The 144,179-nt window shown below is 36.1% G+C and overlaps 2 protein-coding genes across 2 annotated transcripts; both read left to right on the top strand.

The window, feature by feature from the left end:
* Window positions 1-2,832: 2,832 nt before the first annotated feature.
* Window positions 2,833-96,910, top strand: LOC131806714 (GATA zinc finger domain-containing protein 16-like). Its single transcript, XM_059131325.1, has 6 exons — window positions 2,833-4,297; window positions 29,655-29,781; window positions 30,293-30,389; window positions 69,150-69,282; window positions 96,548-96,768; window positions 96,851-96,910. Exons 1-6 carry the CDS (start codon window positions 2,833-2,835, stop codon window positions 96,908-96,910), a joined length of 2,103 nt encoding a protein of 700 aa, XP_058987308.1.
* Window positions 96,911-116,033: 19,123 nt separating this feature from the next.
* LOC131806736 (receptor-type tyrosine-protein phosphatase kappa-like) lies at window positions 116,034-124,559 on the top strand. The gene is made up of 2 exons (XM_059131383.1): window positions 116,034-116,290; window positions 120,914-124,559. The coding sequence occupies exon 2, from the start codon at window positions 121,833-121,835 to the stop codon at window positions 123,978-123,980; it is 2,148 nt and encodes a 715-aa protein (XP_058987366.1). The 5' UTR covers window positions 116,034-116,290; window positions 120,914-121,832; the 3' UTR covers window positions 123,981-124,559.
* Window positions 124,560-144,179: the final 19,620 nt, after the last annotated feature.

The raw sequence follows: 144,179 nt of genomic DNA on the forward strand, positions 1-144,179 counted from the left end.
GCAAGTCATGGCAGATAAAAGTATTGAAAATTGTGACACTTTTTGGAGAGTTGAGTACTTATTTCGCTTTCTTTGGGCGTTTTGTTTTTCAAAATCTTGAAGCCTATTTGGGGGAGGTATCAGATGAAATGGTCCGATCTATACCGTCTTTACGACAGGTCTTGTGTTGATGGAAGTATTAAGATGTACCAAGTCTGAATGAAATCGAATGTTAGTTTCGCGTTTTATGAGCTTGGTGGATATTCAAAATTTTGACCCTATGTGGGGGAGATAGTAGAAAAAGTGGACCGATATATCTTATCTTCACAGCAGATCTTGTATTGATAGAAATTATGTAATGTATGAAATATGAAGAGAAAAGAATGCTTAATTTGGATTTTATAATCGTTTTGGTTATCCAAAACTTTGACCCTATGTGGTGGTCCAGAAGGAGTGGTCCGATCTCTATAATCTTTATAACAGATCTTGTGTAGATAGAAATATTAAGATGTGCCAAGTTTGAATAGCATCGGATGTTAACTTCGAGTTTTATGATCTTCACGGATATTAAAAATTTTGAACCTTTGGTGGGGGGAGGGTGGTGCCAGAAGGATTGCACCCATATATTGCATCTTCATACCAGACCTTGGGTTAATAAAAATATTGTATTCTGTGCAATTTGAAGACAATCGGACACTTACATCACATTTTATAAGAGTTATAGTTATTTAAAATGTAGACCCTTTGTTGGGGAGGTACTTGATGGAGTGGACCAATATTGTCCATTTTCGCACCTGACCTAGCACTGATGCAAATATTCGCAAAGTTGGAGCAAAATCGGATTATCCTTTTTCTTTTGGTGCAGTACATTATTTTCTTGGGACCGATATTGCCTATCTCCGAATTCGATCTAAGTTTGACAATAATAATACGATGTACCAAGTTTGAATAAAATCGGATGCTTCCTTCGAGAGTTATCGTGCGCACCAGCTAGACGGACATCGCTAAATCCAAATGTCCTGAAATGGATTTTGTCCAAAGAGACCTAGGGTCTAAAGCCGTTATTTCGATGAGGTACGTTTTGGTCGTATACCATCTCTAGCCATATGGCTGAGGGTATAAAATAATAATAATAATAATAATAATAATAATAATAATAATAATAATAATAATAATAATAATAATAATAATAATAATAATAATAATAATAATAATAATAATAATAATAATTATACTTATAATAATAATACACCGCATAGATTAAAAAAAAGATAATCGGATTTTATTTAAAAATTGTAGATTCAAACATATATGCATCAGTGCGAACTCAGGTATGAAATAGGACAATATCGACCCACTTCTTCTAGAAAAGGGTTATTTTTTTGAATACTTATATCTCTTATAAAATGTAAAACAAGAGTCCGATTGTCTTTAAATTTTGCATATTCCAAAATCTGGTATGAAGGCACCTCCCCCACAATAGCTCATAAAAGGCGACATAGTAGACATAACTTAGCATCCTATTATTTCCAACAAAGTAATGTGGAGAGGGGATACATCGATCCACTCTTTCTGGTACCCAAAAAGTGTAAAGATTTTCCATTCCGTTCCCCTTAAATTTTAAATATCCCAATATTTTTAACAACTTTACTAACTCTGATATGAAGATGGTATAATTAGGACCACTCACGAAGGGTACAACATCTTGAATACCTATAACTCTCACAAAATTCAAAATGAGCATCCGTTTTTATACCCTCCACCATAGTATGGAGGATATATTAAGTTTGTCATTCCGTTTGTACCACTTCGAAATATACATTTTAGACCCCACAAACCCCCATATATTATTGATCAGCATAAAATTGTATGTCGATTTAACGATGTTCGTCCGTCTGTCCGTGGAAATCACTGTAGCTTCCGAATGGATTGAAGTAGGTTGATAAAATCTTACCCAAATGTATATTATGTCTGCAGAACTTTTGGTATTGAAAATGCGCCATGTAGGTCCACGTTTTGGTATAGCCCCCATATATTCGGTATTTTGATGATTTTAGCGACATTATTCACCGGAATTGTTTCAAATTTTGTATTTGAAGTTCGTAATGGATACTAAAGTCTAAGACAGAAAATTGTCTGTGCAGGTCTACGTCTTCGTATGGCCCCCATATAACGGTACCTCCCGATATTCGATATTCGATATTTTGATGATTTTACCGACCTTTTTTACCGGAATTATTTAAAATTTGGTATTTGAAGTTCGTAATGAATACTACAGTATAAGATAGGAAATTGTCTGTGCAGGTCCACGTCTTCTTATAGCCCCCATATAACGGTACCTCGCATTTGAATATTGTAAAGGCTTATGACAAATGTTATGTTATCGTCGTATAGACCCTAATATGACAGCTACATTCGGTATTATCAAAAATTTTAATAGATTTTTTAACGGATTTAATTGTTTTTGTGAATTGCCAAATTCGTTCCAAATGGTGGAGGGTATTCAAAGTTCGGCCCGGCCGAACTTACAGCTTTTTTACTTGTTTTTTTTTTTTCAAAACGTACCAAAAATAATTTTCATAAATAATATTCATTTGACACTTATCTCAATTTTTACGATTACTTTCATTACAGAGTGATGCATTAAGTTCATCCGATGCTGAAACAATACCGCCTGTACCTCCGCCACCGGCCATGAAACGCAATGGTAGCATACGCAGTCTACGCTTGTTGCAACATCTGCAACAACAGCATCAACAGCAACAACAACATCAACAACAGCAGCAACAACAACATCAACAGCATCAAATAAATCCAAGATCATCCTCTATACATTGTAATGGCAAACAAACAATGGCGGCCCAAGACAACGCACAGCACCATCAACACTCGAACAACAACAATACCCACAACAATAGCAACAGCGCCAACAACAACCATAGCAGTGGGTCCATTGCCACCCTGTGTAGCGGTGATTTACTGAACGACTGTGCCAAAAGTGTTCACGATGTAAGGGCTGTGATTGACGACTGCACCACTTCCATATTGAAGTGTGCCAATGCTGTGAGTTCGGACATCATGTCGACGACCAGTACAACGACAAACGGCAGCTATAAGCCGCAGCATGCAGCCACACTGGCCACCCTGGCCACGCACAATAAACCCGACGTTTGTCATGTAACAAAGAGTTCGGCTGCTGCCGCTCCATTTGGTCATTATCCCCCGCCCTATCCCGTGCACGATGACATCATCGTGCCCCGTAGCCAAAAGTCAGATCCCTCGCTGTGCTTTCTGCACAAGAGCTCATCGGGAGCCATAAATGTGGGACCACCGCCGCTGCTGCCGCCGTCAATGATGGGCGCTTATCATACCACAGATTTCCATCTGTCACAGCGCGACTTGCAACAGAAGCTGCAACAGTACAAGAACAGCAGCCGGCTGAGCCTTAGTAAATACAACACCATAGGACCGAGCAGTGACTATGCCCGCCAGCTGGCACTATACTCCTCACAACAACAGCAACAGCAATCCTTATCCCAGTATCCTTTTCAGCAACCACAAACTCAATATGCCACAATGCGTCCTTTGGGTGCCGGCGAACGTTGTCGCTGTTTCTCGAAATCATGGTCGAATTTTTCGCGTGATTTCATGCAATCGTCGCTGTGTGCCAACCACGACAATCACGCAATGCCGCAGCAACAGCAGATCTTCCACACCGGCTCGACCGCTGCCACGGGCAAAGGTAGGCCTGAACCAACAACCAGTTCCCTATTGAGGTCATCGTCCGCCTATAATAGTCGTAGTTTCAATAATCTTGCCGACATTATGGACAATTACAGTTATGACACGATGACATCTTCATCACTACTGCATCAACATCCACATCATCACAAAATGCATGGCACCAATTCACAGATTTGCAACGGCACCACCACCACCACCAACAACGCCGCCACCCTCATATCGAACAACAACGGCAACAGCATTAGTAGTGGCCTTAAAGATAACAAACTGTTACACGCTCAGCATCAGCATCTCCATCAGCACTATCCCCCCACCCAGCACAAAGATTTCCATTGTAATGATCATCTGGTGGTCGACGGCCATCAGCATCACCATCATCATGCGCTGGTGGGCAGCGGCAGTGGCCATTTGCTTAAATCGGCCTCGCTGTCATCGGAGAAGTTTCACCAGAGCAATGGCACGGGCAATCACCACCATCATCCGGCACATCATTCAAGTTTGACTAGCATAATGCCTTGGAAACATCGACAGAGTCCTAGTCGTGGTTCTTCCAGTTCGGGTACTAATTCATTTCGTAAGTACAATTTTGATGTGGCAAAAAGGGGTGGAGAGAGGGGCGTGGTTTTATGTTAATAAAGGTAATAATGGTCAATTGGTGATTGGAAGGGATTAAAAATATTGTTATAGCTAGCAGTAGAGAAGGGGAGGCAGGTGTTCAGATAAGATAACAAATGTTGTAGGCTTTAACTAATTCAGGACATAAAAGAAGGGGACAAATGTAAAGGTATTTATTTTTGGGGAACACAGGTCAGAGATGGCCTTTTTATACCCTCCACCATACTATGGAGGGTATATTAATTTTGTCATTCCATTTGTAACTCCTCGAAATACTCATGTCAGACCCAACAAAGTATATATATTCTTGATCAGCGTAAAATTCTAAGACGATTTAGCCATGTCATTCTGTCTGTGTGTCTGTCTGTCCATCTGTCTGTTGTAATCACGCTATCTTTCGAACAAATTGAGATAGAAGGCTAAAATTGTATACACATGTATATTTTGCCAGTAGGCAGGTTAAGTTCGTAAATGGGGCATATAGGTCAAGTTATCATTTAGCCCCCAAATAACGGTACCTCCTGATATTCGGTATTTTGATGATTTAAGCGACATTATTTAAATCGTTCCAAATTTGGTATTTGAAGTTCTCAATAGATACTGCAGCATAAAACAGAAAATGGGCCATGTAGGTCCAGGTCTTCGTATAGCCCCCATATACCTCCCCCCTCCGATATTCGGTATTTTGATGATTTTAGCGACATTATTTAATGGGATTTTTTCAAATTTCGCATGTGAAGTTCATAATGGATACTTCAGCCCGTTCCAGAAAATTTTCTGTGCAGGTCCACGTCTTCGTATAGCTCCCATATAACGGTACTATATTCGGTATTTTGATGATTTCAGCTACATTTTAAACAGATTTTTCTTCAAGTTTCGCATTTAAATATTGTAATAACTTATGACAAAAGTTGCCTATCTACGTCGTCGGTATTCGTTATTTTTAAGATTTTAACAGAATTTTTAACGGCTTTTATTTTATTTTATTTATTTATTTTTTTTTTTTTGGAATTTGCCAAATTTGTACCAAATGGTGGAGGGTATTAAAAGTTCGGCCCGGCCGAACTTACAGCTTTTTTACTTGTTAAATCATACAGTTGACACAATTGTTTAACAAGACTCCGAATCCCTCCTTTAATTCACTATTTTCACAAAAATAACTAAAACCCCAACTAAATTTGCATTCAAAGGCAAAATTATCCCTAAAATTAAAATAGCCGTAATTCCGCTGATACTCTCAACAGTCATGCAGTACGGAAACACATATTGTGTTATCTATGTATGCATAACCTTTTGCTCTCTTCCTTTTTTTTTGGAGATTGTATTAAAGTTGAATATCCTTTTAACTTTGTGGATGGCGCGACAACCGTTATAATTCCACGCGAACCCAGCACTGAACACAATGGCGATATTCGCCGAAAACTTGGCACACAACTCATTTAAAAGTAATGAGTAGATGATGGTTTCTGTGGTCGTCTTTTATTTGGTAACTCATTTTAGTCTCCGTCCCCATTCCCTCGTGGGAGTATTATTTTGACTTCTTGTATGTGGACATACATATGTATGCAAAAGGAGCAAACAAACAATTGTACAAATTATAATTACACTGTTCAAATTTATAGAGCATACACTTGATCGAATTTTCACCGAAATTTAAGTACTTGCTTCTGTGTTGAATGCGGTTGTATGTGCCAAAATCCACTCCATTTATGTTAATATTAAGCATTTGGTGCACAAAACCTGAAATCAGAAAAATATATATGAGAGCTAATCCAAATCTGAACCGATTTTACTTGTATTTCCGGGATGAATATATTTGGTACAAAATATGATTGTTGTGGAGTGCATATTACGAATGTGAGGGACATAAATACCAAATCGGCTATCTAAATCTTAGCCGATATTCACCAAAATTGGCACACATATTTCAGGTCTAAACATGACCCTGTATGGCAAAATTTATCCGATTCGGGCTGATGTGACGTATTTGGTTGTAACCCAGCTAGCTTCCACTGTGGTCAGGTCATATTCTGAAATGGACTTTATCGTTTAACGATATCGTATTGTCTATACATAAGCATACCTCCAAATATCCGCCATTTTGATGATGTACCAAATTTGTTTCGGGACATTTGAAGTCGATATAGCGACGTTCGTTAGTCCGTTTGTCTGTCTGCTGGCTGTTGCGCACGATAACTCTCGAAGGGAGTATCTGATTTGGTACAAACTTAGTAAATCGTAATATTATTATCAAACTTAGAACGAGTTCGGAGATGGGCAATATCGGACCATTCCTTCTGGGACCTCTAACACAAAAGATAACACTTTTCAAAAAAAAAAAAAAAAAATATGAAAAAGCTGTAAGATCGAACTTTGAATACACTCATCATAAGCCATTACAATATTCAAATGCGAAACTTAAAAAAAAAAATCGGTTATAATGTCGATAAAATCAAAATACGGAATATCGGGAGATACCGTTATATGGGGGCTATACGAAGACGTGGCCTGCACAGACAATTTTCTGTTGTGGGCTGTAGTATCCATTACGATCTTCAAATATCAAATTTGAAACAATTCTGGCGAAAAATGTCACTAAAATCATTAAAATATCGAATATCGGGAGGTACCTTTATATGGGGGCTATACCAAAAATACATGGCCCATTTTCAATACCAAAAGTCCTGCAGATATAAAATACATATGAGATTAATAAAATTTTAATCTACTTCAATTCGGAAGCTAGAGTGATTTCCACAGACGGACGGACGGACATCGCTAATCGACACAACATTTTATGCTAATTAAGAATATACTTTGTGGGGTCTAAAATGTGTATATCGAGGTGTTACAAACGGAATGACAAACTATATGGTACATATATTATACTCCATACTATGGTGAAGGGTATAAAAAAACTACACAGAAAGAGAAAGGATAATCCAATTTTGGTCAAACGTTGCACATCTAATATTTGCATCAGTGCTAGGTCAGTTGCGAAAATGGACAAAATAGGTCCACTCCAATTGGAATAATTATTACTATTATAAAAGATGAAATCAAATTCCGATTGTCTTCAAATTTCGCACATCCCAATACATCTACCACAAAAACCTCACAAAGAGTCAAAATTTTGAAAAATTATAACTGTTATAAAATTTTATGTAAGAGTTCGATTATCTTCAGATTACACAAATCACAATATTTTTATTAACACCCAAGGTCTGGTGTGAAGATCAAATATATCGGCCCAATCCTTCTGGTACTTCCCCCACAAAAGCCCATTCCATTCAGATTTGCCACATCTTAATATTTTTATCAACAGAAGATACAATCTATTGAAAAGATGGTGGAAAACGGACTATTTCTTCTGGTACCTCCCCCAACCATTTCTTCTGGTACCTCCCCCAAAAGGGTCAAAGTTATGAATAGCCAAAACTATCATAATATCCGAAATATGCATCCGGACCACTTCATATTTTACACATTTCATTATTTCTACTAACACAACATCTGCTGTAGATGTGGGATATATCGGTCCACTCCTTCTGGTTACTCCCCACACAATGGGTCAAAATTTTGAAAAGCCATGAAACTCAAAAGACGTGAAATTAACATCCGATTCCATTCAGATTTGGTACAAGTCAATATTTCCATCAACGCAATATATGTTATAAAAATGGTAGAGATCAGACCATTCCTTCTGGTACCTCCCCCACAAAGGCTCAAAGTTTTGAATAACCAAAACGATTATAAAAACCGAAATAAGCATCCGTTTTTTTCATATTTCACACATCCCATTACGTCTACTAACACAAGATCTGCTCTGAAGATGAGTAGACTCCTTCTAGTAGCTCCCCCACAAAGGGTTAACATTTTGAATATCCATGAAGCTCATAAAACGCAAAATTAACATCGGATTCCATTCAGACTTGGCACATATCAATATTTCTATCAACACAAAATCTGTTATAAAGATGATAGAAATCGGAACACTTTTTCTGGTTCCTCCCCCACAAATGGTCAATATTTTAAATGGTCTAAACGATTATAGAATCCGAAATAAACATCCAGTTCTCTTCATATTTCACACATCCAATTATTTATACTAACACAAGATTTGCTGTGGCTATGGGATATATCGGTGCACTCCTTCTGGTACCTTCCCCACAATGGGTCAAAATTTTTAATTAACGTGATGCCCATAAAGCGTGAAATTAACATCCGATTCCATTCAGACTTGGTATAACTCAATATTTCCATCAACACTAGATGTATTATAGAGATGGTAGAGATCACATAGGATACAAGATTTTAAAAAACAAAACGCTCAAAGAAAGCGAAATAGGCATCCAATTCTTTTCAAATTGCATACATACAAATATATTTGATAACTCAAGATTTTTCTATCATAACTTGAGAAACAAATCAGCGGTTCTTTACAAATTGCTATATCTAAATATTTCTCTCATCCAGAAACCTGACATGAATATGGAACTGATAATTTCGCATAAAATTGGATATAAATGTTTGATTTTCTTTTAATTTTGCCCATACCAATATTTTTATCTGTATTAGATGAATTATGAAAATGGAATATTTCCGTGACTATATATGGTACCTCACGCACATTTTAAACATTTTCTAATCCTTAGAGGGTCAATAATTTGGATAATAATAACAGAAATCCAAAAATATTTTTAAACAAGTAAAAAAGCTGTTAGTTCGTCCTGGCTGAACTTCAAATACCCTCCACCATTTGGAACGAATTTGGCATTTTTTAAAGTCTTAAAAATACCGAATGTAGCCATATATTAGGGTCTATACGACGACGTGGACCTGCATATAAAACTTTTGTCCTAAGCCATTAAAATATTCAAATGTGAAACTTGAAAAAAATAGGTGATTAATATAGCTAAAATCATCAAAATACCGAATATCGGGAGGTACCGTTATGTCGTGGCTATACCAAAACGCGGGCCTGCACAGATGATGATTTTCTGTCATAGGCTGTAGTATCCGTTACGAAATTCAAATACCAAATTTGAAACAATTCCTGTGAATAACGTCGCTTAAATCACCAAAAAAAAAAAAAAAAAAACAGAAAATATGGTGGTACAATTATTTAGGGGCTATACCAATACGGTGACTTACATGGCCCATTTTCAATACCAAAAGTTCTGCAAACATAGTATATATTTGAGTAAAATTTGATTTGATCTACTTCATTTTGTTCGGAAGCTAGAGTGATTTCAACAGACGGACGGACATAGCAAAATCGACATGGAATTTTATGCTGATCAATAATATACTATATTGGAGGGTATAAAAATCTAACATTGGCCGAGGTTAAATATCTGTCGGCAAAATCGACTGATACTTTTAAACTTGTTTTCTTAAAGTATCTGCGGAAAACCGCGTTAATTTTCCTTAGCTTGCAGAAAGTAAATGAGTTCAAAATCATCCAATTGCAACTACAATGTTTTTTTCTCAGTGTACCATCGAATCATATGAATGGTCCTTATTATGATTCCCCATAGCTGCAATTTAGTTTTGACAATGGTAGGATACATTAAATATTTGTAAGTATGAATGCATGTTGCCTCCCCAACTCCAAACAAATTTTGGCGGCGTGCATTGAAATGTTTGTATGTGTGTGTAGGAACAATGAATGCTGCATCTTCGTGTAAATGAGTTTGTATTTAAGTTGGCAAATGTTTGTTGGTGGTTTTGCTTTGGCTTAAAATCTCATTAATGGCCTTAGTGGAGTCAGGGCGTGTAGTGTCAGCCAAACGGACAAGTTGAACCAAAGCAAAAGACCATCGTCATCTATAGACGAAAAATAAAACCAAAAAGAGAACTGTCTAAAACATTGTCGCATGGCGGTCGTCTTTGCCATTAGGACGGACAACAATGGCAACAAATAATATCATCAAATTAAACTCTACCCCCGAGTATGAGCCCAGAACACTACAACAATTAGTTTTGAAACTTGGGTTCTTTTAACTGTAGTTTTTGATTTTTTTTGTTTTTGCATTAATCACTAGAGGGAGTTTTGGGTACAATCATTTTTGGCAAAAACTACTTGTTTGTGGTTCCTGCTTGTTAATCGTAATATTTTGAAAAGCCAAAAAAACAGCTTGCCAATTTCGGAATGATTTTCAAAAGTCCGATATTTGTTGATAGAAAAGTTAATTTATGCGAAATCATAAATTCCCATAAATTACATATGCATCTCAGATCAGAAATATTTAGGGTGAGATAAAAAAAAAACTACAACAAAGTCAAACGCTATAATTTTTACATTTTTCTCTAAATTTTATTGAATCAAAGCAAAGAATGTCGGAAATAGCATCAAATTTTAGAATAAGTTTAGATTTGTTCGAATTGGTCACCTTTGGTACGAATTATGGCCTTCAAACGGCCAATGAAACCGTCACACGCTGCCCGAATGTTGCTCTGCGGTATTTTGGCCCATTCCCGGCGAAGCGCTTGCTTGAAGTGATCAACACTCTAGTCTTTTTTAGTGCCAACCTTGCTTTCCAAAATACTCCAGGCACAATAGTCCAACGGATTGGTATCCGGAGATTTTGGTGGGCTGGAAATAAAGCGAGGAACCTTATTTTCTAAACATTCTGGCGCGTGCTGAGTCCTATTGGAATGTCTAAGGTCTGCGGCCAAAAAGTTTGCGTGTCCAAGGCTTTAATGCACCCTCCAGAATATTTTCGCGATAACATTCAGCATTTATTCTGATGCCACGATTAATACGAGCGGAGAGCGACCATCAGCAGTTATGGCGGCAAACACCATCACCATGGCCGGCAAATAAACACGATCATTTTGTTTGTTTGCAAACTGCTGGACAACGAATGTTTTCTCATCGGTGAAAACCAAATTCGGAAGTTCACTACTTTCGGCCAAGCGAAGCAACTCTTTAGCTCTTTTGAGTCTATTTTCTTTCTGTTGCGGTGTTGGTACGGAGTTGGCACTTTTTGGAATTTCAATGGCTTTACCCCGAGCTCATTTTCAATATAATGAGCTATCGCTGGAATAATTTTAACAGCTGTCGAACGAGTGGCTTAGAAATGACAGCAGTCTGAAGTTGGTTGCAGTTTTTTCATCTCACCCTGTAGATATAGCAAGTTGTAAAGAATCGCTGACTAGTTTCGGAAGTATTGAAAATTGTGACCCTTTGTGTATGAGGTACCAGAAGGGGTTCGCAGATATATAGTATCTTTACAGGAAATCTTGTGTTAGCAAAAATGTTTGCGTGTGTGAAATTTCGCTATCTTTGATTGCTTTGTTTTTATACCCTACACCACATAGTGGTAAGGGTATTATGTCTTTGTGCATTTGTTTGTAACATGGAGAAGGAAACGAGATAGACCCATAGTTACTTTTGAGAACCTTCATAGAATCATTTTCTGAGTCGATTTATGCATGTCAGTCCGTCTGTCCGTCCGTCCGTCCGTCCGTCTGTCCATGTATTCTTGTGAACAAAATGCAGGTCGCATTTATTATCTGATTGAGATGAAATTTTCCAAACAATATTTTTTGGCCCAAGGACGAACCCTATTGAAATTGGTGAGAATCGGATCAAATTTAGATATAGCTCCCATATATATCTTCATCCGATTTCGGGTTAAATGTGCACCAAATGTCCACTATCAGTCCAAATTACCTGAATTTTGGCACACCCAACCGAGTTCGGCCTAGAAGCAAGTATATCAAATTTGGAGAAAATCGGTTCAGATATAGCTATAGCTCCCATATATATCTTTCATCCGATTTGATCTTTAAGTCCCTTACATTCCTACTATGCACTCCACAACCGTGATATTTGGTACCAGGTATTAGATGGAGCACAGAAATAGCTGTTTTAAATTTTATCGAAATCCGTTCAGATTTGGATATAGCTTCCATATATATCTTCATCCGATTTCGGGTGATTGACCACCAAATGGCCAATATCAGCCCAAATGGCCCGAATTTTGGCACATGTGACCGAGATTAGCCTTAAAGCAAATACAAAATTTGGAGAAAATCGGTTCAGAAACAGCTATAGCTCCCATATATATGTTTTATCCGATTTGGTGTTTAAGCCTCTCACATTCGTAATATGCACTCCACAAGAATTATATTTGATACCAGATATAAGATACAGCCCAGAAATAGCTGTTTGTAATTTTATCGAAATCGGTTCAGATTTGGATATAGCTCCCATATATATCTTCACCCGATTTCGGGTTAATTGTGCACCAAATGGCCGATATAAGTCCAAATGGACTGAATTTTAGTACATCGGATCAAATTCAGCCTAGAAGCAAGTATATCAAATTTAGTGAAAATCGGTTCAGATATATATATATATATATAGCAACCATATATATGTTTCATCTGATTTAGTGTTTTAGTCCTTTACATTCGTAATATTCACTCCACAACCGTGATATTTGGTACCAGGTGTTAGATGGAGCACAGGAATAGCTGTTTTAAATTTTATCGAAATCGGTTCAAATTTGGATATAGCTCCCATATATATCTTCATCCGATTTCGGGTGATTGACCACCAAATGGCCGTAATAGCATCAATTCTGGCAAATCCGACCGAAACCAGCTTAGAAGCAAGTACACCAATTATAGTAAAAATCGGTTCAGATATAGCTATAGCTCCCATATATATCTTACATCCGATTTGGTCTTTAAGCCCCTCACATTCGTAATATGCACTCCACAGGAATGATTTTTGGTACCAGATATCAGATAAAGCCCAAAAATAGTTGATTTTAATTTTATTAAAATCTGTTCCGATTTGGATATGCCTCCCATACATATCTTCATCCGATTTCGTGTTAATTGTGCATCAAATGGCCAATATCAGCCCAAATGGCATGAATTTTGCAAATTCAACCGAAACCAGCCTATAAGCAAGTACACCAATTTTAGTAAAAATCGGTTTAGATATAGCTATAGCTCCCATATATATGTTTCATCCGATTTCATCTTTAAGTCCCTCACATTCGTAATATGCACTCCACAGGAATGATATTTGGTACCAGATATCAGATAAAGCCCAAAAATAGTTGATTTTAATTTTATTAAAATCTGTTCCGATTTGGATATGCCTCCCATATATATCTTCATCCGATTTCGTGTTAATTGTGCATCAAATGGCCAATATCAGCCCAAATCACCTGAATTTTCGCACATAAGACCGAATTCAGTCTAGAAGCTAATACGACAAATTTGGGGAAACCCGGTTCGTAAAATGCACGATAGAATTAGATAGATTTTGATTTTGTACCAAATATCTCATAGAGCTCTGAAATGCCCTGTATAAACCTTTTTACTAGAGCTCTACTAAATATGCATAGTGGTGTAGGGTATCATATAGTCGGCCCCGCCCGACTTTTGAGCTTTCCTTACTGTTTTTTTTTTTTTTTAATGTTGAACCCTATGTAGGGGAAGTACCAGAAGGAATAGTCCGATATCTACCTTCTTTATAACAAATCTTGTGTTGATGGAAATATAGAGATGTGCCCAATCTGAATGAAATCGGATGATAATTTCTCGTTTTATAAACGTTTTGGATATTCAAAATGTTGACCCTTTGTGGGGAGGTACCAGAAGAAGAGGACCGATATATCCCATCTTCATAACAGATCTTGTTTTAGTAGAAATAATGGAATGAATGAAATATAAATAGATTCGGATGTTTAGTTCGGATTTTATGATGGTTTTTGTTATTCAATTTGACCCTTTGGGGGGAAGGTAGCAGAGTGAATGGTCCGATTTCTACTATCTTTATAACTCGTTAATTTCTCGTTTTATGAGCGTTTTGGATATTCCAAATTTTGACCCTTTGTGGAGTGGTACCCGAAGAAGAGGACCGATATATCCTATCTTCACAGCAGATCCTGTGTTCGTTGAAATAATTAGATGTGTTAAATATGAAGAGAACCGGAGGATTATTTCGAATTTTATGATCGTTTTGGTTATTCGATACATTGACCCTTTGTGGGGGCGGTAACAATAGAAATGATCCAATCTCTACCATCGTTATAACCAATCATGTCTTGATGGAAATATTGAGTTGCGCCAAGTATCAGAGGAATCGGATGATAATTTTGCGTTTTATGAGCTTCATGGATATTGATATTTTTGATCCTTTGTAGGGGGAGGTACCAGAAGTAGTTGTCCGACGTATTCTATTGTTACCCCAGATCTTGGGTCAGTATCAATACTGGGAGTTGCGAAATTTGAAGGCAATCGGACTTGCATTTTTTATAATTACTCAAAATGTTGACCCTTTCTGTGGGAGTTACCAGAAGGAGTCTGCCGATATGGTCAATTTTAGCACCTGACCTAGCAAATATTAGGATTTGCAAAGTTGAAGCAAAATTGGATTATTCTTTCTCTTTCTGTGAAGCATTTTTTTATACCCTCCACCATACATAGTATAGAGATATCGTTTGCTCCCAATACAACAGTACCCCCTATATTCGGTATTTTGATGATTTTAGCCACATTTTCTAACAAGGAGTTCTTTCTGAGTACTTTACTCTCTGACGGAGAATTTTCTATATAGGTCCACGATATCATATATCTCCCATACAACGGTAGCACCCTCCCCCCCCCCCCCCTTAATATTCGGTATTTTAGCCACATTTTTCAATTGAATTGGTTAAGGTTCTCACAAGGAGTTCCTTGTGAGTACTTTAACCCCTTGAGGACAACTGTCTATATAGGTCTACCATATCGTATGGTCCCCATATAAAGGTACCCCCGATATTCGGTATTTTTATGATTTGAGCCAACTTTTTCAATGGAATTGTCTTAAAATCCACACAAGGGGTTCCTTCAGAGTACTTTACATTACTCACCTCAATTATTTCAAATTTCGTATAAAAAGATCGGCCGTTACTACAGCCTATGACAAAAATTACTTATGCAGGATCACGTCTTCGTAGCCCCCATACAACAGAATTTTTTGGAAAATTTTCAAGTTTCTTACAAAATGATGGAGGATATAAAAAGTTTGGTCCGGCCAGGAACTTAACTGGTTTTCTATCTGTTTTAATTTCGACCTTTGTGTGGGAGCTACCACAAGGAGTGGAGAGATGTTGCCCATCTCCATACTCGATCTAAGTTTGATAGCAATAATACGATGTACCATATTTGGACTAAATCGGATACTCCCTTCGAGATTATCGTGCGCTTCAGACAGGCGGTCGGACGGACATTACTAGATCGACTCCAAATGTCCTGAAACGGATTTGGTACAAATCGTTATTTTGATTAGGCACGTTTTGGACGTATCAAATGATATATACCTTCTCAAGCCATATGACAGAGAGTATAAAAACAGAAAATTAAAGGCCTGGTTTGCATTATTGCGATTCCGTGATTTAGACTTGTCCCCACTTATCTTTTCATTAAATCCTTTCATTTTTCAAATCAAAAATCCAAATTAAATTCCTTGCTAACTTGATTTATTCGAGTAATTTAAAAGACAGAAATAGTTTTAGTTTTAAACTCTTTCATACACTCTATGATTTACTCCACCATATCGCCTCTATCATCATCATCAGACATCTAGTAAATATGAGAAATAGAGAGGGAGAACTACCTCTACATCCACAATATCCCTACAAATGCAATTGTCGTTTGGGTAAATAAAAGCAAAGTTCAATTCTTGCCAATAACGTCAATGGGTTTTGTTGTTCTGGTCTGCTCTGGTCTGGTCTGAAACTAAACCAAATTTGCAGTTACTGTTATTTAACTTTTGTCAAAGTGGTTACAATGCGAATTACAAATAGACTTACGATAATGCAAATTGTGTATAGCTTTTATGGGATTGACTCGGTGGGAGTGGATGTGCTACGGTGTGAGTGTGAATGTGTTTGCAAGCCTCTGAGAGTGTATGTGTGTACAGGAAAAGGGAAATAAACTTAAATTAGGTTAAGTATTGGGATAAAGATAATGGGTGTTTGGAAAAGTACAACTTTTATGCACATCTATATTTAAGTGATTATGTTGTGCCGTTCGGATCGGACAAAGTTAAATGGAAAGAGGAATGAGAAACGACGATTAATTTTTTATTATTTTGAAAGAAATAGCAAGAATTAGACCTGTATTAAGATTGCTATTTAGCGCGGCGGGTTAATGTTGGCTCTGAAACTAATTATATATAATTTATATTTGACACCTATGCTTATAATTGGCTTAATTTATTTGCTGGAGACTATTAAATTAGTACCTACGTCGAATCCATTTGACTCTAAATCATGGTTATTTTCAGCTGAGGCTCTGACAACAATATTTACCAAAATATTTCTATAATTAATGCAAATCCCTACCTACTTATTATTTGGTATTATGGTATGGTACTATGGAGAAAATCGGCTTAGAAACTTTATGGCAGCAATTTCATACGGGGACCAGTGGACAATGGTTTCAGATTTTAGCCAGAATAGAAAAAAGTTAAAAACTATCAGTCGGTTTATCTGACAGATGTATAACCTCAGCCAATGTCTTCTTGGTTACATATATTAACTTGAGCTATGATTATTCAAGCATTTGACCCTTTATGGGAGACGTTCAGAAAAGGTTGGCCTAATATAAATATTACAAGGTAACATCGACTACTTCATGTAGTTTATAATGTGAATAATGTACCAAATACAGAGGACATATTTATCCCATTTCATCTTATGCCGATAAAAATTGTTTGTGGGGAAGGTACCACAAGGAGTGGGAGATATCTACCTTCTTCCCACCTGGTTTTATGTTGCTAGAAATACTGAGATACGCCGAGTTTTAAAGAAATTATATGTTAATTTCCTGTTTTACGAGCTTCATGCCTATCCAAAATGTTGACCAGTTGTGGGGGAGGTACCAGAAGGAGTGAGCCGATAAATTCCATCTTCACCACGTCTTGTTTTAGTGAAATATTGGAATGTGTGCAGCCTAGAGTAAATTTGATATGTAATTCGCATTTTATGGGATTTTGGGTTATTCCAAATTTTGAAACGTTACGGGGGAGATACCAGCGGAAGTGGTCCTATATGTTCCATGTTCGCATCATACATTGTCTTAGTAGAAATATTGAGATATATTAAATTTGAAGAGAATTGGACGCTCAATTCGCAGTTAATGATCGTTTTGGTTATTCAAAGTTTTAACCCTTTGTGGGAGAGCTACCAGACGGAGTGGGCAGGCATCTTCCATCTATATAACAGATCTTGTATTAAAAGGAACATTAAGATATGTCGAGTTTAAATGTAATTGGATGTTCATTTCCTGTTTTACGAGCTTCATGCTCGAAAAAGTTCAAAATTTGGACCAGTTCTGGGGGAAGTACCAAAAGGAGTGAACCGCTATATCCAGTCTTAACACCAGATCTTGTTTTAATAGAAATATTAAGGAGAGTAGAATTTGATGAAAGTCAGACTCCTTTTTCACTTTTCATAAGAGCTACAATTATTCAACATTTAGACCCTTTGTGGGAAAGGTACTTGATGGAGTGGGTCGATATTGTTCATTTTCGCTCCACTGCTAGCATTACCAAAAATATTAGGATTTGAAAAGTTTGCACAAAATGGAATATTCCTTTCTTTTGCTATTACCTAAATTATCTTCTTCGAAAATGTTGACCTTTTATGGGGGTCTTACCAGAAGGGGTGGAGCGATGTTACCCATCCCCAAACAAGATCTATATTTGCCAATACTAATACGATGTGCCAAGTTTGGACCAAATTGGATACACCTAGCACTAGCCAGACGGACGGACGGGCGGACACCCCTATATAGATCCCAAATGTCCTGAAACGGATTTGGTTCAAAGAAACCTAGAGTCTTAAATATATACTTCGATGAGGCAAGTTTTGGCCCTATCAAATGATTTATACCTAAGCCATATGGTACCAGAAGGAGTGAGCCGATAAATTCCATCTTCACCACGTCTTGTTTTAGTGAAATATTGGAATGTGTGCAGCCTAGAGTAAATTTGATATGTAATTCGCATTTTATGGGATTTTGGGTTATTCCAAATTTTGAAACGTTACGGGGGAGATACCAGCGGAAGTGGTCCTATATGTTCCATGTTCGCATCATACATTGTCTTAGTAGAAATATTGAGATATATTAAATTTGAAGAGAATTGGACGCTCAATTCGCAGTTAATGATCGTTTTGGTTATTCAAAGTTTTAACCCTTTGTGGGAGAGCTACCAGACGGAGTGGGCAGACATCTTCCATCTATATAACAGATCTTGTATTAAAAGGAACATTAAGATATGTCGAGTTTAAATGTAATTGGATGTTCATTTCCTGTTTTACGAGCTTCGTGCTCGAAAAAGTTCAAAATTTGGACCAGTTCTGGGGGAAGTACCAAAAGGAGTGAACCGCTATATCCAGTCTTCACACCAGATCTTGTTTTAATAGAAATATTAAGGAGAGTAGAATTTGAAGAAAGTCAGACTCCTTTTTCACTTTTCATAAGAGCTACAATTATTCAACATTTAGACCCTTTGTGGGAAAGGTACTTGATGGAGTGGGTCGATATTGTTCATTTTCGCTCCACTGCTAGCATTACCAAAAATATTAGGATTTGAAAAGTTTGCACAAAATGGAATATTCCTTTCTTTTGCTATTACCTAAATTATCTTCTTCGAAAATGTTGACCTTTTATGGGGGTCTTACCAGAAGGGGTGGAGCGATGTTACCCATCCCCAAACAAGATCTATATTTGCCAATACTAATACGATGTGCCAAGTTTGGACCAAATTGGATACACCTAGCACTAGCCAGGCGGACGGACGGGCGGACACCCCTATATAGATCCCAAATGTCCTGAAACGGATTTGGTTCAAAGAAACCTAGAGTCTTAAATATATACTTCGATGAGGCAAGTTTTGGCCCTATCAAATGATTTATACCTCAGCCATATGGCTAGAGAGAGTATATACCATTGGATACGGCCAAAACGTGTCTCATCGCAATAATGCTTTTAGACCCCATGTCTCTTTGGACCAAATCCGTATCACGACATTTGGAGTCGATCTAGCGATTTCGGCCCGCCTGTCTGTCTGTCTGGCTGACGGGGAGTATTTGACCAAAATTTGGATCTTCGTATTATTATTATTGTCAAATCTGGATCTAGTTTGGAGATGGGTAAAATCGGTCCATCCTTTCTGGTAGATTCCTCTCTTATAAAAAGTGAAATAAGTGCCCGATTGTCTTCAAATTACACACATCACAATGTTTGGTATGGTGTGAAGATGAAATATATCGGTTTACCGCTTCTGGTACCTCCCCCACAAAGGCCAAAATTTTGAATACCAACTCCCTTCAAATTTCACACAGACAAACATTTTTTCTAACACAAGATCTGTTGTGAAGATGACCTATATATATCTGCAAACCCATAAATAGTCACAATTTTCAATACTTGTTTTCTTTCATAGCCTGTGAAACAAGTCAGCGATTCTTTACAACTAAATGTTTCTCTTAACCAGAAACTTGAGATGAATATGAAATTTATGATTTCGCATAAAATTGGATATAAATGTTCGATTTTCTCATAATTTTGCCCATACCAATAATTTTATCTGTATTAGATGAAGTACGAAAATGGAATACTTCCGTCGACTATATCCGGTACCTCACGCACATTTTAACATATTTCATATTTCTCATATTTCATACAAATAAAGAAAGTAATCAATATAGTTCAAGTCAGGCACGTCGCAGTATTTATGTCATATATATTTAGGACCGATACGAAATAAGCAATATTCCTTGGAAACCTACCTACTGAATAATCTTAACAAAACCCAAAATATATTTAAATAATTAAACATTGGCTGTGGCTATATATCTGTCGGCAAAACCAACTAATATATTTTAATTTGATTTTTATTTTATTTTATTTATTTATTATTAATATTATTTTTATTTATTTATTTATTTATTTTTTTTTTTTTTTTTTGAAAATTCATTATTTTATTTAGCCCTCTTAAAATTGCCAAGATAATGAGGGTTATGCTAAACCTGAAACCACATGTTTTTTCACACAATTTGCATAACCCTATAAAACTTCAATTTCGTTGCCAACATTTACATTTCAATACACACACATAGACACCCACATACATACCCATGAGACAGACAAAGTCGCCTTAAGCTTATCCATTCAAATAATTGTATTTTATTTTGTAATATACTTTTCTGTCGATTTCGTTTCTTTTTTCACAACATTTATTTCCGCCTCTATCCTCCTCTCTCTCTCTCTCTTCTGTTTTTATCTCTCATCCATGTCTATCTGTCTGTCGTCGAACACCAAACCCTTGGCCTGTCTGCAAATGTTTTTAATTAGCATTTTGTGGTACTATTCCATTTTTATTGGCATTCTGCTCCTGTGGCTGCCATTGTTGCTATTTCTTCCTTGTCTCGTTTGGATAATAGATAGTCCGTCGATTTAGTTTTGTTTTAATATGGAATTTCGATTTTTGTACAAACATAAATACATATCTCTGCCACTCTCATTGTAGATTAGTAAGAATCAGTGGCTGACTAAGAAAAAACAACATTAATGAAATTGCATTATTGAGTGAGAGAGCGAGCGAGCATCAGCAGTATGAAAAGCGATAACCGGGAATTTATGATGAGGACATAACATAAATTTATCTCAGCCATTTAAAGGAGGATGGCTTTTGAAGAGAGGAACAGAGGAATGGGGGGGATATCACTAATGTCCTGAAAGATGGAAAGCTGCTTAAGGAGATTTCTAAGAAATGTTTTAAAATCGCCCGTGAAGTAAATGACGGAGAATATTTAAGGAATGGAAGAATTAAATACGTTTAGGGATTTAATTAAGTATGGGAAAGTGATTTAAAACGAAAAGGGAGTATATATAGAGTTTATATTTGGGAATGTCATATTGAATTGTCTAAATACAATTCAAAATATATAAAACCGGAAGGTGGAAACACGTGGGTGCTTTGTCAATAAGAATAAAACATATCTAATTGGAAAATATGACATAAATGTCCACACCTGTATAAATGAACGCCAATACAAAATGTCAAAATTATGCTCTCTTCTGCATTCAAGATCTCATCATTTGATGTGGCCGAAATTCATCTCATCAAAATAAAGTCGACCTAGCAATGTCCAAATTTCATACTATTTCATAATATTTCCATCAATTTGAGATCAAATTCCAAGATGGACAATACAGGTCCACTTCTGTTGAAGATTCTAAAGAAATTGATTTGATTTACAACCAGTAAGGAAAGGTCAAAAGTCGGGCGGTGCCGACTATTTGATACCCTACACCACTATGCGTATTTAGTAGATCTTCCGTAACAAAAAAAAAATATATTGGGAATTTATGTGAAGTAGAATTAGAATTATTGAATTATAGAATTATTTGAATGCGTATCGTTAGAGTAGTCAGAATTTGGGGACTACATCCTACTCGATACATATCGATTTTCAACAAATTTGACAGAGGTTTTTGTACCTCTAGTACCAAATAACATTGTATGGTGCATGATATTACTTCGATAAAAATTTATTAACAAATATTTATTTGAGATATAGATATACCGGACCGATTTTCACGAAATGGAAAAATTCGGTTCAATATGAAAAATTCTATACCATTTTGGGCTGATATACATCTTCATAAAGTCGGATGAAGATGTATATCGAAGGTATATAAAAATCTGAATCGATCACGATAAACTTTGGCAGAGGTATTTTCGAGCTGTATCTGATGTCTAGTGTCAAATATCCTTATTGTGAAGTGCACTTTACGCATGTAAGGGACTTAAAACCCCAAATCGGATGAAACATATATTTGGTTGTTATAGCTATATTTGATCAGATTTTCACCAAATCGGAACTACTTATTTCTAGGAAGAATTCAGTCGGAATTGCTACGATTCAGTTGATTTGGGCTGATATTAGCCATTTGGTGCACAATAAACGTGAAATCGGATTAAGAATATATGTGGGACCTTTATCCCAATCTGATCCGATCTCGATAACATTTGATAAAGGTATTTCTGGGCTGTATCAGATATCTGGTACCAAATATTATTCTTGTGGAGTGCATATAACTATTGTGAGGAATTTAAACACCAAATCGACTGAAACTTATATATGGGAGATACAGCTATATCTCTGAAAAATAAATATTGTACTTGCTGCTATTGTTTGGAAAATTTCTTTTCAATCGGATAATAAATGCGATCTTCATTTTGTTCACTAAAATTCATGGACTGATTGACGGACGGACTGTCATGCGTAAATCGACTCAGAAAGTAATTCTATGAAGATCCTCAAGAGTAACTATGGGTCTATCTCGCTTCCATGTTACAAACAAATGCACAGAGGAATAATACCCTTACCACTATGTGGTGAAGGGTATAAAACCCATTATTAGTGGAGAAAACATTAAACTATTTTCATAAATTCTGAAGCTATGTGTTGTCTTTACCAAAACGAATTTAAAACCATATGTCAATAAGAATCAGTACTATAGACCAGTCAAAAAACAGGTGTAAAATTACAAATATTGCCACAAAGATGAATTTTGGTATGAAGCTCAATCCCAATAAATCCCATGTCTGCAAACTTTGCGGCGTCAAAAATCCCCATTTTTAGTTCAACGACATTTTCCCGAAAACTGTGCGTTTTTATACCCTACACCACAAGGTGGTCAGGGTATTATGTCTTTGTGCATTTGTTTGTAACAGGCAAAAGGAAAAGAGATAGACCTATAATTCCTTTTGATGATCTGCATAGAATCACATTCTGAGTCGATTTATGCATGTCCGTCCGTCTGTCCATGTATTTTTGTAAACAAAGTACAGTTCGCATTTATTGCCCAATCCAGATGAAATTTTGCACAAATCATTTGTTTGGCCCAAGGACGAACCCTATAGAAATTGGAGATAATCGGTAAAAATTTAGATAAAGCTTCCATATATATCTTCGTCCGATTTGCCTTTTATTGTGCACCAAACGTGTAATATCATGCCGCATAGTATGGAATTTTGCACATACAACCAAATTAGGCCTGAAAATAAGTATGCCAAATTTAATCGAAATCGGTTCAGATATAGATATAGCTCCAATATATATTGTTCATCCGATTTGTTATTTTAGTCCCCGCAGCCGTAATATACACACTGTAACAACAATATTTGGGGAAATATATCAAATACAGCTCCGAAATACACTTGCTAAATTTTATCGAGATCGGTTCAGATTTGGATATACCTCCCCTACATAACTTCGTCCGATTTATTTTATTGTGCACCAAACGTCTAATATTTGCCCAAATGGGATGAAATGTGGCACTCACGACCGAATTGAGTCTAGAAGCTAGCTTGCCGAATTTGGTGAAGATCGGTTCAGATATAGCCGTAGCTCCCATATATACTGTTCATCCGATTTGTAATATTCGTTACCCACAGCCATAATATGCATTCCGTAACAACGATATTCAGGGAAATATATCAAATACAGCTCAGAAATATCTTTGCAAAAGTTTAGTTCAGAGTTGGATATAGCTGCCATATATATCAAATGGGCAATACAAGTCCGAATTTAAATGATACAAATGCTTCGGCATATTTAGTCATGTGAACTTTAAATTATAATTATAATCATAGCGTGTATGATTGAATTCTCCCATAAAAACTTTTAATTGTTATGTGGAGCTCTATTAAATTAGCAAAGCGGTGTAGGGTATCAAAAAGTGAGCCCCGCCCGACTTTAAGACTTTATTTACTGGTTTTTATTTATTTATTTTTCTTTAACGTAGAAGCTTAAATGTTGCAGAAAAGGGAATTTTGATAAGTCATGGGTTGCGCATTTAAACATTTCTGGTGGTGATGTATACTTTTTTAGGTCTTAAATTATTATTTCGACGTTTTTCATACTATATATGGTGTAAGCTATTACAAGTTACACACCAAATTTCGGCTTTAGAGTTTCATTACTATTCATCAATCGATGTAATATCACAATTATCCACAAAAAAAAAAAAAAAAATATCAGGCCATTACCACAATAAAAACGTGTAAAAATTAAGTATAGTTCTGCCAGGCCAGACTTTTAATAGTCTCTATCATTTTGAAGGGACTTGAAAAATTTCAAAAAAAAACTCGTCTTCGGTTTTTATTCTGATGTATCCGTTATATAAAGATACCCCCTTAAATTATTTTTTTATGTTCCCTTATAAATTATTGTTGGCATATACAAACATAGTTACGAACTTTTTAAAAATACTTGTCTACACCCCAACACAAAGTCTACTCCTACGAAAACCAACCAAATCTCACACCACCATCATCATCAATTGTCCATAAACTTTGTTAACCACTGCTGTAACTCCACTGACGATTACACATTACAGTGCCAAGTAAAGTGTTTAATTATTGATTCTCCTCTTTACATCTCTTTTTTTGCATGCTGATGCTGTGATCCTTACAACTTGGGCTGCTCGTCTTGGATACTAAACAACGCAACTGCAAATGACACTATCTGCAACGGCAACATCAAATCGAAAAATTTCGAAACAAAAACGAAAACAACAATAACAACAACATTATCTCTACGACACTGGACTCAACAACTATCCATTCCACTTTACCGCAATCCGACGACATTAACTGATGCCTTCATTAAACGGATACTCCCTTAACTGGTGCTGTACTGCTGCTGCTGCTGTTCTGGCTTCTGCTGATGATGGCTGTGGCAACATCAACTGGTGTTGTCTTGATGTCAATGAAAATTCTCCTTTAACCTGAACATCATCAACTACTGCCACTTCTTCATTTTTGTTTTCTTGTCTACTGAACTGTTTGCTTTTTTTGCCACTGTAATTTGGAAAATATCAAGGATTCGATGCTGCAAAACATTGGCTGGCTGTTAGTTCGATACTTTTAATAATCGGTGCTGCAAGCGTTGCAGTGCCATTGGCTTTAAGAGTGGCTGCAAGTAAGTAAATCAATTATGTTTTTATAAATTTCGAAAAAGTTTTTTCTTTTGTTTTTTTTTTTTTTTCAATATTTTCATATATTAGTTTTTATGGAGGTCAATCTGGGAGAAAACCCTAAAAGGATGACAGTGTAACGAAAAAAACCTAAACTTGCAAAATAAATACAAATTCTAACAAGAGAAAGAGAAAATAAGGCAGGGAACAAAAGTCGAGCGGACCCCTAGACCACTTGGCGTGTTAGGCCCGACGACCCATAACAAATATACTTTTTAATACATAGAAGCAAAATATTAATGCTATAGAGTACATAGGATGAGTCTCGAAAGGTTTATATAAAACATCGGATCTAACATTCATATCAGCTATAACTATGTCCACCAATTTCGAAAGCGTACTATTTTTCAAAAGAAGATCGATATGAAAAGTGCGCCCTACCACACAAGTTAACATTTATTCAAAAAAGTTATCTCGCTCCCAAAAGGTGAAGTAAGTATCCGATTTTCTTCAGTCTTACTATATATTGCTCCATCTGGAACGTCCCCCAGAAAAATTCGAAATGTTTAAAAAAAAAAAAAAAAAACACACACATTTAGTGAGTTCTCGCATTATTTTCTCAAGGAGTGAAGTGTTCCACTTCATCCTAAACTGAAAAATATTTATACCCTACACCACATAGTGGTAAGGTGATTATGTCTTTGTGCATCTGTTTGTAACAGAGAGAAGGAATGGAGTTACTTTTGAGAATCTTCAGAGGATCACTTTCTGAATTGATTTATGTATGTCAGTCCGTCCATGTATTTTTGTAAACAAAATTATTATCCGATTGAGATGAAATTTTCCAAACAATATTTGTTTGGCCCAAGGACGAACCCTATTGAAATTGGTGATAATCGGCTCAGATTTAGATATAACTCCACGTATATCTTCAATCGATTTCGGGTTAATTGTGCATCAAATGGCCAATATAAGTCCAAATGTCCTATAATTTTGGTACGTCCCACCGAATTCAGTGTTGATATATGGTATGATCTACTTCAAATAATTTTTTTTTGTTACGGGAGCTCTTCTAAATACAGGGTTGCCCATATTCGACGGACCCATTTGGCAACGCCATAACTTTTGACAGAGATGTCACATCGCTTAATGATATACCGCGTTTGAAGCGTCAGTCCAAGCAGATTTTTACCATTAACAATACACGCCTCGCGAGCCCTCTGAAATAGTTGAAATTTACAAGAAGTCAATTGTGAAAACTCAATGTGCTTTTAAAACATTAAAAAATGTGAGAAGTGCTCCTTCTAAGAACACCATTAAGAGTTTATACGAAAAACTTCGACTGGTAAGGCTCTTTCTAATCCGAAGAGGCCATATAAAAGTCGACCAAGGTGATCGGCAGAGAATATCGCTGTCGTACGAGCCAGTGTTGAGAGGTCCCCAAGAACATCTCAAAAACGCCGTTCTCAGCAGTTGGGCATGGCTCGGTCCACTTTACAACAGATTATAGATTTGCATTTGTTCCCGTACAAAATTCAATTGGCGCAAAGAATGTTGCCTGCGGACAAGCCTCGTCGATTGGCATGGGTCCATGGGTTCGTCGAATATGGGCAACCCTGTATGCATAGTGGTGTAGGGTATTAAATAGTCGGTCCACCAGATTTTTCACTTTTCCTTTCTGGTTTTATGTTCAAAATTCAAAGATATTCAATCATCTTTTACCTATTTTATGAGAGCAATTGTTAATTAAAATATTAAGCTTTTGTTGGGAGGTACGATAAGGAATGAGCCAATAAATTCTAAATTCACATCAGATCTATATTTGGTAAAAGAATTTAGATATACCAAGCTTGAAAAGAATCGCAGACTTTGTTCGCAAATTTAAATATTTCAAATTGTGATACTTTACCAGAAGAGGTAGGCAGATATCTACCATCTTCACACCAGCTCTAGTGTGAGATGTATAAAGCTTGAAGATAATCGGAAGCCTCTTTCGAAATTTATAAGCGTTTTGGTTATTCGAAATGTTGAAAGTACCAGAAGGACTGGTTCGACACATCCCATATTTACAGCTGATCTATGATGTTAGCAGATATATGTATAGAGACGTGCGAGACATATATATATTGATCCTATTTGACGTTTATTGTGCACCTAGTAGTTAATATCAGCCCAGATAGAATGGATTTTGTCACATATGACCTAATTCAGCAAAGAAGCAAAGGTATAACAATAGGTGAAAATCGATTTAGATATAGCTATAGCTCCCATCTACAGGGTGAGATGAAACCTCTGCAACCAACTTCAAGCTGCTGTCATTTCTAAGCCACTCGTCCGACAGCTGTTAAAATTATTCCAGTGACAGCTCATTATATTGTTTACAAGCATACAAAAGCATTTTGGTGGGAATCTTCCAGAAAAAAGTTATTCGCGATGGAATTCAAGCGTGATTTCTTTATAGTTGGCTGGCAAAACGCAAGTGGCTATCGTTAGAGCACTCCAGCATTTAAATTTGAATAAATCTTTTGTGTCTCGTACCATCGCTTGTTACCGTGATACTGGTAGCGTAGCCCGACGTCACGGAATCGGACGGAAGAAAACAGCAACATCAGCAGAAATGGTTCGAAAAGTAAAGAAGCGACTTGATCGAAACCCTCGTCGCAGTGGCCGAAAAATGGATCGTGAGTAGAACAGAACATATCGCAATATTCCATTGGGCAAATATTGAAAAATGAGCTCGGGGTTAAGTCATTGAAATTCCAAAAAGAGCAAGAACTTGCACCGCAACAGAAAGAAATTAGACTCAAAAGGGCTAAAGAGTTGCTTCGCTCCGGCCATGGTGATGGTGTGGGCCGCCATAACAGCCGATGGTCGCTCTCCGCTCGTATTAATCGACCGTGGCAGCAGAATAGACGCCGAATATTGTCGCGAAAATATTCTGGAGGGTGTATTAAAGCTTTGTGCACGCAAGCATCTTTATCGCAGACCTTGGACATTCCAACAGGACTCAGTACCATCGCACTCAGCACGCGTCACCCTAGAATGGTTACAAAATGAGGTTTCTCGCTTCATTTTCGGTGCACAATGACCACCAAAATCTACGGATCCAATCCGTTTGACTATTGTGTCTGGGGTATTTTGGAAAGCAAGGTTGGCACTAAAAAATACCAAATTCTCGATCACCTCAATCATGTGCTTCGCCGGGATTGGGCCAAAATACCACAGAGCAACATTCGGGCAGCGTATGAAGGTTTTATTGGCCGTTTGAAGGACATAATACATGCCAAAGGTGACCAGTTCGAACAAATCTAAACTTATTCTAAAATTTGATGCTATTTCCGACATTTTTTGCTTTCATTCAATTAAATTAAAAAAATAATGTAAAAATTATGGCGTTTGCCTTTGTTGCAGGTTTTTATCTCACCCTGTATATTCCATTCGATTTGGTGTTTAAGTCCCCCACAATCGTAATATGCACTCCACAAAAATGATATTTAGTGCCATCTATCGGATACAGCTCAGAAATACCTCTGCCAAATTTTATCGAGATCATTTCAGATTTGGATCAGAGAGAGATTACCAAATTTAGCCTTGAATCATTGCCAATATTTCAACACGTGACTACTAAATATTTGTTGTGGTGATGGGTATCATAAAATCGGCGCCGCCTGCCTATTTTCTTTCCTTAATGGTTTTAAGTCTACTTTCATAATTTTGGATTTCCCCTGTAATTATTTTTTGTTAGCGTGCCCGTTGCATTTATTGACCAAATTCTTGGAAATATATTTTTAACCAGCATTTGGGTATGTAAACATTTTTACCCACCGGACATTTTCATACCTTCCACATGCTATTCAATGCTATAGGAATTGAAGTTTGGCATGTGATATAGGTATTCAATCGTCTCCCAATAATACTTTGCATCTACTTTTAACTTTGCCCCGTTCCACTGTTCCGTACACACAAAAAACCCCATGTAAAGTTCATTATTCAACACATGTCAATATTAAAAGCGCTGCATGTGACATTTTCTTTAATTGAAGGAAATCCACTTTCAACCTTTCCATGGCAATGGGAGGGACATACATGCTCCCATGTTATTCTATTTTTTTATTATTTTATTTTTTCTATGGCAATGGGAGGGACATTCATGCTCCCTTGTTATTTTATTTTTTATTATTTTTTATTTTCATCTCATTTAATTGCTTGGGTTTTAATCCGTATCTAGCATTTCTTTATTTTTTCTATTTATTTGCCTCTTCTCATACATCTATTATCGTTTTTTGTCTTTTGTTTACTTTTAGGTGCTCCATTCGAAGAACGTCTACGTGTTGCCCTACAACTATTAGATCAAGTGCCTTTAATTGATGGGCATAACGACCTACCCTGGAATATACGAAAGTTCCTGCACAATAAACTGAATGACTTTAAGTAAGTGTTCCTGCTGTTGTGCTGCTGTTGCTGCCAGTGGCTGCTGCAGTTGTTTGTTTTCTTTGCTGTGTGTTTTTATTTTTTTCATCTTTTATTTTTAAGGATGCCTAAAAAATCCAAGCAACACATCTTTCTGGCACTTTCTACTTAACTTGACTCTCTTTCTATCATTGATTGATTGTTGTAGCAGTAGTGGTGCTGGAAGTTGTTGTTGTTGTTGTTGTCTTGAGTTACTTTTCCCTCAACTTCTTTGGTTGTTCTCTAATTTTCTTTCGTTTTTTTTGTGTTGTGCAGTTTTCTTAACTCTCAGTGGTTTACTGTTCATTTTACAAATTGTTTTGTTTTCTTATGGCTAGGTTAGGCTGCTGCTGCAGCTGCCGGTGCTCTTTTACCAGATAGCCTGGCCCGGCCTGGCAGCTAGCAAAAGTTTTTAATAAGCAACTTTAGTGTATGCGGTGTTTTGTCTTAATCTCAACTTTTTCTTGTTTTCTCCCTTCTCTTCTTTTTATAGCTTTAATGAAGATCTCAGAGAAGTTGCGCCCTGGAAACGCAGCCACTGGAGCCACACCGATTTGATACGACTGAAAAAGGGCAAAGTATCGGCCCAGGTAAGTTTCTACTGCTGCTGCTCAATATTATTGCGTTCTTTTTCTGCTTTGCTTTTGTTTTCGATTGAATCTACATTGGTTCGGTCGAGTAATAAATTACCTCATCAATAATGACTATAAATTAAGGACAGATTTTTGCCAAGTACTTGAAGTAATTACTTAGGCAAAGTTTTGTGCGAGCACGAATAAGAAGAACAAAAAGATAAAGTGTTGTCCTCATTACCGAGCACATAATACGTTTGAGAGATTAAAGGGATAATATGAAAAAATGGGAATAGGTTAGGATGATATTTAAATTATGGGACTTTAGTAAAAATAAGATTTAAAAATGTAATGTCATATTTTAAATATGAAACATTGACAACTTTAGAAAATGAGGAAACGGAAATGGATATACCGCGTGGCTAAATAACAAAAAGTATTATATGTGTATTATGTCTTTGTGCATTGAGTATCATATAGTCGTCCCGCCCGACATTAGGTCTTTTCTTACTATTTCTAATTGATGAAGATGCAAGTATGAAAAGCCTCAAATAGAGAGTACTGAAATTGGGACAATGTTAATGAGAAGATGTTTTCAAAACGCTTAGAAACCATCAAGTGGGTTGTGGTACGCTCACATGGGGCTCCATCGAATCATTAGTGTCGTGTTTTAAAGCTTCAGATGCACTTTTTTAATTTTTGCCCTAAATTTCGAAGCATTCAATTATTTATTGAATAGTTGAAAACTTATAAAAATCATTTAAGATTGACCAGGCCGAAATACTAGCATTCCAAATTTTGAAGAATTTAATAAAGAAGAATTCCCAAAAAATTCCGTCGAAAAATACCGCTTAAAGAAATACCGTTATACGGGGGCTATACGAAACCATCAAGTGGGTTGTGGTACGCTCACATGGGGCTCCATCGAATCATTAGTGTCGTGCTTTAAAGCTTCAGATGCACTTTTTTTAATTTTTGCCCTAAATTTCGAAGCATTCAATTATTTATTGAATAGTTGAAAACTTATAAAAATCATTTAAGATTGGTCAGGCCGAAATACTAGCATTCCAAATTTTGAAGAATTTTATAAAGAAGAATTCCCAAAAAATTCCGTAGAAAAATACCGCTTAAAGAAATACCGTTATACGGGGGCTATACGAGGATGTGGACCTGTATATGCAATTTTCATAGACTGTAGTAGCCATTTCGAACTTTAAAACCGAAATTTGAAACAGTTCCGGTAAAAAATGTCGCTAAAATCATCAAACTACCGAAAATCCTATTATAATTCGTTTTAAATTTTAAATACTTTTTTAGGTCTAAAATTATTATTTCGATGAGTAACAAACGAAATGACGAACTTAATATACCCTTCGTACTATGTATGGTGGAGGGTGGCTAAAATTATAAAAATAGCGATAGGATGGGGGCTTTTGAAAAAAAAATGTTCTAAAATAGGAATAGAACTCTTTAGGAAATTTAAATACCGAATTTTAAGAGATTCGTTAGAAAATGGGGCACAAAGTCATCAAAATACCGAATATCTGCTGCAGGAGAAATGGCCTATTAGAAACTAAGATCGAGTTCCGAGATGGGCAATACCGATCTACTCCAGCTGGTAACAGGTGGAAATATTAAAAAAAAAATACTGCACAGAAACAGAATGGATTTTCCTCTAACTTTGCAAATCCTAATATTTGCATCAGTGCTACGTCAGGTGCGAAAATGGACAATATTGGTCAACTCCATCAAGTAACTCCCCCACAAAGAATTAACACTTTGAATAATTAAAAATCTATTATAATGTGATGAAAGAGCCAGATTATTTTCAAATTAACCACATCACAATATTTTTATTAACCCAATGTCTGGTGCGAAAAAAACTTTAGGAAATTTACAATTCAAAATTGTAAGTCAAATTGAAAAAATCGCATGCGATAAAAATATGACAAAAATTGAATAACAAAACAAAAAATATTCACTTTTTTATTGGCATATTTTTACGCGAATTTATAAGATTTTGTTGTTTTCTGGCAAGAGACCATTCCGAATTGATGAGAATTGTGAAAATCGGTCTAGCGGTTATATACTGATAAGCAGAATAACTAAGATCAATTTAATTTACATATATATTGTATCTATCTAGCTAAACAGGGTGGCCCATATTCGACGGACCCATCTGGCAACGCCATAACTTTTGACAGAGATGTCACATCGCTTAATGACATACCGCGTTTGAAGCGTCAGTCCAAGCTAATTTTTACCATGAACCAATACACGCCACGCTAGCGCTCTGAAATAGTTGAAATTTACATTCAACAGAAGAAGTCAATTGTGAAAACTCAACGTGCTTTTAAAACATTAAAAAATGTGAGAAGTGCGCCTTCTAAGAACACCATTAAGCGTTTGTACGAAAAATTTTCGACTGATAAGGCTTTTTCTAATCCGAAGAGGCCATATAAAAGTCGACCAAGGCGATAGGCCGAGAATATCGCTGCCGTACGAGCCAGTGTTGAGAGGTCCCCAAGAACATCCCAAAAACGCCGTTCCCAGCAGTTGGGCATGGCTCAGTCCACTTTACAACGGATTATTCGCATTGATTAGCATTTATGGCCGTACAAAATTCATTTGACGCAAAAAATGTTGCCTGTGGACAAGCCTCGTCGATTGGAATGGGCCCAAAGAGTCATGGGTCCGTCGAATATGGGCAACCCTATACTCGTAGAATTTTATGCTGATCAAAAATACTTTTTAGGTCTAAAATTATTATTTCGATGAGTACCGAACGAAATGACGAACTTAATATACCCTCCATACTATGATGGTATAGGGGCTTTTAAAAAAATTGTTCTAAAATAGGAATACAACCCTATAGGAAATCTAAATACCGAATTTTAAGAAATTCCGTTAGTCAAAGTCATCAAAATACCGAATATCTGCTGCAGGTAAAATGTCCTATTAGAAACTTAGATCGAGTTCGGAGATGGACAATGCCGATCTACTCCTTCTGGTACCTCCCCCATAAAAGGTTGAAATCTTCAAAAAAAAAAAAAAAATACTGCACAGAATGGAGAATGGATTTTCCTGCCACTTTGTAAATCCAAATATTTCAGGTGCGAAAATGGACAATATCGGTCAACTCCATCAAGTACCTCCCCCACAAAGGATCAACATTTTGAATAATTATAACTCTATTATAATGTGATGAAAGAGCCAGAATGTTTTCAAATTAAACACATCACAATATGTTTATTAAACCAATGTCTGGTGCTTAGATGGAATATATCGGACCATTCCTTCTGGATAATCAATATTTTGACCCTGGACCCTGGAGGAGGATATTCAAAATATTGAATATCCATGAAGCTCATAAAACGCAACATTAACATCCGATTCCATTCAGATTTGGTACATCTCAACATTGCCGTCAACAAAAGATCTGTTATTAAGATGGTGGAGATTGGACTATTTCTTCTGGTGCTTCCTCTACAAAAGGTCAAAGTTTTGAGTAACCAAAACGATCATAAAATCCAAATTAAGCATTCGGTTTTCTTCATATTTCACGCATCCCATTATTTCTATTAATACTAGATCTGGTGTGAAAATGGGATATAGCGGTCCCCTCCTTCTAGTACCTCCCCACAAAGGGTCATAATTTTGAATGCACGCGAAATTACGAATTGATTCCATTCAGACTTTCTACATCTCAATGTTTCTGTCAACAGAAGAACTGTTATAAAGATGGTAGAGATCGGACCATTAATTCTTGTACCACCCCAGAAAGGGTCAAAGTTTGAAAAATCGAAACGATTATGGAATCCGAAGTAAGCATACGGTTCTCTTCAAATTTAACACATCTCATTATTTCTACTGATATTAGATCTGGTGTGAAAATGAAATCTACCGGCTTACTCTTTCTGGTACCTCCTCCTCAAAGGTTCAACAGTTTGAATGTCCATGAACCTCATACAAAGAAAGTTAAGATCCGATTCCATTCAGACTTGGTATATCTCAATATTTTTATCAACACAAGATCTGTTATAAAGATGATCGGGCCATTTCTTCTTGTAACTTCTCCACAAGGGGTCAAAGTTTTGAATAACCAAAACAAGCATAGAATCCAAAACAAACATCGTCTTCAAATTTCACATATCACATTATTTCTACTAACTCAAAATCTGCTGTGAAGATGGGGTGCGCCACTATGCACTCCTTCTGGTACCTCCCCCACAAATTGTCAAAACGAAGTTCATAAAAAGCGAAATTAACATCCGATATCATTCCAGATTTGATATACCTCAATATTTCCATCAACACAAGATCTGTTATAAAGATGGGACCCTTTCTTCTGGTTCCTCCCCCACATTGGGTTCAATATTTTGAAACAAAACGCTCAAAGAAAGCGAAAAAAGCATCCAACTCTCTTCAAATTTCACACATCCATACATTTTTGCCAACACAAGATCTGTTGTGAAGGTGACATATATCTGCGAACCCCTTCCAGTACCTCACCCACAAAGCTTCAAAATACTCAATTACTTTATCTGTCATAACTTGCGAAACAAGTCAGCGATTCTTTATGACTTGATATATCTAAATATTTCACTCATCCAGAAATTTGAGATGAATGTGAAATTAATGAAATTTTAAAATTTCTTGCAATTTTGCCCATCCCAATACTTCTATCTGTATTAGATGAATTATGAAAATGGAATGCTTCGGTCGACTGGTAGCTCATGCATATTTTATTATTTTCTTAAAATTATCACATATCTCATATATAGTGAAGGAAGTAACCCATATAGTCCATATCATATCAATATTTGTATCACATTTATTTAGGTCCGATACGAAATGAGCAATATTGGTCCATTCCTTCGGAATCTACTCCGTAGAGGATCGAACTTTTCAATAATCATAACAGAAGTCAAAATATATTTAAATAATCGAATATTGGCTGAGGGTATACATCTGTCGGGAAAACGGACTGATACTTTTTAGCTTCTTATAACATAATATTCCTCGTATTTTTATCTGCAATGTTGCCAAAGACACGGCATACCCAAATACATGTATTCCGAGGAATCGGAAATGTAATTCTGAAAATGTCATTTTGGGCATCTAGTCATATGAATAGTAAATTATTTGAATGAAATTCTCTTTCCAATACCAAGAACAATAATATTGACATGATTTAAACAACGATCACAAACTTCAATAGCCAAGTTTTATATTCTTGACCCTTTCTTTATGTCTTTTTGTCCTTCCCACGCATCCCTATAACTCATCTAAAAAAACAGTGTTCAACAATCGTTCCCATGTTATTGATTTTTCTACAGCAATTTTTATGTGCTCCTTAGCAATTTAGATAAAGGGCCGGAAAGAAATTTATTGATGATGTGGAAAAAAGATTAATAATAATTTAGCAAAGATAATGAGAGTAGACACATACACGTTTTATTGCATTCGAGATTGGAATCCAATTTTTTTCCGTTCGTTTTGTTTTGTTCAACCCTTTTGTGTGTGTGTGCAAAAAGGATACAACCAATATATATATGTGTGTGTGTGATGGCATCGCATGGTAGTAGACATTCAATTTAAGTACCATAACTGCTAACTAAGCCAATATCCATTAAAATATACCCAACCGTACCCAAACCACAAAATTCCAATTAAACATAAATTCCAATTTGAAACAATACACAACAGCAATGGAAACTTTCTAATCTCGGCAACATTTTAACTGGTCACATGAGCAGTCGCAAATTCCGGATGCATGTACGGTGCTGTGCTGTGTCTGCCGGCTGTGTTGTGGTGTGCGTTTGTATCACTACTTATGAGTATCATCTCTGTGTCGGAAAATACAATTGACTCTCGGCGTTATCTGATGTCGCAACGTATGGCCTGTCAGAGGGTTACAACAAAAGCCACCAAGTCCTTAACAATGGACACACAAATAAATTCAACCGACACTTTACAAGTGCTCTCTAATCAGGGTCACCACTTACCCAGGCCCAGGCCACACAACTGAACAATGCGCCCCCCCTCCTTTAAAGAACAACCGGAATGGCCGGAACTCTATGCACCGAGAATTGAAAGGCATAGACAGAGAAACAAAACTGTTTTTCACAGATATGAATCTCAAATTAAACGGCTACCTCATATGTATGTATGAGTATGTTGCAACTTTCCTTTTGTTGTGTGGGGACATGTGAGCGTGTGCGTATGTATGTACTTGCGGAAGAACAAGAAGAGTCCTTCAAAAAATATTAACAAAGTACTGTTCATTACTTTTAATTACACATATTCCCACATACATGGAAGCCAAAACGCAAAAACGACTTGCACCCACACACACACACGCACATAAATGTGCTGGCGCACGGCCATCATCACTTGCATTCACTTCGAGTTTTGCTATCACGCACTCACAGTCGAACACAACACAAAATCCCTCTCAAAAAAGAGTTCAACAAAAACTTACAAAGCATTTCTAAACTACGTGAAGGAAGTCCAAAGGATTTAACGACACAGTAGTTGTTGCTGAAACCTTTTACATAGTCATGCTTCGAGCGTCATCATACATTGACATCACCAGGTTTGGTTATGGCTATTGCCACTGCCACTGTTTCCGTTCCAGTTTCATTTGCCACAGTTGTCCTGATGTGCAACAGTTTCCTTTTGCCAGCTTCGTTATGAGACAGAGGAAAATTCTTATTTGTTTCCTGGAAACGTTGTTATTGTTGTTGGATCATTCATTGTTGGTGTCGTTGTTGTTGTTGTTGCTGCGAAGGTAACAAAACAACAATTAAAAGTGTCAAATGCTACACAGATTCAAATGCAAAGATATTGCAGTGGAATGTATGAATTTCGTTTGAATGTTAAACGAAGCGGAAAATTTGTCGGTCATGTGAAAGTCATCTTCAATTTTAAATTTTTTATACCCTACACCACAAGGTGGTCAGGGTATTATGTCTTTGTGCATTTGTTTGTAACAGGCAAAAGGAAACGAGATAGAACCATTGTTCCTTTTGATGATCTGCATAGAATCACATTCTGAGTCGATTTATGCATGTCCGTCCGTCCGTCTGTCCGTCCGTCCGTCTGTTCGTCCATCTGTCCGTCCGTCCGTCTGTCCATGTATTTTTGTAAACAAAGTACATGTCGCATTTATTGCCCGATCCAGGTGAAATTTTGCAAAGATCTTTGGTTTGGCCCAAGGACGAACCCTATTGAAATTGGATATAATCGGTCAAAATTTAGGTATAGCTCCCTATATGCACCAAACGTGTAATATCAGCCCGAATCTTATGGAATTTTGCATATACACCCAAATTAGGCCTGAAAGTAAGTATGCCAAATTTGATCGAAATCGGTTCAGATATAGCTATAGCTCCCATATATATTGTTCATCCGATTTGTTATTTTTGTCCACCGCCGCCGTAATATGCACTATGCAACAACAATATTTGGGGAAATATATCAAATACAGCTCAGAAATACCTTTGCTAAATTTTATCGAGATCGGTTCAGATTTACCTTTTATTGTGCACCAAACGTCTAATATTGGTCCAAATGGGATGGAATTTGGCACTTTCGACCGAATTGAGTCTAGAAGCTAGTATGTCAAATTTCAAGATCGGTTCAGATATAGCTATAGCTTCCATATATATTATTCATTCGATTTGTTATATTTGTTACCCACAACCGTAATATGCACTCCGTAACAAAGATATTCAGGGAAATATATCAAATACAGCGCAGAAATATTTTGCCAAATTTTATTGAGATCGGTTCAGATTTGGATATAGCTCCCATATATATCTTTATCCGATTTCAAATTAATTGTGCACTAAATGGGCAATACAATTCCGAATTTAAAAAATACAAATGCTTCGGCGTATTTAGTCCTTTGAACTTTAAATTATAATTATAATCATGATTGAATTCTCCCATAAAAACTTTTAATTGTTATGCGAAGCTGTACTAAATTAGCAAAGTGGTGTAGGGTATCATAAAGTCGGGTATCATAAAGTCCGCCCGACTTTAAGACTTTCTTTACTGGTTTTATTTTTACACTCTCCACCATAGTGTGCAGGGTATCTTAAGTTTGTCATTCCGTTTTTAACAACTCGAAATATATATTTTAGACCCCACAAAGTATGTATATTATTGATCAGCATAAAATCGATGTCGATTTAGCGACGTCCGTCCGTCTATCCGCCAATCCTGTGGAAATAACTCTAGCTTCCGAACGAACTGATGTAGATTGATAAATTTTTACTCAAATGTATATTAAGTCTGCAGAACTTTTGGTATTGAAAATGGGCCATGTAGGTCCACGTTTTGGTATAGCCCCATATGGAGTACCACACGATATTCGGTATTTTTTATGATTTTAGCGACATTATTCACCTGGAAATATTTTAAATTTTGTATTTGAAGATCGAAATGGATACTACAACCTATGACAGAAAATTGTGTGCAGGTCAACATCTTCGTACATATAACGGTACCTCCCGATATTCGGTACTTTGATGATTTTAGCGACAATATTCATCGGAATTGTTTCAAGTTTGGTATAAGGAGTTCGTAATGGATACTACAGCCTAAGACAGAAAATTGTCACTGCAAGTCCACGTCTTCGTATAGCCCCCATATAACGGTACCTCCCGATATTCGGTATTTTGGTGATTTAAGCGACATTATCGACCGGAATTGTTTCAAATTTGGTATTTGAAGTTCGTAATGGATACCACAGCCTAAGACAGAAAATTGTATGTGCAGGTCCACGTCTTCGTATAGCCCCCATATAACGGTACCTACCGATATTCAGTATTTTGATGATTTTAGCGACATTATTCACCGGAAATGTTTCAAATTTGGTATTTGAAGTTCGTAATGGATACTACGGCTTAGAAAATTGTCCGTGCAGGTCCACGTCTTCGTGTAGCTCCATATAACGGTACCTCCCGATATTCGGTATTTTGATGATTTTTGCGGCATTATTCACCGGAATTCTTTCTAATTTGTTATTTGAAGTTCGTAATGGATACTACAGCCTATGAAAGAAAATTGTCTGTGCCGGTCCACGTTTTGGTATAGCCCCCAATATTAGCTACATTGTTCACCGAATTTTTTTTAAGATTCGCATTTAAATAAGGCAATGGCTTAAGACAAAAGTTGCCAATGCATGTCCAAGTCGTCGTATAGACCATAATATAACGGCTACATTCGGTAATTTTAAGATTGTAAAAGAACTTTTAACGGATTTTAATTTTTTTAAATTGCCTCATTCATTCCAAATGGTGGAGGGTATTCAAAGTTCGGCCCGGTCGAGCTTATAGCTTTTTTACTTTGTTTTTATACCCTACACCACAAAGTGGTCAGGGTATTATGTCTTGGTGCATTTGTTTGTAAGAGGCAAAAGGAAACGAGATAGACCCATAGTTCCTTTTGATGATCTGCATAGAATCACATTCTGAGTCGATTTATGCATGTCCGTCCGTCTGTCTATCCGTCTGTCTGTACATGTATTTTTGTAAACAAAGTAGAGTTCGCATTTATTGCCTTATCCAGATGAAATTTTGCACAAATCATTTGTTTGGACCAAGGACGAACCCTATTGAAATTGGAGATAATCGGTCAAAATTTAGATATAGCTCACATATATATCTTCGTCCGATTTGCTTTTTATTGTGCACCAAACGTGTAATATCAGACCGAATAGTATGAAATACGACCGAATTGAGTCTAGAAGCTATTATGTCAAATTTGGTGAAGATCCGGTTCAGATGTAGCTATAGCTCCCATATATATTGTTCATCTGATTTGTTGTATTTGTTACCCACAGCCGTAATATGCACTCCGTAACAACGATATTCAGGGAAATATATGAAATACAGCTCAGAAATATCTTTGCCAAATTTTATTGAAATCGGTTCCGATTTGGATATAGCTCCCATATATATCTTTATCCGATTTCAAATTAATTGTGCACCAAATGGGCAATGCAAGTTCGAATTTAAAAGATACAAATGCTTCGACATATATTCCTTTGAACTTTAAATTGTAATTATAATTATAATTATTAAGAGTAGGATATTGACAACATTTTGTTTCAATAGGACGACTCTAGGATCTATACAGCCAAAGCTACATTCGATATTATGCGACGACGATTGGCTACTGCAAAGCCATAATTTAAGAATGTTGGACCATTATTTGTGGGTTCTGTCAAAGATAAGTATTACGCCGACATGCCAGAGACAAGTAATGCTTTAAAAGACAGGCCATGATGAGCTTAACATTTGGAGCTCCGCATAAAAATTAAACGTGTTAATGGGAAAATTCAATGTACACGCTATAATAATAATCATTATAAATATAATCATTATTATGTTGAATTTTCCCATTAAAACGTTTAATTATTATGCGGAGCTCCAAATTTTAAGCTCATCATGGCTTGCTTGCAGCTGTATTTCACCAAGGGCTTCACGAATCCTGTCTTTTAAAGCGTTACTTGTCTCTGACATGTCGGCGTAATACTTATCTTTGACAGAACCCACAAATAATGGTCCAACATTCTTAAATTATGGCTTTGCAGTAGCCAATCGCCGTCGCATAATATCGAATGTAGCTTTGGCTGTATAGCTCCTAGAGTCGTCCTATTGAAACAAAATGTTGTCAATATCCTACTCTTAATTTTTTGTGAACAAAAATGAGTTCAACATTACCCGTTATCATAACGGCAACTCCTTGCTCATTTTCGATGAAAAATTGGCCAATAATGCCTTTGGATAAAAATCCGCCACAAATAGTGACCCGATTTGAGTGCACCGTTTTGAATACATGCGGGCTTTCTGTGACCCTAGCAACATTATATGGCTGACCCTGTATAAAATCATATTTAATAAAATATTGTAATACCTCTCCTAGGAGGAACCCTATAGAATGAGAGGAATATATCTAACATACAGCCGAGCTTTGCGAAAATAGTTTTAGTTCTGCCAGAAATACATAGTCCAACTTCTTTTGGCTACTTATTCCTAAATACCATTTTTTTAATATATTCCCATATAGCTTCCAAAATAATGGCAAAATCTTCTGCGGAAAAAACGTCAGATCAAAAAATCTTTTATTTAAAAATATTTGTATTTTCACATATTCCTCGAATCGGAAAACAACATATCTAATTTTGTTTAACAATCACGACAAACCATTCACACCCATTACTTTACATCCACCCAACCAGCAATTTCTTCAACGCCCATAAGCTGGTGCTACTCTCTGTGCCATCCACTGCCAAAATGCTTAACAATTTAGCTGTGGAAGAAGGTTGGCAAATGTTGTCTGGCGCATTGACATTTACATTGGCATTTCACATCTGGCAATGTGTAAAATTTGCATTTTTGCCAAACCCCAATACTCCCCGTCAAACGCGATGCAACTCCAACCTGCCAGCATAGATGTCTCCTACCGTCTGATCTAACCTCCGCCCATTGAACATCGGGTATAAAAAGGAACGAGCAAAAAAGATTAACATAACTTTGAATTTACTTGGCGAATGTAGTATTATACAGGTATGTACATACATACATATGTATGTATGTAAAGATTCATGCCTGCGGCCCCAACTCGATGACAATGGCCAAATGCAAATCTGGAATAGCTCTCCTTGTTGTATTCAAATATTCCGAGTCACATTCAAATTTCCTTTTGGCGAATTGTTAACCTTGTTGCATGGAGGACAAAGACGCATTTATTCTAATATTGAATGGAGAGAATTGAGTTTGAGCTGAACAACAACAACAACAATTCCAACGTGGATGGTGACGATGATACCATCTAAAAGGGGGTTGCATGTTGATTTGTTGTATTTGTGTAGGTGTTATGTATTCCCATTGTAGATAAAAGTCAATGAAAGGAGGAGGGTTTACTTTTTGACTTTTTTTGTTGTTGTGGTTTGTTGGTTTGCTTTAGGCAAATTAGAGATGCCAATAGAGAGATGATTCAATTGATCCTCCAGAATTGAGAGTATGAAAATAGAGAGTATGTATGAATAATGAGAGTACTAGAAGCAGCCCGCTGCTTCATCAGCGAAAAATCCATATTAAAATTTTTAATTCCATCCAACAGTTCGTGTTCGCCTTTTTAGAACTCAAAACTCACAATTTGTTCAGTTTGAAAAATTGTTTTAATCAAAACTTTATACATCGTACTAAATTTTCAGACCATTGCAATGTCCAAAGCTATTTTAACGACTCCGTAGGTAAGCCACAGAAATCGACAGTAACCTCAATATCAAATTTTGGGGGTAGTAAAAGTTAGTCTCCATCCTAGATACCAATACTGACCGAATTAGTACTTTTTGTACAATTATTGTACGCATTCTAAAACTATCTCCCCATCTCCATTCCAGATACCAATAGAGACTTCAATATCAAATTTGAGGATTCCACCCCCATTTCCTTAACCTAGTACCAAAATTAGTACTACTTAGTACTTTTCAAATAGCTAGAGTACGCATCTCCATATCTCAACTCCAGATTAAACCAACTCCGTATCTCAATTTCAGATACCAACAGAAACCTCAAAATCAAATTTGAGAATTTAAGAAATTTAGTACAATTTTGCACTTTTCGTACAAATGAAAGACGCATTACAAAACAAGCGCCAAATCTCAAACACAACTACCATCAGTAATCTGAATACCAAATTTCAGAGTTTTATCCCTGCACCTACACCCTCCAATACCAAATATAGTACCATTCAGTAATTTTCGTACAATTATAGCACATATTTCTGAAAGTACATCCATATGTCCAGGGTACACATGAATAGCGAGCTTAAAACCAAATTTCAGATTCCAAACTCTATATGTTCACCCGTAAACAAAACGGTTCCAAATTGAGTACAGGGTTGCCCATATTCGACGGACCCATCTGGCAACGCCATAACTTTTGACAGAGATGTCACATCGCTTAATGATATACCGCGTTTGAAGCGTCAGTCCAAGCAGATTTTTACCATAAACCAATACACGCCACGCGAGCGCTCTGAAATAGTTGACATTTACATTCAACATAAGAAGTCAATTGTGAAAACTCAACGTGCTTTTAAAACATTATAAAATGTGAGAAGTGCGCCTTCTAAGAACACCATTAAGCGTTTATACGAAAAATTTTCGATTGGTAATGCTCTTTCTAATCTGAAGAGGCCATATAAAAGTCGACCAAGGCGATCGGCAAAGAATATCGCTGCCGTACGAGCCAGTGTTGAGAGGTCCCCAAGAACATCTCAAAAACGCCGTTCTCAGCAGTTGGGCATGGCTCGGTCCACTTTACAACGGATTATTCGCATTGATTTGGATTTATTCCCGTACAAAATTCAATTGACGCAAAGAATCTTGCCTGTGGACAAGCCTCGTCGATTGGAATGGGCCCAAATAGCCCAAAGGTCCGTCGAATATGGGCAACCCTGTACAATTATAGAAGTTTGGTACCTTTTTAAAACTTTTCGTACCATTAAAGTGTGAATTTCTAATTAACCCTTTGGTACATATATCTTGCACTCAATCAGTGACTCTCATTCTAAATTTCAGACTTCTAGCTCATATCGCTTGTCTAATACAAATATTCAATATTTAGTACTCTTCGTATCATTTTAGTATGAATTTCCAAAAACTTAGCCTTATAACACTCCTATGTACCGAAACTGTCTCTCGTGCAAAATTTCATGATTCTAGCTTTAGCCGTTTCGTCTGGGCGTTGATGAATCATTAAGTCAGTCAGTCAATCGGTCAATCAATCAATTACTTTACTCTTTTACTAATATAGATAAGTACGGATTTCCAAACTTCCAACATACCAAAAACCTATATTCAAAATTTACAAAACTACTTCGATATTTCAATCATACAATTCCATAGAAATGTTATTTCCAGATAAATAAGAAGTCAATAGAGGCTTCATCCACATTTTCCTACTTAATTGGGTATAGTTTGGTATTTCGATGTTCATAGGTTTAAAACAGGTAAAAAGCAGTAAGTTCGGGTGGAACTTTGAAAATCCTCCACTATTTGGAAAGAATTTGGCAATTTAAAAAAAAAGTAAAAAATACGTTAAAAACTCTGTTAAAATCTTAAAAATTAAGAATATAGCGGTTATACGAAGATGTGGTCCTGCATAGGCAACTTTTGTCATAGGCCATTACAATATTCAAATACGAATCGTGAAAAAATCCGGTGAATAATGTTGCTAAAATCTTCAAAATACCGTACATAGGGAGGTATCGATATATGGGGCCTATACGAAGACCTGGACAATTTTCTGTCACAGGCCTTGGTACTTATTGGGAATTTCAAATACGAAATTTGAAAAAATTGAAACAATACCGGTGAATAGTGTACCTAAAATCATTTAAACACCAAATGTCGGGGATACCGTTATATGGGAGCTATATAATATAGTGGACCTATATAGCCCATCTACGAACTTGACTTGCCTGCAAATAAAATAATAGCTTCCTATCTCAATTCGTTTTGACTCTCGCGTGATTACGGCGGACATGGCTAAATCGTGACTTTGTTAGATCTAAAATTATTATTTCGATGAGTTAGACCCGAAATGACGAACTTAATATACTACCTTGATTAAAAAATATATTCTAAACAGATGATAACCAGGAAAAAACAAAGGTCAACCTTTATATAGGAGTTTATGCAACACGATTCTATGCATCCCGTATGCCAAACATTCTAAAAATTAAGTTAATACCTATATTTAGTTTCAAGCTAATTTATAAAAAGACCAAAATATGTGTTCTCCAAGTGTCTAAAATTGAATTTATCTAATATATAGGCCATTAAAAACCATACCGAAAGAATATATCATATATTGAATTAAATCAAATCTAATGGACTTCCAAAAAAATCTATCTCAAAGTCGTTATCCCTATTTTACATACTCACACACACTCATACCAGATTTGTGGCATTGCAATTGGCATTCCGTTTGTGCGCCTCCTTTTATTATGGTAATCAAAGGTGCACATCCTGTTGGGTCCAAGTTTTCAAAGCTCCGTATCCGCTGTATTTTCGGCAAAATGTAAAGTTTTCCAGGTGTCGGTCATTATTTTATTGTTCGTTGTTCCGAAAATTGTTTCAAAGAAAAACTTTCTATCTTTTTTAGATGTCAGTTGATTTAATTATTAAATATTGTTACGGAAGGGCTTAGAACTTTTGGAAAATTTCGCAGGAACATGCACTCAATGTGATTTGAATAGAATTGTTTTGGTTGTTTGTTTCTGTTAGAAGGCAAGGGTTAGTACTTGAACCTTTCCAATTGCTTAGCCATATGAATTCAGGCCAAAACAAATTTAAATTCATTTCATATTGCAAAAGTTGCGTTAAATCAGTGTTTATCAGTGACACTTTTGCTTTACCACTCTTGACTTAACAGGATTTACAACACGTAATGATTCAGCAATGTAATATATTAGAAACCACTTAAGAAAGTCTTAAAGTCGGGCGGGGCCGACTTTATGATACCCTACACTACTTTGCTAATTTAGTAGAGCTGCGCATAACAATTAAATTTTGTTATGGGAGAATTCAATCATACACGCTATGATTATAATTGTAATTTAAAGTTCAAAGGAATAAATATGCCGAAGCATTTGTATCTTTTAAATTCGGACTTGTATTGACCATTTGGTGCACAATTAATTTGAAATCGGATAAGGATATATATGGGAGCTATATCCAAATCGGAATTGATCTCGATAAAATTTGGCAAAGATATTTCTGAGCTGTATTTGATATATTTCCCTGAATATCGTGGGTATGCACTCGTTGGAGTGCATATTACGGCTGTGGGTAACAAATATGACAAATCGGATGAACAGTATATATGGGAGCTATAGCTATATCTGAACCGATCTTCACCAAATTTGACATACTACTGTCTAGACTCAATCCGGTCGTAAGTGACAAATGTCATCCAATTTGGGCTAATGTTACACGTTTGGTGCACAATAAAGGGTAAATCGGGAGCTATATCCAAATCTGAACCGATCTCGATAAAATTTAACAAATGTATTTCTGGGCTGTATTTGATATATTTCCCCAAATATTGTTGTTACAGGGTGCATATTACGGCTGCGAGGACAAAAATATCAAATCGGATGAACAATATATATGGGAGCTATAGTTATATCTGAACCGATTTCGATCAAATTTGGCATCCATTCCAATTCAGATCCAATCTGATCGTACGTGCAAAATTCCATACAATTCGGACTGATATTACACGTTTGGTGCACAATAAAAGGCAAATCGGACGAGAGATATATATGGGAACTATATCTAAATTTTTACCGATTATCTCCAATTTCAATAGGGTTCGTCCTTGGGCCAAACAAATGATTTGTGCAAAATTTCATCTGGATAGGGCAATAAATGCGAACTGTACTTTGTTTACAAATATACATGGACAGACGGACGGACGGACATGCATAAATCAACTCAGAAAGTGATTCAATGGATATCCTCAAAAGGAACTTGGGTCTATCTCGTTTCCTTCTCTATGTTACTAAACAAATGCACAAAGACATAATACCCTCACCACCTTGTGGTGTAGGGTATAATCATCAGTCGGGTTTTGCCGACCTATGTATACCCTCAGCTATTATCCGTTTATTCAAACATATTATGGCATCCGTATTTATAATTCAACATGTTGAGATTTTATGGGGGAGGTTCCGAAGGGGTTGGCTAACATTAATGAACTTTTATCTGATATAAGTCAGACAAAAATATTTATTTTCAATTTTATGCGAATAATTGTAAATCGAAAACTTACCTTTTTGTGACGGAAGAGGTATTAGAGTGTAGTGAATGTATTCACATCGGTTTTTTTTTTTTTTTTTGAGGGAAATGTTAAGATATACCAGGTTTGTATGGAGTCGCTGACTTAATTCGAAAGCTATGAGTGATTTAAGTATTTAAAATTGAGATTGTTTTTGGGGAAGGTACCACAAGGGTTTCGCAGATATATATAATCTTCACACCATATCTTGTGTTAGTTAAAAATATTGATATGTGAGAAGTTTGAAAAGAATCGGACGCTTATTTCACATTTTTAGGGCATTTTGTTATTGAAAATTTTGATCCCTCTGTGGTGGAGGAGTAGATCGATATATCCCATCTTCACACCAAATCTTGGGTTAGTAGAAATACTGGGATGTGTGAAATTTGAAGAGAGTCGAATGCTTATTTCACATTTTATGAGAGATATAATTATTCAAAATTTCGAGGGGGAGGTACTTGATGGAGTAGACCGATATTGTCTATTTCCGCACTTGACCTAGCACTGCTGAAGATATTGTGATTTGAGAGGTTGGAGCAAAATCGAAATATTCTTTCTATTTCTGTGCAGTAAAATATTTTTTTGATATATTCGACAATTTGTGTGGGAGGTACCAGAAGAAATGGTCCGATCACTATCATCTTTACAACAGATCTTGTGTTCTATTAAAACGTACTAAGTCTGAATGAAATCGAATGTTAAATTCGCGTTTTATGAACTTCATGGATATTCAAAAATTTAACCACTTGTAGGGGAGATACCGGAAGGAGTGGACCGATATATTCCATCTTCACACCGGAGTTACTAAAAATATTGTGATGTGTGTAAAGTTGAAGCAAAATCGGTTTATCCTTTCTCTTTCTGTGCGGTAAAATATATTTTTGAAAATTTAGGCTTTTTGAGGGGAAGGTGCAAAAAGAGTAAATCGATATTTCCCATCTCCAAACTCGATCTATGTTTAATAATAATATTACGATGTACCAAGTTTGGATCAAATCAGATACTACCTTCGAAAGTTATCGTGCGCACCAGCCAGACAATGCAGGCAAAAATTATATTTGATAATTTTGAATATCTCAATCATGAATTCAACTATCCTAAGAAAATAACATTAAAACCAGTTGTTATTGTAAAAGCGCATAATTAATGGCCAAAGAAACGCAACTTCTTCCGCTCTTTAAACTTCCTTACTTCACTCCTGGGTCATTAGCCACTCTTCTGTAATTAGTATTTACACACACACACGCACAACTCACTTCAACTTTCCTCGTCTGTTCTGGATAACGTCTTTATTTTCAAGAAATATTTTCCTAAACAAAAAAAAAACACTAGCAACAACATCAAACCGTAACCGGATGCAGCAACATCAAAGATATAACACCACCATAAACACCTCTGAAATTATGAAGCCGAGCAAAAGGCATTCTAAAATGCGTAGCATCAGTTAAAGCCATAAATTTTATTGCAAATTCACTTTATGGTCGGTCGGTTGGTCCTTTGGTGTTTTTAGTCGACTGGTGCTGTCTGTGGCTGGCCTCTGCAAATAAAAACTAGAAATTCCTAACTACGGCACTCTATCACAAGTGTGAATGCAATATCAGTGCTCCGGACAATGTAAACACCGAAAACATTAACCATTCGCCCAAAGATTGAGATATCCATGGAATAACATTTAACTGTGTTGTTTGGCCGCTATGAATGTTGTTTCTATTTCATTTGGCACAAGCGAGAGAAAGAGCAGCAGGACCACCTTAGGAGATGAAGACAAAAAAAAAAATTTTAAAGAATATTTCACAAATGTACTAAATTTAATTAAGAAGAAGACCTTTCAATTCCATGGAACTTTTGGAAGATATAGAAGGACAGTAGTAGAAAACATTCACAGCGTAAATTTTGAAAATAAAATACCTAGAAATGCTACATTATATAGAGTGAGATGAAATAACTTCAGACTGCTGTCGTTTCCATGCCAATCGTCCGACAGTTGTTAAAATTATTTCAGTGACAGCTCGTTATATTGTTTATAAGAGTACAAAAAAATGTTGGTGAGAATTTTCCAAAAAAAAAAAAAGTTATTTGTGATGGAATTCAAGTGTGACAGTGCGATTTCTTTATATTTGGCTGGAAAACCACAAGTGGCTATCGTTAGAGCACTTCAGCATTTATAGGTGAATAAATCTTTCGTGACTCGTACCATCGCTCGTTACTGTGATTCTTGTAGCGTAGCCCGATGTCAACAGCAACATCACCAGAAATGTTTCCAAAAGTAGCGAGCTCGGGGTAGAGCTATTGAAATTTCAAACAGTGCGAGAAAAAAAATAGGTTGGCCACCAGAACTCAAGCACCGGCCATGATGATAGTGTGGGCTGCCATAACAGCCGATGGTCGCTCTCCGCTCGTATGTTATCGCGAAAATATTCTGGAGGGTGTATTAAAGCCTTGGGTACGCAAACATTTTGGCCGCAGACCTTGGACATTCCAAAAGGATTCAGCGCCATCGCACTTAGCACGCGTCACCCAAGAATGGTTACAAAATGAGGTTCCTCGCTTTATTTCCAGCGCACAATAGCCACTAAAATCTCCGGATACCAATCCGTTGGACTATTGTGTCTGGAGTATTTTGGAAACCAAGGTTGGCACTAAAAAATACCAAAGTTCGCAGGAAATGGGTCAAAATACCGCAGAGCAACATTCGGCGTGTGACGGTTTCACCGGCCGTTTGAAGGCCATAATTCGTGCCTAAGGTGACTAATTCGAATAAATCTAAACTTTTTCTAAAATTTGATGCTATTTTTTGCTTTCATTCAATAAAATTTAAAAAAACTGTAAAAATTATGGCGTTTGACTTTGTTGCTGTTTTTTTTTTATCTCACCCTGTATTTTAACCTTATTTTTCAACATTGATTTTCATACCAAATTTCAAATTTCCATAGTAACAAACGGTACAATATTGGAAGTTTAGTTACATTTTAGAGCTTTTCGTACGCTAAAGGATCGAATTTTCAAAAATCTTTGGAACATCTATCAAATAAATGACTATTTTTCCAAATTTCAGAATTTCCAAAAAAACTAGCCTTATCGTATGCATCAAGAGTGATGTCCGTGGAAAATTTTATTCTAGTATCAGTCGTTTCGTCTGGGCGCTGATTCTCACTCAGTCAGACATTTATTTCTCTACTCTACTCTTTTATATAAATTGGCGAAAATCGGTTCAGATATGGCTATAGCTCCCACAGTGCATATTACATATACACTCCAGAACAATGATATATGGTACTTGATATCAGATACAGCTCAGAAATACCTCTGACAAATATTATCAAGATCAGTTGCAATTTATATATACAGCTCCCAAATGTGTTATTTTAGCCCGCCAATCGGGATATATTAGCCTAAACGGGATGGATTTTGATAGATACCACCAATTTTTACATAGAAGCTAATACTTCAAATTTGGTGAAAATCCGTTTAGATATGGTTATAGCTCACATATATATGTTTCATCCGATTTAGTGATTCAAGTCCCTCACGTTCGTAATATGCACTCCAAAACAATTCTATTTGGTAACTGATATCAGATACAGCTCAGAAATACATCTGCCAAATTTGATAGATATCGCTTATGATTGGATATAGCTTTCATATATATCTTCATCCGATTTTTTTGGGCACCAAATATGTAAAATAGGCCCAAATTGGATGGAGTTTGAAACATTCAACCGAATTTATTCTGGAAGCAAATTCGATATTTGTTGAAACTCCATTCCTATATATCTAGTGCTTTGAATTGTGATTTTTAATATATATCCTCTCGAAGTCATATTATGCACTCAATAGCAATGTTCTTTGGTAAGGATGGAATAAATTCCTCTGTCAAATTAAGTGGAAATCGATATTGGTCCAATCTTCTGGTACCTCCCACAAAAGTTCGCAATTATCAACCAGAAAGTCCTAAAGTCGGGCGGGGCCGATTTTATGATACCCTACACCACTTTCCTAATTTAGTTGAGCTCCACATAACAATTAAAAGTTTTTTATGTGAGAATTCAATCATACACGCTATGATTATAATTATAATTTAATATTCAAAGGACTAAATATGCCGAAGCATTTATATCTTTTAAATTCGGACTTGTATTGCCCATTTGGTTCAAAATTAATTTGAAATCAGATAAAGATATATATGGGAGCTATATCCAAATCTGAACCGATCTCGATAAAATTTGGCAAAGATATTTCTGAGCTGTAATTGATATATTTCCCTGAATATCGTTGTTACGGAGTGCATATTACGCCTGTGTGTAATAAATACAACAAATCGGATGAACAATATATATGGGAGCTATAGCTGTATCTGAACCGATCTTCACCAAATTTGGCGTACTACCTTCTGGACTGAATTCGGTCGTATGTGCCAAATTCCATCCCATTTGGTCAAAAATTAGACGATTGGTGCAAAATAAAAAGTAAATCGGACGAAGTTATATATGGCAGCTATATCCAAATCTGAACCGATCTCGATAAAATTTAGCAAAGGTATTTCTGAGCTGCATTTGATATATTTCCCCAAATATTGTTGTTACAGAGTGCATATTACGGCTGCGGAGGACAAAAATAACAAATCGGATGAACAATATATATAATGGAGCTATAGCTATATCTGAACCGATTTCGATCAAGTTTGGAATACTTATTTTCAGGCCTAATTTGGTAGTTTGTGCAAAATTCCATACTATTCGGGCTGATATTACATGTTTGGTGCACAATAAAAGGCAAATCGGACGAAGATATATATGGGAGCTACATCTAAATTTTTACCGATTATCTCCAATTTCAATAAATGCGAACTGTACTTTGTTTACAAAAATACATGGACAGACGGACGGACGGACAGACGGACTGACATGCATAAATCAACTCAGAAAGAGATTCTATGCAGATCATCAAAAGGAACTATGGGTCTATCTCGTTTCCTTTTGCCTGTTACAAACAAATGCACAAAGACATAATACCCTGATCACCTTGTGGTGTAGGGTATAAAAACAAAATAAAATCACAGAAAAGGAAAGTATAATCCGATTTTAACTTGATTAAGGCCGATTGCCTTAAAATTACACACATCACAATATTTTTATTAACCCAAGGTCTGGTGTGAAGATGGTAGAGATCGGACCATTTCTTATGCTACCTCCTCCACAAAGGGTCATAATTTTGAATAACATCCGAAATAAGCATCCGGTTCTCTTTATATTTCACTCATGGAATATATCGGTCCACACCTTCTGGTACCTCCTCCACAAAGGGTCAAAAGTTTATGAAACGCGACATCTCAATGTTTCCACAAACACAAGATCTGCTATAAAGATAGTAGGGGTTCAAGATTTTGGAAAACAAAACGCTCAAAGAACGCGAAATAAGCATCCAACTCCCTTCAAATTTCGCACTGCTAACGCAAGATCTCTTGTCTGCGAATCCCTCTGGTACCTCGCCCACAAAGGGTCACAATTTTCTATACTTTTACCTGTCATAACTTGCGAAACGAGTCAGCGATTCTTTGCAACCTGATATATCTAAATATTTCTCTCAACCGAAACCATAGATGAATATGGAGTTTGTGATTTCGCATAAAATGTATATAAAAAATATAAATGTTCGATTTTCTTGTAATTCCAATGTTTTTATCTGCATTAGCCGAAGAATGAAAATACTTCGGTCGACTATATCTGGTACTTCATGCACTTATTAACATTTTCTAAAAATTATCTCATGTAAAGTGAAGGAAGTAGTCGATATAGTCCAAATATGGCACGTCGCAATATATATATATATATATATATATATATATCATATTCATTTAGGTCCGGTTCGAAATATACAATATTGGCCCATTCCTTCGGGTTTGAATGAGCATAAAACAAGTACAAATATATTTAAATGAAAGCGAACATTGGCTGAGAGTATACATCTGTCGGCGAAAGCGACTGATACTTTTTAAGTTGTTTAAATTAATTTTCAAAGAATTTTGTTCTATTTTTAACAAAAATCATAGGAATTAAATCAAAGAAAGTGATGAATAGTTAATCCTGACAACCCATCAATTTTACCTTTGGGAATGTCACGCAAGATAATTTAATTAAACTTTAATTATATCATCGCCTCATGTCACGCAGTTCCCCAAAACATAATCCTATTATGTGGAAATGCCTGCTACAGTACCCCCCATAAAAGGGTTGTCAATCAATTTTTAACTTCCGTAAATGAAGAGTCTAGCTCTGGTCTATTCTTGATTAGCTGTAGTACTAAGTGACACTGAAAATATTTTATCATTATGCGACATTGGCGAGGCAACTATGCTTATCTCTTTGCCACTCTTTTTCATCGTAATTTATGAATGACGATGGCAATTATGATTGTGGTCGTTACCGAGGTTGGTATTTGTGCATTATGTATCCCGGAGACGTAATAAATTAATTAAAATGCCTTGGCGATAAGGTAGACGCAATTGTGTTTCATGGCTTTTACAATGACATCATGATTTCGAAGATGTTTTCTTTCTCTAATAGGCCATCCGCGTATTTTAAGGAATTAGGGGGCCCATTGATCGATGGAAGAGAGAGGAGGGGTTATGCTTATTCATCTCCCAAAATAAACTAGTTTGCGATGATTTAAAGACTGTGAACTCTTTATAAATAATTCAAAAATAAATAAATTAATGTGGTACTTACACACATACTCACAAGTTTAATTGAGCGTATGAAGCGGCAATTACTTAAAAATTCCTTTGAATTACTAACCATGTTTGATATATCTCGGCAAATGCCATGAACACATCGAAGCAACGCCTTATCTTTTTATACTCTCCACCATACATGGTATGGAGGGTATATTAAGCCTGTCATTCCGTTTGTAACACCTCACACATATATATATTCTTTAACAGCATAAAATGTTATGTCGATTTATGTCCGTCCGTCTATGCGTCTGTGGAAATCACTCTAGCTTTCGAACAAAATTAAGTGGGCTGATAAAATTTTACACAAATGTATACAGGGTGAGGTAAAAAAACTGCAACAAAGTCAAACGCCATAATTTTTAATTTTTTTTAAATTTTATTGAATGAAAGCAAAAAATTTCGGAAATATCTAAAAATTTTAGAATATGTGTAGATTTGTTCGAATTCAAAGGCCCAATGAAACCATCACACGCTGCCCGAATGTTGCTCTGCGGTTTTTTTTGGTCCATTCCTGGCGAAGCGCTTTCTTGAGGTGATCGACACTTTGGTATTTTTTAGTGTCAACCTTGCTTTCCAAAATACTCCAGACACAATAGTCCAACGGATTGGTATCTGGAGATTTTGGTGGAAATTGTGCGCTGGAAATGAAGCGAGGAACCTCATTTTGTAACCATTCTTGGGTGGCGCGTGCTGAGTGCGAGGGTGCTGAGTCCTGTTGGAATGTCCAAGGTCTGCGGCCAAAATGTTTGCATGTCCAAGGCTTTAATACACCCTCTAGAATATTTTCATCATAATATACGGCATTTATTCTGATGCCACGGATGCCACTGATGGACAACGAATGTTTTCTCATCGGAGAAAAACAAATTCGGCAGTTCACCACATTCGGCCAAGCGAAGCAACTCTTTAGCTCCTTTGAGTCTATTTTCTCTCTGTTGAGGTGTAAGTTCTTGCACTTTTTGGAATTTCAATGGCTTTACCCCGAGCTCATTTTTCAATATTTTCCGAATGGAATATTGCGATATGTTTAGTACACGAGCCATTTTTCGGCCACTGCGACGCGTGTTTCGATCAAGTCGCTTCTTTAGGTTTCGAACCATTTCTGCTGATGTTGCTGTTTTCTTCCGTCCACTTACTTGACTTCGGGCTATGCTATCAGCATCTCGGTAACGAAGGTACGAGACACAAAAGATTTATTCACATTTAAATTCTGGAGTGCTCTAATATTGGGCCGCTTGTGGTTTTCAAGCCAAATATAAAGAATAATTTTAACAGCTGTCGGACGAGTGGTTTTTAAATGACAGCAGTCTGAAGTTGGTTGCAGTTTTTTTTATCTCACCCTGTATATTCCTGATTAGCGATGTCTGTCCGTCTATTCGTCCGTGGAAATCACTCTAGCTTCCGAACGAATTGAAGCAGATTTCGAAAATTTTACTCAAATGTATGTTATATCTGGTATTGAAAATGGGCCACGTAGGTCCACGTTAAGGTATAGCCCCCATATAATGGTACCTCCCGATATATTTGATGATTTTAGCGGCATCATTCACCGAAATTGTTTGAAATTTAGTGTTTGAAGTTCGTAATGGATACTACAGCCTAAGACAGAAAATTTGCTGTGCAAGTCCACGTATTCGCTCCAATATACCGGTACCTCCCTGTATTCGGTATTTTGATGATTTTAGGACATTATTCACAGGAATTGTTTCAAATTTGGTATTTGAGGTTCGTCAAGGATACAACAGCCCAAGATAGAAAATTGTCTGTGCAGGTCCACGACTTGGTATAAACCCATATATATGTACCTACCGAAAAAAGAATTTTAGTGATTTAGGCCACCTGAAATATTTCAAATTTGGTATTTGAAGTTTGTAATAGATACTACATCCTATGACAGAAAATAGTCTGTGCAGGTCCACGTTTTGGTATAGCCCTCATATAACTGTAACTCCCGATATTCGGTATTTTGAAGATTTTAGATAAATTATTTACCAATTTTTTTTCAAGTTTCGCATTTGAGTATTGTAATGGCTGATGACAAAAGTTGCCTATGCAGGTCCACGTCGTCGTATAGGCCCTAATATAGCTGCTACATTCAGTATCTTTAAGATTTTAACAGAATTTTTAACGGATTTTATATTTTTCAAAATTGCCAAATTCGTTCCAAATGGTGGAGGGTATTTAAAGTTCGGCCCGGCCGAACTTACAGCTTTTTAACTATTTGGTATTACATTTTTATTATCCCTTTATTTTGATTATGCGAAAGAGTCTCTTCACAATACCGCTATAAACGCCAACGACGTTATTTATTTTCCACGAATTATACCTTGAAAACACATAAAATCTCAATATTTTTGACAAAACTGCCATTTGCACTTACAGCTGTCCTTAACGTAATGAACGAATTACCTTGTGTTAAGATTTTTGTTTTTATCCCCCAAATTCAAATTGGTGTGGCACAATAAAATTCAGACTATTGCCATTGTAACCAACCACCCACATAACCAAGGGGGAGAAATACATTTTCCCTTTCATGTTTCCGCAACTCAAAGCCACTTCGCATGGAGAGGCAGGTGTATGTCATTATTTGTGTTATGTACCAGCAGAAGAAAAACTTAAAAGGAAACTATAAAATCTGTAATACTCTCATGTGTGTTATAACGACAAAAATGAAAGTAATTACCACATTTATTGGGGGAAAGCAATTACGAATTCTTATAACTGCTTCAGTGCTTCTTTTGTTATATGAGCTGAAACAAGAAACTTTTTTTCATTTAACAATGGAACGTAGCTACAACCTTTCCACATCAATATTATATATTCTAAATATATTTTTGAGAAATTGGTATTAAAACCCTATTAACTATAGCATTTCTACTTATATTCTACTTATATTAAGCGAGATAAAAAAGAGATAACTATCAAGACATGTCGAAGTAATTCTGATGGCTTCCTAAACGATTTTATGGATGTTTATGTTAAAAAGTTCCAAGGACATATTTAAGAAACCCTGGTTTTATGTTTCTGCATTAAAAATGGGTAAATTGAGAGTCTAAGTTCACTAATTCAGCATTAACCAGTAAGGAAAGGTCAATAGTCGGGTAGGTCCGACTTTATGATACCCTACACCACTATGCGTATTTAGTAGAGCTCCCGTAACAAAAAGGTTTATATTGGGAATTTATGTGAAGTAGATCATACCAACTACGAACCTAATTTGCATGCGTATCATGGCTTTAGAGAAGTCACAATTTAAAAAATATATATCCAACTTTGAATCGATTTTCAACAGATTTGACGGAGGCTTTTGTACCTCTAGTACCAAATAACTTTGTTGTATAGTGGATGATATGACTTCGATAATAATTCTACCGAACCGAATATAGAGAGGTACCGTTGTATGGGAAGTATACGATATCGTGAACCTATATAGACAATTCTCTTTCGGGGGGTAAAGTACTTAGAAGGAACTACTTGTGTGGATTTTGAGAAAATTCCATTAAAAATGTGGCAAAAATCATCAAAATACCGAATATCGAGAGGTACCGTTATATGAGAGATATATGATAACGTGGACTTATGCAGACAATTCTCTCCCAGGGGGCAAACTACTCAGAAGGAACTACTTGGCTGGATTTTCATACATTTCCATTGAAAATGTTGGCTAAAATCATGAAAATACCGAATATCGGGGTTACATTTATATGGGGGCTATACGATGTCACGGATCGATATAGCCCATCTTCAAAACTGATTATATCGATGAGTTACAAACGGAATGACGAACGAATATACCCTCCATACTATGTACGGTGGAGGGTATAAAAAGTGCATATTACGCATGTGAGGGACTTTAACACCAAATCGGATGAAACATATATATGGGAGCTATAGGTATATCTAAAGCGATTTCGATCAAAATCGAGGTACTTGCTTCTGGGCTGAATTCCATTGGGAGTGCCAAAACTCAGTTCATTTGGGTTGGTATTAGCCATTATTTGCACATTAAAACCGAAGTCGGATAAAGATAGCCTTGTGGAGAGCATATACGCATGTGAGGACTTAAAACCCCAAATCGGATGAAATATATATATGTGAGCTATATCTATATCTCACCAAAATTGATATACTTGCTTCTAGACTGAGCTGAACATATCGCAATATTCAATTCGGCAAATATTGAAAAATGAGCTCAGGGTAAAGACATTGAAATTCCAAAAAGTGCAAGAACTTACACCGCAGCAGAAAGAAAATATTCTCAAAAGAGCTACAGAGTTGCTTCGCTTGGCCGAAAGTGGTAAACTGCCGAATTTGGTTTTCTCCGATGAGAAAACATTCGTTGTCCAGCAGTTTGTAAACAAACAAAATGATCGGCTTACTTGCCAAAGAGGTCAGTTGCAAATTGTCACCAGAACACAAGCGCCGGCCATGGTAATGGTGTGGGCCGCCATAACAGGCGATGGTCGCTCTCCGCTCGTACTAATCGACCGTGGCATCAGAATAAATGCCGATTATTATCGCGAAAATATTCTGGAGGGTGTATTAAAGCCTTGGCACGCAAATATTTTGGCCGCAGACCTTTCACATTCCAACAGGACTCAGCATCATAATACTCAGCACGCGCCACCCAAGAATGGTTACAAAATGAGGTTCCTCGCTTCATTTGCAGCCCACAATGGCCACCAAAATCTCCGGATACCAATCCGTTGGACTATTGTGTCTGGAGTATTTTGGAAAAAAAAGGTTGGCTAAAAAATACGAAAGTGTCGATCACCTCAAGCAAGGGCTTCGCCGGGAATGGGCCAAAATATCGCAGAGCAACATTCGGGCAGCATGTGACGGTTTCATTGGCCGTTTAAAGGGCATAATTCGTGCCAAAGGTGACCAATTCGAGCAAATCTAAACTTATTCTAAAATTTGATTCTATTTCCGAATTTTTTTTAGTTTTTTGATCGATATAATTTAAAAAAAAAAAGTCAAAATAGAAAACAATCAAAATGCATACGACGGTGCGGTACTTTGGGGCTGTTGGAAAAAGTGAACCTACATACAGACAAGGTTATGTCACTGGAGGCAGAACTCATCACAAACACAAATTTGAAGGGATTTGGTGGAAAAATTAAATTGAAATGATAAAGATATCGAATAATAGGAGGTACCTTTATATACACGTTATTGGAAATCATGGTCCTATATAGACACTGTTGTGTCACCGTAGCTAGAACTAGAACTAGAGATAGAACATTATAAATAAGTGATCAGATATTTGAAATATGTCCGAGAAAAAATTCATGAAAAACCCAATATAGAGAGCTACCGTTATATGGGGAATATATGAGGACATGAACCTGAATAACAAATGTGGTACTCATTAGAACTCGAAATACACTACAATTCCGGCGAAAAATGGGACACTTGTTATCGAAATACCAAATATCGGGAGATACAACTGTATGCGGACTACACCAAAACGAACAGGAAAAATATCGTCTTAAACACATTAAGTCTGTCGTTATCCAAATGTGGACTTATATGACCCATTTTTCTTTAATACCCTAACTTTAAAATGTTTAATACACCTACTCTCAATTTGACGAACATAGCTAACTCATAATATCCTTAAAAAATTGATTAAATATTATAAAGAGGTGAAGGAGAAAAATTCAGATCAAATAGGAACACACTTTCCCCACCCATATAACTTGGAATAGGTTTGACAATGTGGCCATAACCTTTCTTATTACTGCAATTGAGCTGCATCATTAAATGGATATTATGCAAAATCTCTCTCTATCTATCTTCCAAATTACTTGCCATATTTTAATTCAAACCAACAAATAACCAGACAGAGATTACCAAAACGATTATTTTAAACAATACAAATGTTCATGCACAATTAATCCGCCTTGCTTTAAATAACTATGAAGCACGTTTCCGTACCGTATTTATCGCCAGCCAGTCGGACAATAAATGTTGTTTACCTCTCTCTCTCGCTCTCCTTATTCAGTCATTCATGCCATTTAACACCTATTTCGAGTACGACATTTGCAAACTTATTCATTCTTATTCTAGAAATAGTCCAGGAATGGCGATTTGATTTCGAGAAAATAAATTTCAGTAATGCGCTTAACAAGATGTTTGCACTTTTAGTTATTGCCATCACGTGATTTTCGGGCACCCGTCTGGAACGGAACAACAAAACGTTGTTGCAAATCGAAAAGGAGTAGCAGAAAACGGCTACGCCATGGTTAGCCATTTACAAACAACAGCCATTTGGTGGTCATGTTTGATGTTGGAATTGTAAACATTTCCCTATCTACTACGAAGGAATCCTCCAGAGTTGTGCTAAAGTATTTGTCCTTACCACTGCCACAGCCCCACAAATAAACAGACAGACTAACAAACGTACTCACATACATGCATTCATTTGATGAACGATTTATAGTAAGGCAATGTTATTGGGAGTTTTCATTTTTTTTCACCCGAGTTTTGTTCAGCATACCGGAAATAGTGTTAACTTGCATTCGTCGTCGCTAGCCCTCCAAATGGAATTGTTCGGCTGCATACATATGTGAAGTGGGGTTAAAAATCCTTGGAACTATTCTGTTGTTTGTAGTTTCAGGGAAACAAGTTTGTCGACAAAAAAAGTAGTTTCAGCTAAATTCCAGGGAAATAAGTCAAGCTAGTGAAGAGAGCGCTATAAATGGTCGAGCCGAAACTTGACTTCTAGGCAAATTGTTTGGGTTTACAAATATGTCAGATTGAGATCGTAACAACGTTTATCTGAACTTCACTGTCTTCTTCTAATATTTAGTATATTAAATTAGAAGTGAGCCTTCTCCGGCTGATTTTTGTTGAAATTATGTTTTCAATTTTTGGCGATAGCCTCACATATAATGATGATAGTATGTTTCATATTTGGAGGAGCGGTTGTGATTTCGATGTCCAGAAATATATTGGCTTTGTTAGGTTAAGGCCTGCCAAGACTGTTTAATGACACGTCCTCTCCGCCCATATGTCTGTCCGACGGCCAAAATCAATTCCCAACGGAAATTTTACTCGAATATATTTAAAGTTGGTTTTGACAATAACATATATAGGTCCACTATATGATATAGCCACACAAACCTATACCACTATACTTGTGGTATTTTGGGATCATAGCTATATTTTTCTGCCGAATATACTGTAAATCCGCAGTTTTTAATCCCCGTGGGCAGAAAACGTCCTTGCAAAAGAAATGTCCATTTAAATCCACATTTTGGTAGGAACTCCATATACATATTTTGGTTTCTTTTTTTTAAATAAATTTTTAGAGTTCGCAATTAGTAACACCTCATACGATAGAAAATTGCCCTTCTGGTCTTCGTTTTCGTAAACCCATATAAATAATATAAAATAAATAACCCCTCCAGATATACGATTTTTTAATGATTAAGCCATCGTTTTCAACGAAAATTGTTAAAATTTCATTCTTGGATTTTTTTATAAAAACAACAATAATGAGATTAAGTCCAATTATTTTTCAAAAACAGGTCCTTAGAATATTTTTAATATCCTCAACCATATTACTACAGTGGGTGTATATCATTTGATCCGGCTAAAATGTGGCTCTTCGAAATATCGATTTTATATCTTGGAAAGGTATCGGGACATTTGAAGTCGATCTAACCGTCTGTCTGTCTGTCTGATTTACTTGCTTGCGATTTTTTTGGACACCCATGTTATGCCATGACATGAACTTATATAGCTAGAATTCAGGCATTTATAATTTCGATTCTATGTTCCTATGGCGATAATCGCCTACTTGAAGAAGATTGTCGCCATATATCCACGTTGGGAAAAGTTCAAAAGAGAGAATATTTTTTTAGATTAATATTTAGAAACTTTGGTGAATATTTAGAAACTTCTCTTGCTTTGATCAAAAATCAATTAACAAAATAACTTTTCCAACTATCTTCAACTTCTATATCTATAAAAGAGGAAAATGATTGTATGTCTGTTTGTTTGTTTGTAATTTATGGACTCGAAAACCGCTGCATAGATTTTCCTGAAAATTTCCAAGTATACTACAACATTGCCTGAAAGTAACATAGACTATATACATTTTTGAAATGCCACTTGGAACTTAAGATATAGCATCAGAACCGGAGGTACCTCCCAAAAATTTATATTTGATATACACATATCTATTGATACAGATACAGTTTCCAAATTTGGAATAAGAGACGGGATTTGATCAGAAAATATATTTGCCATATTGAAATCGGTTCTGATTTGGATATAGCTCCCATATATATTTTCGGCCGATGTTACATATTTGATGCACCCAACGCGATATGTTTGAGCGATTCCGATGAAATTCGCCATGAGCTGCTAAATTAGGTACAAAAATAAATTTGCCAAATTATTTCGAAATAGGTACAGATTTTGATCTAGCTCCCACATATATTTTCATGCATGTTATGCACCCAACGCGATATGTATGTCCGATTCCAATGAAATTCGGAGTAAAAGACGAAATTTTGCACCAAAAAAAAAGATAAAAAAAAACTGTAACCAAGTCAAACGCCATAATTTTTATTTTTTTTTTTTTTAATTTCATTGAATGAAAGGAAATAATGTAGGAAATGGCATCAAATTTTTGAATAAGTTTAGATTTCTTCGGATTAGTCATAAGTATAGCTTTGTTCGAATTGGTCATCTTTTGCACGAATTATGGCCTTCCAACGACCAATGAAACCGTCACATGCTGCCTTTCCATCCCCTCAGATAGATCCACATACTTACATTGATCCTGTACACCCTTAATGGGCCCTTGTACCAAAACTCATAAGTCCAGCTCTATTCCTGCACTATATGAAAAGTGTATAACATTTCGAACACTATATAGTACGAATTTCGAAATTCTCTTCTGAATCGAAACACTACACACTGTATATGATATATATACCAATATTCAAAATTTTAAGTCTTTTCCTACATATTATACCAAATTTGGTACCATTAGTACCTTTCTTACACTACAATATTTCATAATTCCAATTGTTTTCCTACTATCCTCCAAATTTAAGGCGATTGGTATACTTAGTATTTTAAGTATTTTTAGCTCTATCTGTTAAACATCATGGTACCAAATTAGTATCTTTTAGTACGTTTGGTACACCTAAAGTTCAAATTTCCTAATGACCCTTTGGTTATAAGTTACAAGTTACAATCTACCAGTGATTCCTCATTCCAAATTTCAAAATTCTAGCTCTATCCGTTTACCGAATAAAAATAGTATTATATTAAGTACGTTTTCGTATATTTGTACCCTTCTAGTATAGTTTTAACAAGTTAAAAAGCAGTACCGAACTTTGAATACCCTCCACCATTTGGAACGAATTTAAAAATTGTCAACAAAAAATCCGTTAAAAATTCTGTTGAAATCATTAAAATACCGAATATAGCCGATATATTGGGGTCTATACGACGTGAACCTAAGCCATTACCATATTCAAATTCGAAACTTGAAATGAACGGTGAATAGTGTAGCTAAAATCATCAAAATACCGTACATAGGGAGGTACCGTTACATCAGAGCTATACGAAGATCTGGACTTGCATAGAAAATTTTCTGTTACAGCCTGTAGCATCCATTACGAACTTCAAATACTACATCTCAAATAATTTCGGTGAGTATTGTACACAAAATACCGAATATAGGAAGGTACTAATATATAGGGCCTATACGAAGACCTGGATATGCATAGACAACTTTCTGTCATAGGCTGTAGTATCCATTACGAACTTCAAATACCAAATTTTAAACAATTACGGTGAATAATGTCGCTATAGTTATCAAAATACCGAATATCGAGATGTACCGTTATATGGGGGCTATACCGTTATACGGGACCTGCACAGCCAATTTTCTGTCTTAGGCTGTAGTATCCCTTTGGAACTTTAAATATTAAATTTGAAACAATTCCGGTGAATAATGTTGCGAAAATCATCAAAATACCGAATATTGGGAGGTACAGATATATGGAGGTTATACGAAGACCTGCACAGACAATTTTCTGTCTTAGGCTGTAGTATCCCTTTGGAACTTTAAATATTAAATTTGAAACAATTCCGGTAAATAATGTCGCTAAAACCATCAAAATACCGAATATCGGGAGGTACAGATATATGGAGGTTATACGAAGACCTGCACAGACAATTTTCTGTCTTAGGCTGTAGTATCCCTTTGGAACTTTAAATATTAAATTTGAAACAATTCCGGTCAATAATGTCGCTAAAACCATCAAAATACCGAATATCGGGAGGTACCGTTATATGGGGGCTGTATGAAAACGTGAACCTACATGGTCCATTTACGAACTTAACCTACCTACTGGCAAAATATATATGTCTGCAAAACTTTAGCCTTCAATCTCAATTCGTTCGAATGATAGCGTGATTACAAAGTTAATATACCCTCCATAGTATGGTGGAGGGTATAAAAAACGAATTGAATGAATTTTGTTTTTCACAATGATTGGGCAATTTGTAGGTAATTTAGACACCTTTTTATCTCAAATCATTCTAATGTATAATACCAAAGATTTAATATACAGTCTATTTTGAATGCTGTCGCATTTAGTACAAACAATCTACCACACACATCTTCGATATGTAGGGTATGGGTATCGGAAAAATAAACAAAATCTAGTCATGTCCATGTTGGATGGTTGATGCAACATTCTGCGGCGACAACAACTATGTAAACGTGCATGTGTGCTCAAATGTAACTCCTCTCCCCCGAAAAAAAAAAAAACAACTTACAATGGGAGCAACATTCCGTAAGTTTTGACCCTCTATTTTTGTAGTGGCTGGGTAGTTCGTCTTTTTTTGTGCAACTTTTACAAAATACTTTGAATGCAGTTCAAATCTTTGGAAAATTACTTTAAATCACCAAAAAAAAAACTTTTTGGGAAAATCCCTCATTTTTGGGGCCTTCTTTTGGATCTCCTCGATATGTGCATAGCTATTGGTTTCCTACTCATGTTGCTTTTCATGGCATACTTTCCTTTTTCTTTTTTTTTTTCTAAGTTGTGTGCGGCGTAAATGTCCTGTTTGCCCTGTCCTGTTTCAAAGTCACGTCGCTCGTTTGTATATTTTAATGCAGCAGACAATGGCCGGGTCAAATTGCAAAAATTACTGCAACTCTATTAGTGGCGCATGTGGAATTTGTGAATGGGTATTGGGGGGGATTTTAAGACGTATGTGAGCGAGCTTGAATATTTCTTTTCCCAACCTACATTAGCTAAATTGGCAATTTGAATTTTATGTTGCATTAAACGTTCACATGGTAAGCCATTCACAATGTTCTTCATATCGCCTTCTATTTTTGCCGTTCATATCATTTTATAGACGAGTTTATTTTTACAACTTTATAATAGGGGGAGGCGTTTAAGGTTGTAATCGGTATTAATTCTTGTAGCGGGAAATTGTATTAATGTTATTAGCTACTCTTTAAAGAAAATGAAATAAAAATTCAGAAAATTAGAATCAAATATTAAATACCTGAATTCTAGGTGCAACTTAATTGAAGGATAAGGTGGGGAACTAAGGATTCTAGTCTATTCAGTTAAAATTTAATATTCTAAATTCTAAGTGAGTTCTTTAATTCAAACACAAAATTTGGACTTAGTATTAGTCTTAGTTGTAGATTCCAAGGACTGGCAATTGATCAAAGGGATTTTTTCTTGAAAAAGTGCTCAGAAATTCTGAATTTTTATCTCTGCTATGTCAAATTTTAATGCCCTACACCACACAGTGGTCAGAATATTATGTCGTTGTGCATTTCTTTCTACCATGGAGAAGGGAGCGAGATAGACCCATAGTTGCTTTTGAGGATTTTCTTAGAATCACTTTCTGAGTCGATGTCAGTCCGTCCGCCAGTCCGTCCGGCCATGTATTTTTGTGAACAAAATACAGATCGCATTTATTATCCGATTGAGATGAAATTTTCCAAACAATTTTTGTTTGGACCACGGACGAAGCCTATTGAAATTTGGGAGAATTGGTTCAGATATAGCTCCCATATACATGTTTCATCCGATTTGGGGTTTTAAGTCCCTAACATGCGTAATATACTTTCCACATGAATAATCTTTAGTACCTGATATCAGATAAAGCTCAAAAATATGCGTTAAAAATGTTGTCAAGATCGGTTCAGATTTGGACATAGCTCCTATATATCCAATTTGAGGATTATTGTACAACAAATGGCCAATATCAGCACAAATGGACTGAATTTAGGCATTTCCGCAGGTATTCTGCCTAAAAGTAAGTGCTCAAAATTTTGGTGAGAATAGATTCAGATATAGCTATAGCTCCCTCCCATGTGTAGTATGCACTTAACAAGAATCATATTTGATACCGCATCAAATACTCCTCGAAAATACCTCTGCAAAATTTTATTGAAATCGGCTCAGAGATATGAGATCTTTATGCGATTTTGCGGTTATTGCGGCCATACTTACTCTCAGAAACATGGCTAGAGAGGGTATATATCATTTGATGCTGCCAAAACGTGACTCATCGAAATAACGATTTTAGACCCTTGGTCTCTTTGGTCAAAATCCGTTTCAGAACGTATTTAATCGATCTAGCGATGTGCGTCCGTCCGTACATCCGTTTGTCTGTCTGTCTGGCTGGCGCGCACGATATCTCTCGAAAGGAGTATCCAATTTGGTCTAAATTTGGTACGTCGTAATATTATTAGCAAACTTAGGTCGAGTTCGGAGATGGGCAACATCGGTCCCTTCCTTCTAGTTACTCCCCCACAAAAGGTCGAAATTTTCAAAGAAATATTTTACTGCAAAGAAAGAAAAATGATAATCCGATTTTGCTCCATGTTTGCAAATCCCAATTTTTGCATCATGGCTAGGAGAGGTGCAAAAATGGACAATATCGGTTCACTCCATCAAGTGCCCCCTATAAATGGGCCAAATTGTGAATAATTATAACTCTTATAAAATTAAAAAATACAAATATCACAATATTTATATTAAAACAAGATCTGGTGTTAAGATAAAGCATATCGGTCCATTCCATCTGATACTTCTTCTGGTCAAAGTTTTAAATAACAAAGCGATCATAAAATCCGAAATCAGCATCCGGTGCTCTTCATATCTTATATATCCCATTATTTATACTAACACAAGATCTGCTGTGAGTACCTGTCCTACAACGGGTGAAAAATTTGAATAACCATAAATCTTAGAAAACGCGAAATTAACATCAGATTCCATTCAGACTTGGCACATCTCAATATTTCCATCAACACAAGATCTTTTATAAAAATCGGAAATCTCAGAAAAAGGAAAATTCATTTTGGTCCCTCCTTCACAAAGGGTCAGAGTTTTGAATAACCAAAACGATGAAAAAATCCGAAATAGGCATCCTGTTGTTTGGGGATATACAGGGTGAGATAGAAAAACTGCAACAAAGTTAAAAGTCATAATTGTTACATTTTTTTGGCACGAATTATGACCTTCAAACGGCCAATGAAACCGTTACACGCTGCCCGAATGTTGCTCTACGGTATTTTCGCCCATTCCCGGCGAAGCACTTGCTTGAAGTGATCGACACTTTGGTATGTTTTAGTGCCAACCTTGCTTTCCAAAATACTCCAGACACAATAGTCCAACGGATTGGTATCCGAAGATTTTGGTGGCCATTGTGCGCTGGAAATGAAGCGAGGAACTTCATTTTGTACCATTCTTGGGTGGCGCGTGCTGAGTTCTGTTGGAATGTTCGTGCCCAAGGTTTTAATACACTCTCCAGAATATTTTCGCGATAATATTCGGCATTTATTCTGATGCCACGGTCGATTAATACGAGCGTAGAGCGACCATCAGCTGTTATGGCGACCCACACCATCGCCATGACTGGCGCTTGAGTTCTGGTGGCCAACCGAAGGTGTACATTTCCAGCTGACCTCTTTGGCAAGTAAACCCGATCATTTTGTTTGTTTACAAACTACTGGACAACGAATGTTTTCTCCTCGGAGAAAACCAAATTCAGCAGTTAAACACTTTCGGCCAAGCGAAGCAACTCTTTAGCTCTTTTGAGTCTATTTTCTTTACGTTGCGGTGTAAGTTCTTGAAATTTTTGGAATTGCAATGGCTTACACCGAGCTAATTTTTCAATATTTGCCGAATGGAATATTGCGATATGTTCAGCTCACAAGCCATTTATCGGCCACTGCGACGCGGGTTTCGATCAAGTCCCTTCTTCACTTTTCGAACCATTTCTGCTGATTTTGCTGTTTTTTCGTCCACTTCCTTGACGTACGAGACACAAAAGATTTTTTCACATTTAAGTGCTGCGTGTGGTTTTCCAGTCAAGTATAAAAAAATCACACTATTATAGCTGTCGGACGAGTGGCGTAGAAGTGACAGCAGTCTGAAGTTGGTTGCAGTTTTTTCATCTCACCCTGTACATCTGTCGGCAGATCCAACTGATACGTTTTAACTTATTTATAATTTTATCGCCAGCAAAACCTTGAATTTTTAAATCAATATTTCGGTGCCCGCATTCTCCCCCTCAATAATTGAATAGAATACGCAATCGCTTTATAACTCAATTCTTATTTTATGTTTCTCTTCTTTTTTGCCTTTCGAAACAACATTAACGCAAAATTGTATTAAAAAATTTATATTAATTTTATGATCCAATGATGGCGTAAAAGTGTTAAAACATCATCATAAAAATGAACCAAAAAAATACGAGCTGTGGTAACAGGTGGTGCTCACCAAAATGTAGAGATATGAATATTTGATTGAAGTTTTCAATGGCTTTTCTATTTACAATTCTCTGGAATTTTGCTCTTTATGGCCATCATGTATGCATATCAATGTCGTTCGCTTGATGTGTGGAAAGGATATAAAATGGGCATTTCAAAAAAAAAAGTTTGATAAGAATGGGCAATACGTTTTAATATTTCTTTGATGACAGGAAGAATGGATATTCATGTCAGGCCTTTGCTGTTGCTGCTACATAAAATGGGTTATGAAAATAAATTCATAAAAATTAATGATTTTATATGCGTTTCTTGTTTTAAATGGCATATCCTTTAAAAAATTCTCATATTTGTTTATGATATTCATATTCTTTGTATTCTTTGTTTTCTATTTCTAGTTCTGGGCTGCCTATGTTCCATGTGAGGCCCAACATCGAGATGCAGTACAACTAACATTAGAACAAATCGATGTTATCAAACGTTTGACAGATCGTTATTCACCGCAACTGACGACCTGCACCTCAGCACAAGGTAAGTACAAAGTTCAGAAAAAGAAATTGAAGAAGGACTCTTTAATTTTATTTCTAAATACGCAACATAATATACAACACACGCTAACTACTAAACCATTTACAAAATATGGATTTAATAAAAATATCTTAAGGCTTATGGTCCCAGAGGGAATACATGATTTTATATGGGCAAAAAACACACTTGATTCTAGATGGTCAGGGAAAACAAAGCTGCCAGGAAGGCTCAATACTTCATTACAAAAAAAAAAAAAACTGGGTTGTTTTCGAAGAAATCCGTTTTAGTATCTGATTTCCGTGGTTTTTTCATTCATATTTCAAGGAGCTTCTTTTTTGTTTTTGAAAATTGAGTGTAACTTCCCTGTTGAAACATCTATTCCTCTGTAAGGAATGTACAAAAGTCGAACGGAGCCGACTATGTGATACTCTACACCACTATGCATATTTAGCAGAGCTCCCGTAAGAAAAATTTGGCAAAGATATTTCAGAGCTGTATTTGATATATTTCCCTGAATATCGTTGTTACGGAGTGCATACTACGGCTGTGGGTAACAAATATGACAAATCGGATGAACAGTATATATGGGAGCTATATCTATATCTGAACCGATCTTCACCAAATTTGACATACTAGCTTCTAGACTTAATTCGGTCGTAAGTTCCAAGTATTTGGGCAAATATTAGACGTTTGGTGCACAATAAAAGGTAAATCGCACGAAGTTATATATGGGAGCTAAATCCAAAGCTGAACCGATCTCGATAAAATTTAGCAAAGGTATTTCTGAGCTGCATTTGATATATTTCCCCAAATATTGTTGTTACAGAGTGCATATTATGGCTGCGGAGGACAAACATAACAAATCGGATGAACAATATATATGGGAGCTATATCTAAACCGATTTCGATAAAATTCGGTGTACTTATGTTGAGGTCCAATCTGATCATAAGTGCAAAATTCCATACTATTCGGACTGACATTACACGTTCGGTGCACAATAAAAGGCAAATCCGACGAAGATATATATGGGAGCTAAACAAATGGCTTGGGCCAAACAAATGATTTGTGGATAGGACAATAAATGCGAACTGTACTTTGTTTACAAAAATACATGGACAGACGGAAGAACGGACGGACGGACAGGCAGACGGACGGACGGACATGCATAAATCTACTCAGAATGGGATTCTCAAAATCATCAAAAGGAACTATGGGTCTATCTCGTTTCCTTTTGCCTGTTACAAACAAATGCACAAAGACATAATACCCTGATCACCTAGTGGTATAGGGTATAATTACAAACAAATGCACAAAGACATAATACACTGACCACCTAGTGGTGTAGGGTATAAAAAGCTTATATTAAGAATTTATGTAAAGTAGATTATTTCAATGCGAATCATGGCTTTAGAGTATTCACAATTTTGGAACTATATCCAACTCTGAATAGATTTTCAACAAATTTGACGGAACCATTTGTACCCCTGGTACCAAATAATATTGCAGTATAGCTGGATAGTATACAGGGTGAGACTGCTGTCATTCCGACAGCTGTTAAAACTATTCCAGTGACAGCTCATTATATTGTTGACAAGCGTACAAAAGCTTTTTGGTGAGAATTTTCCAGAAAAAAAAAAATTATTCGTTATGGAATTCAAGCGTTATAGTGTGATTTCTTTTTATTTGGCTGGAAAACCACAAGAGGCTATCGTTAGAACACTCCAGCATTTAAATGGGAATAAATCTCGTACCATCACTCGTTACCGTGATTCTGGTAGCGTAGCCCGACGTCAAGGAAGTGGACGGAAGAAAACAGCAACATCAGCAGAAATGGTTCGAAAAGTAAAGAAGCGACATGATCGAAATCCGCGTCACAGTGTCCGAAAAATGGCACGTGAGCTGGACATATCGCAACATTCCATTCGCAAATATTGAAAATTGAGCTCGTGTTAAAGCCATTGAAATTCCAAAAAGTGAAAATAGACTCGAAAGAGTTGCTTCGCTTGGTCGCAAGTGGTAAACTGGCGAATTTGATTTTCTCCGATGAGAAAACATTCCTTATCCAACAGTTTGTAAACAAACAAAATAATCGTTTTTCTTGCCAAAGAGGTCAGCTGAAAATGTGAACCTTCGGTTGGCCACCAGAACTCAAGCACCGGCCATGGTGATGGTCTGGGCCATAACGCCATAACAGCCGATGGTCGCTCTCCGCTCGTAATAATTGACAGCGGCATCAGCTTGGGCTTGGGCACGCAAACATTTTGGCTGCAAACTTTGGACATACCAACAGGACTCAGCACCATCGCACTCAGCACGCGCCATCCAAGAATGGTCACAAAATAAGGTTCCTCGCTTCATTTCCAGCGCACAATGGCCACCAAAATCTCCGGATACCAATCCGTTGGACTATTGTGTCCAGAGAGTCGATCAGCTCAAACAAACGCTTCGAACAAATCTAAACTAATTCTAAAATTTGATGCTATTTCCGACATTTTTTGCCTTCATTCAATAAAATTTAAAAAAAGGTAAAAATATGGCGTTTGACTTTGTTGCAGTTTTTTTATCTCACCCTGTATATATTCCTGATCAGCGTCAAATTCTAAGACGATTTAGTCCCATCCGTCCGTCCGCCTGTACGTCTGTTAGAATCACGCTAGAATCAAAGCGAATAAGATAGGAAGCTAAATCAGTTTTTTTTTCGGCAGGCAGATCAATTCTGAAGATGGCCTATATCGGAGCACGATATCTTATGGCCCGTATATAACAGTACCTCCCAATATTCGGTATTCTGATGATTTTATCTACATTTTGCAATGGAAGAAGAAGAAGTTCTTCTAAGCACTTTACCGCCTGGAAGAGATTTGTCTACATAGGTCCACGATATCATATGGCACCCAACAACTGCACCCCCGATATTCGGTGTTTTGATGATTTTAGGGACATTATTCACTGAAGTTGTTTCAAAATTTCTATTTAGAAATTGTAATTGGTACTACAGCCTATGACAAAAAATTGTGTATGCAGGTCCACGTCTTCATATAGCATCCATATTCGGTATTTTGATGATTTTAGCGGTATTATTACCGGAATTTTTTAAAATATCGTAATGAGAAGTACAGTCTATGACGGAAAAATTCCTATGCAGGCTCAGATATAGATAGATATAGACCCCCTATATTCGGTATTTTGACGATTGTAGGAAAACCGAAATTGTTTTAAATTTAGTATATGCAGTTCCTAATATGTACAACAGCCAGTGACATTAAATTGTCTTGGCAGGTCCAGGTCTTCGTATAGCCACCATATAACGGTACCTTCCTATATTCCGTATTTTAATGATTTTAGGGAGATTTTTCACCGGGACTGTTTCATATTTCGTATTTGAAGTTTCTAATGTTTACTTCAATCTACGACATGCAGGTCTATGCAGGTCCACGTTCTCGTATAGCCCCCATATATCGGTTCCTCCCTATATTCGGTATTTTTGACAATTTTGTGAACAATATTCACCGAAATTGTTTTAAATTTTCTTATATGAAGTTCCTAATAGGTACCACCGCCTGCGACATTAAATTGTCTTGGCAGGTCCAGGTCTTCGTATAGCCACCATATAACGGTACCTTTCTATATTCAGAATTTTAATGACTTTAACGGTATTTTTCAACGGATTTTTTTCAAGTTTCGTATTCGAATATTGCAATGGCCTATGACAAAAGATGGCTATGCAGGACCACGTCTTCGTTTAGATATATACGGTATTTTTAATATTTTAGCAGAATTTGGAATTTCATAACGATATTTTTAATTTGATAACTGCTACTTAATTTCGTGAAGAATTTCACATTTCAAAACAAATAAAAATAAAAAAAATCCATCTTATTTTGGCACTTTCATTTCATTGCTCTCTTAAAGCCTATAAGACTTAACTTCGACCCATTTCGCTTGCAGAATTGTTCCATTGAAAGCATTCACTTATTATTATTGTGTTTTTATTTTTCTGTGTCGGCACAAGAGTCACTTCACTGCCATAATGTCACTTTTGGCATTCCCATTCTCAGTGCTATTTTTTCTCCATTTTTTTTAAGTTTGATGATTTTCTCGGCATTTGCTTTTTGTCCAATTTTGTGTCGACGAAATACTGCAACTCCCCGAAAACACTTAGTAAAACTGCAGTTAAAAGCCTGATGCTAGCGCAGCCGAACAAATAGAAAAAAAGTACACTGAGAGAAGTTCTGTTTATTTTTTTTTTTTTTTTGCTGCTGCTTCTGCTTGTTTTCTTTATGAATTATGGGTTGCCCAAAGTTTTTTCTTTTCCTTTGCAAACATACCTCCCAAGAAGTGGCTTCTGGGAACGTTAGTTTTTTTTTTGGCGTCCACCTCTTCATCTTCTTTTCCTTCTCCTGTATAAACATCAATTTGCAGCACATTAAAAAAAGGAAAAACAGAAATCCGAAATGGCAGTGCTTTGCAATGAAATCAGTCAGTGAAAATGGCAAAAATGGTTGCTTGCCTCAGAAAAATGCTGAAAAAATATTCCGAGTCTGGTTATACCCTACACCACAAGGTGGTCATGGTATTATGTCTTTGTGCATTTGTTTGTAACAGGCAAAAGGAAACGAGTTAGACCCATAGTTCCTTTTGATGATCTGCATAGAATCACATTCTGAGTCGATTTATGCATGTCCGTCCGTCCGTCTATCCGTTCGTCCGTCTGTCCGTCTGTCCGTCCGTCCGTCCGTCTGTCCATGTATTTTTGTAAACAAAGTTCAGGTCGCTTTTATTGCCCGATCCAGATGAAATTTTGCAAAGATCTTTTGTTTGGCCCAAGGACGAACCCTATTGAAATTGGAGATAATCGGTCAAAATTTAGATATAGCTCCCATATATATCTTCGTCCGATTTGCCTTTTATTGTGCACCAAACGTGTAATATCAGTCCGAATTGTATGGAATTTTGCGTATACACCCAAATTAGGCCCGAAAATGTGTATGCCAAATTTGATTGAAATCGGTTCAGATATAGCTATAGCTCCCATATATATTGTTCATCCGATTTGTTATTTTTGTCCACCGCCGCCGTAATATGCACTATGCAACAACAATATTTGGGGAAATATATCAAATACAGCTCAAAAATACATTTGCTAAATTTTATCGAGATCGGTTCAGATTTTGATATAGCTCCCAAATATAACTTCGTCCGATTTACCTTTTATTGTGCACCAAACGTCTAATATTTGTCCAAATTGGATGAAATTTGGCACTTACGACCGAATTGAGTCTAGAAGCTAGTATGTCAAATTTGGTGAAGATCGGTTCAGATATAGCTATAGCTTCCATATATATTGTTCCTCCGATTTGTTATATTTGTTACCCACAGCCGTAATATGCACTCCGTAACAACGATATTCAGGGAAATATATCAAATACAGCTCAAAAATATCTTTGCCAAATTTTATCGAGATCGGTTCAGGTTTGGATATAGCTCCCATATATATCTTTACCCGATTTCAAATTATTTGTGCTTGCTTCTGCATATTTAATCTTTTGAACTTTAAATTATAATTATAATCATAGCGTGTATGATTGAATTCTCCCATAAAAACTTTTAATTGTTATGTGGAGCTCTACTTAATTAGCAAAGTGGTGTAGGGTATCATAAAGTCGGCCCCGCCCAACTTTAAGACTTTCTTTACTGGTTTTCTTTTGCGTTGCTGTGTTTCCTTCTGCTTTTGTAAGTCCTCAGAAATGCTGCCAAAAATGTTCTTTTCACGACGTCACGACAACATTAAAGCGGAGAAAGTTGCCTATAACGACAATCGCCAAACAAAGGAAATGCAATTGCCAGCCAAGCGTGGCGGGAAAAATGGAAAAACGTTGTTACAAAAGAACTTCTGGAAAATTATTTACAATTCATTTATGGCAAAATGTATGACAACAACAACATCAACAACAAAGAAAACAAACACTAATAATTTTACAATATGCAGTCCAATTCTATAGTTGTGGAAAATCATGGAATTATCATCATAATCTTTGTTAAGAATTGAGCAATGGGTTTCTTTTAACGATTCCATTTATTTAGGTCTTATGCCATCCCTTTTAGTATCAATCTTCTTTAGTGTTTGAAAAAAGAAAAAATCGAAGAGGTTGAGAAATACTTTGAAATGTAAAGGGGGTTTAAGGGCTCCTAGCTTTGTTTAAGGAACTGATCTTTTAAATGTACACACAAAAGAAGGTCAGCTTATTGATGGTGTATTAGGCGGGAGGTTCGTATACCAACAGATGAAGCTCATTCGTTCTGTATACGGATGGGGAAATAGGCAAGCATGGATCCTGATCAGGAAGTTATACTCGCCGTCCAATTTACTATAAACTGTGCACATCCTATTAATTTTGTGAATCGAAGATAAGTAAAATCGAGCCTAAATATTTTTTAAAATTGTAACGAAAATAAAATAAACCAAACTAAAAAGTATCATTCGGTTTTGCCAGCAGATGCATACCCTCAGCCACTATTCGATTATTGAAATATATTTTTACTTTTCTTATGATTATTAAAATGTTAGACCCTCTATGGAGTAGGTTGCGAGGATATGGGCCAATATTGTCCATTTCGTATCGGACCGAAACAAATATGATATAAATATTGCGACGTGCCAGATTTGGGTTATATCGACTACTTCCTTTACTTTATAAGAGACTACTTGAGCTCGGCGCACTGGCTACCTCTTTTGATTTTATATGCATTCAAAATTATGAACATGCCAGGAACAGATGATCCTGAGAAAAGCAGGAACATGCCAAATTTTGTCCGCATACACGAAGGGTTTGCCCTTCGGAATTATTAATTTCATAGCAAATGCCAAGCGTGCAGGAAACTGCAATCTTTCGAAGTTGAGTGGCATTTCTGTTTCGAGGAAGCAACGTACTACTCCGTGATAATCGTATCCTTAATTAAATCATTCTGTAATTTTTTACTGTCAGTAAAGCCATTGTGGGTCAATGCTTCTTAGTAAAACCATATCCCAATCTGAACCGATTTCAATATAATTTGACAAAATTTACTTTTACACCATATTGCGTCACACCTTCCATGTTTTATTGAAATTGAAGGTACATGCCGTACTTGCAGCATAAAATTTCTTATTGTAACTAAATTCCGCCCCACATTCTGAATTTCATTTCATATCGTGTTTGGTGCAAAGCATACATGAAATCGGACGAAATACATATATATGGGAGCTATACCCAAAGCCCAACCGATTTCAACATAATTTGGAAATTTTTTTTTTTTTTGGTACAAAATGTCTTCTCTGTTCGAGTTTCATTGGAATCGGACATAAATATGGCGTTAGGTGGATCAAATATGTAAAATCGGCTGAAAATATATATTGGAGCTATATCCAAATCTGAACCGATTTAAATATATTTTAACAAATTTATTTTTGTACCAAATTTAGTCTCTCTTGCCGAATTTGATTAGAATCGAATATAGGTATCGTGTTTGGTGCATCAAATATTTGAAATCGGCCAATAATATATATGGGAGATAAATCCAAATCTGAACAGATTTCAGTAAAATTTGGCAAATTTTTTTTCGCTCGAAATTCCGTTACGTATTTCAAATTTGGTGACTGTATCTGTAATCGATCAATAGATATATGCATATAAAATCTATATTTTTGTTAGGGACCTCCGATTTTGATGCTATATCTCCAGTCTCAAGTAGAATTTTTATACCCTACACCACAAGGTGATTAGGGTATTATGTCTTTGTGCATTTGTTTGTAACAGGCAAAAGGAAACGAGATAGACCCATAGTTCCTTTTGATGATCTGCATAGAATCACTTTCAGAGTTGATTCATGTATGTCAGTCCCTCTGTCCGTCTGTAAACAAAATGCAGGTCGCATTTATTATCCGATTGAGGTGAAATTTTCCAAACAACATTTGTTTGGCCCAAGGACGAAACCAATTGATATTGGAGATAATCGGTAAAAATTTTGATATAGCTCCCATATATGTTCGTCCGATTTGCTTTTTATTGTGCACCAAACGTGTAATATCAGCCCGAATAGTATGGAATTTTGCACATGCAACCAAATTATGCCTAAAAATAAGCATGCCAAATTTGATGGAAATCGGTTCAGATATAGCTATAGCTCCCATATATATTGTTCATCCGATTTGTTATTTTTATCCTCCGCAGCCGTAATATGCACTCTGTAACAACAATATTTGGGGAAATATATCAAATCCAGCTCATAAATACCTTTGCTAAATTTTATCGAGATCAGTTCAGATTTGGATATAGCTCCCATATATAACTTCATCCGATTTACTTTTTATTGTCCACCAAACGTCTAATATTTACCCAAATGGGATGGAATTCGGCACATACGACCGAGTTGAGTCTAGAAGGTAGTATGCAAAATTTGGTGAAGATTTAGCTCCCATATATATCTTTATCTGCTTTAGAATTAATTTTGCACCAAATGGGCAATACAAGTCGGAATTTAAAAGATACAAATGCTTCGGCGTATTTAGTCCTTTAAATTTTAAATTATACTTATAATCATAGCGTGTATGATTGAATTCTCCCATGAAAACTTTTACTTGTTATATGGAGCTCAACTAAATTAGCAAAGTGGTGTAGGGTATCATAAAATCGGCCCCGCCCGACTTTAGGACTTTCTTTACTGGTTAAAATTAATATTGCCTATGTTACTTTCAGGCGATGCTATAGTGTATACGGAAATTTCAGAAATATCTGTGCATGGGTTTTCGAGTCCATACATTGCAAAACAAACATACAAACAATTTCCTGTTTTATAAAGGGTGAGATGAAAAAACTGCAACCAACTTTAGACTGCTGTCATTTTTAAGTCACTCGACCGACAGATGTTTAAATTACTTCAGTGAAAGCTCATTATAATGTTTACAAGTGTACAAAAGCATTTTGGTGAGAATTTTCTGTTTCGTATCATCGCTCGTTACCATGATAATGGTAGCCTAGCCCGACGTCAAGAAAGTGGACGGAAGAGAATAGGAACATCAGCAGAAATAAGCAGAATAAAAGTAAAGAAGCGACTTCATCGAAACCCGTGTCGCAGTGGCCGAAAAATGGTTCGTGAGCTGAACATATCGCAATATTCCATTCGGCAAATATTGAAAAATTAGCTCGTGGTTAATGCCATTGAAATTCCAAAAAGTGCAAGAATTTACACCGCAACAGAAAGAAAATAGATTCAAAAGAGCTAAAGAGTTGCTTCGCTTGACCGAAAATGGTGAACTGCCGAATTTGGTTTTCTCCGATGAGAAAACATTCGTTGTCCAGCAATTTGTAAACAAACAAAATGATCGTGTTTACTTGTCAACTAGGTCTGCTGAAAATGTGCACCTTCGGTTGGCCACCAGAACTCAAGCGCCAGTCATGGCGATGGTGTGGGCCGCCATAACAGCCGATGGTCGCTCTCCGCTCGTATTACTCGACCGTGTCATTAGAATAAATGCCAAATATTATCGCGAAAGTATTCTGGAGGGTGTATTAAAGTCTTGGGCACACAAACATTTTGGCCGCAGACCTTGGACATTCAAATAGGACCAATAATGATTACAAAATGAGTTTCCTCACTTCATTTCCAGCGCACAATGGCCACCAAAATCATTGATTATCAATCCGTTCGACTATTGTGTATGGAGTATTTTGGAAAGCAAAGTTGGCATTAAAAAATACCAAAGTGTTGATCACCTCAAGCAATCGCTTCGCCGGGAATGTACCAAAATACCGCAGAGCAACATTTGGGCAGCCTGTGACGGTTTCATTGGCCGTTTGAAGGCCATAATTAGTGTCAAAGGTAACCAGTTCAAACAAATCTAAACTTATTCTAAAATTTGATGCTATTTCCGAACATTTTTGTTTTTATTCAATAAAATTTAGAAAAAAATGTAATAATTATGGCGTTTGACTTTGTTGCACTTTTTTATCTCACCCTGTACATGCACAGTGGTGTAGGGTATCATAAAGACGGCCCAGCAGGACTTTGGTCTTTCTTTACTGTTTATTGTTTATTTTTTTATTTCTCTTCTAAAACAAACAACAAAATATTTTTTATTATAGGAGTTCTTAAATAATTCCTGAAAAGAATATCCCTACACAAAAACTAGGGTAACTAACGAAGTTTGGTAGGTATATCCCAAACCATTAAATTCCCTGCTTTATCGTTGGTAAGGATTTTATTTTTTTCCTCCAAAAATTAACATTTTTCATAAAAACTATAAACGGAATCCAATATGTTATGAGACCTTATAAAATTGGACATATAATCGATAAACTCCATCATGCGAAACTAAAACAACAGCCTTGTAATGAGTTTTTGCGCGTTGTCGTAAAAATTTAACAACACAGTTAAGAGAAAAAGGGTTTATTCTAAGTCCAATCTAATAATGTATTGATCTACTTTTGTCCCTCTTTTTGTAAAGTTCCAAGATAAGCTGTATCGGTCACCGTTTTCATATAGGCCCCATGTAATTGTTCCTAAACATATTCTATATATTGACGATATTAACTACATTTTCTAAAGCAATAATTTAAAATTCGGTATTTAGAGTTCATAACTTCTCCTCCTATGGTAGAATATAGTCTACGATATTCGGTATTTTGATGGTTTTAGCCATAATTTCAAAGGGAATTACCTAAAATTTGATATTTCAATTTCGTAAAGAGGTTTACTCCTGTATCAGAACAATTTATATAAAGGCCAAAATTTTCTATAGCCCCCATCCTTACTTTTCAAATGATGGAGACTGTAAAAAGTTCGGCTCGATTGAACTTAACTTTTTTATACGGAAAAAATGGTCAAAGACAATGTATTAAGTTTTACGTAGACATTAAGTTTTATATAGACATGTTGACTGTGACTAGTCTTATATGAGCAGAACACAGATAAATTTGTGAAGGTTAGGTTATAACCGAATTCTATTTCAAATATATAAAACAGACATCATCATTAAGATCACTGAAAATGGGTCATTATAAATGTTTTTTTTTTTCAAATTTGAGTTTTTTTTTGTGGCCAACCAAAAAGTATCGTCCCTGTCGAATTTAACGTCATTTTACTCGCTATTTCTTACTAACTTAAAGAGCTTGGTTTGAAATACACGTCATCCTTGTTGAAATACATATTTCTCTCTAGCTTCATTCATTTGTTCATTGTCTAACAGGAGCCACTTCCGATCGCACTCAGTTAGGGTGGAAAGACAACGAAAACAATGTTGCTGCCTGCATCCATTTCAGCTTTACTTCAAGACATTTATTTACTTCCTTTTCAAAGTAAGAACAATGCAACAAATTAACTACGAAAAAGAAAGAAAATGAAAATATTACCCCCCTGATCACCCTCCCTTTTGCTGGAAAACATCACACTGGGCGAAGTATTTATTCAGAAAACAATTCTCATTTTTGTTGAAAGAGTTGAACAGGGTTTTCGTAAATATACTTCAAGTTCTTTTTCCTTTTCCGCTTTTTCTTTTAAAACTTCATCAATATTTAGAGTTCCTTACATTCTCGAGTCGAGTCGACTCGAATCTATTCTCTAATTCCATTTCCCGTAGCACAAACAACAAAGCCGACAACAACAACAGCGATAGGAAGAGAACGAAAGAATTGTTAAAAAGTTTTATTCCACTTGCATATTCTTTCGTTTTCAATGAATTTTAAGCCGCATAGAAAATTATGACGAACTCCCGAGAAGTGGCAACTTAAAATATTGCCAACCAACCAACTGAAGTAGAATAGCGAAAATTTAAGTTTGTTATTTATGTATGGAGAAAAGTTTGGAGTTTCTTTTTTTTTTTGGTTAGTTATTTACGAGGTAGGTTACGGAGTGGGATGTGTGTGCGTGTGTGAAGTGTGTAGTAAATCACAAACCATAACGCTAAAAACTGATATTACATAACTATCATCAACTGTACATACTTAACCCGTTAGGGGGGCGTAAAAATCAGGAGTTATTATTAATATGTTTATGTAGAGTATGTGTGTGTGCGAAATATATCAGTTAAAAATAAGACAACATCAACGCGGTATTTTGGGAAATTTGTACTTAAAGATACTAAATAGTACTCAAAAATGTGTTTTTCGGTCTAAAATTGAAACTGGATCTAGAATTTTGTTTTATAATTATGTAGGTATTTTTTTTAAATTTCGTATGTGGATCACCTTTAGTGTAAGGTAAGGCTTTATGAATGTTCGGAAACATGTAGCTGGCGTATCCAACGTCGAATTTCGCTAAGCAATTTATTTTAAGTATTCAAAATACTACAGTGAACACACACCTTATTTATTCGGAATTAGGGAATACGTAAATCGAACATAGACCTACTTATCCAACTATGAAAACCAATCATCCTCGTCATAATAGAAATATTAGTTCCGAATTTCAAAGTTCTACATCATATAGTACTTCCTCCATCACGATGTAAAGTTGGGAACATTACTTTATCGTTCCATCAGTATTTTATTTTTATTTTACATCATTTGGCCAAAACGTGCTTATAGAAATAAGGGTTTTAGACCCTGGGCCTCTTTGGACCAAACCCGTTTCAGGACATTTGTAGTCGACCTAGGGGTGTCCGTCCGTCCGCCTATCAGTCGGCCTGGTGTGCACGATAACTCTCAAAGGGAGTATCCGATTCGATCCAAACTTTGTACATCGTAATATTATTTTAGAACTTAAATCGAGTTCGGAGGTAGGTCTGGTACCTCTCCCACAAAGGATCAACATTTCAAAGAAAACAATTTACCTCATAGAAAGAGAAGTTAACATTCGATTTTGTGCAAACTTAGCAAATATCAACACTTTTGTCAGTGCTATGTCAGGTACGAAAGTGGACATTCCATCAAGTACCTCCCCAACAAAGGGTCAAAATGTTGACTAATTATAACTTTTATAAAATGCGTTTGTTTTCAAATTACACACTTCACAATATATGTATTGACCCAAGATCTGCTATGAAGATCCCCCTCAAAGGGTCAAAATTTTGAATATCGTTAAAGCTTATAAAATGTGAAATTAACATCCGATTCCATTTTGGACATAGCAAATCTCAATATTTCTATCAAGATAAGATCTGTTAGAAACATGGTACAGATCGGAACATTTCTTCTGGTACCTCCCCAACATAAGGTCAATGTTTTGAATAACTGAATAACGATTATCAAATCCAAAATAAGCATCCGGTTCTCTTCATATTTCAATCATCCCATTATTTCTACTAACACAAGATTTGCTATGAAGATGAAATATATCTGTTCAATCCTTCTGGTATCTCACCCACAAGGGGCCAAAATTTGAAATATCCACCAAGCTCATAAAACGCGAAATTAACAATCGATTCCATTCCAGACTTGGTACATCTCAAAATTTCCATCAACACAAGGTCTGTTATACAGATGGTAGCGATCGGTCCACTCCTTCTGGTACCTCCCCCCACAAAGGGTCAAAATCTTGAATAACGATTATCAAATCCGAAATAAGCACCTGGTTCTCTTCATATTTCACACATCCCATCATTTTGTACTAACATTATATCTGCTGTGAAGATGATATATATCGGTCGGCTCCTTCTGGTACCTCCTCCTGGTTCTTCATCCATTCACCGAATCCAACCTAGAAACAAGAACTTCAAATTTGGAGAAAATCGGTTCAGATATAGATCCTATATATATCCCTCATTCGATTTGTGGTATTAAGTCCCTCACATGCGTAACAAGCACTCTACAATAATGGTATTTGGTACCAAATAACTTAACAAATACCTCTGTCAATTTTTTTCGAGATCGGATCAGATTTGGATATGGCTCCTATATATATATATATATATATATATATATATATATATATATATATATATATATATATAGCTTTATCCGATATCAGGTTTATTGTGCACCAAATGGCTAATAACAGCCCAGATTTGTTGAATTTTGGCACTTCCGACCGAATTTAGTCTAGAAGCAAGTACATCAAATTTGGTGAAAATCGGTTAAGATATTGCTATAGCTCCGATTTGGTGTTAAAGTCCCTCACATGCGTAATATGCACTCCACAACAATGTCGTTTGATACCCGACATCAGATACAGCTCGAAAATACCTCTGACAAATTTTATCGAAATCGGTTCAGATTTTTATATACCTTCCAATAAATAGTTTTTAAAATAATCCTTATCGAGCTCATCATCCACTATATATTATTTGGTACTAGAGGTACAAAAGCCTCCGTCAAATTTGTTGAAAATCAATTCAGAATTAGATATAGTTTCCAAATTGTGGCTACCCTGAAGCCAAGATACGCATTCAAAAAAAATCATAGTTGGTATGATCTACTTGACATAAATTCCCAATAAAAAATTCTTTGTCAGGGGAGCTCTACTAATTACCCATAATTGGTTAGGGTGTCAAATAGTCGGCTCCGTCCGACTATTTGACCTTCCATACTGGTTTAATATCGGCTTGACTGAGCCCAATGTACCGGATTTATATCGAATTTATTTATTTATTTATTTTTTTTTTTTATTTTTTTTACTTTCCTAGCTACATTTTCCAGCCGAGTTAGCTGTAATTGGATATAATATATAATCTTAAGGGGTAAAACGGCAGATTTCAGGGATCTTAAGCCAACAATTGTGTTTTTACATACCACCTAATCTTAAGCCGTTTTTTACTTGAGCTCCCAATAAAATGTCCATTAACTACCATGTTGGCGCTTAACTAAACGCACCGTTATAAAACTTCTCTAAGTGTCGAAGAGCTAACTATACATTTTTATATTTCTTGAAACTATCCCTTTTCAGTATTCAAACTAACTTCAATAAATAAATATGTTATTAATGTTGTTCGAGTTTTAAGTCAACATCATCATCAGGCTTTGTGAAACTACATCCCCCCACCCCCACAACTATACGTTTACATTGCTGATAGTCCTTATGGCCTTATGGGGAACTTTAAAGTTTATATAAACTTCCTCTTCCCGCTGCTAAAGGTTTTTGCTTAGATTGCTTACATAAATTTATGATGTTTGTTGTAGCGTTTTTGTTTGTTTTTTTCATTTTTTTATTTTTCATTCTACTCCTTCTTTGGCAACATTTTTCATTTCTTTATAGGTCGAAAGTCTTTCCCATAGTTTGGTCATAAGTGTACAAAAGTTGAGATTTGGTTTTTTTTTCCTTCTTCACGCATCATTTTCCTTTCCCACGCTACTTTGAGGTGCATTCCGGTACGAAATTGTTTAAAGTCTCAAAGGTGGAAAGGAAAAGTTTTGAGCTCAGGTCGTTTTGTTAGGTTGGGTGAATTTTTTTTCTCGATGTTGGAAGGCATTTTTAAACGGATGGAAAGCATGAAAAATGCTAAGATTGCTGAGAGAACATATTTGTGTTGCTTGCCGCTGCTGGTGCTGCTGTTTGCACAAAAGGACTTGGGGATATAAAAGTTTTCGTTGGAGAGTATTTAAGGCTAGTTGTTGGAAGGAAATAAAGAAATATTAAAAGTTTTCGAAATAATTTTTTTTTTATGATATGTGAATATGCTTAGGCCGAGGAGTTAATATTGCAGTTTATTTTGATATCTATAATGGAATAAAAAGTCTTATGTAAATGTTTTAAAAATTTTGACAGCGTGCGACGGATTCATTGGCCGTTTGAAAGGTGATCAATTCGAACAAATCCAAACTAATTATAAAATGTGTAAAAAAAATTGTAAAAACTATTGCGTTTGACTTTGTTGCAGTCTTTTTATCTCACCCTATATAAAACCTTGAAAGTTTGAAAAATTTTTTACGATGTATGAAGTTTTCATTAAAAAACAAAATGAAAAAATTGTGCATTTTGAGTACTAAAAAGCCTAACGCGAACTGTTGGAACTGATCTAAAATTTTAAGTTGGACTTCTCGGTGAAAAGTTTATTTGTTACGGGTAGCTCTACTAAATATGTACTGTGGTGTAGTATATCACATAGTCGGCTACGCCCGACCTTTGACCTGGTTTTACAACTGGCGTTTCGTCCAATAATTAATAATTAACTGTGTTTCGGAAATAGTTCAGAGATATTTGCCTTTGGCGAGATTTTAGGTGGATTCTGGTAAAATTCATCGATTTATATTTTATTATTTTATTATATGTTTATATCCAACATCGCTTTGAAAATCCACTACGTTCTATTCAATTCTTACTGACTTTTATTAAACGCGGAAAAAGTTATTTAAATTTCCAACACAAATGTTACTAACATAAAGAACAACCTTTTGCTATTGGAATGCTTTCAGGAAATTGTAAAACGAACAAACAAACATAAATATGCCACAGAAAGTAAATATTGACGGGTCTAATATGGCAAACAGGCAACCAACCCAATTGGTGTACCCCCCTCTCTCCACCAACCTCCTGTCCATGAACATTCTCGAGCATAATTTCAGTCTTTAACAATTGTCCTAGATTTTTGTTCTGTATTAGTAAAGTTATTCCAAATCCAAGCAAAGTAGATTGCTGATAACAGAAACCATAAAATACCCTACATAGAAGAAGAAGAATATTTTCGCTAGATTTTGAGGGAAAAATCGTATATAAAACCAGAAAGGAAAGATGTACCAAATGGTTTTTGGAAATCCGACGTTTAAGATTAGTAACATTAAAGTTCTAACATGGTGCTAAAATTCTAAAATTGTACAATTTGGTAATATGTGAACGGATAGAGCTAAAAATTTGAAATCTGGTTAGAAAGTAAGTTGAAATACAAAAATGGTTTTGGAAATGTGTTTAGGTTTAGGGTGAATGAATGAAGCTGGAACTCTTAAATGTTGGTATTGGGGTCCCTGTTGGTGGTAGATTAAGAGATGGTTCCGAAAATGTGTACTGCAAGTGCTCGAGAAGTACTAAATAGTAGTATTTGGTAAGATTTGGTATTGAGTGAACAGATAGGTTTTGAAATCGAAAATTTATTATTAGGGTCGCTGTTCATGTGAAGGTCCAGGCTACATAGAGGTGGTTTGGGAAATATATAGTATAATTGTTGAAAAAGTACTTAATAGAACTAGGTTTGGTATTGGGTGAAATGATAGGTCTGCAATCCCCAAATTTTATAATGCAATCTCTTTTGGTGACATTCTAAAATAAGAGATAATATTCCGAAATTTGTTATATAGGTCACTGCTGGTGCCTGTGGCTACTATATGGAGATATATGGCTAGAGAGGGTATATATAATTTGATACGGCCTAAAAGCACCTAATAGAAATAACTATTTCAGACCCTGGGTCTCTTTGGACCAAATCCGTTTCAGGATATTTAGAGTCGATTTAGGGGTTTCCGTCCTTCTATCGGTCTGTCTATCTGGTGCGCACGATAATTATCGAAGTATCTGATTTGGTCAAAACTCGGTAGGTGGTAATATTATTTTCAAATTTAGATCGAGTTCGGGGATGGACAATATCGGTCAACTCCTTCTGGTACCTCTCCCACAAAAGATCGAAATTTTCAAAGAAAACTTTTTACTGCACAGAGAAAGAAATGACACTCCCATTTTGCACCAACTTTGCAAATCCTAATATTTTCAACAGTTCTACGTCAAGTGCAAAAATGGACAATATCGGTCCACTCCATCAACTACGTCCCCCACAAAGGGTGAAAATTATGATTAATTATAACTCTTACAAAATGTTATATAGGAGTCCGATTGCCTTCAAATTCCACATAGAACAACATTTTTACTAGCTCAAGGTCTGGTGTGAAGATGGAATACATCGGTCCACTTCTGGTATCTCCCCCACAAAGGGTCAAAATTTTTAAAATCCACGTAGCTCATAAATCTCGAAATTAATATCCGATTCCATTCAGACTCGGCACATCTCAATATTTCTATCAACACAAGATCTTTTATAAAAATGTTATAGATCGTACCTTCTGGTACGTCCCCCACAAAGGGTCAAAATTTTGAATAACCAAAACGATCATAAAATCCGAAATAAGCATCCGGTTCTCTTCGTATTTCGCACATCCTATTATTTCTACTAACACAAGATCCGCTCTGTAGATGGGATGTATCTGTCCACTCCTTCTAGTACCTCCCCCACAAAGGGTCAAAAATCATAAAGTCAGAAATAAGCATCTAGATCTCTTTATATTTCGCACATCCCAATATTTCTACTAACACAAGATCTGCTGTAAAAATGGAATATATCGGTCCACTCGCTCTAGTACCTCCCTTAGGAAGTGTCAAAATTTTGAATACTCAAGAAGCTCATAAATCGCGATTTTAACATCCGATTGCATTCAGACGTGGTACATCTCAATAATTCCATCAAAACAAGATCTGTTATAAAAATTGTAGAGATCAAACAATTCCTTCAGGTAGCTCCCCCACAAAGGGTCAAAGTTTTAAATAACCAAAGCGATTATAAAATCTGAAATAAGCATTCGGTTCTCATCATACTTCACAAATCCCATTATTTCTACAAGATCTGCTCTGAAGATGGGATACATGGTCAAAATTTTGAAAATTCAGATTTGGCACATCTCAATATTTCTACCAACATAAGATTTGTTATAAAGATGACAGAGATCGGATCATTTCTTCAGGTACCTTTCCCACAAAAGAACGAAAATTAAAAAAAAAATATTGTACTGCATAGAAGGAGAAAGAATAATCCGATTTTGCTCCAACTTTGCAAATCCTAATATTTTCATCAGTGCTAGGTGAGGTGCGAAAATGGACAATATCGGTCGGTCCATCAAGTTCCTCCCTTACAAAGTGCCAAAATTTTGAATAATTGTAACTCCTAAAAAATTTGATGTCAGAGTCTGATTACACATATCTCAATATTTTTATTATCCCAAGGTCTGGTGTGAAGATGAGTAATATTGGTTCACTCCTTCTGGTACCTTCCCCACATAGGGTTCAACATTTTGATTAACAAAACGCTTTTGATTAAAAAAGCGAAATTAGTATCTGCCTCTCTTCAAATTTTACACATACAAACAGTTTTGCTAACAAAAGATATGTTGTGAAGATTATATAAATCTGCGAATACCTTCTGGTACCTCACCCACAAAGAGTAACAATTTTCAATGCTTTTATCTGTCATATCTTGCGAAACAAGTCAGCGATTCTTTACAACTTGCTATATCTAAATATTTCTCTCAGCCAGACGCCTGAGATGAATATGGAATTTATTATTTCGCATAAAATTAGATATAAATGTTCGATTTGCTTGTAATTTTGGATATACCGTTATATTGGAGCTATACGAAGACCAAGGCCTCAATTCTTTAATTTTATTTCGCATAAAATTAGATATAAATGTTCGATTTGCTTGTAATTTTGGATATACCGTTATATTGGAGCTATACGAAGACCAGGGCTTCAATTCTTGTTCTATGAAAATGTGAAAAGAAAACATTTATAGAGCAAAGAAATGTCAAATGAAAAATATTATAAAGAACATATTTTTCATTTCACATTTTCATAGAACAAGAATTCAGCCCCAGGACCTGCATAGACAATTTTCTGTCACAGGCTGCAGCTTTCATTACGAACATCTGAGTATTGTACCTAAAATCATCAAAATACCGAATATTGGGAGGTACCGTTATATGGGGGCTATACGAAGACGTGGACCTGCATAGACAATTTTCTGCATCGTTAACGCTCCTTACCCTATTCCCCTACCATTTGCCAATGTAGGGTGTATAGACAAGAGAACACCATCATCTAAATAAAAAAGGAATACAACAACAAACAACAGAAAAATCAACAACAGCAACAACTATTGCCTGACTTCGCACCACCCACCCCCCCCCCCCCCTTATAAATGCATCTAAGCCTCATGGTTCGAATCCATGCAGAAAATTACATATTGTTCGAAAGAGAAAGCAAATCGTTCTTTATTCCGCAATTTCACAAATCGAACAAAAAAGCAGACAAACGGGCAGATTTAAACCAGAGCAAAGTAAGCTGCCAAATGGAAAACGCATTTCCCTACTTTCAGACGTTCCACTTCAATGGAGCTGCTGGAGCTGCTGGAGCTGCTGGAGCTGCTGGAGCTGCTGGAGCTGCTTAACCAACAAAAATGTACAGCAACCCAGTACCAAGTGCTTGCAAAATCACTTGTACTCTTTACCCCCTCCCCACAACCTTACATCGTATTGCGGAAAAAAGGAAATGTTGCACGTTCATTTCACTTCTCTTCTAACATCATGTTTCACAATTCATTTCATTTTATTTTCTGTTAAATTCATTTTTGCTAGGAATCCTTGTTGTTTTTCTTGTTGGAGGTGAAAACTCATGTTTTGTTGGTTTGTTTCTTTGTTATTTTCATATTTTCTTCTACATGCATCGATTGCAAACGAAAGAACTATTTATTTCCATTACTAGTCAGAAACATGGCAAATTCAGAAATTGTTATTCCAGAGAAATGGAACATCATGGGGGCCAGTTTACTATGAAGACTCTTATTTATAATTTCTGGAAATAGTTTACAGAAAGAAAGGACTAAAGGTTAAATTAGATTCCAAAATTGTTTTCCGAAGGGAAGGATAATTATGAAAAAATAATCACCGGAAAAAATACAAATTTAAACAAGTTAAAAAGTATCAGTCAGTTTTTCCGGCATACATCTGTCGGCAGACAATGTTCGCTTATTTAAAAATATTTTGACATATGTTATGATTATTCAAATTGTTGAGCCTCTATGGAGTAGGTTCCGAAGGAATGGACCAATATTGTCCATTTCGTATCGGACCTAAATAAATATGCTAGTTCCAGGTTTGGACAATGCTGGTTACTTCCTAAATTCATATGAGATATGTGATAATTTTAAGAAAATGTTAAAATGTGCGTGAGGTACCAAACAAAGTCGATGGAAGTATTCCATTCACATTCAGGTAAATTCAATTTTATCCGAAATTATTAATTCCATATTCATCTCAGGTTTCTAGTTAAGAGAAATATTTAGATATAGCAAGTTGTAAAGAATCGCTTGTTTCGCAAGTTATGACAGATACAAGTATTGTTATCCTTTTGTGGCTGAGGTACTAGAAGGGCAGTTGGCAGATATATATCATCTTCACAAGAGAGCTAAAGCTAGCAAAAATGTTTGTATGTGTGAAATTTGAAGAGAGTTGGATGCTTATTTCGCATTCTTTGAGCGTTTTGTTTTTCAAAATCTTGAAACCTATGGTGGTACCAGAAGAAATGGTCCGATCTCTATCATCGTTATAACAGTTCTTGTGTTGATGGAAATATTGAGATGCACCAAGTCTGAATGGAATCGGATGTTAACTTCGGGTTTGTATGAGCTTCATGGATGTTCAAAATGTTCACCCTTTGTGGGAGAGGTACCAGAAGAGTGGACCCATGTATCCCATTTTTACAGCACATTTTGTATTAGTAGAAATAATGGGATGTGTGAAATATAAAGAAAACCGGATGCTTATTTCCGATTTATGGGGGAGGTACCAGAAGGAATGCTCCGACCTGTATTGCCTTTATAACAGATCCTGTGTTGATAGAAAAATTCAGATGTGCCAAGTCTAAATGGAATCGGATGTTTATTTCTCGTTTTATGAGCTTCTGAGTATTCAAAAATTTTGACATTTTGTGGGGAGGTAGCAGAAGGAGTGGACCGATATTTTCCATCTTAACACCAAACCATCGATTAAAAAAATTATTGGGATGTGTAAAATTTGAAGACAATCGGACTTTTAATACTTAATGGAGTTGGAATGGAGTGACAGAAAATTATCTATGCTGGTCTAGGTCTTCGCACAGCTCCGATATAACGGTACCTCCCAATACGATATTTTGATAATTTTAGCTACATTATTCACCGTTTATTTCAAGTTTCGAATTCGTATATGGCAATGGCTTATGACAAACAATGCCTATACAGGTCCACGTCGTATATACCCCAATATAACGGCTATATTATTTAAGGATTTTATTTTTTGAAAATTTCCAGATTCGTTTCAAATGGTGGAGGGTATTCAAAGTTCGTTTTGTTTCATTCTTATTTTATATTCAACCGAATTTTACCATTTGGTGAAACTCGGTCCGGTATATATTTTGCTCCAATAAATATTTTTCGATATAATTCTTATCAAAGTCATATCATGCACTATACAGCAATGTTATTTGGTTCATACTAGTAGTTGATATAATCTACTTCACATAAATTCCCAATATAAACTTTGGTGTGGGGTATCATATAGTCTGCCCCGCCCGACTTTTGACCTTTCCTTACTGCTTTTTTTTATTATTTACACATATATTTTTTGATAGGTAGGGGAAATTAATATATTTCTGTCGCTTAAGTTATATTTAAACTTCTTCCGTCCTCTGAGGCTTATAATAGAACCCCATATGCGCCATAATAGAGCCCCATATTCGGGATTTTGATGCATTTAGGCATATGTTTCTAACGAATGTTTCAATGGTATTTTGAGTTTATAATAAGTTTTATATTCGTTGCCAAAGCAATAACTACGAGTATACATGTCCACATTTTACTCTAGTGCCCCTATAGCAATATATTCAGATATTGAGTATTTTAACGATATAAGCCATATTTTGTATTAAATTCGTTTAAAATTCGGTGTTTGCTATTCGTAATGATTTTTAGATTATGTGGCAGGACATTCACAATATAGACCTACGTTTTCCTATAGAACCCATATAATGCGCACCTCCATTAAACGAATATATGTGTTTAATCCTGAATATTACTATGAATATTACTCCAATTTCCAATTTTCTGTTTCGTTTTCTGTAGGCCATTTGTTAGAAATCGAAATTTACTATCAGCCTATTTTGTTCAATACATCATTCCCCACTCCCCAGCTAAATTGGACGGCACTGTCAAGTTTGAAGTTTTGCCTCTTTAATTATTTGTTCATAGTTTGTTTTTATGCTCCAGTTTCAGGACAATTGTTTTCTACTATTCTCTACATATATTTCCATTGTGTTTTTCCTCCCCCAAAAAATATTTGTTGTCCATCGCGTTTTGTTTATGGTTAATGGTGTGTGCATCAATTTTTGATTTATTTTTAGTTTGGAACATTCCCCCCTTGGGGTTGGCAGAGTAGAAAAAGAACGAAAACAAATCAAAAAAAGATATGGAAAACAATAAAGTCTTGGTTTGAAATTCACATTTCTAGAGCAACTGAAATAGTGGACCACAATAGTTGTTCAATTTAAAGATGTTGTAAATTTTATTTGAAATAAAAACAAGTGAAAATGCTGTAAGTTTGACCAGGTCGAACCTTGAATATCTTCCACCATTTGGAACGAAGTTGGTTATATTCAAAAAAATAAAATAAAATCCGTTAAAATCTGTTTTGATAAAATCTGAAAAATACCAAATGTAGCCGTTATATTAGGGTCTATACGTGGACCTGCATAGGCAACTTCTGTAACAAGCCAATATAATAATGTAGCAAATTAATAATGTAGCTAAAACCATCAAAATACCGAATATAGGGAGGTACAATTATATGGGGCTATAACAAACACAGATAATTTTCTGCCTTAGACTTAAGTATCCATTACGAACTTCAAATAATTTTAATCACCAAAATATCGAAAATAACTAGATATACCGAAACGTGGACCTAGATGACTAATTTTCAATACCAAAAGTCCTGCAAACATAGCATACGTTAGAGTAGAATTTTATCAACAAACGGATGGACATCGACATAGAATTTTATGCTGATCAAGAATATATATATATATACTTTGTGGGGCCTGAAATGTATATTTCGAGGTATCATAAACGGAATGACAAACTTAATATACCCTCCATACTATGGTGGAGGGTTTAAAAAGAAAATACAATTTCTTATAAATAAACAAGGTTGTTAGATTTATATAGGCTCATATGGATATATTTTTCATGGAACTTTCATGTTAAAGATACAACCCCCTTTATTCAAATTGTGTACAAATTAATTTCGATATTGATGTCCAAAAAATAATATTGCAGAACTTTTTTGGTTCACTGGTGTTTAGAATTACAAATCGATGTGCCATCCCAACAATTCCCTTGAACAGTGTTTTGTGAATTTTTGTTCATTCCATATTTCGTTTTAAGTGCCTCACAAGAACTCTTAAATTTCTAAACAATGCAAATGGTTAATTTCATTTCTTGATATCCTATTTTCATATTTGATTTGAAACACAAAATGATTTGCATTCCGAAGTGAGTGAATTTCGTTTTCAGTTTTTCATCTTCACTCAAGTTGAAACAATGAAATTTCCACATGTTTGGCTTCGTTATGCTCTGGTAAATGCATCAAGGAATTGAGTTTTTCAAAACGATTCGATTCTCTGTCAATCGAACTTCAAATGCTAAATGTTAACGAAATTGCATGTGTGAAGATAAGAATGAGCAACGCAATGATGTGTTATGGAAAGTAGTTGTTAAAGAGCTTCTGTGATTTTCCTGTTTTTCTCCGGAAAGTGGAATTATTTCCTAAAATAGAAGATGGGGTATACTGTTTAATTCAACAATGGGAAACAAATCGAAGTTTCCAATCTTTTGTGCAATGAATACTTTGTGAAAGATTTTCTATTCATTCGTGACAGAAAAAAAGTAAAGGGAGACAGACAATAGCCCTTAAGATACCCCACGCAATTAGACTGTCCGACAACAGATAGAACGCCGACAAGCCTTTAAAATCTCCCCCCAGCTTTGAAGGTGTCTATGGGCCACTTTGAGAAAACAACAAATCTTATGCTAGCAAAAATGTTTGTGTGTGTAAAATTTGAAGAGAGTTGGATGCTTATTTCGCTTTCTTTGAGCGTTATGTTTTGCAAATCTTAAACCCTATATGGGGGAAGTACCAGAAGAAATGGCCTGATCTCTACCATCTTTAGAACAGATCTAGTGTTGATAGCAATGTGCCAAGTCTGAATGGAATCGGATCTCAATTTCGCGTTTTATGAACTTAGGAGTTATTCAAAACTGTGTTGGAGGTACCAGAAGAGGTGGACATATATATTCCATCTTCACACCCGACCTTAGGTTAATAAAACTTTTGTGATGTTACATCACATTTTATAAGAGTCATAATTATTCAAAATGTTGACCCTTGCAAAGGTGGAGCAAAATCGAGTTATCCTTTCTCTTTCTGTGCAGTAAAATATATATATATGGGATGAAAAAACTGCAACTAAATTCAGACTGCTGTCATTTCTAAGCCACTCGTCCGACAGCTGTTAAAACTCCAGTGGCAGTTCATTAAATTGTTTACAAGCGTACAAAAGCATTTTGGTGAGAATTTTCCAGAAAAAAAGTTATTCGTGATGGAATTCAAGCGTGATTGTGTGATTTCTTTATATTTGGCTGGAAAACCACAAGTGGCTATCGTTAGAGAACTCCAGCATTTAAATGTGAATAAATCTCTTGTGTCTCGTACCATCGCTCGTTACCGTGATACTGGAGCGTAGCCCGACGTCAAGGAAGTGGACGGAAAAAAAACAGCAACATCAGCAGAAATGGTTTGAAAAGTACAGAAGCGACTTGATCGAAACCCGCGTCGCAGTGGCCAAAAAATGGCTTTTGAGCTGAACATATCGCAATATTCCATTCGGCCAATATTAAAAAATGAACTCGGGGTAAAGCCATTAAAATTCCAACAAGTTAAAAAGCAGTCAGTTCGGCCGGGTCGAACTTTGAATACCCTCCATCATTTGGAACAAATTTGGAAATTTTCAAAAAAATAAAATTATTAAAAATTCTGTTAGAATTTTAAAAATACCAAATATAGCCATTATATTGGGATCTATACGACGTGGACATATATAGGCATTGTTTGTCATAAGCCATTGCCATATTCAAATTCGAAACTTGAAATAAACGGTGAATAATGTAGCTAAAATCAGCAAAATATCTATATAGGGAGGTACCGTTATATCGGAGCTCTGCGAAGACCTGGACCTGCATAGACAATTTTCTGTCACAGGCTGTAGCATCCATTACGAACTTCAAATACCACATCTCAAACAATTTCGGTGGGTATTGTACCTAAAATCGTCAAAATACTGAATATAAAGAGGTACTGATATATAGGGCCAATACGATGACCTGGACCTGAGAAAACGTTCGTTGTCCAGCAGTTTGTAAACAAACAAAAATTATCGTGCTTACTTGCCAAAAGGTCAGCTGAAAATGTGCCACCAGAACTCAAGCGCCGTCCATGGTGATGGTGTGGGCCGCCATAATAGCCGATGGTCGCTCTCCGCCTCTATTAATCGACCGTAGTATCGGAATAAATGCCGAATATTATCGCGAAAATATTCTGGAGGGTGAATTAAAGCCTAGGGCACGCAAACATTTTGGCCGCAAAACTTTGGACATTCCAACAGGACTCAGCACCATCGCACCCAGCACTCGCCACAAAATGAGATTCCTCGTTTCATTTCCAGCACACAAATCTCCGGATACCAATCCGTTGGACTATTGTGTCTTGAGTATTTTGGAAAGCAAAGTGTTGATCACCTCAAGCAAGCTCTTCGCCGGGAATGGGCCAAAATACCGCAGGGCAACATTCGGAAAAATCTAAACTTATTCTCAAATTTGATTATATTTCCGACATGTTTGCTTTCATTCAAAATGAAAAAATTATGGCGTATAGAGACTATATACCTTAAAACGCAAAGATTTCAAGGAATCTTAATCCGAAGAAGGCGAACTTATCCCCTCTATTTAAGTTATTTTGCGATGTTATTTTTAAAAACACAGATAAACGTGTCTTCAAATTTTTGCTCTACTTCCATAATCTGCTGGATGTTTTAGTATAATCACCTATTTGAGACACAGTCGGTTGATATTATAAAAACTGGCATTTGTTGAACATACCTGCCAGCCAAATTTCTGGATCTTATGCCAGTTTATGCCACAATATTTTTAATTTTTTGTTAGCTTTTTTTAATCATATAAGTTAAGAGAAGAGATCTGCAATTCTTACACAGAAAACCATTTCAAATTTACACCACCTATTGAACAGTACAATCCTGATGAAACTTTTCAATATCATATCGCATTGCTGTTGCTACCACCCCAACAACATTTCACCATCAAAAACACCCAACTCAGGCACACATCATTGTTTGGCGAACAACAACAAAACTCAATTTCCTGGATTTTACTTTTCTAACCACTTATCGTCATTTCACCATTTCATGTTTTTCGCCTGTTCTTCTCTCATTTTGTTACAGAAATCATCGAAGCCCACAAGAACCATCAGCTTTGTTCGCTGACAGGCGTTGAAGGTGGACATTCGTTGGGCGGTTCATTGGCTGTGCTGAGGACTTTATATGCCATCGGTGTTCGGTATATGACACTGACATCGACGTGTCACACACCATGGGCGGATTCCAGTTATGCGGATGCACCAACGTTCAACGTTAAACATGGAGGTTTAACGATATTTGGCAAGGTAAGTACTGACACTTTACATTCCTCCTTCTAGGCTTGCAGCACACCATTCTACAACAATACTAAATATAATAGTCGAACAGGTAGATTTGCCATTGCCAAAGGCTCCAAAGCCATTTTTACTCGGGGACTATTTACGCTAGGTGGAGGGGAGTAGAGAACACCAATCGATTGATATGATAAACCTCGGAATAAATTGTCCACCAGAGCTATTTTCGTTCTACAAAATTTTCTGCACGTTTTGTATTAAAAATGTCAACGCTGTCATCTATCATCATCGGACAGAGTAATATTAGCTGCTCAGAAACATGTTCTGTTCACGATAACACAGGTACGAGTAAAGTGGATTTTGTTTTCCATTGAAAGCCAGACCAACGAGGAGCAAAGCATTTCTCAACAATTTGTAAGAACATCAAATTGGCTGGCGGCAACGACAGCAGATGGATGAGAAGTCACCGTGATGTCGATTTTTTAATTGAACAATTTGAAAAGCAAATTGGGAAATAATTTGATTTTATGATGAAATAAAGGCAGGCATTGAGACGATATCAAATTTTTGGGAAAGGGAATGAAAAAAAAAAAAAAAGAATGAAAGCTAATTTGTAATGATAAAGCTATGTAAGTAGGGGATATGATTTGTATAGGAACAGTTCTATTTTCCTATAAGTATAAGCTATTTCAAATGGGAACGTCTTCTTCAAATAGAAACCTTAAAACGGTGTTCTCTAGGACAATGAAAACAAGTAAAGAACTTTTAATACCGTTCACCATTTCGAAGGAACTTGACAAAATGCAGAAAAAAAATCCGTCGAAAAATACCGGTCCTGCATATACATTTTTTTCATAGGCTATAGTACCCTATAGTACTATAAACGCGAAATTTGAAACAATTTGGATAAAAAATGTCTCTAATATCATCAAACTGGAAACAATTCCGGTGAATAATGCCGCTAATATCCTCAAATTACCAAATATAGGGAGGTGTCGTTATATGTAAGTTAAGTAAGTTGAAGAAGTGGACCTACATAGATAATTTTCCGTCATAGCTTGTAGTATCCATTACGAACTTTATATACGAAATTTGAAACAATTCCGGTGAATAATATTCTTAAAATAATAAAAATTCCGAATATCGGAATATATCGTTATGTGGGGGCCATACGAAGAAGTGACCTGGGCTATACGAAGACGTGGACCAATTTTCTGTCACAGGCTGTGGTGCCCATTACGAAGTTCGAATACGAAATATGAAACAATTCCGGTAAAAAAAATCCCTAAAATCATCAAAAATCAACCGAATATCGGCAGGTATAGTTATGTAGGGGCTATATAAAAACGTGGACAGACAGGGCCCATTCATGGTCTCAACGACTAGCTATTCGGTGTTTTTACGATTTTAGTCACATTTTTCAACAGAATTGTTTCAAATTTGGTACTTGGAGAAAATTTGTTATACAAACTCACGTTTTCATATAAACCCAATGGGTACCTCCCCATATTCTGTATTTTGATGATTTTGGGGGCATTATTCAAAGGAATTATTTTAAAGTTAGTATATGGAGTCGATAATAAGTACTATATTCTCTGATAGAAAATTATACACATAGGCACACATTTTCGTATGGCCCCCATATTATTTTGATGATTATACCCTCAATCATGTGTCCAGAGAGGGTATATATATCATTTGATACGCCCAAAACGTGCCTCATCAAAATAACGGTTTTAGACTTTAGGCCTCTTTGGACCAAATACGTTTCAAGACATTTGGAGTCGATCTGGTGGTGACCGTCCGCCCGTCGGTCTGGCTGGCATGACACTCGAGAGTTATCGTGCGCACCAGTCAGACAGACGTCCGGACGGAAATCGCTATATTGACTCCAAATGTATCCGATTTGGTCAAAACTTGGTATATCGTAATGCTATTATAAAGCGTACATCGAGTTCAGAGATGGGCAATATCGGTTAACTTCATAGGGTACCTCCCCAGGAACATTCTAATTTTAATATTTATGCTACGGTAGGTGCGAAAATAGACAATATCGCTCCATACCTCCCCCACAAAGGGTCAAAACTTTAAATAATTAAACCCCTTATAGATTGTGATATAAAAAATCCGATAGCCTACTACTTTCGCACATCACAATATTTTAATTAACCCAAGGTCTGGTGTGAAGATATGGAATATATCGGTCCACTCCTTCTGGTACCTCCCTTACAAATTTTTGATAACCAAAACGGTTAAAGATACACAATATTCATGCAAATATTTTCAAACTCAGCTCATTCCAATATTTCGATTAACACAAGATCAGCCGTGAAGATACCTCCCATGGGTTAAAATATTCAATAATTATGACTCTCATAAAATAAGGAATAATCATTCGGATCTCTTCATATTTCATACATTCCATTATTTCTACTTTCACAAGATTTGCTGTAAAGTTGGGATATATCGGTCGTTTCCCTCTTGTACCTCCCCCCACATAAAACGCTCATAAAACGCGAAATTAACATCCGATTCCATTCGAACTTGGAATATCTCAATATTTCTACCAACACAAGATCTGTTATAAAGATGGTAGAGATCGGAACATACCTTCTTGGTGCTCATAAAACCTCCTAACATCCTATTCCATTCAGACTTGGTACGTCTCAATATTTCCATCAGAACAAGATCTGTTTTTAAGGAACTTTAAAAAATGTCCAAAAAATGTTCTGTCGAAATATGCCGATTTAAAAAAAACCGTTATATGGAGGATATACGAAGACATGGTCCTGCATATACAGTTTTTATACCCTACAACACTATGTGTTGGGGTAATTATAAGTTTGATTGGCCCAAAAGATATGTAACACCACGAAATATTGGTTTCCCACATTGGTTTCCTAGCTCGCTGAGCTGAGTCGATCTAGCTATGCATGTCCGTCCGTCCGTCTGTCCATGTTAATTTGTAATCACGCTACAGGTCGCAATTATGGCCCGATCTTCACGAAATTTTGAATGGAAGTGGGGCTAGGTCAGAATAGAACCCTATTACTTTTGGATATAATCGCATAACATTTAGGGGTTGAAATGGACCAAAAACTGAAAAAATTCCAGATTTTGCAGTTGCTCTACAGGTCGCAATTATAGATCAATCTAAGCGGGAGTTATTATGGGGCTAGAGCTTAGGGCTGGGCAGAAGCCTTCCAATTTTGATGGTCATCGGGTAATATTTAGTGGGTGAAATAGGCCACAACATTTGTGTTAAATAAAAGTCAAATTTTCCATTAAACCGCGAATATTTTTAATCCCGGCGAAATCACAAATAGACGAACAGTTCAATTCTAACCGTTATGTAGATGCCGATAGTAAATATATCGGATATATATAGGGAAATATATACAATGTGTATATACAAAGGAAGGGGATGTTAGTTAGAATGCTTATATCTCAAGAATGGCTGGACCGATTTTGGCAAATGTCCTCTTGACATAAAGGAATAAAATCTAAAAAATCGCATAGAAAGGTATCAATAATGATGTTAATATAGATTTTGTAGTATTTTGTGACATTTTTTTATTTTTTCATATTTTTTATCGCATGCGATTTTTTCAATTTGACTTATAATATTGAAAATATAAATATAACAAAATATAACATTTTCCCACCTTACAGCACAGGTTGGGGTTATTATATATAGATTGCAATTATCGTCCGATCTTCACGAAAGGGTAGGGATAGGCTCAGAAGGGCTAGGCATATTGTTTTCAAAGATGTCTGCAATATATTTAGGGGTTGAAATGTACCAAGAACTAAAAAATTTCCTGATTTTGCAGCCGTTATAAAGGTCACAAGTAAAAAACAAAGGACACGAAATCTCACCTGAAGTTAGAGTTTAGGACAGCGGGTAGAATGGACCACTACTTTTGTGTGAAGAAATACTAACATTACTTACAGACGATATCCAAAATACACAAAAGGCGAACTTCTGGTTTCTTTATGCTGATTTCGTTGACGAATATAGCAGCATATTGTATACAAGCAAATCATATAGATGAGTTTAAATTTGAGGTACAGAGGGGCCTATTGCATTTTTTTTTTTTTTTTTGCATTTGCGATGATCGCAAAACATTTAGGGGTTCAAATGAACCAAAAACAGAAAAATTTTTCCAAAATAAATTTGGACGTAAGGGGGCTTCTTACATATTGTAGTGTTGTAGGGTATCACATGGTTGGCCCCGCACGACTATAGCCTTTGCTTACTTGTTTATTATAGGCTGTAATACCCCTTACGAAGTTTAAATGCGAAACTTCAAACAATTCCGGTGAATTATGTCGCAATGTGTCGCTGATGTATGAAGACGTGGACCTACTGAGACAATTTTCTGTCATAGACTGTAGTACCCATTGCGATCCTCCAATACGAGATATGAAACAATTTTGGTGAATATGGTTTTAGACTTAGAAGGTATCGTTATATGGGAACTATACGAAGATGTGGACCAGCATACGAAATTTTTTACGAACTTTAAATACAAAATTTAAAACAATTCCGGAAAAGTGTTGCTAAAATCATCCAAATAGCGAGTATCGGGGGGGATGGGATATACGATATCGTACACCTGTATAAACAATGCTCTTCCAGAGGGTAAAGTGCTCACACAAAACTCCTAGTGTGAATTTTCAGACAATTCCAGTGAAAATTTTGGCTACAATTATCCAAATAGCAATTATCGGGGGTACTACGGGGCTATACGATATCGTGGACCGATATAGACCATCTTCGAACTTAACCTGCCTGCAGACAAAAAACTGATCTGTGCACAATTTTAGCTTTCTATCTTAATTCGTTTTGACTCCAGCGTGATTACAACCGACGGACAGACCGACAAGGCTAAATCGTCTTAGCATTTTACGCTGATCAAGAAAAGATGTATATACTTTGTTAGGTCTAAAATTATGTTTTCGATGAGATACAAATGGAAAGACGAACGTAATAAACCCTCCATGCTATGTATGGTGGAGGTCATAAAAAAAATGTGCCATTTATAAAATGAATAATTTTTTAGCTTTTTCCTTTAAACAGCATTACTTAGCAGTTGCCTTTTTTATACCCTCCACCATACTATGGAGGGTATATTAATTTTGTCATTCCGTTTGTAACTCCTCGAAATACTCATGTCAGACCTAACAATAAAATATTGATCATCGTAAAATTCTAAGTCGATTTAGCCATGTCTCCATGTCTCTCCATCTGTCTGTCCGTCTGTCTGTCCGTCTGTCTGTTGTAATCACGCTATCTTTCGAACGAATTTAGATAGTAGGCTAAAATTTTGCACACGTGCTTATTTTTCCAATAGGCAGGTTAAGTTCGCCATGGTGGAGGTCAAGAAATAATGTGCCCTTTATAAAATGAATAATTTTTTACCTTTTTCTTTAAACAGCATTACTTAGCAGTTGCCTTTTTTATACCCTCCACCATACTATGGAGGGTATATTAACTTCGTCATTCCGTTTGTAACTCCTCGAAATACTCATGTCAGACCCAACAAAGTATATATATTATTGATCATCGTAAAATTCTAAGTCGATTTAGCCATGTCCGTCTGTCTGTCTGTCTCTCCATCTGTCTGTCCGTCTGTCTGTTGTAATCACGTTATCTTTCGAACGAATTTAGATAGTAGGCTAAAATTTTGAACACGTGCTTATTTTTCCAATAGGCAGGTTAAGTTCGCCATGTAGGTCTACGTTTTCAAATAGTCCCCATATATAAGTACCTCCCGATATTCGATATTTTAATGATTTTAGCGTCATTATTCACCGGAATTGTTTCAAATTTGGTATTTGAGATTCGTAATGGATACTACAGCCTATGACAGAAAATTGTCTGTGCAGGTCCACGTCTTCGTATAGCCCCCATATAACGGTACCTCCCAAACTTCGGTATTTTGATGATCTTAGCGTCATTATTTAGCGGAATTGTTTCAAATTACGTATTTAGAGTTCGTAATGGAAACTACAGTCTGTGACAGAAAATTGTCTATGCTGGTACAGATCTTCGTATAGGCCCCATATGTCAGTACCTCCCTATATTTGGTATGTACAGTACCCACCGAAATTTTTTGAGATGTCGTATTTGACGTTCGTAATGGATGCTATAGCCTGTGACAGAAAATTGTCTATGCTGGTCCAGGTCTTCCCACAGCTCCGATATAACGGAGTTTCGAATTTGAATATGGTAATGGCTTATGACAAACAAGGCCTATGTAGGTCCACGTCGTATAAAACAATATAACGGCTATATTCGGTATTTTTAAAATTTTAACAGAATTTTTTAGGACTATATTTTTTGAAAATTTTCAAATTCATTCCAAATGGTGGAGGGTATTCAAAGTTCGGCCCGGCTGAACTTACTGCTTTTTAAGTTGTTTCATAATATGTTCTCCTCCATACCAATTGTTTTCAAAATTCCTTTGAACCGTACTTCCCAATGCAGTATTTTCCATATGCATGTGTATGTGAATATTAATTAAATTTGCGATTATAATGAGAACCTAAAGCAATATTCGAACATTAATTACATATTTATGAAATAAAACAGATGTGAAATCAGAACATGTGTCATAATGTAATTTTTCATGTTTTTCCTTCTGTTAGTGTTGTTTTCGTTTTCGGTTTTTTTTTTTTTTTTTTTTTTGGAAACACAACATTCCATCAGTGAAATTCAAATCATAATTCCATTATTTGAGTAACAGCAACGATCCAACCATCCGTATCCGTATTGAACATATATCCCAAATACATGTTCATTGGTAGTCGTACAAACATTGGTATTTGCCACAACATCAGTCAGTCGCAGTCGTTCACTCGACTGCCCAACCAATGGGGAGAATATAATGTCGAACAAGAAAATTATAAATTCCCCATTTTGTAGATTTTGTGATTGTTCGGCTGTTTAGCCAATGCATAGCAGCAGTGTGAAAAACCACCGAATGTGGAATACGGTGGCTATCGTTGATGCTGCTTCTGATGTCGCTGCACTTGGCTGTGTTCATTTGAATGTCCATGCCAAAAATTTCGGGGGTGGGAACAAGCAAAGGCATTGCCTAACTCCACACACACACACACGACATCATATTAATGACGTATGCACCGAGACAATGACAATGATGATGCGATGACGATGCTCATACCAATCGCAATGATAATGACGATGTTGCTGACAAAACTTGGGAATGCTCCGATAATAATAAATATTTGTGTAGCAATGTTCGGACCCCCCTTCTTATGGTGCGGCCGTGTTGCCAATGTTATTATTGCTGATATTGTCAAAATGAGATTATCTCATTTACCTCGAAAATTATTAGTATTTATAAGTCGCAAGAAGTAGAAGAGGTATGTAGAGAATTGTGGCTTTAGCTTTAGGTGTATCGAAAGCACATTAACTAAATACAAATGCATGTGATCGTGTGTGTGTATCTGTAATGGGTATTTACGCATTTTAAAATATCATATTATGCATGGGAAGTGGATAACATAAAATCAGAGATGGGAGATGCTATCACACATCGATTCGATGGTTTTATATACATTACACTGTGAAACACAAAAAAAAATAATTACAGAGAAAATTCAGCAGATTATAGAATTAGATCTAAAACTAGAAGACATGTGTTTCGGCGTTTGGAAAGTTTACATCGTAGTTTAACCAAAATAGAGGAGTCATGTTCCCCCCTTTCCACATTTTCAGAAATTTTCCGATTAAGATTCCTTGGTATCCGTTATATTTGGCAATTTTGCAGACAAAAACACAAGGATTACATATTTTATGTGAGGTTATGCAAAAATTGGCTACAAAGAGTTATTTTAGAAGAATGACGTCATAGAAAAAAATATTCTTGATCATTTTTATATATATGAAATAGTAAACAAGTTAAAAACCTGTAAGTTCGACCGGGCCGAACTTTGAATACCCTCCATCATTTAATCCAAATATGGAAATTTTCAAAAAATTAAAATCCATTAAAAATTCTGTTAAAATTTTAAAAATACCGAATGTAGCCGTATATTAGGGTCTATACGACGACATGGACCTGCATAAGCAGCTTTTGTCATAAGCCTGCATAGACAATTTTCTGACATAGACTGTACGAACTTCAAATACTAAATTTAAAATAGTTCCGGTAAATAACGTTGCTAAAATCATCAAAATACCTAAAATCGAGGGGTACCGTTATATTGGGGCTATACGAAGACATGGGCCTGCATAGACAATTTTCTGTCAAAGGATGTAGTATCCATAACAAACTTCTAGTACCAATTTTGAAACAATTCCGGTAAATAATGTCGCTAAAATCATCAAAATACCGCATATCGGGAGGTACCGTTATATGGGGGCTAAACGAAGATGTGGGCATACATGGCCCATTTTCAATACCAAAAGTCCTGCAGACATAATACACATTTGAGAAAATTTTTATCAACTTACTTCATTTCGTTCGACAGCTAGATTGATTTCCACAGACGGTCAGATTCCGTCCGCAAATCTGTTGTTATCACGCTACAGTCTAAACAACTTAAGACAGGAAGCTTAAATTTGGCACACCTTTATTTTGTCTGCAGGCAGGTCAAGTCCGAAGATGTGCTATATCATACCACGCTATTGTATAGCCCTCATATAACAGTACCCCCGATATTCGGCCTTTTTGATGATTTTAGCCACATTTTTCAATGGAATTGTCTGAAAATCCACATAAGGAGTTCCTCATGAGTATGTTATCCCCAAGAAGAGAATTGTCTATATGGTTTCATGATATCGTATAGCCCTATATAACGTAATCCCCCTATATTCGGTATTTTTATGATTTCAGCCACATTGCTCAATTGAATTGTCTGAAAATCCATATAAGGAGTTCCTTGTGAGAACTTTATCCCCTTGGAAGAGAATTATCTATATAGGTCCACGATATCGTATAACCCCCATATAACGGTACCTCCCGATATTGGGTATTTTTATGATTTCAGAAAATTTGTTTAATATAACTGTCTGCAAATCCATAAAAGGAGTCCCTTTTAAGTAAATTACCCCTTGGAAGAAAATTGTCTAAATAGGTCCACGTTTTAGTATAGCGCCCATATAACGGTGCTCCCAAATAATCCGTATTTTCATGATTTTTGTAACAATTTTTTTTTTCAAATTTCGTATATAAAGTCCGGAACGGTTACTGGTGGGTGGGGAAATGCGTTCAGCAAGCGTGCAAAAAGTACTAAATGGTACTAAATTTGAAATTGCGCTTGAAATCAGCATTAGGGTCACTGCTAGTGTATAGGAATGAGATTTAGAGGTGTCTTTGGAAGTACATACTAAAAAGTACTAAATGGTACTGAATTTAGTATTTGGTTCGTTGGAAGCCTAAAATTTGGTAAAAGAATTACAATTTGTGCGGTTTTCCTGATATATGACGGGGAATTTGGAAATACGTACTAAAAAGAACGAAAAGTACTAAATAGTATTAATTTTGGCATTTGGAGAAGGAATAGAAATGGATATCTGAAAAGGTACCTAATGCACTAAATTTGGTGCCACTTGGAACTATGTGAACGGATAGAGAAAAAATCAAGTGTGGGAAGTATTACAACGTGTCAGATTTGGACTGTATTGACTACTTCCTATACTTCATAACTGATTGGTGCAAATTTTTAGAAAATGTGGAAATAAGCGTGAGGTACCAAATATATCGGACCGAAGTATTCCATTTTCATACATCGTCTATGCAGATAAAAATTTTGTTATATTCAAAATTTGAAGAAAATCGAACATTTATATCCATTTTTATGCGAATTCATAAATTCCGATAAAATACATATTCATATCAAATTTCTGGTTAAGAGAAATATTTAAATATAGCAATTTATAAAGAATCGCCGACTTGTTTCGGAAGTTATGACAGATATAAGCATTGGAAATTGAGGCCCATATGTGGGGGAGGTACCAGAAGAAATGGTCCGATCTCTACCGTCTTTATAACATGTCTCGTATTGATGGAAGTTTTGAGATGTACCAAGTCTGAATGGAATCGGTTACTCAAAATGTTGACCCTTCGTTGGGGAGCTACCAGATAAATAGGACCGATATATTCCATTTTCCCACCAGACCTTGGGTTAATGAAAATATTGTGTTATGTGTAAAATGAAGAGAACTCAATGCTAATATCGAATTTTATGATCATTTTGGTTATTCAAAACGTTCACCTTTTGTGGGGGAGTTATGACAGATATAAGCATTGGAAATTGAGACCCTTTGTGCGTTTTGTTTTTCAAAATCGTGAACCATATGTAGGGGAGGTACCAGAAGAAATGGTCCGATCTCTACAATCTTTATAACAGATCTTGTGTTAATGAAAATATTGAGATGTACTAGGTCTGAATGGAATCAGATGTTAATTTCGCGTATTATAAGCTTTCGGGATATTCAAAATTTTGACCCTTTGTGGTGGAGGTACCAGAAGGGTTCAACTGATAAATTCCATCTTCACATCGGACCTTGGTTTAATAAAAATATTGTGATGTGTGTAATTTGAATACAATCGTACACATACATCACATTTTATAAGAGTTATAATTATTCATTTACCCTTTGTGAGAGAGGTACTTGATGGAGTGGACCGACATTGTCCATTTTCGCGCCTGATCTAGCACTGATGCAAAGTTGGAACAAAATCGAATTATCCTTTCTCCATATGTGCATTTCTTTATTGATATTTTTTGGGGGAGGTACCAGAAAGAGTGGATCAATATCGCCCATCACCGAACTCGATCTAAATTTGACAATAATATTACGACGTACCAAGTTTGAATCATATCGGATACTCCCTTCGAGAGGTATCGTGCGCATCAAAAGCCAGACAGACGGACGGACATTGCTAGATCGACTCCAAATGTCCTAAAACGGAATTGGTCCAAAAAGACCTAATGTATTAAACCGTTATTTCGATGAGGCACGTTTTGGTCGTACCAAATAATATATACCCTCTGTAGCCATATGACTGAGGATATTAAAATTACTTATGCAGAACCACGTCTTCATATAGCCCAAATATAACGATTTTCCTTTGAGCAGTGTTTTTCGACGGCATTTTTGTGGAAATTTTTCAAGTTCAATTAAAATTGTGGAGGGTATTTAAAATTCGGCCCAGCTTAGCTTAGAACTTAGCTACTTGTTTCTGCTTTCATATATATAGATGTAAATGTAGCGGTATGTAGGCCCAAGTTTTTAGCACGCCCCCCTAAAATGTTCAAAATATAAGAAAATATATCAGTCGGAATTCCGACTGAAATTTTCTAACTAGTTTGATCTTAAAAATCTTAATGGGATTTTGATCCACTTTGTGGTACCCTCAAATAAAGGCTCAGCCCGATTGTAGTTCTGTTGAAGATATTGATTCGGGGTTTCCGTCAGAATCGGCAATAAATTAGTATTTTGGATTGTTATTAGTTTAAAAAAAAGAAAACTAAAATCGGCTTACTTCTTCGTTATATATCCCTATATTTATAATGGTATTGCTCCATTTTAAAGCATTTTGACAGCGGGTTATTCCTCGGACCACTGCCTTGAGGCCCTATTTTTTCTGACAAATAAAATAAAATCTCGAAGTCCAATCCCGTCCATTCAACTTGTCGAGTAAAAAAAAAATTAGCAAAGAGAACTTGCGCTGTTATTTCCCCAATCCATTAGCCTCGGTCGTTGTCTGTCTTAAAAACACTTTTGCTCCATCTATCTCTATTTCTCCATCCTTAATTAGAAACAATACAATGAAAAAGAATTTTGTAATGCCATGACGTATAAATTATCTATTCGACCTCACAACATCCATCTCTGGTCATTATACCTTCAGTACCAAATGGCTGCCTGTCTGCCTACTGCAATGTGTTAATGATAAATTGACAGGTATTTACTTAAAGTTATAGTCAACTCGATTGGATTTGTGTGTGTGTGTGTGTGGTGGGGTTGGGGGGCAAACTGCAGAGCTGTGCATAATTTGTGAAGCGTATATTGAAGGAAGTTAATTGGGTATTTCGTATTCCATTTCATTTGCGACAAACATTTGTACATATTGACACAAGCCCAAACATATGGTCTGTACGGGTTCATTATATCCACGGCACTGCGGATCTGATAGACGACAAGCAAGTCAATCGTGTATGTAGCCAGCTAGCCCAGGCAGATGTATGTATCCTGGACATTACATTAACACATTAACTTACGGTTTGCAGCAACAACACCAACAAACAGCCAAAATGTAATTGTTACCTCCACTAATTGGGTTCCCTTCACACACATCATCATCATCATCAGCGTCATCGTCGTCGTCGCCTTCCTTATTCTCCCATGCTGGAGAAGAGTTGTCATGGCTAGCATGAATTTGATTTGGTTTGACTTTTCCAAACAAATTACAACGCCAATTCAGCTTTGGTCCATTCCATTTGGGAAATCTGACATTAAATATTTATACAAATAGAATGTGACCACCGTGTTTGCTTGATGAGGAAATTACTAGCTGCTCAATCTGATTTGTTGGATAAAGGGAATTTTAGAAATGATGAGGTAACCAGGAAGCTAAAATGTTTATCTCATAAAATAATGAGAGACTTAATTACTTCCGTGCTTTTGATGAATTGTTTAATAACGTGGGATTAGAAAATACTTTTTTTTGTACTTTCAAATATTATTGAGACAAGTTAAAAAGTATTAGTAGGTTTTGCCGACAGATGTTCGATTATTTAAAAATATTTTGACTTCTGTTACGATTATTGAAATTGTTGACACTCTATGGGATGGTTACGAAAGAATGGGCCAATATTGTTCATTTCGTAGCGGAATATGATATAAAAATTGCGACGTGCCAGGCTTGGACTATATCGACTACTTCCGTCTCTTTATATGAGATACGTGATAATTTTTAGAAAATGGTAAAATGTGTGTGAGTAACCAAATATACGTAGTCGACCGAAGTATTCCATTTTCATGCTTAAGCTAATAAAGCTAAAAATATTGGCATGGGCAAAATTGCATGAAAATCGAACATTTATATCCAATTTTATGGAAATCATAAATACTTGTATTTAGATATAGCAAGTTGTAAAGAATCGCTAACTTTTTCCGCAAGTTAGATAAAAGTATAGAAAATTGTTACACTTTGTGGATGAGGTACCAGAAGGGGTTAGCAAAAATGTTTGTATATTTCAAATTTGAAGAGAGTTGGATGCTTTTTTCGATTTTTTTGAGCGTTTTGTTATTCAAAATCTTGAACCCTATGTGAGGGAGGTACCAGAAGAAATGGTCCGATCTCTATCATCTTTATAACAGATTTTGTGTTGATAGAAATATTGAGATGTGCCAAGTCTGAATGAAATCGGCTGTTATTTTCGCGTTTTATGAGCTTCATGCGTATTCAAAACGTTGACCCTTTTTTGGGGGAGGAACCAGAAGGAATGGCCGTTCTCTGTATATTGAGATGTACAAAGTCTGAATGGAATCGGCTGTTAATTTTGCGTTTTATGAGCTTCATGGATATTCAAAATTTTGACTCTGTGTGGGGGATCTACCAGAAGGAATGGACCGATACATCCCATATTTACCTGAGACCTTGGGCTAATAAAAATATTGTGATGTGTGTAATTTGAAGAAATTCGGGCTCTTACATCACATTTTATGAGAGTTATAATTATTAAATATTTTGACCTTTTGTGCGAGAAGTACTTAATAGAGTGGACCGATATTGTCCATTTTTGCACCTGACCTAGCATTGATGCAAATATTAGGACTATCCTTTGTCTTTCCATGCAGTAGTTTTTTTTCGTTTTTTATATATTTTATTGTTTCGTGAAAAGTTTGACCTTTTGTGGGGTTGTTACCGGAAGGAGTGGCCCATATCGCCCACCTCCGAACTCGACATCGCTAGATCGACTCCAAATGTCCTGAAACGGATTTGGTCCAAAGAGACTTAACTTAATTGCCTGCAATAAATAATTGAAAATCGTAATGACAAAACGACTCAGCTTATGAAATGTAAAAATCAGTTTGTTGCAAATATTATCGTCTCGATTTTTTTTGTATTTTCCTCTTCTTCAATTTTCCGACTTATTATACCCTACAACACTATGTGTTGGGGGTATTATAAGTATGATTGGGCCAAAAATTATGTAACACCTCGAAATATTGGTTTCCCACATAGGAAAGTATATATGGATCTTCCTATCTCGCCGAACTCAGTCGATCTAGCTATGTATAAAAGTCAAATTTTCTATTAAACCGGTAATATTTTTAATCCCGGCGAAATCACAAATAGACGAACAATTCTGACCGTTACGTAGATGCCTCAATATACCGGTTATATACAGCGAAATACATACAATGTGTATATACAAAGGAAGGGGATGTTAGTTCGAATGCTTATATTTCAAGAATGGCTGGACCGATTTTGACAAATTTTGTCAATTCAGAATGCCCTCTTGACATAAAAGTATAAAATCTAAAAAAATCGCAGAAAAATATGCCAATAAAGATGTTAATATAGATTTTGTAGTATTTTGTGACATTTTTTTATTTTTTCATATTTTTTATCGCATGTGATTTTTTCAATTTGACTTATAATATTTTGTAATATTTTTTCACCTTAAAACACAGGTTGGGTATATTATAAAAGTATTGCAAATATCGTCCGATCCTCACGAAAATTTTCCCAAGGGTAGGGTTGGGCTCAGAAGGGCTAGGCCTATTGTTTTCTGAGATGTCTGCAATATATTAGGGGGTTGAAATGGACCAACAACTAAAAATTTTTTTGATTTTGCATCCGTTATAAAGGTCACAAATAGAAACCAAAGGACACGAAATCTCGCATAAAGTTAGAGTTAGGACAGCGGGTACAATGGGTTTTTTATGCTGATTTCGTTGCAAATCATATAGATGAGTCTTAATTTGGAGATACAGAGGGGCTTCTTGCTTTTGGAGACGATTGCAAAATATTTAGGGGTTCAAATTAACCAAGAACAGAAATGTTTTTCCGATCACACAATTGAAGCCAATCGACACGCCTGGGAAGAGAGTTAAGGACAGGGAAGAATTCTAGCATTTTGGATGACCATGGGATTATATTTATCTGTAAAATGGACTACAACTAACAGCCCGACGGAGTGCATAAATGTTGGGCAAATGTCTCTAGTCAAAATCCTAATTTCAAAAGCGAAATCTTCCAATATGGATTTGGACATAAGGGGGCTTCTAACATATTGCAGTGTTGTAGGGTATAACATAGTCGGCCCCACACGGCAATAACTTTTCTTACTTGTTTTTTTAATTAAAATTGTTATTCTTCGTTAATGTTATTTCTAAAACATGTATCTAAATGAGTTCAATCATCTTCCAAAACACTTCATTTCTTATATGTTTGACGATAAATCTAATGTGTTTTGAATTCCTCGCACAGCATTTTACGTTAGGTGTGGCCACACTCTACATTTGCCGCATCTTAAAAATATCCAATAGATGGAGGTAACCTCACACACACAGATCAGTTCTATTTATAACACATGGACATGCATATGTTCACTTGCTTGTAGCTCCTTTATTTTAGAGAATGTTCCAACTCAACAATAACACAATGTTGATGTATGCTATATTTAGAAGATATTTCAAATTTTTAATATGGATGAGATGAAATTTTCGGCGGGAAATTTTTGTACACAGAGTTAAAGTTTCAGCTGGTACTTAATATAATTTCAGATAAAACATATATACCGAAGTTAATTGTACATAGATATAACGCAACGACGCACTCAAGATAAGCAGTCGTTCTTTTGTCTTTGGGCACAACTACATAAATTTATTTTATTGTTTTATTAGTTTAAGTACAGGTTTAGACCTAGCGACTAGCTAGTGCTCTGTACTTCGTCTGCGAAAAGTCCTCGTATTTGAAGATTTCAATGGGACTACAGCTTTTGAAAAAATCGTGTATGCAGGTAAACTATATTCGGTATTTTGATGATTTAAGCGACATTATTAGCGAAACTGTTTCAGATTTGTATTTGAAGTTCGAAATCGGTACTACAGCCTATGACAAAAATTACTTATGAAGGACCACGACTTCGTATAGCCCCCATATAACAGTTTGACCAAAAAAATGTTATCAAAACTTCATACATCGTACTTTAGGAAAAAATAATAGAAAAATGTTTACCCTTCACACCAAAAAGCCTTCAAAACTTTAATTTTGAAATCTACTGAGGAGGGTAAAAGTAAAACCATTGCACAATGGACCCTCATATATATTGCAGTGCAAAACTATTTCAACGGCTCCATATGTAAATTTTAGAAACCATCAGTGAACTCAATATCAAATGTCACCTCTATCCCTTTATCTAATACAAAATTGTGTATCATTTAGTACTTTTCGTACAATTATAGTACATATTTTCAAAACCACAAATTGAGTACTATATAGTACTTTTCGTACATATTATAGGTTGCATTTGCAAATCCACCTACTTGTATAAAAGCTTCAAAGACACAGTGATCCTAATACAAACATTCATATTTCCAGTTCTCCTAACCGAATTTAATAATTTCCGTTCAATACAATGGATATACAATTTATAGTACCTTTTGGTACATTTAATACACTTAGTTACACTTACGTATAGCCCCAATACAACTGTACCCCCGGATATTCGCTGTTTGGATCATTTTAGATAAAAACAAGTTAAAAAGCAGTAAGTTCGGCCGGGCCGAACTTTGAATACCCTCCACCATTTGGAACGAATTTGGAAATTTTCAAAAAAAAATCCCTTAAAAATTCTGTTTAAATTTTAAAAATACCGAATATTGCCATTTTGTTGGGGTCTATACGACGTGGACCTACATAGGCATTGCTTGTCATAAGCCATTACCATATTCAAATTCGAAAACCTGAAATAAACGGTGATTAATGTAGCTAAAATCATCAAAATATCGTATATAAGGAGGTACCGTTATATCGGAGCTGTGCGAAGACCTGGCCCAGCATAGACAATTTTTTGTCATAGGCTGTAGCATCCATTACGAAGTTCAAATACGACATCTCAAACGATTTCGGTGGGTATTGTACCTAAACACGTCAAAATACCGAATTTAGGGAGGTACTGATATATGGGGCCTAAACGAAGACCTGGACCTGCATAGAAAATTTTCTGTCACAGACTGTGGACCCCATTACGAATTCTAAATACGTAATTTGAAACAATTCCGGTGAATAATGTTGCTAAAATCATCAAAATACCGAATATCAGGAGGTACCGTTATATGGGGGCTATATGAAGACGTGGACCTGCACATACAATTTTCTGTCTTAGGCTGTAGAATCCCTTTCGAACTTCATATACCAAATTTGAAGCGATTCCGGTGAATACTGTCGCTAAAATCATAAAAATACCGAATATCGTTAGGTACCGTTATATGGGGGCTATACGAAGACGTGGACCTACATAGCCCATTTACGAACTTAACCTGCCTACTGGAAAAATAAACATGTATGCAAAATTTTAGCCTTCTATCTCTATTCGTTCGACAGATCGCGTGATTACAACAGACGGACAGGCAGACAGACGGACATCGCTAAATCGACTTAGAATTTTACGCTGATCAAGAATATATATACTTTGTTGGGTCTGACATGAGTATTTCGAGGAGTTACAAACGGTATGACAAAGTTAATATACCCTCCATAGTATGGTGGAGGGTATAAAAACTGCAACAAAGCCAAACGCCATAATTTTTAATTTTTTTTTTTTAAATTTTGTTGAATGAAAGCAAAACATTTCGGAAACAACATCAAACTGCTGGACAACGAATGTTTTCTCATCGGAGAAAACTAAATTCGGCAGTTCACCACTTTCGGCCAAGCGAAACAACTCTTTAGCTCTTTTGAGTCTATTTTCTTTCTGTTGCGGTGTAAGTTCTTGCTTGAGGTGGTATTTTGGTATTTTTCATTGCCAGCCCTGCTTTCCAAAATACTCCAGACACAATAGTCCAATGGATCGGTATCCGGAGATTTTGGTGGCCATTGTGCGCTGGAAATAAAGCGAGGAACCTCATTTTGTAACAATTTTTGGGTGACGCGAGCTGAGTGCGATGGTGCTGAGTCCTGTTGGAATGTCAAAGGTCTACGGCCAAAATGTTTGAGTGCCTAAGGCTTTAATACAAACTCCAGAATATTTTCGCGATAATATTCCGCATTTATTTTGATGACAAGGTCGATTAATACGAGCGGAGAGCGACCATCGGCTGTTATGACGACCCACACCATCACCATGAACGGCGCTTGAGTTCTGGTGGCCAACCGAAGGTGCACATTTTCAGCTGACCTCTTTGGCAAATAAACACGATCTTTTTTTTTTTTTTTTTTTTTACAAACTGCTGGACAACGAATGTTTTCTCATCGGAGAAAACCAAATTCGGCAGTTCACCACTTTCGGCCAGGCGAAGCAACTCTTTAAATCGTTTGAGTCTATCTTCTTTCTGTTGCGGTGTAAGTTCTTACACTTTTTGGAATTTCAATGGCTTTACCCCGAACTCATTTTTCAATATTTGCCGAATGGAATATTGCGATATGTTCAGCTCATGATTCATTTTTCAGCCACTGCTACGCGGTTTTAGATCAAGTTGCTTCTTTACTTTTCGAACCATGCTGATGCTGCTGATGGTGCCGTCTTCTACGGGCTACGCTACCAGTATCAAGGTAACGAGCGATGGTACGGGACACAAAAGACTTGTTCATATTTAATTGCTGGAGTGCTCTAACGATAGTCACTTGTGGTTTTCCAGCCAAATAAAAAGAAATCACTCTATCACGCTTGAATTCCAGCACGAATAACTTTTTTGCTGGAAAATTGTCACCAAAATGCTTTTATATGCTTGTAAACAATATAATAAATAACTGGAATAATTTTAACAGCTGTCGGACAAGTGGCATAGCGAGAGTGACAGCAGTCTGAAGTTGGTTGCAGTTATTTCATCTCACCCTGTATTGTGCATGTCATCTAAATGGTTTGTTCTAGAAAGAGGAATTTCGTAGGCTTATCCTTTCCACTGTGCAGCAATGAAACGATAACAATATACAAAATTATCGCACCCAAGCAATGCTTCTCAAACCACACGACTACGAAAAAATTTCGATTTCGAAATTGTTCTTTTTCGTCGAACGAATGCCATGTTAAAAGAAAATTCAACAGAAAAGTGGCACAAAATGTGAAAAATTCATTCATTTCTACTTGCCCTCCTAGCAGACATTATTTGACAGAGCAAGTGGCAGTGGTAGTGCGAAAAAAAAAAACGAAAGAAAAAAATACGCAGACAAACAACGATACCAGAAAAAAATACCTCGAACAAGAATTTTTTATATTTTTTTGTGTTAAATATAGTGCATAAATGGCTAAAAGAAATAAATAGCCAAATATCTAAACGTCGAACCCAGCAACCAAACAAGAAAATTCTATAATGAAAAAAGTAAATTTGCTTGTGGAAAAATGATATGTTCAATAAGTTTTACAAATAAAAAAATCCGAAATTTCTGGTGATGACCTACAAAAAAAAAAATAATAAGCAATTAAATTTGAGGTCTTAAGGGCCCGAAAAAAACGTGATAAAACAAGTATAAAATTCAATTTGTAATTTTCTTTTTGTAAACAAACAATCGATGATTACGGCCAGTTTGTGATTGGAAATCATCTGCGAAAGAAAAAAATCCAATAAAATTCCTCACTTTTGATGACGAGAACAACGAAGACGAGGTGTGATGCATGGAATTTTCGATTACACATTTCGAGGTTGCTATTGCCATTCTGCCTGCCTGTCGTCCGTGCCTGGCTCGCTGACTGCCTGGTGAATGAAAAATAGACCAGATGAGATGTACGAGCCACGGCGATGGCGCAGTGAGCACCCCCTAGTCAGAGTGTGTTGTCACAGCAGAAACAGGGAGCATGGCATAGACTGAGAGATTATGGGAGAAATAAACAAAGATTTGTAAACGAAAAAAAAAAAAAAAAAACTGAGAACAAATACAAGGCGAAAACAATGAAAAGCTAACAAAATATTTGCAAAATTTCAAAAAGAACAACAACAACGTCACCAATCAATTTACAAACAATTCGGGAAAAAGTCTTGGGAATTCCGGGAAAATATGAAAAACAATCATACATACTTATTTATAAGAGCATAGCATAACTGAACAAAATGTTTTGAAAAACATGATTAATACAAATACGGGGAATAATTTATTGAAAATATTTTTTTCAAAAACAGGGGCCATAGTAACAAAACAAAATACCACCGAAAATAGTGACAAAAAATATATATAAATTGATAAAACTTCTGGGACTATATTGTGATACCCTAAAATATGTTTTAATCTTAAAAGGATATCTAGCCAACGAGGTTAAACGGTCCCAATATTTGACATTCTTTTTATATGCTCAGCCTTGTGGCTAGAGAGTGAATATATCATTTGATACGTTCAAAATGTGCCTCATCGAACTTACGGTTATGGACCTTAGGCCTCTTTGGAACTTCGATATCTCTCGAAGTGAGGGGATCATGGTACATCGTAATATTATTATCAAACTTAGCTCGAGTTCGGAGATAAGCAACATCGGTCCACTCCTTCTTGTACCTCCCCCACAAAAGGTCGAAATTTTCAAAAAATTTATTTTCTGCACAGAAAGAGAATCGATAATCCGATTTTGCTCCAACTTTACAAATCCTAATATTTGCATCAGGTGCGAAAATGGACAATATCGGTCCACTCCATCAAGTACCTCCCCAAAAAAGGGTTAAAATTTTTAATAATTACAACTCTTATAAAATGTGATGTAAGAACTCGATTGTCTTCAAATTTCACACGTCCCAATAATTTTATAAAACCAAGGTATGGTGCCAAGGTGGAATACATCGGTCCACTCCTTCTGGTATGTATAGCTTCATGTATTTGGATACAAAAAAAAATTTCAAACAACGGTCTTAGATGCCCAGGTCTCTTTGTACCAAATGCATTTGGAGTCGATCTAGCGGTATTCCGCCCGACCACCTGTCAATCTGCCTGCCTGGCTGGTGAGCATAATAACTATAGAACCGATTACGTCCTAATATTATTATCAAACGTAGATTGATTTCGGAAATGGGCAATATAGGTTCACATTCTCACAAAGGGTCAACATTTTGAAAGAAGATTTGGGTTGTCTTCAAATGTTGCATATCTCAATATTTCCAACAACTCTAGATCAAGAAGATGGAATAGATCTGACCACTCCATAATAATGTATAATCATAACTCTTTTAAAAAGCAAATTGAGTCTCCGATTCTTTTTAAACTAGACACCTCCCAATTTTCCTACCAGCAACATATCCGGTGTGAAGATGAAGATGTGAAGATGTGTTAGATAGGGCCGATAATTTTGATGCCTACCACACAAAGAGTCATAATTTTGAATATCCCAAGAAAAAAATGCAAAATGAGCATCCCGTTTATTTCAAACATCCCATGACCCAATATCTTTACCAACACAAGATTTGAAATGAATAGGGGTCATTATTGGCCTACTCCATCTAATTACGGGAGAGCTGTAAAGCGTTAACATTTTGAATAATTGTAAGTCTCATGACATGCCAAAAAAGTTAACGATTTGCTTCAAACTCTGTGTATCCCAATATTTTCTATCGAACATAGATGCAATGTAGATATGGGATATGTCGGTCCATTCTTTCTGGTACATTCCCCAAAAAAGTTAGAAATTTCCTATAAAAAATATATGCATAAATCCCACATAAAGGGAAGAAAGTGTCGGTATAGTCCAAATCTGGCACGTCGTTGGGCAAATACGAAGTAGACAATATATAAATTTAAATTACAAAAAATAACTTTAAATCAAAATTTTCAAAATTTTCTGATGTGTGTGAAGATAAATTGAAATATTTAGGGAGAGTTAAATTGTAAGTTTTTGAAAATATGTAAAATGTCAGGGATTTTCGAACAACTTTAGTTTGGTAAACACTCCCGGTTTTTTCGATTTTTTCAGAGGTATACATCTTTACTCTGATTCCTACTAAACCGACATGGACAGTATCAGGTATCACTTTGCCGACAGATGTATGCAGCCTCAGCGTATGTTCGATTGCCGAATTATATTTTGACTTGTGTTATAATTACTCTAACTGTTGAGCCTGAAGGGGCTAATATTGTCCATTTAGCATAGGACCTAAATAATTGTGACATAAATATTGCGACGTGCCTGGTTTGGACTATATCGACTACTTCCTTCGCTTTCTGTGAGATATGTGAGAATTTTTAGAAAATGTGCGTGAGGTACCAAATATAGTCGACCGGAGTATTCAATTTTCATGCCAATAAAAATATTGGTATGGGCAAAATTACAAGAAAGTCGAACATTTTTATCTAATTTTATGAGAAATCAAAAATTCCGATAAATTCCATATTCATCTCAGGATTCTTGTCTTGTTTCGCAAGTTACGACAGATTAAAGTATCGAAAATTGTGGACCTTTGTGACTGAGGTACTAAAACGGGTTCGCATATATATATCAGCTTCTCAATAGATCTTGTGTATGCCAAAATATTTGTGGGTGTAAAATTTAAAGAGCGAGTTAAAGCTTACTTCGCTTTCTCTGAGCGTTTTGGTTTTCAATATCTTGATCCCTATGTAGGGGAGGTACCAGAAGAAATCGTCTGACCTCTACCATCTTTATAGCATTTCTTATGTTGACGAAAATATTCAGATGTACCAAGTCTGAATAGAAAAGAATGTTGATTTCCTGTTTTATGTGCTTCATGGGTACTTAAAATTGTTACCCTGTGGAGAAGGTACAAGAAGCAGTGGACCGATATATCCCATCTTCACACAAGACCTTGGGTTTGTAGAAATAATAGGATGTGTGAAATATGAAGAGAGTCGGATGCTTATTTCAGATTTTATAAATATTTTGGTTATTCTGAAGGAATGGTCCGCTCTCTACCTTATAACAGATCCTGCGTTGATAGAACTATTCAGATGTGCCAAGTCTAAATGGAATCGGATGATAATTTCGCGTTTTATGAGTTTAATGAATATTCAAAATTTCGACCTTTTGTGGGGGAGGTATTTGATGGAGTGGACCTATATTGTATAATATTAGGATTTGCAAAGTTGATTATCGTTTCTCTTTCTGTGCAGAAAATACATTTTTTTTAAATTTCGACTTTTTGTGGGGGATGTACCAGAAGGAGTGGACCGATAATGCCCATCTCCGAACTCGATCTAAGTTTGACAAAAATATTACGATGTACCAAGTTTGGACCAAATCGGATACTCCCTTCGAGAGTTATCGTGCGCACCAGTCAGCCAGAAAGACGGACGGACATCACTAGATCGACCCCAATTGATATGATATAGAGGGTATATATCATATCATAAACCCTCAGCCATATGGCTGAGGGTATAACTACCAATATGGCTGAGGATTAAAAAATCCCCAAAAGTCATAAAAAGGCCTCATTTTCGGAGTCCACAAAATGTATACCAAATGATTGTTGACACTGTAATTAGAAGCCCACTTTCAAATGATACTTATATTGTACATGTCGGTTTAGTAGGATCTAACCCGGGGTTTATACCCGGACTTTCGGGTCAAATATTCGGGTATCTGGGTCCATCCCCCAAGAAAAAAATACTTTCCCGGAATCAGGGTGCAAATGTCTCTGGAAAAAAATGCAAAAAAAATCCGAAAGTTTTGACTAATCTAGAGTTAAGCCTTATTCTGCATCCTATTATTGTGCCATGGACTTGAACCTTTTTACAACACTTGTCATGACCAAAAATGTATTTCCATTGAATTATCCTATTTAAAAGAAGTTATTATGGGTTTTATAGGATTATCGATACCATACCTTGGATTTCATTTAGCCTAAGGTTCAATCCCAAGCAAATCAATAACAGACAATAATATTCTCCGAAATTTCTACAACAAAATTCCACGAATCACACACCGTCTTCATAAAACGACGTCCGTCAAAAAAATAAAATAAAGAAAAAGCGTATTTTAAAATAACAACATTTAATATGTACTAAACAAATAACGAAAGAAAATACAAACGAGCCCACTGTAATACCTAACATATAAAAATAAAACAATAACAAAAAAATCATAACAAAAACAGCTGATTTTGAAAAAAAGTGCGAAAGAGAGTGTTTTATTGAATTTCCATAAGAGAGAGAGATTGAAAAAGAAAACAGTGAAAAGTGTAGTGTATAAAGAGGAAGCAAAGCGAAAAACAACCTGCAAATGTTAGATGATGAGAGGAGCTAAAGAACAAAAACAATAGCCAGCCATTCGAGAACACCCATTGCTCTGGCCGCAAAGAGACTACGTTAGTCAGTCGGTTTTTTACTTTCTCCCGTGTTGGCAGCTGGTGAAAATTTTCAAGAAAACATGAAAAATAAATTGACATTTTTTTCTTAACGAAACGGTGCGTGAGCGAGTGAGTGAGTGAGAAATAAAAACAACTACTTGTTTTGCAAAATCCTCCAACAACAACTACAACAAGAAAACTTACAACAAAACAAACACAACAGACCAAGTGTCATCGGCAGAAGTATCTCAACAAATTTACAGAGAGCCGCCATACACACATATTTATATCTGAGTCTATGTGTTCATGTGTGTGTGTGCGTTCGTATTTTCACTTAGATAATCTGAATCATAACAACACACAAGCGTCCGAACAAAACATCTAAATATTTGAGCTGGCCGTCAAACACAATACCAGGCATAAAATCTATAAGAAATTTACCAAATTCCTTCACCTACGTCATGGCAAAGTGAAACGCTTCTCCCCCTCCCATTCGTCATTAGCCACCTCGAATTCAACGACCACAACACAACTGACCGCAACCACAACAACAACGCCACGTAAAAGTCCCACAGAGCTAAGGCGAACGACACAAGCAACAGCAACAACAACACCATACCACCACCACGCTGACGCTGACGACATTGTCAATATGTCAGAGACCGATGAAAATCCACGAGCCTCCACTTCCAGAGATGCAGCAGCCTTGGCAGCAATGCCAAACGGCAATGGCAAAGTCAACAGCACCCGGGGCAGTATCACAAGTGCAAGTGCCGTTGAGTCACGAAAACCGTCACCGCAGAAACAGCGGCGCTCAAAGTCTTCACCCCGCCATGCCGTCGCTGAACCCAAACAGCCTCGCCGATCCCTGCTCTCCATACCGAGTACCCTGAAACTGAGCATGCTGAACAGTGGCCTGCTCTCGTTCGAGAAAATCAAATTGGAGGCCCGCGATGAAAACAATTCCCTGTCGAAGACCATGCCCACCCACCCCATTGATACGCAACAGTTCATAAAAATGTGTGAGCTACGTCGGAAATTCCCCGTCCTCTATAAATTGGAATTTCAAACAGCTGCCAAGGTCGAGACAAACACCTGTCGCTATGCCATGAAGAAGAGCAATCATGGCAAGAATCAAAATCCCAAGTGCATTCCCTACGACTACAATCGGGTGGTGCTGAAGAAGGTCGAAGGTGAGCCGGATTCCGATTACGTGAATGCTTCGTATGTCGATAGTTTGCTGAAACCCAATGCCTACATTGTTACCCAGGGTCCGGTGGAGGACACGGTGAATGCCTTTTGGCGCATGGTGTGGCAGGAGAATGTCAGCGCCATTATTATGCTCACCAAGACTTTCGACTTTGCCAAGGTCATGTGTGTCCAATACTGGCCGCCCAACCGTGAGGTACACGAAACCTATGGCGACATCAATATCAGCATCATCAAGGAGGAACAACTGGCCAATTTCCATATACGCCACTTCCGCCTCTACAAGGTCAACGAGGCCAATAGATCGGAAATTGTGGAGGATCGGCTGCTGCTGCAGTTCCACTACACCGAATGGTATTCCCACTGTTGCCCCTTTTCGAATGCCCTGCTGGAGTTTCGTCGCCGAGTTCGCCTGGTCGTCGGCAATATTATAAAAGACAAAGACACACGAGGTCCCATGTTGGTCCACTGTGGTGATGGTGGTGGTCGTTCGGGGGTATTCGTATCGATCGATGCCAATCTGGAGCTCCACGAAGAGGAGGAATGTTTCAACATCTATGGCTATCAAAAGAAACTGAGGCAGTCACGCAAAGGCCTTGTGGAAAATGTCGATCAATACAAATTCATCTACGACACACTGGAGGAACACATCGTATGCGGCAAAACCTGGTTTCCCGTCTCCGAACTATCCGATCGCCTAAAGGCCAAGGCACGACGCAACTCCCAGGCCAAAATGAACGAATACCAAATGGAATACGACAAAATCTGCAAGCAGACGCCACGCTTCACCATCGGCGACTGTGCCGGTGGCCATCGAGCCGACAATCGCGAGAAGAATCGTGATGTCCTGTGTGTACCGCCCGACAACTTCCGTCCCTATCTGACATCGTTTCAAGGTAACGCCTTTACAGATTACATCAATGCCGTCTACGTGGATGGCTATACCAAGCCGCGTGAGTACATCGTCACCGAATGGCCCATGAAGCATACGCTGGGTGAGTTTTGGTCCCTGGTTTACGATACCGAATGCTCAGCGGTGGTAGTGCTGTGCCAACCCCCCGCCAATTCCCAAACCTTCCCCTCATTCTGGCCCATCAAATCCAAAATGGAGAAGTACGGTCCCGTCTTCTCCGTACACTATTCCGCTGCACGCAGTTACACCAACATCAAACAATGGGAATTCAAGATAAACAAAAAAATCGTCTCATTGACCGAAATGATGGCCGGCGTTAAGGCACCAACACGCACTGTACAGCTCTTCCAATTGACGTGTTGGCCCATGGGCCATAAGGTGCCCACATCGACCAATTCGCTGGTCTACCTGATGAACATGGTCGAATTGTGGCGCGCCAAAACCGATTATGGCCCAGTATGTGTTGTATCACCCGATGGTCGTAGCCGTTGCGGCGTGTACTGTGCCGCTAATGCTTGTATCGAACAGGTCATACAACATGGTGAAGTGGATGTTTTTCAGGCTGTCAAAACGGTTAGACGTAATCGTCCGCATCTGGTAGAGAATATGACCGAATACAAATACTGCTATGACTTGGTATTGCATTATGTTTTACATTTTCTAAACAAAAAAGATTAAACTGCACAGATATTTTTTCCAGGAGTTTGTATGGAGGATTTCAAAAGATATTGAAAAAAAAACTCACACACAAAGGCAAAGCAAAGAAAAGACGACAAATAGGCAAGATTTTAGAAAATCTAGGTGATGAGACACCCTTTGAGTTAACGAGAGAAGTTTTAGAAGAAATCTGAACAGAAGTTGTTGGACGTAGATAAAAAAAAAACTTGTAAAGGTTTATCTTTTAAATGAGCTAGGGCTCAGCACTTAGGTTTCATGTTTATAAACGATTTGAGAAGGTTTTATATAAATTCGTGGAAGTATGTGTTGAGATATTGGGTCATATTGTCCCGAACCGTTTTTTTTTATAAGGTTTCGCAATTATTATGCAGAGAAGAAAGGAAGGAACAAGTTTAACTTAGGTTAGGGTATTATTCAATCAACCTTGAAGGATTCTGAAAAGGAAAACAAAATTTTAAAAAGTTGAAAGAAGACCCCAAAATTAAAGGCAATTAAGATTTTGAAATTCAGATTAATAAATAAGATTTTTCTTAAATAAGGCTAAGGACACAGTATTTCAGAATCGCACATGATATCGATCCTATTCGTTTGTAACAGGCAAAAGGAAACGAGATAGGCCCATAGATCCTTTTGATGATCTGCACAGAATCACATTCTGAGTCGATTTATGCATGTCCGTCTGTCTGTCCATCTGTCCATGTATTTTTGTAAACAAAGTACAGTTCGCATTTATTGGCCTATCCAGATGAAAATTTGCACAAATCATTTGTTTGGCACAAGGACGAACCCTATTGAAATTGGAGATGATCGGTAAAAATTTAGATATAGCTCCCATATATATCTTCGTCCGATTTGCCTTGTATTGTGCACCAAACGTGTAATATCAGCCCGAATAGTATGGAATTTTGCATATGCAACCAATTTAGTCCTAAAAATGAGTATGCCAAATTTGATCGAAATCGGTTCAGATATAGCTATAGCTCCCATATATATTGTTCATCCGATTTGTTATTTTTGTACTCCGCAGCCGTAATATGCACTCTGAAACAACAATATTTGAGGAAATATATCAAATACAGGTCAGAAATACATTTGCTAAATTTTATCGAGATCGGTTCAGATTTGGATATAGCTCACATATATAACTTCGTCCGATTTACCTTTTATTGTGCACCAAATTTGGCGCATTCAACCGAATTGAGCCTAGACGGTAGTATGCCAAATTTGGTGAAGATCGGTTCAGATATAGCTGTAGCTCCCATATACATTGTTCATCCGATTTATTGTATTTGTTACCCACAGCCGTAATATGCACTCCGTAACAACGATATTCAGGGTAATATATCAAATACAGCTCAGAAATTTCTTTCCCAAATTTTATCGAGATCGGTTTAGATTTGGATATAGCTCCCATATATATTTTTATACGATTTTAAATTAATTTTGTATCAAATGCTTCGGCATATTAAGTCCTTTGAACTTTAAATTATAATTATAATCATAACGTGTATGATTGAATTCTCATCATAAAGTCGGCCCGCCCGACTTTAGGACTTTTTTTACTGGTTTGTCTTTGTGCATTTGCTTGAAACAGGGAGATATAGCTCCCATATATCTTTAACCGATTTCGGGTTAATTGTGCATCAAATGGCCAATATAAGTCCTAATGACCTGAATTTCGGTACATCTGACCGAATTCAGTCTAGAAGCAAGTACATCAAATTTGGAGTAAATCGATTCAGATATAGCTACAGCTATATATATATATATATATATATATATATATATATATATATATATATATATATACATATATTATATATTTGGTATAAAAGATTGAAATGTCTCCGTCAAATTTATTGAAAGTCGATTCAGAATTGGATATGCCTCCCATATATTAGTTCCCTCTGAAACCATACTGTAACTGCTCTATACCCAAAAGTAGATAGGGTGTCTACTTTAGATAAATTCTTTTGTTACGGGAGCTCTAATAAATATGCATAGTGATGTAGGGTTTCACATAGTCGGCCCCGACCGACCTTTGACTTTTCCTTACTGGTTTATTTTCTACTCATTCGAAAAAAACTGATGGAAATAAGGAAAAATCCATCCCAACATCTGCTTACAAAACCAAAAAACAAAAATCGATCCGAAACCTCGAACCCGATTCTTGTTGACTGTATATCAATTTGTGTATACCTTAATTCAAAAATTTTCCATGAATAAGGTTTTTTTACATTTCCAAAATCCATAGATGTAGATGCTCAGAAAAAATCGATCCGAAACATCGAACCCGATTTTTGTTGACTGTATATCAATCAACCATCGAATTTTCTGTTAATAGTTCTTTCTCTAATGACGAGCAGAACGATAACCTGAATAAAGAATTTTTTTACCAACAGGAAGCACGATTTGTGATTACCTTAATTCAAAAATTTTCCATGAATGAGGATTTGTTTAACATTTCCAAAATCCATAAAAGATGTGACTCTCTCTCTCTCTCTTCTCACACGGATTCCCGACACAAACCGTAAAGAAAGAAACATCAGAAAAGATACGTATAAAGAGGAGGAGTTAGTTTGTAAAATATGTGAAGATAAATCGCCGGTATATACGAACAAGGTTCAAACCAGAGTGTGAATATGCAAACAAAGTCGCAATGCCCTGAGATGGCTGGAAGCACATATGCTTCCAGAAAATCTCTAAAGGCAACACGGGCTGATAGAGTACCCAGAGAGGGTTGTAGAGAAATGACTTGGAAAAGCGATCCGAGCTGTGTGAACGTAGGACCCAAGGAGAGTTGTGGGCAAAATCTTCAGACTAAGAAGGATTTCTCCCTAGGGTCCGTGCCAAGCGGATGTAGGCTCCATGGCGAGTTGTAGGCAAGGTTTTAGCCCAAGAACACACTTTTTCACAGTCTGCACTAAGCAAATGTAGGCTCTCTGGATCCTTTGATAATATGCAATTTTATCTTAAAGAGAAGATATTTAACTAAAAATGGAAACTACTGGCTATGTAAAGGGGAATACATAAGATATTTAGCCATAACATCGAACCCATGATATATTGTGTTAACACTGTGTCATATTAACAAGGACTGTAAGTTTAGCTCTCCATTTTGGGAAGAAAATAACGGAGTCGGGTCAATTTCATGATAGAATTGTATTTAACATCCAATCATAATTTGATAATATTCTCTGAAAATACCTCTTTTTCGGCTATGAATGTAAAATGCGACAAACCCAGTTTGACGTGTTTTCCAAAATTTACAAGTAGATTTTTGAGCCTAAAAGGCAGTGGTTCTTTGTTCTATGAAAACGCAGTCTATATTTAAAATGATTTTACGATATCTTTGTGCAAAAGTTGTGCAGATTCTGAAATGCTGTTAAACACCGATGAGGATCTAACCAATATTCATGTATATATACGACAAATTTTGATTCAAATATTATTTTGTTATGAGTTAAACTTCAGCATAAGTTGCGTTCTTTAGTTAAAGCAATGAATTCAAATTTTGACCAAACTTTGTATATTGAAAAATCAGGCAAAATACATATATAAAATCTTGGGAAAAGTCCTTTCGGCTTATTTGAGAATGAAAGAAAGCTAGGAATATTCATTTTTCAGTGTAGATGTTTTCTTACAATTTATGCTTATAGTATCTACACATGGGAACCAAACTTGTATTATATTACAAAATATACACGCACACAGCCAACAATTTTATTGGACCTACACTTTAGCGGACAGTTAGTAATGCTTAAAAGCCAAACAACAACTACAATAAGAACAACAAAATAACTTCGATAGTGCTGAAATCCTAACAAAAATATATGTTTGTAGATCAAGTTATAGATCAAGCCTCAGCGACTTCTTTGTAAAACAAAGGAGAAAAAAAAACAACGCTTGCCAAAAAATAAATTAATAAATAAAAGTAGAAACAGCTGTAAAACACAGTGCAACAAATATATGAAGATCGCGACTTGAATGAATTGCAACAAATTACCGATATCGAATTTATTTGTTTTTTTTTATTTACATAAAAAAATATTAATGTTAATAATTTTTAAAATTCTATTCTCCTTTTTGTGCCTATTCATATTACTGTTGAGTTGCTAAAATTCTTAAAATTAATGTTGCACTGTGTTAACCTTTTATATCTTTGCTTGTATATAATATTAAGGTCCTTAAGTCTAAGAAACATGGATGAAATTAATTCGACTTGAATGGCCCCAAAAACATATTATAGTTTTTTTTTTTACTTCGCAGGATATTGGGTTTAGAATGACTATAAATTTTTCTGATGGACCTCCACAAGATTAAATCGACTAAAAAGATCGATGATATTTAGAAATGAAAATAAAATTTTTTCAATATTGACTTTTTCTGAATAATTTAAACCCCTTTCTTAGATAATTTTTACCAATTGAGCTGGGACAAAAATATTTCCAATCCATATTTATTTAGGAACTAGCAAATATAGGAATCATAATGTATATAAAGACCCTTTATCGCCATGACCTTATTTTTGAAGTTTCGAATAGGAGCGAGAAGAAAATAATTATAGAGAGAAGTGAAGCTAGGTCGCCTGCCTAGTCAGGGAATGGCTTTGACAAATTTGTAAATTATGATGGGATCCATGTCTGAGAAAGACCTTAGAGTTTTTATCGCCCACCTACCAATTAGTTTATGTCTTTATTGGATAATATGGGACATGTGCGAAGTACCTGTTTGATCGTGTCTACCTCTTCTTCATCCCCACATGGTCTGCAGTAGTCAGGAACACTGTTGTCCCATCTTGACGTCAGATAGCTGATACTTCACCAGCTACTTCTACTACTTCTTTGTTACAGTCTCCTTCGACACCAACCTTCCCGATGTACAGGGGTTTTCGCAGTCGTCGTATTTTTGAAACCTCAAGAGTTCGCATTGTGTGGTATCAGGATATGTCTTCCCGAACTTAGTAGCCAACTTCAGGTTTGTCCTGATAAGCTGTAGACCCTTATCAATAAGTTTTGTTGTATCCACATTGACATATGGCAGTTTTTTGCTCGCGGACATGCCTTTCAAGGGCACATATCCTTGGGTTTGGCGCTCTTGTGTTAGGAGAGCTCAGCGGAGACGCCACTCTGTCTTCCTTCTATATCGATTTCCTCCTGTCTTGAGAGTATGGGCTTTACGACATTTACAGACGTATTGGCATTGGGCCCACTAGAAATATAAATACTTTCCGTCTGGCTGTCCTAAAAATTAACCAGAAACTAAAGGCCGTATAATATACATGCCCTCTTTCTCGTCAGACAGGGGATACACTCCTGACTCAGCCTTAATGGTCACATTACTTTCTGTTGTCTTTTAAAACTGTCGTCATCAAGGACAAGCATTGTGCAAGACCGATATTAAGATCACTTTTGTTGAAGTGGAGGCACTTGTAGCTTTTTTGATAGTGGGTGCCAAGCCGTTCTCCGAACAGTGATAAGGACTCGGTAACAAACCTAATATTCGTTGAGGAGCCCAGGTATCAACCCCTGACTAGAGATCGAGACCTGGAATACCTTGGTATCCATATCCTCTTGCTCGCCAGACAGGTGGCGGTGCCAGAAGTATGCAGAGAGGAATACTTTCCTGACTCAGCCTTAACGCTCTCGTATACGCAATGATCTGGCGGATTGCTTGCTGCTGTCTTTTAAGACTGTCGTCATCAAAGCTAAGAGTGAGATCATCCTCCCGAGCTCTCAGTCCGCTTCATCCTGCTAGTTGTAGCAGACCATTCTGTTTCGCTATCCCAGTCCGAATTTAGGCTAATTTTTTTAGAGGTGGAGGTAAACGTCGCAATTGTAGCACTGTTGACTGTGGGTGCCAAGCCGTTCTCTGAACCGTGGTAAGGACTCGGTAACAAAATCAAATATTTGTTGAAGAGCCAAGGTATTAACTCCTACCTGGAGGTCGAGACTGGAATAACGTGGTATACATATCCTTTCCATAGACAGACAAGCTGCCAAGCTGCCCGCCGCTTCATCCTGCTAGTTGTAGCAGACCATCCTGTTTCGCTATCCCAGTCCGAATTTAAGCTGTTAAGCTTTGTTGAGAGTGGATGCCAAGGCGTTCTCTGAACCGTGGTAAGGGCTCGGTAACAAAACCTTATATTCGTCGAGGAGTCCAGGTATCAACCCCTGACTGGAAATCGAAACCTCGACTCTAGTGGTATCCATGTTCTCTTCGTCGCCAGACAGGGGACTTTCCCAGAAGTATACAGGGAGAAATACCCTCCTGACTCAGCCTTAACGATCCCGTATCCGTAATGATCTGGCGGATTGCTTGCTGCTGTCTTTTAGCACTGTCGTTAACTAGGTCAAAGAGTCAGATCATTTTCTCCTTTCAAGCTTACCATCCACTTTGTACTGTTAATGGTAACAGAATCTGAATTCTGAATAACTATTCGAGTCCGATCTTAAAGTTTTTCAATACTGTCGTTAACAAGCTCATGGGTCAGATCATTGCCTCCTTCCAAGCGTTTCATCCGCTTGGTTGTGCTAATGGAAGTAGAATCTTAATTCTGAATCGCTGTCCAAATCCGATCTTAGGGTCATTTTTTATTGAGCTGGAGGTAAACTTCGCTCTTGTAGCCTTATTGACTGAGGTTGTCAAGGCATCCACAACAGCATCAGCCGAAAGAAAGTTTTTTTTTTTTTTTTTTTTTGTTTTGTGGTTTTAATAATTTTTCTTCCATGTGTCATCGTCGCCGTGGAAGGACTGAGGTCGACCACGTCATAGCGACCATACCATGGCATGGATTCAGTAGCTAAATCTAAAATTTGTTGGGGCGCCCAGATATCTCTGAATGCAAACACCCCAGCATTATGGTTATCCTCTTCTATGTGGGGACCAGCACAAAGATTTAACTATTTTAGAGGTTCCGAAACATAGCCTCGCCAGTCTAAAGATCAGATTGGTACTTGGGTGTTCAAGCCGAGATCCTACCCGAGACCTGTTGATTGTGCGCCACTTTTTACTCAATTCGCCGTTACGCAAAAAATATACTGGGAACTATAGTGGAACTATTCGCAACCTGTGGATTCCTCCGATAGCATTCAGCTATGCTATGGAATATTTTGACTGTTTGAGGTTGTCGATGGGGCGTGGGATACCTTAAAGATGAAGAGTTTATGATTTTCGATGACAATGGCAAGATAATCGCCAACTCTGATGAGTGGACGTCGGGTGTTCGGGAATTGTGCTGATGACGTTCGGATTGTTGACGATTGGAAGATAATCGGCAACTCTAATGGATAGACGTCGGGTGTTCGGGGATTATGATTATGACTTTCGGTTGAATATGATTTCGCTGGAGGTTAGTTAGTCGGGCTGCGTTATCACTCTAGATTTCGGTTGGGATTGCGAACACGAAGCTTAAGTTGGAACAGCGAGTTGAAAGCTCCAGTTAGGACAGAGAGTACGATGCACCAGTTGGGACAGCGAGCACGAAGCTCCAGTTAGGACAGCCATCACTAAGACCGTAGTGTTGAAGGCAATGTCTGCTATTGAGAATTGTTGGCTGTTATCGCAGCTTTTATTAGAGTGTTCGTATTATGTCCGTAATGGTTTCCGCCGCGTTACAACTGTATCGATTGTATAGATCGCAGGTTCTTCTTTGTTTTTGTCCCCACAGATCCCATAAAAATCTCAAAAAGTAATGCCAAACTCAATTTATGAAATTAAATTTTTTTTTTTTTTTTAATTGAAACTGAAACATTTTTTTCGACTCATTGGAATACGAAATTTTTGCCATACATTTTTGTTCAAGATATTTGAAATTTGGGTCACCCCTAACTATGTAACTGATATTTTGTAAGTCTAGTTAATGAAAAGTCCATGTTTCTTAGCCTTGGGATGCAAAGAAATGAAAAGGGCACATCCACAACGCCTTGTAGATTCTTTAAAAAAACTGTCTCTCTACGAAAATATCATTTTTTTTAATTGTCTACTTGAAATCCTCTAATACCCCCTTTTTAAAATGCCAGCTTATCATTGATCAATAAATTGATTCAGATTAAACAACCAACTTTGACAGGACTTAATCTGAAACAATAAAAAATTGCACCTCCTGTCCCCAGAAAAAAAAACAACACAAAATGAAACAAAATCGCTTTAAAAAATATTTGCTGTATTTCAAACGTTTTTTGTTTGAGTTTTTGCAAACGGAATCATGGCTAACATGGATTTGAATTTTTGCAAACATTTGTAATTAAAAAATAAATAAATAAACATTTTTAGATGTTTTATACATAAAAAAAATAAAAAAAATATTTTTTGGGTAAATTTTTGAATAAAAATTAAAAAAAAAAAAATATGAATGTACATCCCCACTTCCAAGAAGATTTAGAGAACAAAATAAACGATGTCGAGCCAAACTTTTTTGCCAAGAAAAAAAATTAAAAATAATAGACAATTATTTTATTATTATATTTACCTGTATTTATTGTTAAAACATTGTTAATAATGTGATGGAAAAAATTTAAAAAAATAAAAAACCCACACACACCACAGAATAAAATGCCTTAGAAAATGTTTTCGAAACCAACCATCCAACCAAATATTTATGACGAAACCAAAAATTATATTTATATATAGGAAACTAAAATATTTATATAACGATTTTAAATGTTTTATATTTATATGTATGTGTATGTTTATGCCTAGTCTAAGTGAATATTTATATATATACATATTTTGCGACTTGAAAAAACATTGTTAAAATAATTGATTTATTTATTTATTTTTAGGATATTTTGTAAAACAAAAACACAAGTTTCAATTATTGTTAACTTTTTTGTAGACGGGTTTTGTTGAAAAAGAAATCCTTGATAATTTTGTGATTTAAAAAAAAAAAAAAATAAACCCTGTTAAGTTATATCATAGCCTACTATTTCTAGCCAACTATTTCTAGTTACTCATTTATTGTAGTTGAATTGAATAAAACATTTAAATAAATATATAACATTTTCATACATTTCCCGTTCACGTACCTTTTTTATTAACATGTTTGGATCTTTCATTTCCTGTTAAAAAAAAATCGTATTGATTCTATAGCTAATTTCTTCTATATTCCGCACTTCTCACTTGCAAAAGAATTCAACATAGACCTCTTCCCAGCACAGAATATAATCAAATCATCATGCCCATGTAGTTATGTAATCATATACTGTAGCATAGAATTGGGCGCTGAAATTAATTGATAATATGCAACCAATATATGTAGATCAGTGGATAATTAACAATCAGAATACAACGGAGGAATAGGGAAGCAAACGTTGAAAAAACAATCTCGGTTTGATAGAATTACAATGCGATCAATATAACTTAATTTTGTACCAGAAGTTCGGACCAATGTTCAAAGTCAATTTGTTGGATATGATCGTTAGTAGGAGAACGATAAAATGTCATTAGACACAACATTCTTATCTTAAAAGCAGAGCACAAATTTCTACGGGAGTGAAACTTGCTCGCGAGAGGAATTGCTCGAAGAGTGAAAGTTTTATATGGACGTCGATTTAGCGACGTTCGTCTCTCCGTCTGTGGAAATCACTCTAGCTTCCGAACGAAATGAAGTAGGTTGATAATATTTTACTCAGATGTGTGTTAGGTATGTAGGACTCTGGGTATTGAAAAAGGGCAATATAGGTGGGCGTTTTTGTATAGCCCCATATAACTGTACCAACAGATTTAAGTTTTTTTTTTTTTTTTTTTTTTGATTCTTTTAATCACAATTTTAACCCAAATTTTGCTGTATATAGGCAGAATGTGTACTCATTATGTAAGAAACATCCTTGCACAGAACTGGCAATTCAGGTCTAAGTCTTGGTATAGTTCCCATATAACTGTACCTTCACGCATTCGGTATTTTGATGATTTTTGCAACATTATTCAACGGAATTTTTTAAAATTTCATATTTGAAGTTCATAATGGTTACTACCGTCTATAACTAAAAATTGCCTGTATCCACGTCTTTGTATAGGCCCCAATATAACGGCAACTCCCTATATTCCGTATTTTTTAGATCCCACAAAGTATATATATTCTTGATCAGCATAAAATTCTATGTCGATTTAACGATGTCCGTCCGTCTGTTAATTTATCCATCTGTCCGTCTGTGGGAATCACTCTAGCTTCCGAACGAATAGAAATAGATTAATATAATTTTACTCAAAGGTATATTATGTCTGCAGGAATTTTGGCATTGAAAATGGGACATGTAGGTCCACGTTTTGGTATAGCCCCCATATAACGGAACCTCCCGATATTCGGTATTTTGATGATTTTATGAAATTATTTACCGGAATTGTTTCAAATTTGATCTTTGGTGTTCGAAATACATGCTACAGCCTATGACAGGAGAGAGTCTGTGCAGGACCACGTGTTCGTGCAGCCCTCATATAACGGTACATCCCGATATTCGGTATTTTGATGATTTTAGCGACATAATTCACCGGAATCGTATCAAATTTCAACATGGGCCATTTAGGTCCACGTTTTGGTATAGCCCCCATATAACGGTACCTCCCGATATTCGGTATTTTGATGATTTTACAAAATTATTTACCGGAATTCTTTCAAATTTGATCTTTGGTGTTCGTAATACATGCTACTGCCTATGACAGGAGCTCACAACTTTCTTACATGTTTTCATTTTAGCAGTACTTTGCTTCGAAGTGGTGGAGGGTATTAAAGTTCGCCCAGCCGATCTTATTATCTTTTCACTTGTTTCTACTCCCAGGAGTGCTCCCACTCGACTTCGGGCGAGTTTCACTGTTTACTTGACTTCGAGCGGATTTTTTCTGAGGTCTGCTTAAAAAGAAGAATATCATTACACCCTCAGCCATATGGATAGAGAGGGTATATATAATTTGATACGGTCAAAACGTGCCTCGTCGAAACAACAGTTTTAGATCCTAGGTCTCTTTGGGCCACATCTGGACATTTGGAGTCGATCTAGAGGTGTCCGTCTGTCTGTCTGGCTGGCAGGTGCACACGATAACTCTCGAAGGGAATATCAGATTCTTCCAATGAAAATATTTTACTGCACAGAAAGAGAAAGGATAATCCGACTCCAACCTTGCAAATCCTAATATTTCCATCATTGTTAAGTCAGGACGAAAATTGACAATATCGGCCCACAGCTTCCCGTACCTCCCCCACAAAATGTCAAGATTTTGAACTCTTATCTCCTAAAATGCACAAGTCATTTACCATCATTAAATCACGCATGAAAATTTAATATTTCGACCACTCTTTCGTACCTCACCCACAAATTTTAAAATTAGAAAAAAAATCATCTATTTCATCGAAGGCGATGGAGATATTCGATATTTGCATAAAAATATTTGCATCAGACTAAAGTCACGGTCAGGAATTTCGTACTACACTTTTTGGTATTAAAAATGTGAAATGTTTTCCTATTTTGTATCAATCTAACAACTGTCGGGAAAGAGACTGACAATTTCCATGTATTTGTAAGTAGCTCGGAAATAAAATTGAAATGTAAGCTGTTGACCGGGCCCGACTGGAAAATACATAAAAGTCACAATAACACTGCACAACACAAAACAAATAATTACAGAGAAAATCCGACAGATTATGAAAGTTGAGATCAACAAAGAAGGCACGTGTTTAAGTGTTTTAATCATTTACATCGCAAGGTGATCTATATAAAGGGAACAAAATTTTAAATTTTCGGCTTAAGATTACTTGAAAGCCGGTGATATCAAATATATATTGTCTTCGGCAATATTACAAATCAAAACGTGGGGATTATTTTAGTCAAAAACTGTAACCTTTTTTCCTTTTGTAGTCCTTTTTTTGAAAAATGGGATCGTAGCAAGTCAAAATATTTCACAAAATTATTTGTTATAAAATTATAGGTTAGAGGCGTCGAAAGTCTAAATCTTACCTAAATGCCAGAAATTCATACATACTAAAACTCATGTTAGGTTTAATGCCGTTCTTTTTATGAGTTAATGCAAAAATCTCTAAAAAGCATAGTTTTCGAAGGATGACGTCGAAGACAAAAAGTGCCCTATCAAATTTCACTGTAAGTCGCCAAAGAAAAGAAATCTATGTCCCCAGGGAAATATAGCTATAGCTCTCGAAGCTTATGACCAAGTTGCATCTTTATATAAAGGGCTGTTCCGAAAGGTGGACCCATATTAATGATTTTTATAACCTCTACCATAGTATGGAGGGTACATTAAGTTTGTCAGACCCCACAAAGTATATATATTCTTGAGCAGCATAAAATTCTATGTCGATTTAGTGATGTCCGGCAGTCTGTGGAAATCACTTTAGCTTCCGAACGAAATGAAGTCGATTGATTCAAATTTACTCAAATGTGTATTATGTCTGCAGGACTTTTGGTGTTTAAAATGGGTTATGTAGGTTCACGTTTTGGCAATGGTAATATGGTACCTCCTTTTTTCGATATTTTATGATTTTAGCGACATTATTCACAGGAATTTTTGCAAATTTGGTGTTCGAAGTTCGTAATGGATACTATTGCCTAAGACAGAAAATTGTCTGTTCAGGTCCACGGTACCTCCCTATAATCGATATTTTGATGATTTTAGCTACATTATTCGCCGATTTTTTTCACGTTTCGCGTTTGAATGTTCTAATGGTTTATGACAAAAGTTTCCTATTCAGGTCCACGTCGTCGTATAGACCCTAACATAACGGCTAAATTCGTTATTTCTAAGATTTTAACAGAATTTTTAACGGATTTCATTTTTTTGAAAATTGCCAAAGTCTTTCCAAATGGTGGAGGGTATTCAAAGATCGGCCCGGCCGAACTTACAGCATTTTTACTTGTTTGTAATAAGTGTTGCTACATATAAAAATGTCAAACTGTGGAGAAATTAAATGGAAAACAGGGCCAAAACGTAAAAAAAAACTTAAAAATGGTTTTATCCTTACTTTGTGGCCAATCCAAAAAGTAAGCCAATATGATTCTGTATGAATGTTTTTGAATGAAATCCAAAGATCTATATCATATTTCAAAGCTCTATCCTAAATATTGCGAAATAAATCTCGAACTACCAAAAGTCTCTTTGTATATGCTCAACACTATATAAAGGTCTTAACAGCGTTTGACCAAAGAACCCAAGACTCCTTTTGGGGTTGTTTTCTAAAAATGAGTACTATCAAGTCTACTTGGAATTTTCCACAACCTAGACTGGATATTATAATGCGAAATTATTAGGAAATTTGCAACGAATTGGAAAAAACTGCTTTCATGCTTTTATTCGGCCCTATTACGGTTATCGTCGGCGTCGCAAAATGAAGTCGAGGCGACAATAATGATATTAGGGTTGTCGTTTTTTGTCGATAGCGACAAATGGTTGCCATTATCATTGTCGATACAACAGTCGACGTGAAGTCGATTTTTGAGAATATCTGTCGCCGTAAAAAATTGTGACGACATAGTACTTTTTAGACGACGTTGATATTGTAAGCATTTTGTATTTGATATTTGACCATGAAAATAACAACAGCAAAACAATTTGAACTTTTGGTTTCCGAATTGATTGAGGATTTACCAAAGGTCATGTTTTTATGTTTTTATTAGTTGGTTTTCTAAAATTCTTCTAGGTTTGGAAAGATAAAAAATTTAAAACTAAAAAGAAACTTGTGCACAACAAGTGTGAAACCAGCAGCAATGGAGGTGTCATTTTTAAGCAAATGAGTTTGTCGCCTTTGGAAGAGTCGGCGAATATAATGCAGTTTCAAAAGTTATGGAATCCACCAGGTCGTGCACTTGGAATAGAAGATAAGGAAAACATAAGTGTAATAGACGTTATAGTTCATGAAAATGAGCAAGTGGACAATGCTGAAAAAACAATGTTAAAAAGTCACCAAGGAAAGCAGAAACTATTGAACTCTTGAAAGAGCGGCGTAAACTTTTGGAACAACACAATCAAGAGCCAGGCAATGCAAATATGTTTGTTGGCTGCCTTAACACTCGCCGCTGCACTACAAATACATTCTTCTCTCCATCCTCACTTGAACTTAAGATATGTAACGCATTTATAATCTTCATTTTTTCACTATATTTTTTTTTTTTATTTTTCCGAAAGAGTCCAAATTAGAATTCAAAATACCAAAAAAAATATTTTTTTTCTCAATAACAAGGAAGTGTTGCCAACGTTTTTTTTTTTTTTTAATTGTTGCCCACTTTTATTTTAAACTGTCGATGTCGCTTCTATGCCTTACCATAATACCATTTTTGAATCGAAGCGACGGCGAGGGCGAGGGCGACTAGCACATAAAGTCGACGACGACTATAGTAACGACAACCGTAATTGGGCCGATTACGAAAAAATTATGATATATTTGTATAGAAAGAATTGCAAATTTTTTTTTTTTTTTTTTCAGAGACTTATAATGAAATTTTATCTAGAATAAATCTTTCTTTCAAAATTTTCATACAAAATTAGGTAAAAGAGAGATTTTGACTTGGATTGTTAACAGTTAAAAAACAAGCACATAATATTCACTAGTAGTACATAAATTTCGAATGTAATTATCTCAAAAACTATTGTACCCAAATGTACAGTATATTCTGGGATTTATAGTAAAATTTTGTGCAGAACATTTCTTTTTTTCATGCATTCTGCCAAAAACGAAATTTTATGTCACATTCAGGCGTCAACTCGAAAAAGACGGGGAAAATGTATCAAAAATAAGAGAATATTTTTATTTATTATTTATTTATTTTTTTGGAATATGCACAGGAAATGTAAATTCTTTTTCTTTGGTGAATTTAACTATAGTTTGATGAAGAATAGTTTTGTCTTTGTCCTTCTAAAATTTTTGCAACACACATAAAGTACGTCTTTAGCCCTAAAAAGTGTTTTTATGCCCTACACCACATAGTGGTAAGGGTATAATATCTTTGGGCATTTGTTTGTAACATAGAGGCAGATCTATACTTACTTTTGTAGATTTTTATAGAATCGAGTCGATTTCTGTATGTCCGTCGGTCCATCCGTCCGTCCGCCCGTTCATGTTTTTGTGTGAACAAAATGCAGTTCGCATTTACTATCCGATTAAGATGAAATTTTCCAAACAGTATTTGTTTGGCTCAAGGACAAATATAGATATATCTCTCATATACATCTTCAACATATTTGGGGTTAATTGTGCACCAAATGGCCAATATCAGTCCAAATCAGTTTTATTGAGATCGGTTCAGATGTTGTTCTCTATATATGTAATATCAGCCCAAATTCGATATTTTTTTTCATATTCAACCGAATTTTACCATTTGATAAGACTCGGTTTGGTATTTATATTGCTCCAATAAATAGTTTTTAATATAATCCTTATCGAAGTCATATCATGTACTATACTGCAATGTTTTTGGTACTAGAGGTACAAAAGTCTCTGTCAAATTTGTTTAAAATCGATTCAGAGTTGGATATAGTTCCCAAATTGTGACTGCTCTAAAACCATGATACCCATTTAAATAAGGTTTATAAATTTTTTGTTACGGGAGCTCTACTAAACACTCATAGTGGTGTAGGGTATTATATAGTCGGCTCCGCCCTACTTTTGATCTTCCTTACTGGTTTAGGAATTCTTGGCATTCAGGTAAGATTCAGACTCTTGATGTCACCTAGGACCCATAGTAGAATTTTATGACAAACAATTGGACTTGCTGTGATCCCATTTTAAGGGAGCATAAGGGATGCAATGACCAAAATATCCTTCATAGTTTTATCTGAGCAGATTCCACGGAAACTTTAAAAGAAAAATTCATTCATTTTAGTTTTTTTTGTCATGTTAACTTTTAAAATGCGGACATATGTGTCATCTATTCTTAGCTCTACCTTCATAATCTGCTGGATTTTTTTTTTTGTTTTTTGAAAACAAAAACTTGAATCTTGTCGCACAACGTAGTTAAGATAAATAGAGAATTTGTTGGTGCTCCTGAAAATTTGTATTTGTGTAGCACCATATATTATCGCTTGTAATTTGATATTTCGTGTTAGTTTAGTTATTATCAAAAAATACGTCATTGTAACGTCACTGTTTGGTACAGACCCCTTATAACGGTACCTCCCTTCTTATTGCATATTGAAAATACAATTAGTAAAAACATCCTCTCAAAAATTGTCTAATAGAATTCGGCATATGGGAACAACTACTATAGAACGGTAGTCAGGGGTGTTTTGAAGGCCCTCAATATTATTTTCAACTTAATAAAAATTGGTAGGTTTTGACATATAGTACAAACATCCAATTTTTTGGACTATAACGTAACTTCAAATGCTATTTGTAAATGTCCGCGCGTCCATCTACCAATCCGTCTGTTGTAAGCACTTTTTTTAATAGGGATTGATCCTCACTAAGTCTTTTTGGGGTTTAAGGTATTTTTGTAAATTGAGCCATCCACACATTGCAGCAAACATTATTGTATTTGATAGACTTCATCAGGAATACCCGATAGATTTTAAAGATGTAATACTAATTTTGAAAATCAATTATTTACAACCAAACCAGTGTAGTAGATACATAGACACATTAATCAAAAATATAATTAATACATTTAATAATACTATTTAGCATATTACTTCGGAGACTAGCTGCTTCTACAATTAAGCTTCATAAATGTTTTTCATCCATTACTTTCGCAAGAAAACCTAAGAACACAGTATAACATGATAGTTCATCTACTATTAGCCGTAGAGGTTATATAATCGATTCACCGCAATTTTTACCATTATTGATATTACATATAGACATATAGAATGGTAATCAGAGATTTTGATGGCCATTGTGCGCTGGAAATGAAGCGAGGAACCTCATTTTGTAACCATAATTGGGTGGCGCGTGCTGAGTGCGATGGTGCTGAGTCCTTTTGGAATGTCCAAGGTCTGCGGCCAAAATGTTTGCGTGCCCAAGGCTTTAATACACCCTCCAGAATATTTTCACGATAATATTCGGCATTTGTTCTGATGCTACGGTCGAGCGGAGAGTGACCATCGGCTTGCAGATAACCCATTCACTGTACCTCCAAATGTTCGGTAATTTGATGATTATTGTTATACTTTCCACCGGAATTGTTTCAAATTTGGTATTTAGACTTTGCAATCGGTACTACCTCTTATGACGTCTTTGTATAGACCCATACAACCGTACCTCTTTAACTTTAGTGACATTGTTTTATATATAGCCCCAATATGACTGTACGACTCGATATTCAGAATTTTAATATTTTTGGAAATCATTAGGAGAACATTGAATATTTAGGTCTACTTTTCCCATAGCGCAAATTTGTAATTTTAGAAGATATGATAGATGACAATCCTTGAGGTATAAAATTTTCTATAGAAGTTCCCGTTTTGGTATGGCTCCCATACAACGGCCTCATCCACTTTATGGTTTTATGAAAAGTTTAACAGAATTATCCAAACGGACTTACTGACACAAAGGTGGAGGGTATTAAAAGTTCTGCCTGGCCGAACTTAATGGGTTTTACTTTTTTCAAGAACGGTTTCTCCTACGAAGAATAAAACAAAGATTAAATGCGTATTCGAAAAAGTACGAAAATAGGGGTTTCAAATGCTAAATTTCGTCCTCAAAATACTGAATATTGGGCTGTACTGTTATGTGATAGCTACAGAAAACCGTGGACCGATATTTTCAATACCAATCATAATAGTCACTATTCAAACTATTGTACGAAATTTCAAAGCTCTACGTCAAATAATATGGACTGTATCTTGATTTCAACAAACCGACGGACATCGTTAAATCGACTTTGAATTCGACAAAAAGAATAATAAACTTATATACCCTCCTTTCCATGTTAGGGGGTATAAAAATTCCTAAATTGTAGGAAAATACTTGAAATCGAAGCTATACCAAACAAGTTAAAAGGAAGTAAGTTCGGCCAGACCGAACTTTGTATACTCCCCTCTTTGGAACGAATTTGGAAAATTTCAAAAAGTAAAATCATTAAAAAATTCTGTTAAAATTTTGAAAATACCGAATATAGCCGTTTTATTGGGGTCTATACGACGTGGACCTACATAGACATTGTTTGTCGCAAGCCATTACCATATTCAAATTCGAAAACTTTTAAATAAACGGTGAATAATGTAGCTAAAATCGTCAAAATATCGTATATAGGGAGGTACCGTTATATCGGAGCTGTGCGAAGACCTGAACCAGCATAGAAAATTTTCTGTAGCATCCATTACGAAGTTCAAATACGACATCTCTAACAATTTCGGTGGGTATTGTACCTAAACTCATCAAAATACCGATTATAGGGAGGTACTGATATATGGGGCCTAAACGAAGACCTGGACCTGCATAGACAATTTTCTGTCACAGACTGACGAATTCTAAATACGTAATTTGAAGCAATTCGATAAAATCAATGACGATAAAATCATCAAAATACCGAATATAGGGAGATACCGTTATATAGGGGCTATACGAAGACATATCAAAACAAATTTGAAACAATTCCGGTGAATAATGTCGCTAAAATCATCAAAATACCGAATATCGGTAGATACCATTATTTGGGGGCTATGTGAAGACGTGGGCCTACATGACCCATTCACGAACTTAAATTTGGCACATACAGCTATTAAGCAAATGAATAAGTAAGTCAAATTTTGTGGAAATCGGTTAAGATATACCTTTAGCATCCATATATATTAACAATATTCGGGTCAACATGTAAAGTATAGCTCAGAAATACATTTATCAAATTTTATCGAGATCGGTTCATATTTGCATATTGCTCCCATACATATATTTACTCGAGTTCATGTTTATTGGGGACCAAATGGTTAAAATAGGTCCGAACTGAATGGATTTTGGCACATATGAACGAATTCAGCCCAGACGAAAGTGTATCAAATTTGGTTCAAATTACGAATTTTACTTTATGTCCCGAAAAATAATATAGTTCCATCTCTCAACAGCCTCGGTATGAGACGGAATCAAATCTATCTCAGATCTCCTGTATTTTGCATTAATTTTAGATTGAGTCTGATTGGAAGGATGTATGATTATTACCTATATTAACAATACCTTTCTGTATGGAATATCATAAATTATATTGCTGTGAGGCCACTTATTTCCGAAAGGACTCCTCTTTTTACAGTAAAATAAATAAAAATAATCCCTTCTACACTAACAGCTATCGCTTATCTCCCCTCAGAGTTAATTTTTTCTTGTTTGCGGTATCTCTGTCTTGTTTGCGGTATCTTCTCGATTTGTTTTGGTCGACTTTTTCGTTTCTGTATGACGAAAGTTAGTTTTTGTGGCAGTTTTAGGGGTGGTCCTCGGTTTGGCCTAGCCCTTTGGATGATGAAAAGGTAGGGATTGGAAATATGTTTTCTCAGTTAAGTACATTGGGTCAGGTCAGGTCAGGGCATTGTGAAGACAAGTGGGATTTCCTTAAAAAAGTTCAAATTAAACTTAGTCGAATTCATTACAATATTACGACACCTGCTGTGAATACAAACTATAAAAATGTATACATACCTATATATTTCTTTTTCTTCTGAAATATTAAGGGGAAACCGGTTTTCAGGTATCACCTGTTATTGCAAAAATATGCAATATGTTATTAAAATCTTTCAACTTTTTAATAATCATATATAGACACTATCCCATTACCAAGATCTTCATTTTGGGGAAATGTGAAAAGCTCTATTGGAAAAAGTTAAAGCATTAGTAAGATGCATATCGAAATGAGGCTGTATCATTTGATAATCTAAGTCTACATAAATAGTTATCCAAGTTTACGTAAATTCTTAGGAGCTGCGATGGAGGAGCGAAGAAATTATCTATTACGATTTTTGGGAACATATTGATATTGGTATTGATTTATTCGAGAGAAACAGAAAATCTAACAGGTGTGTGAAATCACAAAATTATCACTTTCTTTAATACGGATTCAATAATTTTTGTAACAAACGCACACTCGATAATAACACAAATATTGTAATTTATGAAAACAATTATTAATGTTAATATTATTTGTAAAATCAAAACTATAAAGACAATTTAAATATTGATTAATTTGTTATTTATATTAATAATTTAGCATCAATTTAAAGTTTTTAAGATAAATTTATTTTTTTGGTTTTATTTATTACTGGGGTATGGAAAAAAATCAG

The sequence above is a fragment of the Musca domestica genome, unplaced genomic scaffold (genome assembly GCF_030504385.1).
Source record: "Musca domestica strain aabys unplaced genomic scaffold, Musca_domestica.polishedcontigs.V.1.1 85, whole genome shotgun sequence".
NCBI classification, from domain to species: domain Eukaryota; kingdom Metazoa; phylum Arthropoda; class Insecta; order Diptera; family Muscidae; genus Musca; species Musca domestica.

What these genes read in the sequence shown, in the direction of transcription:
- LOC131806714 (XM_059131325.1), top strand. Translation starts at nt 2,833, where the DNA reads ATGGCGGCCCAAGACAACGCACAGCACCATCAACACTCGAACAACAAC. An exon ending in AGGGCAAAGTATCGGCCCAG is followed by an intron (nt 30,390 to 69,149) that starts GTAAGTTTCTAC and finishes TTCTATTTCTAG; the next exon opens with TTCTGGGCTGCCTATGTTCC. An exon ending in GTTTAACGATATTTGGCAAG is followed by an intron (nt 96,769 to 96,850) that starts GTAAGTACTGAC and finishes ATAGTCGAACAG; the next exon opens with GTAGATTTGCCATTGCCAAA.
- LOC131806736 (XM_059131383.1), top strand. Translation starts at nt 121,833, where the DNA reads ATGTCAGAGACCGATGAAAATCCACGAGCCTCCACTTCCAGAGATGCA.